Raw genomic sequence first — 116,765 nt, 5'->3', positions numbered from 1 at the left:
ATATCACTATTTGAGATTAAAATAAGAAATAATTTTCAAACATCAGTGAGAGGCATAAGGAAATTTATAAATACAGTGATCTGACTGAAAAAAATAGCCAAACTGATTGTTTTCAGATATGCAAATTGTAAAGTCAGTGATGCTTAAGTGGAGATTTCTGAAGTTGACTATTTGTATCTTCAAAGTACAAGTGACCACGGCTGCATTCATTCATTCACTCTTTTAACACGTGTTTCGTATAAACTCCCAGCTACCAGATACCATTCTAGGCATAGGGAGTGAATAAAAACAAGACAAGGTCACTGTGCTCAAGGAGCTTACTGTTAGTAGGAGACAGACCATACACTTTTAACAAACAAATTATCTTTCAGGTAGTGAAAAGTACGCTGAATAAAAGGGAAAAAATAGCACAGAGCAGAAAGAGAGAGAGAGAGAAAAGATCAATGTTATTTTAGTTATGGCGGTCAGGTAAGGCCTGACCAGATATTTGAATAAGGGGCAAGCCATATGAAAAAATGAGAGAAGGGTGAGCATGCCAATTTGATTCAATGAACAAATATTAATTAAGCATAGACTATGGGCCAGGAATCATTTTTGGTGCTGGTGAGAAAGCAAGTATAAAGATTCTGCCTAACGCAGGACAAGCCTGAAGAGATCAAGAAGCAACAACAAAAAAGTATATGTACCATTGAGTTATATTAATAAATGTCTTTACCAAACACATTTACCCTGTAATTATTTAACAGGTGAAATAATTACCAAAAGCACAAAATCTTAGTAGTAGAGGTCAATCTAACTACTCCTCTTCCTAGAGCCAAGGTTTTAAAATTTCTTGCAATTGGATCACTTGATGAAACAAAGTCTCATGTGGAATTGCAACATAGTAAACAAATAAAAGTAATCTCTTCTGCTGAAGGATTTGTGGCTATCCATAGCCCTGTCTATTCTGCCTCCCCTCAAAAGCCCCCATCCATGCTTTGCAGTGATACTAATTTCTTAGTTTTGATAATTGTACTATAGTTGCATAAAATGTTAACATTAGGAGAAGCTGGTAAATGATATATGGGACCTCTATGTACTACTTTTGCAACTTTTCTATAAGTCTAAAATTATTTCAAACTAAAAAGTTCAAAGAAAAAAATCCCACTACCATCACTACTAGGCAGCCCACTTAGGGCACAAGGGACACCATGTGAAGCCATTAACCCTGCTAACTAGCCATGCCTTGCTGATGTTGCCTACTTATATGAGACCTTAAGAAAAGGGCAGTTCCTTTGTGGGTAGCCTATTCTGGTTTTTAACCATCTTCCACAACAGAAAATTATTTTTGGTTTTTTTTTTTTTGGCTGCGTTGTGTCTTCGTTGCTGCGTGCGGGCTTTCTCTAGTTGTGGTGAGCAGGGGCTACTCTTCGTTGAGGTGTGAGGGCTTCTCACGGCAGTGGTTTCTCTTGTTGCGGAGCATGGGCTCCAAGCGCGCGGGCTTCAGAAGTTGCGGTGCGCAGGCTCTAGGGCGCGCAGGCTTCAGTAGTTGTGACACGTGGGCTCAGTAGTTGTGGCTCATGGGCTCTAGAGCACAGGATCAGTAGCTGTGGCACACAGGCTTAGTTGCTGCATGGCACGTGGGATCTTCCCGGACCAGGGATTGAACCTGCGTCCCCTGCATTGGCAGGTGGATTCTTAACCACTGTGCCACCAGGGAAGTCCCACACCAGAAAATTCTTTCTCATGACTCTTTAAACCTTTCATGCTCTGGGATAAAACCATTTTTTTCAAGTTTTGCCATCAATAGATAATTAACTTGACTTTTACAAAATAATACTCTGTGATATATTTGTAGACCACATAATTTTCCATCAACCTTCTTTCTCAAGTTAATAGCAATGCTTTCATCTTTTCTCATAGGTCTTCTTTTTCCACATTTGAATCATTTGGGGGACTCACCACTTTCAGTTCTTTTTGACCTTCTTAAACTATGGTGTCCACAGCTTATCATTGGACTTTTAAAAAAAATAAATAGAAATAAAATTAAAAGAGGAGCCAGACACAGGAGTCAAATATCTTGGGAGAGAGGGCTGGGTTACTCCTTAGACATAAAATATTCCTATTTGGATATTATTGCTGTAAAAACCTCACTACATTACCATATTTTGTTTTTTCTTACACATTTTTTCACACCACTCATGACAGTCGTTAAGCCAAGTGCCCCAGGCATTTGCTCCTAACCATTGAACAGCCAGACTGAGAACTTTAAGTCTTTTAGGGAGTCACAACTGCCAAAAATGCTCTCTCACCAGGAGACATATTCCCTGAATTATATAAAGTATAAATTTGTTCTGAACTCGTTCACCTGTTATCATTAAACAATAGGTAAGGAAACCAACTATCTCTGTGACCCTGTCTGTTAGAACTCTCCATGCTTTAGTTCCCTGTCTGAAAAGTGAGGATAAGTGTTTACCAACTTCACGTAGGTGTTTCAAAAGTTGATTAATGCTTATAAGGCACCATCTGATGAGGGGCTCTGGCTGTACCACCCAAGTCATCATAGGCTGTGGTATGCCTGGTTCCCTCAAAGGCACTTCTCAAAGCTTGGTACCATGACTGTGGATGACGTGCTGCGGCCCATCACTAGTTTGTGACCCAACTGTACTTTCAGACATGCACACCGAGAGCCAGTAAGGCTATCACCCAAAGCTGAAAAGCAGTTTTTCTAATGCTGCAGGCTCATGCACAAGGCACCAAAATAGCACTAGAAATACTATACCCATATTGCTTTATCCTAGACATCTGACACTTGTAAAGCTGATGCCAAATTTCTTGTCACATATGTGTCTGGAAGCCTTCATGCTGAGAGGCATTTCTCATCTTCTGACATTTCAGAGAGCTGCATGGAGCTAGACAAACACAGACCCTCCTTCAAAAAGGCTTGAGGCAAATGCAAGAATTCTTTCTGAGTGACCTCCACGGTCCTAATTGGAGGAGATCCAAGACACCCTTCGGCACATCTGTAATCCTTAGGATGTTCCAAATGTTTGAGTGTGCTTCTTCCAGTGAGTAAGAGCTGAACTGCCCTGGCTCTCCAAGGTCATCTGGAAATGATATACCCATTAGCCAAATGAGGAAATGCTACTGCAGGCAAACCAACCATAAGATCAAACGATCCTCAGGGGTCCAGGAGCCCAGATACTCTGTCTTTGGTGACACAGGCCACCTCCATCTATTAAAATCAGGCTTCAGTTGACTCTCATTACTGTTGTGACTGACTCCCCCAAACAGAAACTAAACTAGGATTTCTACACATGATACCACAGTAGATAATTTCCAGTGATTCCCTTCTCTTCTGATGTTGCCTCCACAACCTGCCTGACAAAGCAGGCACCGTGGAGACCCTATCCCCAGCCACCAAGGAGCAAAGGTTTTTATAGGAGAGTCCCTAAAGCAACATGTGTCAGAATAACCTAGTTTTAAATGTCAGTCCCTGGGCTCTATTCCAAACCTTTGAATCAGAACCTCTGGCACATAAGATCCAAAATCTGCATTTTTAACAAATTCCCCAGATGATCTTTCTTTAACTTTTATTTTCCCAGATAATTTTTATGCACACCGAAGTTTTTAAAGCCTGACAGAATTTTCAAGTAAATTAAAACTCACACAAACCCTCAGCTTGTTGGGAGAGTTTCTGGGCACAGGCCTATGTTTAGTGGTCATTGAGTCATCTACCCTAAGCTCACCCACAGGCAAACTGTGACTGTACTCAAGAGGAAGGAATGCATTTCATGATTTCCTACTTCTCCAAGTCTCATTGTTCATGCTCTTCCTTTGGGATCATAAGTACTGCCATATGATGCTTCTGGCATCAGCTGCCTTGTATTGTTTAACTTTTTTTATTAGTTTTCTACTGCTGCCATAACAGATTACACAAACTTGGCACAAATTTATTACATTATAGTTCTGTAGGTTAGAAGTCTAACATGGGTCCTACTGGGCTATGTTGGGCTGCACCTCACAGGCCTACAAGCCCTGCGCTTGTCCAGCTTCAAGACCAAAGAAAGAGCCCAGAGTCAGCAACAGAGAAATCAATGATTTAATGGATGGGGAGCTTACACGTCTGAAGCAAGGTCTTGGAGCAACACTCCACCATGTAAGGCGCACGGCAGGCAGAAAAGGGGAGGGGGTTGCTGGGGATTGCCAGTTATAGGGGAATGGACGTCAGGCGGGCTCGTTAGTTGCCAGCGGAACCAGTAGAGGGGCACACCCCTCACCACCCCCTTTGATAAGAACAATCACTAGCTGGGGCCTGGGACAAGTACATAGGAAGGGCCAGTTATGTGTGTAGGGTGTAGGTGAAGCAGGCACTGGTCAGGCAGGGGATGCACAGAGAGCAAGAGAACAGCCATCTTGAGTGGCCTGACCATACACTCCATCCCTACTACATACCCTGCACGACGTTTACAGTCTTGGTCTGCCCCTTGGTCCGCTAAAGTCAAGATGTTAGCAAGCCTGGTTCTCTTCTGGAGGCTCTAGGGGAGAATCCATTTCCTTGCCTTTTCCAGCTTCTAGAGGCCGCCCACAACTCTGGGCTCATGGCCCTCTTCCTCTGTCTTCAAAGCCAATAATGCTGCATCCCTCTGACTATTCTTCACATTTCCTTCTGACTCTCCTCTTCTGCCTCCCTCTGTCACTTTTAAGGATTCATATGATTACACTGGGGCCACTCGGGTAATCCAGGATAATCTTCCCATCTCAAGGTTCTTAATATGTGATTAAATCTGCAGAATCCCTGTTGCCATGTAAGGTAACATTTTCATAGGTTCCAGGAACTAAGAGGTGGGCATCTTTGGGGGCCCATTATTGTGCCTACCATACTTTTCATCTGCAATATGAAGGATGTCTTCATTTGGGTTCCCCCAAAAGCAGACCCTGAGACTAGAATTTGAGTACAAATCCCAGGAAGCTGAGTAAAGGAGTGGGGAAGTCAGGCAATAAGGGAGGAAAGCAAACAAGTGAGTTAATGAGCAAGATATTATTACAGGCAACAGACTGAATTCCTCCAAGGACTAGAACACATATCAGAATAGTCTCACCAAAGGGCAAAGAAACTGGGGCATTTATCCACCAATTCTCATAATTTATTAGTTAGGAGTCATATTAACTCCCAGGCACTTCTGGCACTTCCTGCCTCCCTGACTGTGGAAGGGCTCCACAGCTAGAGAATGACCTTGGCAGAGACACACAAGAGGCTGTCTGAGGGGCCTCCAGAGTGGCCCCAGGGGCTAACAGTATCTGAATCAAAGGTTTGGTTTTTGAGGGAAGTGTGACATTATGCTCATATCTTTGACCCCGCAATTCTACCTCCAGGTAATTTATGTAAGGGCATAATTGGACACATATGCAATGATTATTTGTAATATTTTAAAGAATTGGAAATAATTTAAATTTTCATTAATAGGGGATTAGTTAAATAAATTATGGTGGTAAAATTGAATACATTTTTAAATTAAGTATAATGATGTCAGTCTACATTTATTGATAGAGAAGCCATTTCCTGACATACTTTTGAGTCAAAAAAAGGCAGGTTACAAATAGCAAGTATATTATAAATCTGTTTATGTAAAATTATGTATGTATAATATGTGTGTGTGTATGCATAGCAAGATGGCTCAAAGAATGCTCATCAAAACTCTAACAGTAGTTATTTCTAGGGAGCAGAATTTCTCATCCTTTATACTTTCTCCTTCATAATTCTATGTGTTACAAAATATTTTACAGTAAACAATGTATTATTTATTAATCAACTTATTACAAGGATATTTTCCATTCAAAAAAAAAAAAGAATTCAAATTATCCTAAAAGACAAGTGTCGGGACTTCCCTGGTGGCGCAGTGGTTAAGAATCCACCTGCCAATGCAGGGAACACGGGGTCTATCCCTGGTCCAGGAAGATCCCACATGCCGCGGAGCAACTAAGCCCGTGCACCACAACTACTGAGCCTGCGCTGGAGAGCCCACGTGCCACAACTACTGAAGCCCGCGCGCCTAGAGCCCGTGCTCTGCAACAAGAGAAGCCACCACAATGAGAAGCCCGCGCACCGCAACGAAGAGTAGCCCCTGCTCGCCGCAACTAGAGAAAGTCCACTCACAGCAACCAAGACACAATGCAGCCAAAAGTAAATTAAAAATTAAACCTTTAAAAAAAAAAAAAAAGATGTGTCTTTTTAGGTCTAATATGATAATGTTCCATGTGCTTATATATACTTCTCCATTTTAAAACTGCATGAGGCTAGGGACCACAGAATACTTAGGGCATATTTTGAACACAGTAGGTGCTTAATAAGTTTTTATTTTTTAGTTGATTTTCATCAGTATGAAATTCAGTAAAACAACTCACTGAACAGACTGGGTCACAGTGAAATTTTCACAATGCGTGGAGATGACTTCCCAGTGAGCTGAGAGGCATGGTATGGCCTTATCAGGCAGGGCCTGCCACTGCAGGCAAGGGCAGGCCTGTCACTGCCTGGACACACCCACACAATCCCAGAGATACTATTGAGCTCCACTCCCCTTAGGCAGAAGTAACCAATGTGAGTACAGCTTTTCAGTTGTTACAGCAAATGAGACAAGTGGAATTTGTGTTAATCTGCAAGAAATTAATTTAACAGTTTGTCCCCTAGACTCTAGGTCTTCCTCAGAAACAACACTGCACTCTAGTTATGCATAAGGGCAGAGTTGACTGCAAGTACAGAGAGGAAAAACAGGTGGGTGAACAAGTCACACTGTGCCCATAGTACAACAGGAATAAGAAGAGTTCAGTATGGGAGTTCCCTGGTGGTCTAGTGGTTGGGATTCTGGGCTTTCACTGCCACGGCCCAGGTTCAATCCCTGGTCAGGAAACTGAGATCCTGCAAGCCGTGAGGCGTGGCCAAAAAAAAAAAAAAAAGAATAGTTCAGTGTGAGACTTCACAGTCTTCCCTCCATATCTCATGTCCCCCTTGTATGACTAAAGGGGAAATTAATTTTCTTACCTGTCCAGGTTGCTTTTGGACATCCCTTTGTTCTTTAGAATCTGAATAAGGAACAGATAGAGAGACAATACAAAAATGGACAAGGAGGGAGGGAGACCAGAGAATCGCGAAACGGGTGCCAGGGAGTGTTTGCGGGATTGTGGGGTGTCAGGCAGAGATTCAGAGCTTTGGGGAGCACCTGATGTCCATGTGGGAAGGACATGAGGATGACAGTGAAGTAGAGAGATTTTAAGATGCTCTTTCTATATTAAGAATGCATATTAAAATCTATTAAATTGTACACTTTAGATGGGTGAACTGTATGGTAATGTGAATTGTATCTCAATAAGGCTATTTTTTTAAACAGAGTACCCTCCCAGAAAAATGCACACTCCACTTTGGAAGTTTACTGAGAAACTAAAAAATACTTTAAGAGCTGTAATGACTTTTGGGGTACCACACCATTTTTTGAATTATCCTTGCACAGAGACTGAGCCATGTGGAACTTCAATGATGTTTGGGTTATAATAGATTAGAGAAAAGATCCTTAGATCCTAGGGGGTCCTTAAAGATACACTAGTCCAAGCTCTCATTTCAAAGGTGAGAAAATGAAGCTGGAAAGGTTAAGTTTTCATTGTCTCAGTAGTAAAGCTGGGAACACTAGTAAAACTGGGAACTATGGAGATCTATCTCAAGTCTTTTGAAATCTACCACCCCACCCCCGTCTAACACTCTTCCTGCTATTGTCTATAGAAAGAAACAAGTTGAGTATAAACAAGATTAGAACATGTAGTTATTATGCCCATGGCTCAATCAAGTTTTTCTAGCCTTTAGAACAAATCAGTTAGACTGGCATCAATCCAATCAGTTGTACAGCATTGCCTAGCTAGCAAGCATAGCCATGGAGATTCAGCCTTTCTGGCCCAAGCCTGGAGAATAATCGGTCCTCACAATGGCAATGTTGCCCTCACCTCCTTTTGAAGAGCAACAGAAAAATACAATAGTTACCCTTTATTTGGGCACTTATCTATGCATCAATTTGGGCAGGGCAGTCAGAGCCCTATGACGTTGGAATTTGGAGAGTTCCATTTTTAAACAGGAATCTTAAAACTACTAGATGCCACTAATGTAAATAACACCCATCTGTGAATCACATCAGAAATTTATGAAGTTAATTATGGGATTGCAACTCTGATGCTCTCCCAGGATGGCTCTGGCACCTGCTATGTGCTAGGCGCCGGTCTAGACATTTTACATATGGCATCTCTTTAATCCTATTACATGGGTATTAATCACCCCATTTTGCAAATCAAAAGAATGAAAACAAGATGGGAGCAGGACCAAACAAGTAAGAGACAAATTCTGATGTCAATACAATATCCTTAAGGCTCAAGGAGGGTAGACTTTGTGATGTGATTTAAGGCTGTACCAAAAGGGTCCCCTTTAGTCCCAAAAGAGTCACCCCAGTGCCTGTCATTCTGCCATTAGCTCCATTTATTTGTGACTTAAATACCCTTAATAGTCATCTATGAAATTTAAAATAACCTATGCATGGATCAGAGCAGACAGTGCTATGCTACAGACTAAACTGGAATCTCAGTAGACTGACACAATAAAAGTATTTCTTGCTCATGCAAAGTCAGATGCAGATGTCTGGAGTCCTTTAAAGAGGATTGGGGATGAGACAAGGCGAGCATGGAAGACGGACAGTGTAGGATGCTTTAGATTCACAGATGCAGATCATGCAGGCCTACAAGCGGAATACATCATTTCCACCCCCATTCTGCTGGACAGAAATCACTCACATGGACAACCTAACTGCACAGGTAGCTGGGAAGTATAGGAAAGCAAAGGAGTGGGTGAGCACTATAATCTCCACCACACTCCTGAAAGAATTATAGCTTTGGTTCTTATCTGTCAGTACATTAGTTAAGAGTTAGCAACAACAATAGACACAAGTAGTATGTAAGGAATCTCTTCTTCAGGACAGAGCCAGAAAGGAAGAGACAGAAAAGAGACAATGACAGAGACAAATGTACATACTTGACAATTTTGCTGGGTTTTGTCCAACATGAAAAATCAGTCTACCAAACCTCACTGTGTCTCCGGCTCCTGGCTCAGGCTTCCAAGGGCTTTGGTTATATGATGATTTAGACCTTCAGAAATATCAGAACTAAATATGTTTGTTTTATTCACAGAGGCAAGTAGGTATTTGGAGAGTTACAACTAAAGAAATATTTTCCTGACAAATTGACTGTAACAGATATCAATAAATTGATGTATTTTTCCATTTATTTTTACCACAAAACTCAGTGAAAACAAAACAATGAACTGCCCCCCCCCAAAAAAATAAATCAAATTTAAGGATGCATAAAATTTTTAAATCATATATTTAAAGGAAAATTATGATTTATTAATAATAGCTATTTGTGCATGACCCAATTATTCTAGAAACCTGGCTTGAAACCCTCCTTTTCACTCAGTCTAATCACCAACTGCATTTGATTTTATCTCCAAAGTATCTCTCAAGTTCATCCTCTTCTCCTCTATCCCTATTGTGGCTGGCTCAAACGTTCTCATCTGGAGAATCACATCACCTCCTAGATGATCTCCCTGCATTTAGTCTTGCCCCCTCCCTCAATCCAAATTTGAGAAGCATTGAGCTTGAAACTGCAGGGTAGAAGGGAATCCTTTAGAATCTGGTTGAACATGCTGATTCCCAAGTTTCCCCCCACGGAAATTCTGATTCAGTGGATCTAAGGTGCAGTTTAGGGCTCTGAATTTTTTTTAAGTATTGCAGAAGGTGGCAATGTGTGTGGTCCTAAGAGAGATGCCGCTCTGTACAAAATCTCAGCAAGAATCCCAAGTCTCAACTGCCAGTCTTCTGTTTGAGGCAATTAAATGGCTCATCACTACCAGCTGGATAAATTCCATGCCCTTTATCTTGGAATATAAAGCCTCCAAGACCCAGGCCTTGAATATCTTTCCAGCCTCATGTTTCACTATTCCTCCTCAAACCTTACACTTTCAGAACCACCAGCGTTAAGTTATTTGTAATTCCTGAGCACACTGTATTGTTTCATGCCTCCACATTAGCCCATGCTGTTCTGGCTACTCAGAATTTCCTTGGGCATTGTCTTTCTGATAAACCAGCATTTACCTTCAAAACTGAGCGTGAGTCATTTCTTTGTTAATTTCTCTAATATGCCACCATTACTTTGTCAGTATTAATGTCTTCCTCCTCTTTCTTCCTTCTGTCTGCTCCTGACTTTTGTAGACTTCTATGACTGCACATCTTTGTTTACATTCCTCTCATTCCCTGTCTTTTCATCGTCTCACCTCCTTGCTTCATCTCTGTGCCTGGCACGTAAAAGGCACTAAATAAACATTGTTGAATGATGGGTAAACAGAAAAATTGAGCTCCTTTGGAGATAGCAACAAAGAAAGATTCCTCTTTGGATTAGCTGGCTCATTAAGTTAAATATTTTAGTTCAGTTTATAACATTTTCTCTTTCCTACATTATTCAAATTAATTCTACAAATACTTTTTGAAAGCCTACTAAGCATGTACAATAGTGCTTCCTAAAATCCTATGTTTATATGCTAAAAACTATGAAATATAGGCTTTCTTTGCCTTTTATCTCTACTGGTCTTTCATTAATTTTCTTATTTAACTAATGGTTTCTGTACCAACCAGGTGAGTTATTAGCACTTTGAAGACATATCTTTTGAGGTGCTTACACTAGTAATAAATATTTCCCTCCAAACAAAGCTAAAATTTCTTTCCAAATAGTATAATATCAGGTAGTGTTAAAATATTTCCATACATTTGTGTTTCTACCCAATGGGTTCTTTGGGAAACTGCATGAGAAAGTTAGTAGCAGCCTAATACTTAACCCACATTCCTGAGCAATCAATAAGTTGTGCTTTGGTGTCTTTTTGTTTTTTGTTTTTTTGTGCTTTGGTTTTTTTAACTGCATGACCCAAGCACCTAACTCACATCCTGAGGGAGACTGTTAAGTAATAGAAAGAATGGACCACTGTCTTTCTATATTTACCTCTGGATCTTTGTACTTAAAGACCTCCTCTGGATTCTGAAAGCAGCCTATGGCACTTGAAAATGTGGCATAAATATGGTAGCCTTGATCACCCCTAGGTGAACTAAACAACCTCTTTTATACATTCTTTCAAAAGTTTAGGTCAGGATGTTAAGCCTGCACACAACAATGTATTTAAACATTGCTGCTCTATACAACTACTTATATACTTTATTGTGTAAATTTGTCTCTCAAAGGAGAAAATGTTATCATAAAATAGGCAGTAAAACTCTTAAACTTGCCAACATTCTGCAGTCTAAAATAATTTTCTAAAAGAGGAAGACACTGCTTCTTTTCAGCAGAAAACTGAAATTATTACTAATGTACTCTTTCTGACATCAAAATAGTAAGAATGATTACTTATCCTATATTTGTTGCAATAGAGTTATCTGGATGTGGTAAAAATAGCTCCAAGAACAGTCCTCACTCTAGCCATAAACCTGTAAATCTTCCCTACAAAGACAAAAGCTGTCCACAGCAATCAACAGCAACACTCCAAGTCTGACACTCTCAGGCACCTAAACAACACAGTATTGACGGCTCAAAGAGCCCTGTTAGCATTAACCAGGAAATCACACAGAACACCCCACTCCCTTTTCCCAAGGAACAAGTGTCCTTAATCCAGCAATGGACCAAAACTCAAAGCTGCCCCAGATAATACACAATGGAGGGCTGCAAATATGCCCCATGGAAGGATAAGAAATTATAATAAAGTTTAAAATCACTTGTAAGGTGGTTATATTTTAAAAAAACAAAAACAAAATAACAAGCGTTGATGAGGATATGGAGAAATTGGAACTTTCATACATTGCTGGTGGGAATGTAAAATGGTGATACTTTTGGCAGTTCCTCAATAAGTCAGATATAGAATTACCATATGATCCAGCAACTTCACTCCTAGGTATATACCCAAAAGTATCGAAAATAAGGACTCAAATAGACACATACACGAATGTTCATAGCAGCACTATTCACACCAAAGGGTGGGAAAAAAACGATGTCCATCAACAGATGAATGGATAAACAAAATGTAGTATATATACGCAATGGAATATTATTCAGCCTTAAAAAGGAATGAAGTACTGATACATGTTACAACATTGATAAACCTAAAAAATATTATGCTAATAAGAGAAGCCAGTCACTAAAGGCCACATATTGTATGATTCCATTTATATGAAATATCTAGAGGAGGCAGAAAACAGATTAGTTGCTAGGGGCTGTGGAGAGGGTAGAATGGGAGTGACTGCTTAATATCTCCCATTTCCTTTTAGAATGATGAAAATGTCTGGAGCTACATAGGGGTGATAGTTGCATGACACTGTGAGTGTCCTAAGTGTCACTGAATTGTACACTTAAAAATGGTTAAAATGTGACTTTTATATTACATGCATTTTACTACAAAAAAAATCATTTGGCAACTAAATAATTTTTAAAGATGTAACATAGTTCTGATAGTCCACAGTAATAATACTTTAAAGTATATTTATCAATACAAGTATTTGTAAATTGCTTGAATCATCAAATGTCAGCCTTAAATCTAAATAAATATACCATTACAGTAGAATTTCAAAGAATCTTGAAAACAGATGATATTTGGTGAATATTTGGTATATTAAAAAGAAATGCTCTAAAGTCAAATAACATAAACCCCAAATTCATAACAATTTTGGTAATGTAAGATGATTACAGATATCTATGATTAAATGCCTAGAAGACCACAAATTCTCAGAAGTCTGAGAAAAACTAATGTTCTATTTTGAAAATGAATAAATGCTCAGCATCCCAAAGAATTACTGGCCTACATCTTTACTCAGCATTATGTATATATATGAAGATTCATCAACAGAATTTATGCTGAGTGCTTATTATGTATCACACACTATTCTAGGCATTGGAAATATGAAATTTATTAAGGCAAGGTTCTTGCCCTAAAGGATCTTATGAATAAAGCGAAAACCATGCATGTTTTACATATTGCAATTTTACATATGCCAATAACATCACCCAGAACAGTAGAGGGATGAATAGCCAACCAGTCAACAGTAAGTACAGATAAAAAATTTATTGCTATTATCTTCCTAAGTGGTTTTTAAAGCAAAGCACCAATAAATCAGTATCATTATGTTGTCATCCAGATAACTGCTGAGAAACACCATGCCGGATATTTGAGTTGGTAATCATGTTCTCCTAAACTCCTAAGTTCTGTTTTATTCATGTTCTGTCTCCTCGGTCAATAAGAAAAGTGGGTAAATGTTAGGCTGCTATCTCATTTCAAGAAAGAAATTTTTGATACACAGAACCCTGTACCAGGCACTATGGATTACTCAGAGTGTAATCACCTTTGTGTAATTTGCCATCTGACTGGCTAGGCAAAATGCCCATCAGAACTATTTAAAGAGCAATTATAGAGTGACATAAGATCTAAACACACGAGTCAATACAGTACAAACCAAGCTTCCGAGTGCTGTGAGAATGTGAAGTATGAAAGACTCAAACCAGAGCATTTACCTGATACCCACTGTCCTTCTGATACAGCACGGGCTATGGTTTACATGCTCCCTTGAAGTCAAAAAACAATCCTAACCCTGACCTATTTTCTTCATATCACATGCAGCAGCTGGGGAGAGGAAATCTAGGACTTACTGTGTTGCCAGGCACTTTGGTGGGCATTTTTATATTTAACCTCACAAAAACCCAAGCTAGTTCATCATCATTATCATTCCCATTTAATACTTGCCCAAGATCACACAGCAACCAAATGTGATGGTTGGGAAGGAGTAACTGAACTCAAGTTTGATTTCAAAGACTATTTTTTCCATACTATTTTACTCCATGATGCCACACTCCTGAGACCATACTCTAAGAGTTGTTGCCCTAAAGTAATGGCTCTTTTTCAGAGGTGCTCCTCAGAATTACCCCAAGAGCTTTTGCAAAATATACATACTGAGAGTCATACCCCAGATATAGAGCCATAACCCAGATATATCGGCCAGAAACTCTAGGGCTGGAGCCTGGGCATGTATATCTCTAAAATTCTACCAAGTAATTGTATACACTCATCTGATTAAGAAGCTCTACCTTCAGGTATGTTGCCAGAGTAAAACATCAACTACATAATTCAAAAACATTTCACACACTGAAGAACATGAATTTACTGATTAAAAGGGCTAAACAATTGCCTGGCCTAATTGATGAAAATAGATCCATATCAAGGCACATCATTATGAAATGTCAGAACACTGAGAAAATGAACTTTGAAGAGATTTTTTCTCTTAAATCACATAAAAAGAATATGGAATCAGAGTGGCTTTAGACATCTCAACGATACTGGAAATTAGAAGATAAAGGAATGATGGCTTCAAAATCAAAAGAAAACTGTCCCCAATCTAGAATTTTACAGCCAGCCAAACAATTAATCACAAATGAAGATAATATAAAAAGCATCTTCCGGCATGCAAGGGCTCAAAAAATTATCCCACACACCCTTTTTCAGAAAGCAGGAGATTGTATTCCACTAAAGTGAAAGAACGAAGAATATTTTTAGAAAAAATAAGACATGAGATCCTTTCTTTTTAAATTTTTTTATTGAAGTATAATTGACATTCATTATATTAGTTTCAGGTGTACAACATAGTGATTCAATATTTTATACACTGCTAAATGATCACCACAATAAATCTAGTTAAATCCCATCACCATATATAGTTACAGAATTTTTTTTCTTGTGAGCACTTTTAAGATTTATTGTCTTAGCAACTCTCAAATACGGAATACAGTATTATTGACTATAGTTACTGTGCTATACACTACATCCCCATGACACATTTATTTTATAACTGAAAGTTTGTAACTTTTGACTCCCTTCACCATTTTGCCCAGCCCCCGCTTCCAGCCCCTGGCAACCACCAATCTGTTCTCTGAGCTTGCTGTTTTTGCTTGCTTGTTGGTTTGTTTACATTCCACATATAAGTAAGATCATACAGTATTTGTCTTTCTCTGTCTGATTTATCTCACTTAACATAATGCCCTCAAGGTCCATCCATGTTGTCACAAATGGCAAGATTTCATTCTTTTTATGGCTGAATAATATTCCATTGTGTGTATATGTGTGTGTTTTTATATATATATAAAAATGTGATATGTATATATATATACACACACATCACATCACATTTTCTTTATCCATTTATCTGACAATGAACACTTCGGTTGTTTCCATATCTTGCCTATTGTAAAGAGTGATACGATGAACATGGGGTGCATTTTCAAACTAGTGTTTTCGTTTTCTTCAGATATATACCCAGGAATGCAATTGCTGGATCATATAATAGTTCTATTTTACTTTTTGAGGAACCTCTGTACTGTTTTCCATAGTGGCTGCACCAATTTACATTCCCTCCAGCAGTGTACAGGCATTCCCTTTTCTCCACATCCTCAACAACAATTGCTATTTGCCATTTTTTTTTTAAACATCTTTATTGAAGTATAATTGCTTTACAATGGTGTGTTAGTTTCTGCTTTATAACAAAGTGAATCAGTTATACATATACATATGTTCCCATATCTCTTCCCTCTTGCATCTCCCTCCCTCCCACCCTCCCCATCCCACCCCTCTAGGTGGTCACAAAGCACTGAGCTGATCTCCCTGTGCTATGCGTATTTGCCATCTTTTTGATGATAGCCATTCTGACAGGTGTGAGGTGATATCTCATTGTGGTTTTGATTTGTTTTTCTCTGATGATTAGCAATATTGAACATCTTTTCATGTGCCTGTTGGCCATCTGTATGTCTTCTTTGGAAAATTGTCTATTCAGGTCTCCTGCCCATTTTTTAATCGAGTTGCTTTTTTGATGTTGCATTGTATGAGCTGTTTATATATTTTGGATGTTAACCCCTTATGGGTCATATCATTTGCAAATACTTTCTCCCATTCAGTAGGTTGTCTTTTCATTTTGTTGATGAAAAGCTTTTAAATTTAATTAGGTCTCATTTATTATTTTTTGCTTTTGTTTCCTTTGCCAAAAGAGATCCAAATGATATATTGCTACAGTTTATGTCAAAGAATGTTCTGCCTATGTTTTCTTCTAGGACTTTTATGGTTTCCAGTCTTACATTTAGGTCTTTGATCCATTTTGAGTTTATTTTCATACATGGTGTGAGAAAGTGTTCTAATTTCATTCTTTTACATGTAGCTGTCCAGTTTTTCCAGCACCACTTATTGAAAAGACTGTCTTTTCTCCACTGTATTTTCTTCCCTCCTTTGTCATAGATTAATTGAACATAAGTGTATGGGTTTATTTCTGAGCTCTCTATTCTGTTCCATTGATCTATGTGTCTGTTTTCATGCCAGTTCTATACTGTTTTGATGACTATAGCTTTGTAATATAGTCTGAAGCCAGGAATCATGATTCCTCCAACTCTGTTCTTCTTTCTCAAGATTGTTTTGACTATTTGGGGTCTTTTTGTTTCCATACAAATTTTTAAATTATTTGTTCTAGTTCTGTGAAAAATGCCATTGGTATTTTGATATGGATTGTATTGAATCTGTAGCTTGCCTTGGGTAGAATGGTCATTTTAATAATACTAATTCTTCCAATCCATGAACATGGTATATCTTTCTATCTGTTTGTGTCATCTTTAATTTCTTTTATCACTGCCTTACAGTTTTCCAAATACAGGTCTTTACCTCCTTTGGTAAGTTTATTCCTAGGTATTTTATTGTTTTTGATGCAATGGTAAATGGGATTGTTTCCTTAATTTCTCTTTCTGATAGTTCATTGTTAGTGTATAGAAATGCAATAGATTTGTATATATTAATTTTGTGTCCTGCAACTTTATTGAATTCATTTATTAGTTCTAACAGTTTTTTGGTGGCGTCTTTAGGGTTTTCTATATATAGTGTCTTGTCATATACAAATAGTGACAGGTTTACTTCTTCTTTCCAATTTGGATGCCTTTTATTTCTTTTTCTTGCCTAATTGCTCTGGCTAAGACTTCTGATACTATGTTGAATAAAAGCGGCAGAAGTGGGCATTCTTGTCTTGTTCCTAATCTTAGAGGAAAAGCTTACAGCTTTTCACCATTGAACATGATGTAAGCTATGGATTTGTCAAATATGGTCTTTATTATGTTGAGGTATGTTCCCTCTATATCCATTATGTTGAGAGTTGTTTTGTTTTGTTTTGTTTTTGTCATGAATGGATGTTGAATTTTGTCAAATGCCTTTTCTGCATCTGAGATGATCATGTGATTTTTATCATTTGTTTTCTTAATGTGGTTATCCATTCATTGATTTGCTGGTGTTGAACCATCCTTGTATACCTGGAATAACTCCCACTTGATGATGGTGTATGATCCTTTTAATATACTGTTGAATTTGGTTTGCTAATATTTTGTTGAAGATTTTTGCTTCTATGTTCATCAGGGATAATGGCCTGTAATTTTATTTTCTTGTGGTATCCTTGTCTGGTCTTGGTATCAGGGTAATGCTGGCTTTGTAAAATGTGTTTGGAAGTGTTCCCTCCTCTTCTATTTTTTGAAAGCATTTGAGAAGGATTGGTATTAATTCTTCTTTGAATGTTTGATAAGTTTCACTAGTGAAGTCATCTGGTCCTAGACGTTTGTTTGTAGGGAGTTTTTAAATTACAGATTCAACCTCCTTACTAGTAACTGGTCTGTTCAGATTTTCTATTTCTTCATGATTCACTCTTGGAAGGTTGTATGTTTCTAGGAACCTATCCATTTCTTCTAGGTTGTCCATTTATTGGCATATAATTGTTCACAGTAATCTTTTATGATCATTTTATTTCTGTGGTACCAGTTGTAACAACTCTTTCATTTCTGATTTTATTTATTTGACTCCTCTCTCTTTTTTTCTTGATGAGTCTAGCTAAATGTTTGTTAATTTTGTTTAACTTTTCATAGAACCAGTTCTTGGTTTCAATGATCTTTCCTGTTGTCTTTTTAGTCTCTATTTCATTTATTTCTGCTCTGATCTTTGTTATTTCCTTGCTTCTACTAATTTGGGGCTTCATTTGTTCTTCTTTTCCTAGATTCTTGAGGCATAAAGTTAGGTTGTCTATTTGAGATTTTTCTTGTTTCTTGAGGTAGGCATTTATCACTATGAACTTCCCTGTTAGAACTGCTTTTGCTGCATCCCATAAGTTTTAGTACATTGTACTTCCATTTTTGTTTGTATCAAAATATTTTTTTATTTTCTTTATTTTTTTATACAGCAGGTTCTTATTAGTCATCAATTTTATACACAACAGTGTATACATGTCAATCCCAATCACCCAATTCATCACACCCCCACCCCCACCCCCCGCCACTTTCCCCACTTGGTGTCCATATGTTTGTTCTCTACATCTGTGTCTCAATTTATGCCCTACAAACCGGTTCATCTATACCATTTTTCTAGGTTCCACATATATTCACTAATATACAATATTTGTTTTTCTCTTTCTGACTTACTTCACTCTGTATGACAGTCTCTAGATCCATCCACGTCTCTACAAATGACCCAATTTCGTTCCTTTTTATGGCTGAGTAATAGTCCATTGTATATATGTACATCTTCTTTATCCATTTGTCTGTCGATGGGCATTTAGGTTGCTTCCATGACCTGGCTATTGTAAATAGTGCTGCAGTGAACATTGGGGTGCATGTGTCTTTTTCAAGTATGGTTTTCTCTGGGCATATGCGAAGAACTGGGATTGCTGGATCATATGATAATTTGATTTTTAGTTTTTTAAGGAACCTCCATACTGTTCTCCATAGTGGTTGTATCAATTTACATTCCCACCAACAGTGCAAGAGGGTTCCCTTTTCTCCACACCCTCTCCAGCATTTGTTGTTTATAGAGTTTCTGATGATGCCCTTTCTAACTGGTGTGAGGTGATCCTCATTGTAGTTTTGATTGGCATTTCTCTAATAATTAGTGATGTTGAGCAGCTTTTCATGTGCTTCTTGGTCATCTGTATGTCTTCTTTGGAGAAATGTCTATTTAGGTCTTCTGTCCATTTTTTGATTGGGTTGTTTGTTTTTTTAATATTGAGCTGCATGTGCTGTTTATATACTTCGGAAATTAATCCTTTGTCCATTGATTCATTTGCACATGTTTTCTCCCATTCTGAGGGTTGTCTTTTCATCTTGTTTATAGTTTCCTTTGTTGTGCAAACACTTTGAAGTTTCATTACGTCCCATTTATTTATTTTTGTTTTTATTTCCATTACTCTAGGAGGTGGATCAAAAAAGATCTTGCTGTGATTTATGTCAAAGAGTGTTCTTCCTATGTTTTCCTCTAGGAGTTTTATAGTGTCCAATCTTACATATAGGTCTCTAATCCATTTTGAGTTTATTTTTGTGTATGGTGTTAGGGAGTGTTCTAATTTCATTCTTTTAAATATAGCTGTTCAGCTTTCCCAGCACCATTTATTGAAGAGACTGTCTTTTCTCCATTGTATGTCCTTGCCTCCTTTGTCATAGATTAGTTGACCATAGGTGTGTGAGTTTATCTCTGAGCTTTCTATCTTGTTCCATTGATCTATATTTCTGTTTTTGTGCCAGTACCATATTGTCTTGATTACTGTAGTTTTGTAGCATAGTCTGAAGTCAGAGAGTCTGATTCCTCCAGCTCCACGTATTTCCCTAAAGACTGCTTTGGCTATTCGGGGTCTTTTGTGTCTCCATACAAATTTTAAAATATTTTGTTCTAGATCTGTAAAAAATGCCATTGGTAATTTGATAGGGATTGCATTGAATCTGTAGATTGCATTGGGTAGTATAGTCATTTTCACAATATTAATTCTTCCAAACCAAGAACATGGTTTATCTCTCCATCTGTTGGTATCATCTTTAATTACTTTCATCAGTGTCTTATAGTTTTCTGCATACAGGTCTTTTGTCTCCCTAGGTAGGTTTATCTCTTTTTGTTGCAATGGTAAATGGGAGTGTTTCCTTAATTTCTCTTTCAGATTTTTCATCATTAGTATATAGGAATGCAAGAGATTTCTGTTCATTAATTTTGTATCCTGCAACTTTACCAAATTCATTGATTAGCTCTAGTAGTTTTCTGGTGGCATCTTTAGGATTATCTATGCATAGTATCATGTCATCTGCAAACAGTGACAGTTTTACTTCTTCTTTTTTCAATTTGTATTCCTTTTATTTCTTTTTCTTCTCTGATTGCCGTGGCTAGGACTTCCAAAACTATGTTGAATAAGAGTGGTGAGAGTGGACAACCTTGTCTTGTTCCTGATCTTAGAGGAAATGCTTTCAGGTTTTCACCAATGAGAATGATGTTTGCTGTGGGTTTGTCATATATGGCCTTTATTATGTTGAAGTAGGTTCCCTCTATGCCCACTTTCTGGAGAGTTTTTATCATAAATGGGTGTTGAATTTTGTCAAAAGCTTTTTCTGCATCTATTGAGATGATCATATGGTTTTTATTCTTCAATTTCTTAATATGGTGTATCACACTGATTGATTTGTTTATATTGAAGAATCCTTGCATCCCTTGGAAAAATCCCACTTGATCATGGTGTATGATCCTTTTAATGTGTTGTTGGATTCTGTTTGCTAGTATCGTGTTGAGGATTTTTCCATCTATATTCATCAGTGATATTGGTCTGTAATTTTCTTTTTTTGTAGTATCTTTGTCTGGTTTTGGTATCAGGGTGATGGTGGACTCATAGAATGAGTTTGGGAGTACTCCTTCCTCCACAATTTTCTGGAAGAGTTTGAGAAGGATGAGTGTTAGCTCTTCTCTAAATGTTTGATAGAATTCACCTGTGAAGCCATCTGGTTCTGGACTTTTGTTTGTTGGAAGATTTTTAATCACAGTTTCAATTTCATTACTTGTGATTGGTCTGTTCATATTTTCTATTTCTTCCTGGTTCAGTCTTGGAAGGTATTACGTTTCTAAGAATTTGTCCATTCCTTCCAGGTTGTCCATTTTATTGGCATAGTGTTACTTGTAATAGTCTCTTAGGATGCTTTGTATTTCTGCGATGTCTGTTCTAACTTCTCCTTTTTCATTTCTAATTTTACTGATTTGAGTCCTCTCCCTCTTTTTCTTAATGAGTCTGGCTAAAGGTTTATCAATTCTGTTTATCTTCTCAAAGAACCAGATCATAGTCTTATCAATCTTTGCTATTGTTTTCTTTGTTTCTATTTCATTTATTTCTGCTCTGATCTTTACGATTTCTTTCCTTCTGCTAACTTCGGGTTTTGCTTGTTCTTCTTTCTGTAGTTCCTTTAGGTGTAAGGTTAGATTGTTTATTTGAGATTTTTCTTATTTCTTGAGGTAGGATTGTATTGCTATAAACTTCCCTCTTAGAACTGATTTTGCTGTATCCCATAGGTTTTGGATCTTCATGTTTTCATTGTCATTTGTCTCTAGGTATTTTTTGATTTCCTCTTTGATTTTTTCAGTGATCTCTTGGTTATTTAGTAACGTATTGTTTAGCCTCCATGTGTTTGTGTTTTTTACTTTTTTTTTCCCCCTGTAATTTATTTCTAACCTCATAGCATTGTGGTCGGAAAAGATACTTGATATGATTTCAATTTTCTTAAATTTACCAAGGCTTGATTTGTGACCCAAGATGTGATCTATCCTGGAGAATGTTCTGTGTGCACTTGAGAAGAAAATGTAATCTGCTGTTACCGGATGGAATATCCTAAAAATATCAATTAAATCTATGTGGTCTATTGTGTCATTTAAAGCTTGTGTTTCCTTATTAATTTTCTGTCTGGATGATCTGTCCATTGGTGTAAGTGAGGTGTAGAAGTCCCCTACTATTATTGTATTACTGTGGATTTCTTCTTTTACACCTGTTAGCAGTTGCCTTATGTATTGAGGTGCTCCTATGTTGGGTGCATATATATTTATAATTGTTATATCTTCTTCTTGGATTGATCCCTTGATCATTATGTAGTGTCCTTCCTTGTCTCTTGTAACATTCTTTATTTTAAAGTCTATTTTATCTGATATGAGTATTGCTACTCCACCTTTCTTTTGATTTCCATTTGCATGGAATATCTTTTTCCATCCCCTCGCTTTCAGTCTGTATGTGCCCCTAGGTCTGAAGTGGGTCTCTTGTAGACAGCATATAGATGGGTCTTGTTTTTGTATCCATTCAGCAGCCTGTGTATTTTGGTTGGAGCATTTAATCCATTCACGTTTAAGGTAATTATTGATATGTATGCTACTATTACCATTTTCTTAATTGTTTTGGGTTTGTTTTTGTAGGTCCTTTTCTTCTCTTGTGTTTCCCACTTAGAGAAGTTCCTTTAGCATTTGTTGTAGAGCTGGTTTGGTGGTGCTGAATTCTCTTAGTTTTTACTTGTCTGTAAAGTTTTTGATTTCTCCATCAAATCTGAATGAGATCCTTGCCAGGTAGAGTAATCTTGGTTGTAAGTTCTTCCCTTTCATCACTTTAAGTATATCATGCCACTCCCTTCTAGCTTGCAGAGTTTCTGCTGAGAAATCAGCTGTTAACTTTATGGGAGTTCCCTTGTATGTTATTTGTCGTTTTTCCCTTGCTGCTTTCAATAATTTTTCTTTGTCTTTAATTTTTGCCAATTTGATTACTATGTGTCTTGGCATGTTTCTCCTTGGGTTTATCCTGTATGGGACTCTCTGTGCTTCCTGGACTTGGGTGGGTACTTCCTTTCCCACGTTAGGGAAGTTGTTGACTATAATCTCTTCAAATATTTTCCCTGGTCCTTTCTCTCTCTCTTCTCCTTCTGGGACCCCTATAATGCGAATGTTGTTGCATTTAATGTTGTCCCAGAGGTCTCTTAGGCTGTCTCCATTTCTTTTCATTCTTTTTTCTTTATTCTGTTCCGCAGCAGTGAATTCCACCATTGTGTCTTTCAGGTCACTTATCCGTTCTTCTGCCTCAGTTATTCTGCTATTGATTCCTTCTAGTGTAGTTTTCACTTCAGTTGTTGTATTGTTCATTTCTGTTTGTTTGTTCTTTAATTCTTCTAGTTCTTTGTTAAACATTTCTTGCATCATCTCGATCTTTCCCTCCATTTTTTTCCCAAGGTCCTGGATCATCTTCACTATCATTATTCTGAATTCTTTTTCTGGAAGGTTGCCTATCTCCACTTCATTTAGTTGTTTTTCTGGGGCTTTATCTTGTTCCTTCATCGGGTACCTAGCTCTCTGCCTTTTCATCTTGTCTATCTTTCTGTGAATGTGGTTTTCATTCCACAGGCTGCAGGACTGTAGTTCTTCCTGCTTCTGCTCTGTATCAAAATATTTTTTATTTTGCTTTTGATATCTTTGTTGATTCATTGGTTGTTCAGGATCATGTTGTTTAATATCCACATATTTGTGAATTTTCCAGATTTATTCTTATAATTGATTTCTAATTTCATACCACTGTGGTTGGAAAAGACTTGATATGCTTGAAATCTTCAATTTGTTAAGAATTGTTTTGTGGGGGCTTCCCTGGTGGTGCAGTGGTTAAGAATCCACCTGCCAATGCAGGGGACATGGGTTCGAGCCCTGGTCCAGGAAGATCCGACATGCCGCGGAGTGACTAAGTCAGTAAGCCACAACTACTGAGCCTGTGCTCTAGAGCCACGAGCCACAACTATTGAGCCCACGTGCTGCAACTACTGAAGCCCATGCACCTAGAGCGTGTGCTCCATAACAAGAGAAGAATGCCGCAACTACTGAAGCCCATGCTCCTAGAACCTGTGCTCTGCAACAAGAGAAGGCACTGCAATGAGAAGCCCGTGCACCACAAGGAAGAGTAGCCCCGACCTAGAGAAAAAGAGAAAACTAGAGCAAAGCCCCAACGCAGCAAAAAATTAATTAATTAATTAATTAATTTTTAAAAAAAGAAAAAAAGAATTGTTTTGTGGCCTAATATATTGGGTTGGCCAGAAAGTTTGTTTGGGTTTGCCCGATGTTACGGACAAACCCAAATGTACTTTTTGGCCAACCCAATATGCTTTAGCCTAGAGAATATTCCCTGTGCACTTGAGAAGAATGTATATTCTGTTGCTTTTGGGTGGAATGTCCTGTATATATCTGTTAAGTCTATCTGGTCTAATGTGTCATTTAAAGCTGATGGTTCCTTATTGATTTTCTGTCACGATGATCTATCCATTGATATAAGTGGGGTTTTACAGCTCCCTACTATTACTGTATTGTTATTTCTCCCTTCAAGTCTGTTAACATTTGCTTTATATATTTAGGTGCTTCTACATTGGGTGAATACATATTTACAAATGTTGTATCTTCTTGGTGCATTGACCCCTTTATCAATATGTAATGCCCTTCTTTGTCTTTTATTACGGTCTTTGCATTAAAGTCTATTTTTTCTGATATAAGTATAGCTACACCAGCTTTCTTTTGGTTTCCATTTGCATGGAATATTTTTTTCCATTTCTTCACTTTCAGTCTGTGTATGTTCTTACATCTGAAGTGAGTCTCTTGTAGGCAGCATATATAATAGATGGGTCTTGTTTTTTATCCATTCAGCCATTCTGTGTCTTTTGATTGGAGAATTCAGTCCATTTACATTTAAAGTAATTGTTGCAAGGTATGTACTTATTGCCATTTTGTTCATTGTTTTCTGGCTGTTTGTAGTTCCTCTGTTCTTTTCTTCTTCTCTTCCTCTCTTCCTTTGCGGTTTGATGACTTTCTTTAGTGACATGCTTAGATTTCTTTCTCATTATCTTTTGTGCATCTACTGTAGGTTTTGCTTGGTGGTTATCATGAGACTTACATATAACAACTTATATTTATAACAGTCTAGTTTAAGTTGATAACAATTTAAAATTCTAAAGCTCTAGAGTTTTACTTACTCCCACACACATATTTTGTTTTTTATGTCACATTTTACATTTTTTAAGATTCTTTCTTAACAAAGAATCTGACACAGAAGAGAGCAAAGGGTATCCCCAGATGGGTGATAATGGGTAACACCAGACTAAACATCTGCATACCAGGCCAGGGGCAACCAGTCCAGGTTGAAAGATCAGAAACCAAATCAGAAAGCTCCAGAATAGACTGCCCCAAGAAGTGAAGTTAATAGAATACCTGATGTTTCTGGATATATTTAGAGGAGATACTCTGAAAATTTGCAGAGTTTGAGGCTAAATTATATAAACAGAATGCAGGCAAACTTTTCCTATAAAGGGCCAGATAGTAAATATTTTAGGCTTTCCAGGTCATACAGTCTCTGTTACACTAATTAATTCTGCTGTTGTAGGGTAAAAGCAGACATAAACAACATGTAAACATACAGGCATGATTGTATTTCAGTAAAATTTTTATAAAAACAGGTAGTAGGTTGGATTCGGTCCATGAGCTATAGTTTGCTGACCCCTAATATAAGCACAGAAAAAAGTCAATGAATTTGTAAACATGGAAATTATTAATTCCAAAAAATCCAAAAAGTTGTATAGAGAAGTAAATGTTATCATGACTCGGATAAATGGGAATAACTTTTACATAATCATTATCACATAACTATTGGATATTGATCCTACTAAAACAACCAAATATCTATATTAGGAGGATGGGGGAATGGGAAATATGCAAATATATCACAGGTGCAGGGGAGAAGAGTGAAAGCTAAGCTCATCTTTTATACTAGGAAATAATATCTAAAGTGAAAATATCAAGAAGCAGCCAAGAAAACTAACTTCTCAGCCCCAACTGAGGCCAAACTTTGCAAAGTAAATGTAATGAGAGACTGGGAATGAAGTGATAAAACACTCATGTGCCAAGCCATCGTTGTCCAGGAGATTTTTTAAGTTGTTACTCAAAATGTCTTATGGCACCACCCACACGGGGGACTACAAGAAAGGAGAGACTGCTACCAAAAACAGGCTCTAAAACTTTTCTCTCATCAACACAATAGGACAAAAAGATATGATCCCTCAAAAAGAATTCATCTGCTAAGGAAGACAGAGACACCAATACTAAGTCCATTAGAAAGAGGACTGTGGTGTTGCACATCCATTGCCAGTTCTAAGAGGACGCTACAGAGAGAGGCAAAACATCCCATAGAAACCAGTTGATAAAGGTTCAGTGCTAAAGACTGGACTTTGAGCGAAGGCACAGACTGGAATCAGTAATAAAAGACTCAGAGTCTAGAAGAGAATTCTCTAGGCCTCATGGAGCAAGAACAGGATCCTGACCTAAACTCTTCTCTAAGCCACACAACTTGTGTTCTCACCAGCTTCTCAGGGATGTCAGAACACCTAGAGAGCCTATACAATTGTCTTTGAGCAATCTAGGTTCAGTTGCACCAACAATTAATTATTTTCAGCACCTTCATAAAACCTCAAGGTAAGGAACTCTTCTAGGCATGCTATATTGAGATATGTAGTGAAGTAGTTTCTTAAAATATTAACCTTTATGGCTTTATTTTTCTGCACTTCCTTGGACCCTATCTTCACCAACCTCAGGCACTCACATTGCCTTACAGAGAATTAGGACAGTTATAGCAAGAATAAAGGGAGCAGGGCATGGAGTTCCTGTCATAATAATAAATTGGAAAGAGACTAGAAAAAGGCAAATGATCCTCTTGGCCTCTCCCAAGTTATTCTCTGTCTCTTCCAGGATCCCTTGGGCTGGGATTCAGAGGAAAATAGTGGTGGGGGTGACTTTTTTTGTAAACAACTGGAATGGACCTGGAAGAACCACATGGTAACTAATACCAGGGAACCACATGGAAGTTGAGCCAATACTCATCAACTAACCAATATCATTCTAATGAAAACCATATATCAGCCACACTGAGGAGCTTTAGAGTGAAAGTACGTTATTGAAAAAGGCCTACACATCATCCTTGAAGCATCTAACAGGTGGACACCCATTCATGCCCATGCTGAATTCCATATGAACTGCCTCTTAAGGGGCATCCTAGGAAACTCATAAGTGCATGACACCCAGAGGAGCAGTGGTTTATGAAAGGGGAGCCCTCAGCAGCTTGTGAACTTGAATGAGACTAGACAGTAATGAAATCTACCCCAATCACAGACAATTGGACTGTGTGGGTTCTATTAGACTATAGAGTTACCCAAGCAGGTACTCTTTAATTAATTCAGTCTTAATAAGACTTATTTTTGTCTAGATATTTAAAAAGCTCATGCCATGTGTGGGAACATAAGCACTGTCCAAGTTTACACTTCCCTATGTGAAATTTATCAAGGGGTAAATGAGTTCCCCTAAGAAACAAGCTCTGAAATTGAAAGTCTTGGTTAGTCTCTTATGTGAATGAAGGGTTCATTAGCAAGAGTCCCCACTGAAACTCTATAAATGCTCAGATGAGATAGCTGCTAATTCCAGACAGTGATCCAAGGATCCAAAACAACAACCAAAGTAAAAGGAGCAATACATCCCTTTGGGTACTTGGTACCTTTAAGCATTTATATGCTATTCTCATTTCTTTAAAAAATGCCTGTTTTAAGAGAGTCAACACCATTGCATTTATAGGCAAATGTTGAAAGTTCTACTTAAACCCTGCATCTCTGTTCAATCTTCACCTATAATATATAACCAGTACAGTTGGCCCTCCATATCCACTGGTTCAGCATCTGTGGACTCAACGAACTGCATATCAAAAATAGTCCAAAAAATTCCAGAAAGTTCTAGAAAGCAAAACTTGAGTTTCCATGTACCAGCAACTATTTACACAGCATTTACATTGTATTAGGTGTTATAAGTAATCCAGAGATTATTTAAAATATACAGGAGGATATGTTTAAGTTATATGCAAATACTACACCATTTTACATAAGGGACTTGAATATCCACAGATTTTGGTATCTGTGGGTGTCCTGGAATCAATTCCCCACAGACACTGAGGGATGACTGTACTACACTGTCAGTGTAAATCTATGCCATCCTTGTTAAGCTCTACCTTGCAAATTTAATAAATACGTAGAAATCTGAGGTCAACAATACTATGCATAATTATTTAGGAGTTTTCTCAGAGAGGAAATATGATGTAGTAGTCTTTTAAAAACAGAATAGACAATGATTTGGTAATAAATCTGTTTAATCAAGAGTATGAGAAAGAGCTCAGACCTTCTCTTACAGCAAGTAGGAGATGCCGCCTAACAAGACACCTGCTTACTCTTTAATGCGTATGACAGGACAGGGTCCATGTGGCATTAGGTAAAAAAGTTGCTTCCAAGAGATGGACTAGAGTTGAAAGGGCCAATCACAGCCACCAAGTCCTAAGTGGAATATTGTAGCTCAGGGCGAAATGCAGTGGGAATGTAAATATGTGGGTTATAAACACTAGCTAAGGGCAGACTAGCTGATTTGTGTCTGAGGCAGCTCCTAATAAATTTCTGGGTACCTTTTAAAACCTTATCAAACTAGCTGTTCCAAACACAACAGCTGTGTTGTCTTGACTTAAATAGGCTAAGTAATTAAGTCTTAACAAAATGAGGAGGAGTTGCTGCCATGATAAAAAGCTAAGAGACTCAGTCAGAATGTTGGTAAGGGCTTAAAGCAAGTGCTAAAAGGAACATGGAACACCGGGTAAGTATTCAGAAGGAAGCTGAACAGACGCCTTGGTGAAAAATAAATGATATTTTCATCAATGCACCGAAGGTCAGAAAAAGAATAGTAGACTTTAGGGCAGGAAAAAATCTTACAGTACCTAACCCAAGACTCTCTTTTTTAACATATGAAGAAAATAAGACCCAAGAAAGGGTCTTTGAGACCCTTGTCATTTGAGACTTCTTTATTTACGGTTTAGATTCTTTCCTCCATACTATTTTGGTCTCCTCTACCTGAGTTTCTTGAGGACAGGGACTTTACCTTTCCAGACCATCCTTCCATTCCATAATCCTTGTTTAATGAGGGATTTTGTGGTCATAACCTCTGGCCTCTTAGGCTTCCTCCATGCAAGTCAATCCTTTCCTTCCAGTTTCCATACACCGTGCAAAGCAAGCAAATACTAATGCAACATGTTTCTCTTCATGACTTTATAGAGGAAGTAAATAAGCAGCCAGGTCTACCAGCAAATCATTCTGTTGCTCCAAAGATGAAGGAAGAGCCATACAAGCATCATCCCTTGGAGAGACTAAAATTCACTCCTAGAGGAAGATGGAAAGCTAACATGATGTACATGCTACAAAACAAATCTGACAAATCAGGTCTGCTGGTGGGAGAAAAAGCCCACATTATATGGTTGGTAAATATTTGCCCTGAGTCCCAGGTGGGTGATTCACAAATATCAAGTGAGGAATTAATTTGAGAAGGTCATATGGGTAATTTCATCTCATTTTTGATGATATAAATGCCCTTCACTCTCTTAGCAAATATTTATCTACTCTATGCCAAGCACTGATTTAGACACTGAATATATAGTGGTGGAAAAGCCAAAGCCCTTGCCCTTAGTCACTCAAACACAAAGTCACGGTCCTTCTGACCATTTTTTCCCCAGCCCCTCTGTTATTCAGTATGCTGCATCCTTTCAGATGTCTCTTTTATTCCTTTATCCCTTTTATGTTTGTTTCTAGAGCCAGCACATTGAGCCCAGGTTTTCATCATCTAAACCAGTTTTTGAACTGATCTCCCAATTTTCTTTCAATCTAAAATGTACATCCTGACTAGATTATAGTTTTGAAAATTCTTATTTATTCTGATTAGTTCAATTCTCAAAAGCTTCAAATGGCTCCACACAGCCTACCTCAAACTCCCAACTGTCAGCCTCTAAGTTCTGGCTCCACCTCTTCTGTCCAAATTTAATCAACAGGAGTAGTTTTCAGAAGCAATTTTAAACTGTACTAATATATTTTACCACATGTCCTATAAATTTATACAAAGAGAGAAAAGATTTGTGAGACAAGCAATTCTTTCATTTATGTGGGTTAAGTTAATGGAAAAGTTATTTTAAATCAACATAAAGTAAATAGATTCTAATGTTCCCATAGAAAAATGTCATTACAAATATTTTATCTCTTGAATAAGAAGTTAATGCCCAACATTTTTATTGCAGGTCAAGATAGTGGAAGAAGTGCTGTAAATCAAAACAATATCAGTAGGATTTTCTTTTCTATGGAAATACCTATACTTCTAACCAAGCACCTACTGAGCACCCCTTCGTGGAACCCACAATCACTGTCTATTATCAACTATAAGTCACCTCCATGTGCACTGTAAAATATAAAGATTTCTAAAGTATATGTAAGCAATCAAGGTAATACAATCATAAGAATGCATTTAATATGATATGCTATCAAAACTTACACAATTTTCTTTGCTTACTTGATAACTTCTACTTTATTTTCACTGCTGTAAAGCAGAAGGTGAGAGACACCTTCACCAAGGACATAGAATTTAGGAGGTTTACCTTGGGTCAACTCTGAGAGCATCTTCAAGAAAGAGAGACCTAGGGCTACTTGTGACTTTTTTCAGTGATACTGACACAGAGATATCTAAATTGTTGGTGTCCCTTTTTTCTCTCTCAAGAAAAATTTTCTTGTAGTAAACTTAAAAGCTTAAGCATTAGAGATTAAATGTCTTTGTGTCTTTGAAAACTTTCTTGAGCGGCAATATCACTAGCATAATCATCTTATAATAACTAAAAGTGAGCCTCTTGATTAAATTTTAATCTTTTTAATCTCTTGTCACTTCTTACTTCAGAGTGTTAAAAAGACCCAAAATGTGATGGGCAAAGCTAAGCCCAGAGAACTTGGCAGTAAATTTTATTTGGACCAAGTGAAGCAAGGCTCCCCACCTTAGTCACAGTTGAGCTGCTAGCTTATAGTTACGGAAGGCTCCCAGCCTTCAACATCTAATCAGTCATTTAGGTGAATTTTTGTAGATAGATTATATCCTCAGGTTAGTGGCTAATTTTTTTGGACAAACATATGAAACTGTTAAATACAAATGTTTTTGCTCCAGTGTGTATCAAAAGCCTTTAAAATATATGTGCCTGTTGATCAGTAATAGACTCAGCAATTTCACTTATAGTATTTTTTTCCTAAGAAAATAAGCATCAAGTATGCAAAGATGTATTGATAAGAATGTTCCTCACAACATTGTTTATAACAATGAAGAAAAGGAAATAATCTAAATGTCCATTATTAAGGAAATAATTAATAAATAAGGATGAATCTAGGCAAAGCAAAACTGTCTCAGACTGGATTCTGGCCAGAAGCAGAGGCCAAAAGGATTTGCATTCAGGTAGTTTATTTTGAGAAGTGAACCCAAAGAAAGGTTGTGAGGGACCAGGAGGAATTGAACAAGGAAGAAGGAAAACCCAATAAAGATGTATTATCAAACCAGAAAATATAGGAAACTGGAGCTTGATCTGACTGGAGGCCTCTAAGGTATCACATAGATTGTGCCTTTCCACGAGATAGAATCAGGGAACATTTATCCACCAGCTCTCATCCTCCATTGGTGAAGCTTTTCCCATGAGGATTAACATCCTCACACTTCAAGTCTGCCCATGCTCAAGTGCTAAATGGGTCCCTACAGATTTCCCACATGGGGTATGAGAAGCTCAGGGCAGAAACAGAAACACATGGTGTGGGTAAAGGAGGTATGTGTAAGGTAACACCTGTGCAATGGCTGAAGTAAAACTGGGGCTGAGAGGATGTGAGATATGAAAGCTGGAGGTGTCTAACACAAATACCACATGCCACAAAAGCAATGGCATTGTTCTATTATCTACTGACATGAAAGATGTCTGTTATTGATAAGAGAAAAACAAAGTTGTTATAGCAACTTACAAAATACTATATATAGTATGATCTCATTCATTTTAGTTAGCTAGCCTTAGTTTCTATAATACTAACAGAGTCCCTCAAGGTAGATTTTAAAGGGAGGAGGGTGGTTTAGTGGAAGAATCAATGGAGCAATAAGGGAAACAGGAATCTCAGAGAAATCATGGTATAGACAGCCCTCAGGGGGAAGGAAAGCCCCAGAACTTAGAGATAGCTCTGATACCGAGTACTCTCTTCACTTCCCTCTCAGTCTCACTAACAACCTAGTTCTGCTCTTCTCTCAATCTTGATTGGCTCCCTCACCCTATTCTTTGTACCTCTGAATCTCTGCTTCCTCATCTAAGACATGGTTTCTGCCTCTTTACAGCCTTTATGTCCCACTACAATTGTACTGGTTGTTTATAGGTGGCATCCACTCTAACTAGTAGATGAATATGCCATATCATTTGTTAAATATTTTCAATATCAACTGTGTATACACACATGAACACACACGCATATGCATTATGCATTTATGGAGGAGGAGAAGAGACATGGAAGAAAACAGAGGAGAAATCATCAGAGAGAAAAGAACTTGAACCAGAGCCAGTGGAGGAAACTATAACTGTCATTGCACACAAAAATATGCAGTTTATGTATACAGCAGCAACACACACACAGAGGAATTTCCTTCAGCCCAATGCCAGAAATAACTCTTTCTCCTTGTAGTCTATACATAGAATGTGGTTAGTAAAAGGGAGAAGAGAGAATATGAAAAAATTTGTTCTCTCTATCTCCAGAGAATGTGTGTTTCCCTGGAGAAAAGTGAGGAGAAAGTAGCTCATTAATATATCTTTCTACAATAATAAAAGCAGCTAGGTACCCAGACTCTTGTAACTAAATATATGAGATCCAGGAAACATAAAGCTCTCATAGCAGCCTCAGCTTTAAGAATTAGATGATTTATCAGGTTTCCCCATAAGAAATCTGAAGCAGAAGACCTTTCTTATTTATCTTTGCATGTCCCAGCACACAGTAAACAGTCAATATTGGGAAATATTCCATTAAAACTTCAAGTACTTTAATTAAATATTACTTATAGCTGGTATCTGTTGTGTTGGCCCCTATATGCATCATGAATCTCCTTAAAAGAACTGCCTTCCCACCAGTTTCAGGCCATGTAGTTTGAATGACTTGTCCCCACTCTTAAATCTAAAGGCATGACTGAACTAAGTTAATCAGCAGATTTAATTCTCTCACGCAAAGTGAATGATTCAAGGATGAGCACATGACTTACTTCAGGCATTGAGAACCAGACCCAGGGCCTTTGATCATCTGTTGAGAATGATAGGTCTTCTCCTCTCCAGTAGATGATTCTGTCTAAGAATGAGGCCTATATGTGGAAGAGAGAGAAGTTGAGGTAAGACGCAGCCCTGGAGATACTTCTGGAGCATCTGTGTCAAGCAACAGTTAGTTAATCCAGTCACCCCACTGTACTTGCCAATTATAAAAACCAATAAATTCCCTTTTTGATTAAAATCTTTTAGGTTAAGCTTTCTTCACTTTCAACCAAAAGAAACTTAACTGACACACTGCTTATTACATACAGATGCTAAATGGTTTCTATGATTTCTTCCAGGAATACATTTAGATCAGACCCAGTCAGAAATAAGCCTTGCCAATAGAGTATTCTGTAAGGGAGCCTTTTTTTCCCCTAGTTTTGAATTCTCTGAACTCTGGGTCCCTAAATCTTGAGTTTAATTGATTAAACTGTATTCTTACAGTATAGATATTTATTTATAAAAAGACCTTACATGATCTAAATTTCAGAACTTTATAAGGACAGACTTGTTGAGAATGATAACTTACCTTTTGGAATGAGACCATTAGAACTCTAAAAATATTAACTACATTTGGCTACCAAAACAGTCTCTATTTTTGTCCAGATTTCTCTTTTCCTTTCATTGTCCAAGCCAGTCCTCTACTTTTTTCATATTAGGTATGGGGTAGCACATTACTTCTCAATATCAGGGTCCTTATTCATATCCATTACGGTTATTTGCAGTCTCTATCTACAGTGCCTCTAAATTCAATTTAAAATACCAAGTCCTTATTAATAACACTCTTAAAGAGGTCTCACCAGGCCTTCCTAGTACTTCAGACAATTTTTAGCTCTATGGTTCTTCCCAATTTAAAAACAAAATGAATTTCACAAACAGAATTGAAATGTCAAATTTTACTACCATCTGGATTTAAAGACTGCAAGAAAAACTAGGTTTGGGTTGCTTTATTTTTGTAGCCAAAGTGAATGTATTACAGTACATTTGTTTTCAGACCATTTACCTCTTTATCCTGCATTTCACTTCAGGGGAATAAGGTATTCAAGTGAAAAAGAGGAGACCATCCAGAAAATTCTAAGAGGGAGCCTATAAAATTCCGTATTGCATTCGATATAATGGAAGAAAAATCTTCCAGCTTCTCTTCATCATCATCATGAGGATAAACCCGATCTGCTCACTGCACTGAATTTAGAACCGTGAATGTGAGTTAACAACTTGGCTCTGCTCCTCTAGGGGCTTACAGTCTGATATAAGTACAGACATAAAGGATATATGGGCAACTTAACAAAGGCTTTATGGTCCATCCTTTTAAAGCACAATGTAGCTCCAGTGCCTCCAGGGAAGGAGAAAGAATGGCAGCAGCTGAGATACATCAGCTGGGATAGATCTGACAATGGAGGAGAGGCATGATGAGGGAGGTGAGTTTAAGTCACTCCTGCCTTGGGCAGCAAAGACATCACCTCAGGGAAGAGCCCAGCACTGTGACACATGCAAAAGGTAGCTGAATGATCCTTTGCACTAGAAGACCCCCTACAGAGCATATCATTTGATCCTCTCAAGAACCCCAGTGAGAAGCAGGTCAAGGACCTGTGGACAAAGAACGTTGCCTGCCATTGCAGTAAACAAAGGATGTTGCAGCCATCAAGGCTTCAGCCACTGCAGCCACCCCCAAGGGTGCACCCTGAGGGGAACTCAGGACTGAGATAAACAGGATACTGCCCTGAGATAGTTAAGGTGCATTTCAAAAGAATAGTTTCAATAAGCCCAGACTCTTGCATCTTCCCATACATAGAAAAGCACTAAATTCATTAACTAGAGATATCTGGGTTTTCTTTAATTAGCAGTAATCTTTTGATGTTCAACTGCCTGGTTTTTTGTTTGTTTGCTCTGCAAAAACTCCTATATATCCTGGTTCCTTTCTTACCTCTTTGGAACAGTCCCTCAGGGCTATCTGAGAGGCTGCATCCCGGGCTTAAGTCCTCAGTAAGGAGGACAAGAAACAGTCTGTCTGAAGGCACAGATAAAAGTGAAAAGGAAAGGTGATATGTTTAGAGAGTGAAATGAAGTCTAGAAGACTTGACCAGAGAAAGCAGCAAAAAGGTAAACTAAAGTAGGCAGGGCCCAGATCATAGAGAGCTGTACACTGTGCTAGGACTATGGTTGTTATCCCAAAGTAATGGAAAGCCAGTAAGAGTTCTAACCAGAAGAGTGATACAAATAGACTTACACTGATAAAAGATTATCCAACTCCAGAGAAGAAAATGAACAGAAGGGAGGGAGGGCAGGCCTAGAGTAAAACACCAATTGAGAAGATATTGTAATAATGGAGCTTGAATCAGAGGAAGAAGAAGTCCTACTTATAAGAACACTAAATAGAATTGACCAAAAAGCTCTAACTATCTTAACTAAAGGAAGAAAACTCATCTTCTCATAAAACAGGAAGGTCCAAGGAGTAGGCTTAGGTGCAGCTGGATCCAGGGATTCACATGAAGTCAACAGGTCCCCCTCTGCATGACACAAACCTATGTTGGAAATATATCATTTCTTGCTGCCCAAAACCATTCTTATATTTTTATATTTTTCCACATTGTGAATCCTGCCTTCTAAAAGTAGAATATAAAAAATTACATTTACCAGACTCCTTTGCAGCTAGAGCAAAATCATATGATCTAGGCTTTGCCAGATACAACCAGACAAGACTTGCAGTGCTGGCCTTGCACTGGGAAAATGATTGATTTTCTGACAATATCAGTGGTCAAGTTGTCTTATTCTCCTGGGGCATCAATGGCACAGATTTTGGCATCAGTTTCAGGGTTGGGGGCATGTTAAGTAGCAGTAGGTAGTAGGAATGTTGCTTCTGCTAGAATAATTTTTCAAGGAAGTTAGGCATTGTTCTCAGCTATACTGTTCCTGGTTGCAAAGAACATGGCAATGAAATATCAAGCCTGTTTTCCAGTAATCCTGGAAATTCCTCAAGCTACCTAATATTTTTTAATAAATTCATTTTTGTTTAATTTAGCTGGACTATCTGTAATTGATTCTGATGTTCACAACCAAGAATGCTGACTATTATACCACTCACTTCTTCTTGGCTACTTTTATGTGTTGGCCTCATTCTTCTCATGTTGACTTTCTCCACATGGCAGAGAAAAGAGCCACCAACAGTTATTAATTGGCAATTTCCAGCTCCATGACCCAAAAGGCAAGTCCCCTGTCACCTCAGCACCAAATAAAAGAGTGAGGGGAATAATAACAGCTACCATTAATACAGCACAGTAATATATAGCACTAATATAACAGACACCTTTCAAGATATTCTACATATATTAACTCATTCAATCTTTACAATAGTAGGTGCTATGATTTTCCCTCATTTTTCAAAGAGGGAAATGATGCAGTAAATTCCTGCATACAGATAGGAAGTGACAGAATCAGAATTTGAACCCAAGCAATTTGATTCCAGAGTCTCTGCTCCCAATTCTGGGGTATTCCAACATAGAGGTTGAGTAAAGAACAAGTACCAGCAAAAGTCCAAAAAGGTCAACCCCTGGGGTAGGAAGAAAGAGAAAAATGTGGTAGCCTAGAGAAGAAAGAGTTTCAAGAAGGAAGGAGATATTTATCTACTCAAGCAAGAATCAGCAGTTAGTCTTCAAAATATGTCATATATTCAATTATCAAGAGATCTCTGAGAAATTTCAAAATGGTAAAGCTGCATCTATGAAGGAGTCAAAATGAGTTGTCAATAGGATTTCATTACCTATTTACAGTCATCACTTCAGAATTATTCACTACCATGTTTCATTTGTGAAGCAAACAATAAACATTATTAAATGTGAAAAGAAGATGAAGGAGGAGGAGGAAGAAAGAGAGGTCAACTATGTTAGATGTTAGTGAGAGGTTGAATGAAATTATGATAGAAAACTGACCATTAGATTGATAGCTGGTAGACTAGATGGTACTAAAAGGACCAATTTCAGAAGAGTGGTGGGTATAAAAAGTGCCCATGCAATGGGCTTATGAAAAGAAAAATGGGAAGTGAGAAAGTGGAGACAGTATAAACAAATAGTTTGAGGATTGTGTAAAGAAAGGGAGAGAAATGGAACATAGGAGGGGTATGCAGGGCCAAGGGAGGTTTATTTTTAAAGGTGATCCATAATAATACATCTTTGTATTGTGTTAGGAATAATTAAATGATGAAAGGAAAAACAAAAATGAAAGAGACAGAATATAACTCCAGTATTGAAGTCCTTAAGTAAACAAGCAGGATGTGATACAAGATACCAAAGGAGGTGTTGGATGTTAGGAGCGAAACACTACTCTCAGTGTAACAGAAGGAAAAGTAAAATATATGGGGTGTATAGATGCATGTATGTTTCAGGAAGGGGGACCCTTTCCAGGGCCCGAGAGTGGCCTTTTGTCTAACACTCAGGAATGAATTGTCTGAGGAGACACATGTGCTGACAAAGCAAGAGACTTCATTGGGAAGGGGCACCCGGGTGAAGAGCAGGAAGGTAAGGGAACCCAGGAGGACTGCTCTGCCATGTGGCTCACAGTCTCTGGTTTTATGGGAATGGGGTTAGTTTCTGGGTTGTCTCTGGCCAATCATTCTGACTCAGGGTCCTTCCTGATGGCACACGCATTGCTCAGCCAAGATGGATTCCAGTGAGAGGGATTCTGGGAGGTTGGCAGGACATATGGAATGGAGTCTCCTCTCTCCTTTTGCCCTTCCCTGAATTCTTCCTGTTGGTAGTAGCTTGTTAGTTCTGCATTCCTTACCAGGACCTCCTGTTTAAGATAACTCATGCAAGTGGTTACAGTGTTGCCTGGCCAGGGCAGGCAGTTTCAGTCAGTGTTTCCCCTAACAAATCCCCCCTGAGAGACTTCATACTCAAGATACTTCTTGGGAATTGGGGCGGAGGTCTCTTTCTTCTGTAACTACTTCCTGCTGAGAGTGGGCGTAGTCCTGCCTAGTACAGTAGAAGTCTCTCTCTACCTGATCTAAATCGAGGTATTCTGTGCCCGAAACTGGCATTCACCCCTGTAGTAACAACAATTTAGCTGAAACTGTTGGACCCTGTCGGGGATGAACCTTGTAAGCAGCTGAAACAGACAAGTGCCAAACAGGAGGCCTAACAGGATGGTCATCACCGGGCCCAGAAAAGGAAGGCAAAATTTGGGGTGAGGGCTGCAGGGTGTGTGACTTTCTTCTGATCAATTGGTAGTGAGGTAACAGGGCAGTGCTCCAGGAATCTTGTGCTTAGCCTGAAGTTACCATCCTCCACCTGGGTGGAGGCCTTAGTTCCTGCAGAAGACCTCAGAGATATTGTTATGCATACTCCTTGAGGTGGAACCAGGACGCTGCCCCAAGGCTGTACCACCACTTGATGGCTCCTCCCCTGTTTTTGCATCCCCTCCCTTCCCTGATTAGCAACTGTGTGAATATGCCCTTTGGAACTCAGGGAAGATCAAAGAGGCTGAGTGAAGCCTATATCCTACAAACATGAAACAGGAGACACAGAAAGGATTTGTACTCTGGAGCCCCCCAGAGTCCTGCTCAGTTTCAGTTCAGGGGACTGGGCAACAACAGTGCTGGCCACTTCCTGCTACAACAGGGCATAGTCCTGCCTCAATTTGGAGAATAGACACTGAATTGGAAATATTTCTGATTTCCAAGTCCTGGATCTGAGTCTTGCACGATTAAAATCTCAATCCCTTGGTCTGCCATTTTGGTGTAACAGACCCAATTAGAAGTAGTTGGAGGAGTGACAACAGGATTTTAATAGGCAAAATAAACCTCATTTCTTTTCAGGAGAATAAGCCTGAAACACAGTCTGGACCTGGTGCTTTGGGGAGACTTGTAGCCAGGTAGCCAGTTATCTCATTTTATCGAGGTAGGTTTTAACTTTTAATGTGGTATTAACACATAGATAACAGGTGCTATTGGTCATCATACATGTCTTTCTTTTTGTTAATGTATGATCTAAAGGAATTCCGTTGTCTAAAAATGTAATAGTTACAAGAGGAGACCTTTAAAAAGTAAGGTTGCAGTTACCAGCTGCCAGCAGACATTATTTTGAGAATGGCTGGTGGCATCCAAGTCTGACACAGCTCAGAAAACTCAAGTTCTTAGCAATACAAGGACTTTTCTGAAATCACACCCACAGTGTCATCTAGTTATTTCCTTGGATGTCTAAACCATAGCTACTCCATTTTGACTTTTAATTGTAATATTCTCCTTAATAGCCAAAGCAGATGTCACCATTAATGATGTTAGTGTTTCTCTAGGTATGAGAAGATGCAAGAATTTGGGCTCAAAAAATCTTCTCCTGAAAATATCTAACTATCTGAAGGCCTGTTCTGCCAGTTTTTCCTAGAGCACAGACTGCCTCATTCCTGATCTCCGCTCTGAACTCCTTTCAGGGGGTGTTGAAGGTCAGCAGCTGCATGATTTAATCTTTTTTTTTTTTTTTTAAAACATCTTTATTGAAGTATAATTGCCTTACAATGGTGTGTTAGCTTCTGCTTTATAACAAAGTGAATCAGTTATACATATACAATATGTTCCCATTTCTCTTCCCTCTTGCATCTCCCTCCCTCCCACCCTCCCCATCCCACCCTTCTAGGTGGTCACAAAGCACCGAGCTGATCTCTCTGTGCTATGCGGCTGCTTCCCACTAGCTATCTATTTTACATTTGGTAGTGTATATATGTCCATGACACTCTCTTACCCTGTCACATCTCACCCCACCCCCTCCCCATATCCTCAAGTCCATTCTCTAGTAGGTCTGTGTCTTTATTCCCGTCTTGCCACTAGGTTCTTCATGGCCTTTTTTTTTTTTCCTTAGATTCCGTATATATGTGTTAGCATACTGTATTTGTTTTTCTCTTTCTGACTTACTTCACTCTGTATGACAGACTCTAACTCCATCTACCTCATTACAAATACCTCCATTTCATTTCTTTTTATGGCTGAGTAATATTCCATTGTATATATGTGCCACATCTTCTTTATCCATTCATCTGTCGATGGACATTTAGGTTGCTTCCATGTCCTGGCTATTGTAAATAGAGCTGCAATGAACATTGTGGTACATGATACTTTTTGACCTATGGTTTTCTCAGGGTATATGCCCAGTAGTGGGATTGCTGGGTCGTATGGTAGTTCTATTTGTAGTTTTTTAAGGAACCTCCATACTGTTCTCCATAGGGGCTGTATCAATTTACATTCCCACCAACAGTGCAAGAGTGTTCCCTTTCCTCCACACCCTCTCCAGCATTTATTGTTTCTAGATTTTTTGATGATGGCCATTCTGACCGGTGTGAGATGATATCTCAATGATTTAATCTTGATTTAATCTTTGTAGAGGCAGACAGCAAGTGCCAATGGCAAGTGCCAATTTCCAGTCAACAGGGTCCCTTCATGGCCATAAATTTGACCATGGTTTGGGGGGCATTTCATGACCATTTCATTCCATGGGGCTAGGAATGCTCATTCCCAGGCCTGACAAAGAGTTTTCTGATAGGCTACTCAATGTGCTATTACTGGACTAGGCCTTAAGGGTAGCCAAAAAGTCTCTGGACCACCTGTCTTACTAGTCTCTTATGGTCCAGGAAAATATTCCCTCTTGTTGCTTCTTCCCATATCTAGAGTTACACTATTACCATCATTGATCTTACATGGAACCATATATCATAATTTTATCAGAGGCTCAGTCACACATTTGGTAATGTAAGAAACAACAATTTTGTAAAACAGGTGAAATACAAATAACATAGCTAGCAGTATTAGTGAAGTCATAAGTAAGAATTAAGCGAGCTTCCATTAGGTGTGGCCCAGTATATCCCAGGTTGTCTGACTTGGGCTGTTCTGTACCAATCCTTATCTTTAAGGTAAATTATATATTGGCACTGTCCATAAGGCACCCAGCCCAGTTTCCTAGTGTTACTAGACTGATTATCCTTAGTATGATTTAATTGTTCCCAACATAGAGGAGCCTTTAAACTTAAATTACCATGGCCTGGTGTTAACTACATAAATCCATCCCATAATTGTGGGAGGTCTTATTCCTTGGCTGAAATTTTGCTTGTTGCTATGATTGAGCTTGAGTAATAAAAAAAAATTTATGGCCGGAGTCAGAGTAGGATCATTAATTGGCTAGGTGAGGGGATCCCACCTAGTAATATTAATAGTGGCCTAAATAGGACTATAATTTCTCTCTTCTAGAATAAATTTCCTAAGAGCCAACCAGTAAGAGCCTTGGAGTAGAGAAATCCACCAAGGTAACCCAGAAGTACTAGACACAGGTAACTGGCCACAAACCCAACAACTGGATTGATTTTTAAAACTAGCATAGGATTGTGCCCATGATAGGAAAACATTTGATTCATATGCAAGGGTCCAAGAAGTCAAGAAAACATTATAAATGATCATACGAGTCAGGTCCAGGATCTTGGGCAAGCTGTCTACTTCTGATGTCGTCTTCTTCTCATCCTGGTATGAGTGTAGTTTCTCTTCTGTTTGAGCATTGTTTTAAGGTGATTTTGAGGTCAGCCACCCTCTCCATAGGCCAGTCCAGTGCAGGGGCCCTTTGTGAGTGGAAATTAATCCAGGAGTCAATTCCCTTCAGTTTCACTGTGCATGAGCTAGTTAAGAGTACCTGATAAGGGTCCTTCTGTCCAGGTTGGAGTCTTTAAATTATGTCTGTTCCAGCATGCATAATCTCCTGGTTGTAGGTCCTGGGGCATCTGATCTCCATTCAAAGATAGATTACTGAGATAAACTTCAGAAACAAACTGAGAGTGTCCTTCAATTAAACTTTACATTTATATAACATGACAGCAAGGAACTACCTCGCAGGTAAGTCTTAATAAAGACAGACCCCCCCCATTAACAAAACCGGAATTTAATATTCACTGAAACATTATCTTTTTCTCTCTAAAATTACCCTCAATTTTACCAAATATAACCAAATTAAGAGTAGTTTGTTTGCAAAATAAGTCTGGTCTCAATAAACTTGGCCTGATGATTTATATAACTATAATTGATGATATAGACTTTTTGTGTGTGTGTGTGAAACGTTTATAAGGAGTCTCAGACTGAACTTTTAAAAAATCTCTCAGGGCTAGGAAAGTCATGCCAAGGGCTTTTCACACATTTTGCCTAATAGATCTAGGTGAATTCCTGACTTTTCAAGGTCCCCAAAATACCTTGAGATTCCTGTACCTGTTAGTGAGGTAGCCTTCCTGACTTACCTGATAAAGCTGTTGAGAACCTAAGAGTTGCCAACCTCTGGAGGGAGCAGATAGAGAGAAAAGATAAATGTTTCAATTCTGCTTACAAATGTATAATTTACTAAATTACTGTATGTCATAATTAGTTTGAGGGGAAGGTTTTTCTTACACCTGGAAAACGCAGATTCAAACCAGGAAATTTTCAGATAGAAACCATAAAAATTATAACCATATTCAGCAGTTCACTCAGTCCTTTTGTTAAGTTTTTATGAAGCCATCAGGTTTTTCATTAGAATTCTTCAATTTCTTACCCAGTTCAGCATTATGGTCTGAAAGTCCAAAACTTGTATTTATCCAAAAGTCTTTTCTATAAATCTTCTTGAAGAGGAATCATTTTTTTCTTTTGCAAAGGCATCAGAATAAAACCATAACTGTCTATAATGACAAAAGACTTAAGAAGGCATGTTTAAAATCTGATTACAATGCAATTGACAAAGTAACTTGGTTACTGCTGTGACATACAACACTTTCAGATAATAACTAGAATTATGACTGACAACATTTTACCAGGACATGACAGAATTTTAGGAACTCCATATAATTCCTAGAATATCTATATTAGTAACATTTACCATACAATATAACCTAAGAATATTTGTTATTCATTTGACAATACTTCTCATGTAATTTAACATACAAAATGAACTTAATTAGTTTAATATCTTTCTTTGGGATGTTTCAGGAGCCCTTTGAAGCATTGCAAAGTTAGCTAGAGGTCAATGAAACTTCATTACAATTTGATTTGGGAAGTTTTATCAAAAAAATATCAAAAAGGGTTTAGAACACTCAGTCAGACAGGATCATAGTCACTGTGAAACAATAGTTACTCACTTAGCCAAAGTGACAGAAGATTTCAAAGACAAATACAGAACAGATCACTTAAAAGGTAAAGAAACTTAAAATCTGTTATCAAAGGCAGCTCAACATTTTAAGAAAACTTGTCTCTTAACAGAGAGAAAAGCCAAATTCAAGTTTTACATCAGCTTACTTTTAAAATTCATTTACCCAATTAAATTTATTTTAAACTTAGTCAATCCTGACATCTACAAACCCTCCTCCATCACTTTCTTTAACCTTATTAGTCTATCCCCCATTTTCTTCTCCATCCAGAACCAGCTCTATGACAGACTCACTTACTTTTCCCTTATTAAAATGTAATTCCACTCCTCATACCTTCTTCACTGAAAACACATATCCTACTTTCCTACTGCATACTGAAATACTTCCTTTATTATTTTTATTAGCCCTAATTACATGTTTAAATGAGTCCTTAAATCTTAATTTCTAGTGAAAACTAAGAAGTAAGCAATTATGAACTGTCTTTTACATTAGCACTCTGTAGATTGGTAAACATAAATACCAGTGATGATTTCTAAAATCATTTGTTTTCTTATAAAGAACATCTCAGGGTGGCACCAAACATATTCACTAATAGTCTTAAATACCTGTAGTTTCTCTGTTTAGTAATTGATGTCTCTAATTTCTATTAAACCTAGGTACAATAAAGGTGTTATACTTAATGTTGATGACTCTAAAGACATGCCTGTATTAATTAGATTAACAAACTTAAACTATGTTTAATACCAGATATTAATTTAATACTGAATATTTCCCAATTCACATGAACCTAAAATTAATTCTGGCCAGTTATATTCTATATTTTCCAGAATTTATATAAGCACTTAACTTCCTCTAAGCCAATTAAGTAGAGCTCATTGACAAATTTTGATAATACCATCCAAAAGGACAGACATATATAATATATATAATGCACACAGACATACAGACAAACACAACCAGAGATCTCATAGCTTAACAGAACCAGAATTTCCCATTTCACAAGGCAGAATGGCCATCACAAATCACAACACAGAATACAAAGTATAAAACACACACAGGCCTGGCTGTCCTAATCAGACACTCCCTTAAATACAAGATTGCAGTCTCTCAGAAAACCTCCTACAGAGACACAGAACTTCAGATCCAAGTACTAACAGAGTAAACGGAAATACCTTAGGTCTTCAAAGATTTCAAAGGGAGGAAAGGAGGCCAGATTGAAAGATGAGGGGAGTAGGGGAAAAAGGGGGTGGCCTTACGGACATCTCCTGCCACCTGCAGATGCCCAGGCATTACGGGACTTTTCCCTGGGCTTCCAGGAAGGGAGGACGGGAACTCGGCCCTACCAGAAACTAGATACCAGATACCAGACCAGAACCAGAATTCGAGTTCTCTGCTTACCGGAAGTGATCAGACTCCAACCCTCGGATCAGGCTGAGGCCCTTCAACCAGACTCTTGTGTCCAGGACCAGGACAGAAATAAAAAGGGTAAGATAGGAGGCGTTGAAAAGAGGGAAGGGAAAAGAGGTCAATAAAGTCTCTTGTTCCTTACCCAGTCGGGGCATTCTGGCCAGTCGTCCACATCAGGAGGAGACCAGGGACAAAAAGGTCCCAGTTGCAGCCGCTGGGTCTGATCCGTCGGCAGGCAAGCTGGTCTCTGAGTACCCCAAGTGGTCAGGATGTCAGTCACAGCAAAGAAGAGGCCTCACCAGAGTAGCCATTTGTTGCAGGAAGGGGACCCCTTCCAGGGACCGAGAGTGGGCTCTTGTCTAACACTCAGAAATGAACTGTCTGAGACACACTTGCTGACAAAGCAAGAGACTTTATTGGGAAGGGGCACCCGAGTGGAGAGCAGGAGGGTTAGGGAACCCCAGAGGACTGCTCTGCCATGTGGCTCACAGTCTCGGGTATTATGGGAATGGGGTTAGTTTCCGGGTTGTCTCTGGCCAATCATTCTTACTCAGGGCCCTTCGTGGTGGCACGCACATCACTCAGCCAAGATGGAGTCCAGCGAGAAGGATTCTGGGAGGTTGGCAGGACACATGGACTGGATTCTCCTCTCTCCTTTTGACCTTTCCTGAATTCTTCTGGTTGGTAGTAGCTTGTTGGTTCCACATTCCTTACCAGGACCTCCTGTGTAAGGTAACTCATGCAAGTGGTTACTATGTTGCCTGGGCAGGGAGGGTGGTTTCAGTCAGTGTTTCCCCTAACACTGATAGGAAGTTTTAGTGACAGGAAGATGGGGTAGTACTTAGTTAACTGCATTTAACTGGTTAAGATTATAAATGGGATGAAAGTATAGAGGTTTGAGAAGATAGGTTGTCCTAGAGTGTAGTAGAGTGAACGTTACAGGAAACTACAATATAATAGCTTGTCTGGCAGCACTGGATACTATTTGGGATTTAGGGTGGATAACTTTAGACAAGCCCAGTCAGCATGGTTGTATAAACTTTCTCTACAAACATCACTTGCTCAGATGTAGTCACAGCATAGGATAATTGGGTTTCACAGGTTGGGTTTTTTCAAATGAATGCTACGGAGAGAGAGGGGGACAATGAAGTTCAGCTTTTCTGCAAAGTTGTGACTAAAATGCCAGATCACAAAAACTAGCTGAACAAGAAGGTAAATGATAATATGAAAGAGAAGAAAAATTTTTAAAATAAAAAGCATAGGGTCAGTGGATTGAATGTCCCTATGATGTCAAAGAATAGTTCCAAGGGAACTAGTAGGAGTGAGATTGATGCTCCAAAGATGGTGATCAGACAGTGGGACAAAATTTGCTGTCCAGAGATTTTGAAGGAGGAGAGGCTATTGGTAATGACTACCAATAATATCCATGGTGTGAAAATGGCAATGACCAGCTGCAGTGGGGTGGAGGAGATTACTGGAGTTGAGAAATTCAAAAAATTAAGAGACCAAGGTGCTGAGTGGATCATCTACATAGTTAAGTTGATTGTAGGAATAAACAAAGACAGTAAACCGCGTGATAAAATCACCAAAGAATGATGGGACATGGCAAAGAGAGTCTGGAAGATGATTTAGGAGAGATATTCGGTGGTAAAGTCTGAAGACATGAGCTCAATGGACTTGGGGTTTTCAAAGTCCAAAGAAGGATAGATGGTTTGGCAGGATGAATAGGAAAGCAGAAGACAACTATTCTACCTACAAGTCCTGAGACAAATAAGAGGTGAAAGAAAAGACATCTTCCGTTTGAGAGGGACAGCCAGGTTTCAGTTAGAAGAGGAAGGCGAAGCAAATGTTCAGAGAAGAGTCTGGAACACAGGAGAGTTTGCTGATGGCAAACCAGAAATCCCAGAAAGTACAGTGGAGAAATTTGAAAATTATGGGGAAGCATAGGAAATGGAGCCAGATTAGGGAGGTAGAAAGCAGTGTCAAGATATGTAACATGTGGTGATGACCTGGGAAGTTGCTGGTAACTGGAATACGGGGTGTGTTGGGAGTAGTCCCAACAAGCTGGAGGAAGGTGAGTAACCAGAGTCATCCAGAGTATTTACCTGGGAGGTGTGGGGTCATTGTTTACTATCTCATCAGGGGTGTTTGGGGCTGGGGAATTGAAGAGGGTCTCCTTGGGAAAAGGTCATTTTAGTCAGTAGGCTGTTCAATGAGCAGAGCTGGCTGGGGAAGGAGCTATTTCACTGGGAGTACTAGTTGCTGTTGAGACCTCCAAACCCTGGTATCTCCCTTCATTGCACTGCTGTCACAACCTGAGCACCAGTGGGCTGTTGGTTGCTTCCCCAGATGGGAGGTGCAAACAGAAGGGTCATAGTCTATCTCAGGGCAGAAAGTTTTATGGCAATTGGGAAATTAGGTCAGGTGAGGAGCTAGAGCCACTAGCTACTCTTCTTCTGAAGAGGTACAGGAGATTATAACTGTTTTCTTGTCACCAGGAATTCTAGCCTTTAACCAACAAGTTGCCTTTGCTCCATTTTGTCCCATTACCCCAAATTTTGTCTCTTTGGACTCCAGAAAAGTTCTCTTCTTCCCTAACCATTATTTTAACAAATGATACAAGATAGGTATAATTTAACTGTCTTCATGCAACATTTCAAAAAAACTCCATGATATTTGAAACTTCAGATAACCACTGTTCCCTTATCACCTTTGTTCCTATTCCCATCAAAACAAAACAAAATATAGGTAGACAAAGACACATGACAGATAGATGATAGATAGATAGATACATAGATAGATAGATAGATAGATAGATAGATAGATAGGAAGGATAGGCAGACTAACAGGTGGATAAACAGATGGATGAGAGCTAATAGATGAATGAGAAAAGAGAAGGAAAGAGAAAGGAAAGGAAGAGAACTGAAAAGGGAAGAGGAGAGGAAAGGAAGGGAGAGGAGGGGAGAGGCGAGGTGGGAGGAGAAGAGATAAGTTAAGATTTGGGTAACCCTTTGAGGGCTAAAAAAATGTCTAGGTATTCTTTGGACTAATCCAGTCTTACAATCTTGTGAAAAGGATAATCTTATTTAGAAATCTAATTAGCAAAATGAAAGCTAATTTCCAAATTCCTCAACATCTACATCCAAGAAATTAGTACAACTTCCAGACTAATGTAGATTTGAAGTAGGAAAGGCCTAAAGGAAGAGTTAGAAGGCCACTCTGGTATTGTCTTCCTAACCTCCGAATCAGAACTGTTCTTAAAAACCCTGCGGTAAAAGAGTCAGTTCAGAGGCAAAGCCAGGGAGCTTTAGTCCAAAGATCTGCTGTAAATAGAACATGAACCCTGATCTTGCCAGGGAAACAAGATTCTTAAATCAGGGTTAATCTCACTGTTATGATGAGACACTGTCATTGTCTCTCAAGAAGGATCAGTCAGTGGCTTATGGCAGCTCAAGAAGGGAATCAGGAGCAGTTTCAAGGGCCACACCTAAGGCCACTTAAAATTCCTGTAGTGATTTGATCCCCTCAGTGGCCCAAAAGACTTCCCCTATTCTCCCTTTAAATAAGCACTGTGGTTTTATTCTTGGTTACAGAACCTATAGGACATTCCAGAGACTCAGATGAGAAAGTAGACATATCCTGGACCATAAGTTCTCACACTCTGATGTACATCTGAATTCCCCAGTGAGGAGAAACATCATAACTGTAAGCTCCTAGCACCCAACCCTTAAGGTTGATGATTTCAACCTTACCTCACTTCATCTTCATGTGCAATCTCTGGGGAAGATGTTTTCATTCCTATTTTACAAATGAAGAAACTGAAGCTGAAGGAAGTTAAGTAGCTTCGCCAAGTCACTCCATTAATATATGGTAAGGCAGATTTTGGTGTGCAGGATGTCCGATGCCAGATCCTGTGTTGTTTGTATCAACTCCGTGAACACACCTTGTTCACTTATAACCACAGCGTGGGTCCTGAAATTCAGAAGAAAAGGGGTTATTTTTAAAGTTGGGTGGACTTCTTCCCACAAATCTAAGTTGCTTTCTTATTAAACACGTAGCACGCGCACGCACACACACACACACACACAACTATTTTGCACTTTTTAAAGCTGGCATGGCAGTTATCCAAAAAAAATGGGAACACGAGAATTCCTTGGTGGTCCAGTGGTTAGGACTCGATGCTTTCACTGCCGGGGTCCTGAGTTCAATCCCTGGTTGGGGAACTAAGATCCCTCAAGCACACGATGCAGCCAAAAAAAATTTTTTTTTAAAAATGGGAACTTGTTTAAAATTCTACAGTATTTCAAAGAAAGTAAAATTACCCCCAAAAAGTGTGAGAATTATTCCTCCCAAGCACAGAATTATTTATGTAGCTACCACAAGTTTTAAAACAATGCTGATGTATGGTGCCATTTGTTCCATTAAAAAGAGAGAGAGAGAGAACTCTCCTGACCTTTTCAGGTTGATTGTTCCTTGATTAGTCAATCCAAAGTAAACATTCCAGGCATTGTTGTACAACAGCTCCATTCTGTATTCCAAAATATTTATATAGTATGACACACTTGAGCTATATGGCAGTTAGGTTTCGAACCACTTTTGGGTACACAGAGAACTGTAATCTAGCCAGCATTCCAATTAGGCTTTTTCAGAACCCTCCATCCCCTCCAGCCTCCTCTCAAATGTTTCTGTCATCCCTTTTCCTCTCCTTTCTACCAGCCGCCAGCATTTTCATCCCCATCCAATTGTACTCTAGCTATCAACCACCTTGTTTCACTTAATCTACTTCTTTAATGTGTCTTCTATAGATCTCCCTTCCAAAGTGAATAAGCATTCTTTATGCTTTCTTCACACACCTCTCACACTGACTGTCCTGTTTTCCAAAATCTTTATTTAATAATCTCTCCTAACCTCAGGTGAAGGTCATCTGATTTCCCCACTATCTGCCATCCCTCTTCATGGTTGACTGTAGACCTAAAGGATCCTCCCCAACTGCTTTAGAATCAGGATCCATGTCTTCTTTCATACCCAGTCCTCCATCAACATCCTTGGCTCTTCCTCTGCACTCGGGAAGATCCATACCTATTGATGACCCTGTCAGGACACTGGCCTCCCTCCTCCATAATCCCAGCAAATTCTGTCTTCACTCCATCTCAGCCTCCTTTCAATATAGTCAAATCTTAGCTTTCTTTTATTTTTTAAATTAATTATTTATTTATTTTTGGCTGCATTGGGTCTGCACTGCTCTGCGTGGGCTTTCTCTAGTTGTGGCAAGTGGAGGCTACTCTTCGTTGTGGTGCACGGGCTTCTCATTGCGGTGGCTTCCCTAGTTGTGGAGCACGGGCTCTAGGCACATGGGCTTCAGTAGTTGCAGCATGCAGGCTCAGTAGTTGTGGCACGCAGGCCCTAAAGCGTGTGGGCTTCAGTAGTTGCAGTGTGTGGGCTCAGTAGTTGCAGCACGTGGACTCTAGGGCATGTGGGCTTCAGTAGTTGTGGCTGGCAGGCTCTAGAGTGCAGGCTCTAGAGTGCAGGCTCAGTAGTTGTGGTGCACGAGCTTAGTTTCTCCACGGCATGTGGGATCTTCCCGGACCAGGGATTGAACCCATGTCCCCTGCTTTGGCAGGAGAATTCTTAACCACTGTACCAGCAGGGAAGTCCCAAATCTTAGCTTTCTTAATCATTCATACTACCCCATTTCTAAGCTCTTAAACTGAAATTTAATTCACCCTTTAAGACCATCACCTGCCATCTCCCCAACTTTCCTATTCTTTCATCCCACTGCCCTTTGATCTTCATAATGGCCCCAAATCCCATAATCTATTTCAGTTCAGCTTGATTTGCTTTCCTATCCAGCCTTGTCCAACAGTCAGATAATTCACTACCTCCCTAGAATCTCTGCCCTTTGGTCTCCTACCCTTCCCACTCTGTCAATCACTATCTTTCTTTCCCCTTGTTTACCAAACTATCTCTGTCTATTGTTTCCATTTCTTCACCTACTTACTCCTTAATTCTATAAAATCTGGCTTCAATACACATTGTTATGCTGGCTGGTGCTACTTCCTTCACATTTTTCTGGAGTTCATCTAACCAACTCATCACCAAATTGAGAGACTTTTGCTCATTTTTCATATCCTTGCTCATTCTACAGCATTTGACATTGTTGGCTGGGTAAATATCTCTTCCTTCTAGTTCTAGCTCTCTCTCCTCTTCTGAGACATGATGTTATCCTGCTTCCCTTCCTCCTTCTACCTACACCTTATATGTCTTCTTCTGGGCCCTTCTCCTCTTCCCCTAACTCTGCAAAGCTTGGTGTTTCTCTAGATGTATCTTCATGTTATTTTCACCCTATTTCTTCCTATATGGATCTAATCTATCCTTCATTTCCTCATGCAGTAAGACGTCAAGTTTTGCCTCTTTCTAGAACAGGTTCTGGCACATAGTAGGTCTTCAATAGTGATGAGATGAATGAAATGTGAGAACATGAGCAAACCAATCAATCTCTCTGGATCTCAGTTTCATGGTGTTGTTATGTGAACTGAATGTTACAATATATAAAAAAACTTATCTAGGGGCTAGAAAATAACAAGCATAAGGATATAAGATTAATATACAGAATTCTGTTGCATTTATTTACACTAACAATGAAACATCAGAAAGAGGAAGTAAAAAAAATTCTGCTTCAAATCACATTTAAAAAAAACCAAAAACCTAGGAATAAACCTAACCAAGGAGGTGAAAGACCTATACACTGAAAACTATAAAATATTGATAAAGGAAATTGAAGATGATTCAAAGACATGAAAAGATGTCCCATGCTCTTGAATTAGAAGAATTAATATTGTTAAAATGGCCATACTACCCAAAGCAATCTACAGATTTAATGCAATCCCTATGAAAATATTCATGACATTTTTCACAGAACTAGAACAAATAATCTGAAAATTTATATGGAAACAGAAAAGACCCAGAATTGCCAAAGTAATCTTGAGGAAAAAGAACAAAGCTGGAAGCATAACCCAACCAGACTTCAGACAATACTACAAAGCTACAGTAATCAAAACAGCGTGGTATTGGCACAAAAACAGACATATAGATCAATGGAACAGAATAGAGAGCCCAGAAATAAACCCATACACCTACACTCAATTAACCTACAACAAAGGAGGCAGGAATATACAATGGAGAAAAGACAGTCTCTTCAGCAAGTGGTGTTGTGAAGGACAGCCTCATGTAAATCAAATGAAATTAGAACACTCCCTCATACCATATACAAAGATAAACTCTAAATGGTTTAAAGACATAAATATAGGACATGACACCATAAAACTCCTAGAGAGAACACAGGTAAAACATTTTCAGGCATAAATCGTGGCAATATTTTCTTCTCCCAAGGCAAAAAAAAAAAAAAAAAAGAAAGCAAAAATAAACAAAAGAGACCTAATCAAACTTAAAAGCTTTTGCAGAGCAAAGGAAACCATCAGCAAAATGAAAGGACAGCCTACAGAAGGGGAGAAAATATTTCCAACCAGCAACGGCTTAATTTCCAAAATATACAAACAGCTCATACAACTCAATATCCAAAAAACAAACAACCCAATCAAAAAATGGGCAGAAGACCTAAATAGTCATTTCTCCAAAGAAGACATACAGATGGCCAACAGGCACGTGAAAATATGTTCAACATTGCTAATTATTAGAGAAATGTAAATCAAAACCACAATGAGGGGCTTCCCTGGTGGCACAGTGGTTAAGAATCCACCTGTCAATGAAGGGGACACGGGTTCTATCCCTGATCTGGGAAGACCCCACATGCTGCAGAGCAACTAAGCCCATGCGCCACAACTACTGAGCCTGTGCTCTAGAGCCCGAGAGTCACAACTACTGAGCCCGTGTGCCACAACTACCTAAGCCCATGCACCTAGAGCCCGTGCTCCAAAACAAAGAGAAGCCTGCACAATGAGAAGCCCACACACCTAATTGGAATGCTGGCTAGATTACAGTTCTCTGTGTACCCAAAAGTGGCTCAATACCTAACTGCCATAAGTAATAAATGCTGGAGAGGGTGTGGAGAAAAGGGAACCCTCCTACACTGTTTGTGGGAATGTAAATTGGTGCAGCCATTATGGAAAACAATATGGAGGTTCCTTAAAAAACTAAAGACAGAGCTACCATATGATCCAGCAATCCCACTCCTGGTCATATATCTGGAAAAGATGAAAACTCTAATTTGAAAAGTTACTTGCATTCCAATGTTCACAGCAGCACTATTTACAATAGCCAAGACATGGAAGCAACCCAAATGCCCATCAACAGATGACTGGTTTAAGAAGATGTGGTATGTATATGCAATGGAATATTATTCAGCCATAAAAAAGAATGAAATATTGCCATCTGCACCAACAAGGATAGACCTAGAGAATACCATACTAAGTGAAGTAAGTCATACAGAGAAAGATAAATATTATATGATATCACTTATATGTAGAATCTAAAAAATAATACAAATGAATCATATACAAAATAGAAACAGACTTACAGACATAGAAAACAACTTTATGGTTACCAAAGGGGCATGGGGAAGGATAAATTAGGAGTATGGGATTAACAGATACAAACTACTATACACAAAATAATAAGAAAGAAGATTTACTGTATAACACAAGGAACAATATTCAATATCTTGTAATAACCTGTAATGGAAAATAATCTGGGGAAAAAAAAAATATATATATATATAACTGAATCACTTTGCTGTATACCTGAAACTAACAGAATGTTGTAAATCGAGTAACTTCAATTAAAAAAAAAAAGAAAAATTTAAAAAGAAAATAACAGGCATATAGTATAATATAAACAGCTAACGTGTTCTCTATTTCCCATGTAAATGACTCCCAGACCTAAATCTGTAAACTATAACTCACACCAGAACTCCAGATGCAAATGTACATATCTCCCTTGATAGCCAGATGGCCCGTCAATCTCAACAATTTGAAACTACCCCATCTTCTATTCCAAACCAGTTCCTCTCCCTCCCTTCCCTATTTCTATAATAATGCTACCAATCTCCCAGTTATTGAGGCTTCAAACCACAGAAATCATCTTTCATTCTTTTACCCACTTCCCACATCCTACTACCAAGTCCAAAAACTATTTCCACAATGTCCTTCATTGTTCTTTCTATTCCCACTGCCAAGCCTCTCACGAGACCGGTACTGGCTCTTGTTGAAAGCTCCACAATAGCTTCTTTAGTAGTCTATTCACCCTCATTCTTCCCACTTCAATCCCACAAAGTCCACTTTCCTATAAAAATCCCTGATCATCCCATTTCCCTGTTCAAAAGTCTATAATAGATCCCTCATGCTTACGAAGTGGAGCAGACTCATCAGCCTGGCAAACAGAGCCTTGCACATATGACCAAACTTGTTACTAAATATTTTCTTAATGCACCCTATGTTTCTCACCTTTATGTCTTTACTCTTGTGCTTCCTTTTGCCTATAGGGCTTTCATCCCCGACTATAGCTGCTGAAATCTGACCAGCCTTCAAAATGCGGCTCAGATCTTTTGGGAAGTCTTCCCTGATCTTTTGAGTTGGATTTGATGGTTCTTTTTCCAGTACTTCCTCAATGGTTTTATTTTTGTGACTCTTACTTCCTCAATGGTTTTATTTTTGTGACTCTTACTTTATTCTATTGTAATTAAGGGCTTATATATCTTCCTTTTCTACTATGTAATAAGCTCCTTGAAGACAGGGATCATGCCTTATTTTTGTATCCCCCAAAAAACTAGCAAAATTCTAGCTTAGCCATAAAAAAGAATGAAATAATGCCATATGCAGCAACATGGATGGACCTGGTGATTATCATACTAAGTGAAGTAAGTCAGACAGAGAAAGACAAATATCATATGATATCACTTATATGTGGAATCTAAAAAAAAAAGATACAAACAAACTTATATACAAGACAGAAATAGACCCACAGACATGGAAAATTTATGGTGACCAACGGGGAAAGGGGGTGGGGGAGGGAGTTTGGGATTAACATGTATGATACACTCCAATATAGAAAACGGATAACCAACAAGGACCTTCTGTACAGCACAGGGAACTATATTCAATATTTTGTAATAAGCTATAAGGGAAAAGAATCTATCTATCTATCTATCTATCTATATATATATATATATATATACACATACATCTGAATCACTGTGCTTTACACCTGAAACTAACACAACATTGTAAATCAACTATACTCCAATTTAAAAAAAAAGAAATGGCTGTCTTTAAATATCTATTAAATTCACATGTATATGTCTTTAAGAAATCACACATTGGAATTTAGTATTTTTGAAACTGAATATTATGATCATTTCTGTGTAGACAAAATGTAGCTTTCATGGCTTCTTGGTGACATATCTCTTAGGAATTGACAGAAAGGCCTTAAAATACAGATATTTATCATAGCTGTGAGATTTCTTCCCCATCTCACTCTGGCCTTGCACTCAAATTATAGTGATGGCTGAGCTTATAGATTAAATTATCAACTTAGAGAAAAATAATTGTTTTAATCTTCTTTCCTGGTTAAAAAGACAAGAAAATATTCCCCCCTCTGAAGAGCCTAATGTATGGAGAGATGAAGAATGTGGCAATTCAGAAACAGCAATGGCAGGGATAATTCATCAAGGCTTCAGAATGCTTTGTAAAACCCACCATGGACTTAGTCCTTGCGGTTAGCAAATCCCAGAAGCTACATGATGCATCAGAAGGGCTTTAGACTTATCCCAGCTCAGCCACTGATAGGCTATGAGACCTTGTCAAAGTCACTGCTTGTTTTTGGCCTCAATTTCCCCATCTATAAAATAAGGAGGTTAACACACTGGGTAATCTCCAAGGTTCTTTCCATCCCAGACCTTCTCTGCCCCTGAGGGATAAGATGCCTCTTCTCTGCAGCCATCTGAAACAATACAGCAAAGGAGCAAAGAATCTGAGCACTAGGGTCACATCTAGCAGGGATCTAAATCCTGCCTTGGCACCTCCTTCTGTGAACATCAAGGAAAATACACAACCTCTCTGTTCCCAGTTTCATCACCTGTAGGAAGGCTATGGTGGTAATAATAGTAACTATTGGGGAATTCCCCGGTGGTCCAGTGGTTAGGACTCCGTGCTTTCACTGCTGAGGGCACAGGTTCCATCTCTGGTCAGGGAACTAAGATCCCACAAGCTGTGCGGCACAGCCAAATAATAATAATAAAAATAATAGTAACTATTTCATAGGTTATTTTAAGGATTAAAAGAGATGTGTAAATTGCTTAGCACAATGTCTGGCACATGGCAAGTGTTTGATGAATTTAGTGACTATTAAGTTAAATGGGGTCTATTTTCAAAAGTAGTAAATGTATCCTGAGAACATGAAGTGAACCACCTTCCACAGGTATATGCCCAAGTGTGTCCTCAGGCAGCCAGGAAGTGGCCCTGAACTCCTGAAGGCAGAGGTTATAAACTGGTAGCTTACAAGTATTTGCCCCACAAGCATATTTTCTTGATATAAATAGTGCTGTTGTTGTTGTTATTTAATTGAATTAGTTGCCAACATTTAAAAATCAGGTTTTCTCATTTCTGGCTTCTTTTGAAAAACTGAAGTATCTGGCAATAGTGAACTTACATTCCTGCACAGTTTCTATAACCAGAGCTTCTCCCTATTGTTCTCCACCCAGCCTGTTCCACTCATTTACACTAGATGCCTCACCCCTCTAGGCATTTCAGTTTTGATCCCTGTCCTAGGGGATGAGGACAGCTGTTCTTCTCCATTAAAGAAAGCTCACACTTTTCCCACCACATGCAGAAAGTCTAAGAAAGAACCAACACACAGAGAGAAGTGGAGCTGAAACATGAAGTCAGAGGGAGCCCTAATTACATAATTTGATCCCTAGATTCAGCTCTTCCTGAAATCCATTCATCCTTAGATTTCCCAGTTAAATGAGTCATTAAATTCCCTTTTTTAACTGAGGTAGCTTTATTTGGGTTTTTGTCCCTTGCAACCAATAGACATAACCAATTCCATGACTAGGGTGGCCAACTCATCTTTGTTTTCTCACTGGAAGTCCCACACCCCTGGAAACCTCTCAGTTTCAGGCAAACTGGGATAGCTGATCAACCTATTCATGGCAGAGTTATGATTCAAAATCATTCAAAGTTGTTATCAAAGCCTATGCTCTCTACTTCTTCACATTTCTTTCCTTTCCAAAATTCACTATTACATTATGAAAAAATGGACCAGATCTTGATTTCTAATACCATTCTCCTACAAAATGAACCATGGCTCCTTGGAGAAATGGCTGATTCTAAGGCTGGAGCAGACAATATACAAGATAGCCTGGAGCGTCTTGTAGTACTAGAAAGCAAGGAAGTGCTCAAAAAACAAAAATGATGGGCACATATCAAAGAGACACAGGAATCAACTGAAAGAGTTCCCAATGGCCAAATCTGGAACAGTTTAAGCAACAAAATAAATAACAAAGTATTTTATTATAACCCAAAGTATAAAATAAATATTAATGGGTTCATACTGATATAAATAAATGATTGAATGAATAAATAAGAAGAGACAGGGGGTGCGGGTTCAATCCCCGGTTGGGGAACTAAGATCCCACATACTGTGCGGTGCAGCCAAAAGAAAAAAAGAAGAAAAAAAGAAGAAGAGACAAATCTCCTTTACAGAAGAATTCATGATGAGACTCCCCCCTCCAAGGGGTGAAACTTAATTTTCCACCCCATTACTCCCTTGAGAGTAGGTTGGCCATAGTGACTGGCTCCCAAAAAGTAGAGTATGGAAAAGGAGGAAAAAGTAACTTTGCAATAGAGAAACCTGACCACCTTGGCAACGTTAACAACAACATGATGAGTCATGCTGATAGTATGTAACCCTGATATGATGTAATAAGAACGGCACTACACCTCCGTGGTCTTCTTCCCCAAAACCCTTGTCTAACCATGAGAAAAATATTGAAGAAATCCAAATTGAGGGACATTCTACAAAAAAAACCTGACTAGCACTTCTAAAACTGTCAAGGCCATCAAAGACAAGAAAAGTCTGAGAAACTGTCACAGACCAGAGGAGGCTAGGGAGACATATTAACTAAACATAATGTGATATCCTAGGTGGGATCCCAGAACAAAGAAAAGGACATTAGAGAAAAAAATTGGTGAAATTTGAATGAAGTATTAAGCTTAGTTAATAATAATGTACCAATGTTTATTTCTAACTTGTGACAAATGTACATAGTGAAATGAGATGTTAACAGTAGAGGATACTGATACCAAGCAGGGCCCTGTGGGGCTCCTGGGCACAAGGCCTTTCTGTGTCCCCCATTTCTTTGATTACAGGAAACAGCCTTCATTCAGCCCCCATGACTGTCCCTGAATTCCAATGGGCAGATCCAAGCAGTTGTTAATTAGGGAAGGGAGGGGATGCGAGACTAGGAAGAAAGAATCAGTCAAGAACAGCCTTGGGGCAAGGTCCTGTTTCCCCATCAACGGATACACACAACAATATCTTTGAGCAATTTCGCAGATACTGAAACCCCCTCCAGGTGGGAGAAGTTAACGATTAACGATGGTATGCTGCACACAAGCATGTAGACCCCCCGACCAGTTGGACCTGAAGGTTGATGCTGTTGACTCCTACTTACCTCACCACCAACCCATCAGAAGAATGTCCATGAGCTGATCATGCCCTCTTTGAACAATTACTATAAAACTTCTCACTATCTTCTCCAAGTGGGGACACATAGTTTTTCGAGGCAGAAGGCTGCTGTGTCCCCATTTGCCTGGCAAAGTAAAAAAGCTATCATTTTCTACTTCACCCAAAACTCCATCTCCGAGATTTGATGCAGCACCGGTGTACAGAGAAGTTGAGCTTTCAGCATCAATACTGGGTGAAGTGTATATGGGAGTTTCTGTACTATCTGTGCAACTCTTCTGGAAATCTAAAACTATTAAAAAATTTTAAATTATCTTTAAAATAATAGACCAGTTCATATTCTAAAGGAAAGCCCCACTATGAAGAAAGATATGGCTTCATCCATTTCAAAAACTTAACATAAAAAAATACACTTTAGAAAAGATGGATTTTACGTATTTTATACATTTTCTATATAAAGTAACAAGCAGTCTAGTGTCATCTGTCTGGACAACTTTTCCCAGTATAATTGCAAGTTAGTTGTACTGCTGCCAAAATATTGGCTCCCTGTACCCCGATGCCAAAATGAGATACGGAGACAGAGTTTTGGAGGAGAAAGAAAGGGTGGCTTTAATCTTTGCCAGGCAAAGAGGGGAACACAGCAGGCTAGTACCTCAAGAACTGTGCCTACTCCCTGGGGAATAGGGAGAGGTCTTATAGTGGCCAGGGGTATGCAATAAGGATCAAGGCAGTAACAGTCTGGCATTCTTCTTTCTTCTGCAGAGTTTCGAAATGGTGGGGCTGCTGACAAGATTACAGTGCGTGCAGGGTCTCGGGTGGAGCTTCTCTGGTCCCTTTAATCTCGCCTCAGGTGGTTTCCTGGCTGCTCCTCCCTTGATTAGCAACTGTTCTTGAATCTGCCCTTTGGAACTCAGGGAAGGTCATGGAGGCTGGAGTCTTGCCTACAAGAAATGGGAGATTAAAAAAGCCTCCGTGCCTGGGAACCCCACAGGGCCCTGCTCAGCATCAGTACCATAATATTTGATTGACCTACTTCAAATTTTGGTTCTTCTAATCATTCATTAAACTTACTAACTAAATTAATGCTTGTTCTTACATGTCTTGGCAGAACAAATTAATACTATCTGAACAAATTAATAACCTTGGCTCCTAACTCCTGTGATTTTGGCAGGTTATACTTTCAGTTTCTAAAGCCTATACACAGAGGAGTCCTGAGGTAGGGATCTGCTCTCCTACCTATACGCATACGGAGTTTTTTTTTTTTTTTTAACATCTTTATTGGAGTATAATTGCTTTACAACGGTGTGTTAGTTTCTGCTTTATAACAAAGTGAATCAGCTATACATATATATATTTATATATATCCCCATATCTCCTCCCTCTTGCATCTCCCTCCCACCCTCCCTATCCCACCCCTCTAGGTGGTCACAAAGCACGGAGCTGATCTCCCTGTGCTATGTGGCTGCTTCCCACTAGCTATCTTATTTTACATTTGGTAGTGTATATATGTCCATGCCACTCTCTCACAGAGTTATTCTTAACGAGTGTTAGAAGAATACCCTAGAGGAAGAGCAGACCTCATCATACCTTCTTGTCAAAGCCATGAGAAGCTGGCCCAGTGCCCTAGTAAGAGATTTAGATGGAAACATGAAACACAAATCCTCACAGTACGGAAGCAACTCATTCACTCAACAACACTTTTCTTAACACCTGAGCTAAGAATACAGAAATGACTGACACTGAAGGGTTTCCATTCTACCTTCAGGGGCAAAATAGCAACATGTTAAACACGAGGTGTAGAGATGTTAAACAGATGAAATTGAGTTTTTGAAATATGCAATTGGGTATTCAACTAGCACATCAGAAGCAGTGAGTAGTAGGAGTAAATACACATTTCATGAATAAACACTGGTCACATGTCTCCCATTGATTGCCTCTTCTGAGCCCAGCAAAGTTTGCAGAAACGATTAGGACACAGTCCATGCCCTCAAGGCACTTGCTGTCTGGTAACTGGGATAAAGGAAGTACACCATGAGTTACAAGCACAAAGTAGAAGTTAATATGTCCCCCAAGAAAAGTACAAAGTGCTCCTGGAGGTCAAAGAGGAAGACATTAAATCTACTTACAAATAGGGAAGTAGATAGCATTTTGAGATAGGCTTAAATTGTGGTACAAATTAGACAGGTTTGAATGGGGGTATTACAGGCAAATATACAACCTCAGAAAAATCACCCAAGCTTTCCTCTTTACCTACAGTATATGTGAGTCTTGGGAAATGTGGCTTTATAAAGGAACCAAGATAGATGCTAAGTCTAGAGGGAAGAGTAGGACAAGGAGCATATTTATGTGCTCTTAACAAATCTCCCCTCAGAATGCTTATCAGCTGTAAGGGGGAAAATCACAACTATACTGTGGAGAAATCACAAAACACTTTAATCAAATGATCAATATTAACATGCCCAAAGAGGAGCAGATAGACATCACGTGACTCCAGATGCCATACGCCGAGAACACACAACATATCTTTTGTAGTTTTCTAGCCAGACATCTAATTTCCTCATGAAGAAGTCTGAATCTAATCTTGAAGAAACATCATACAAATCCAAACTGAGGAATATAATATAAAATAACTGGCCCATGTTCTTCAAATACGTCAATGTCATAAAAGACAAAGAAAGGTGAGGAATTCTTCCAGGTTAAAGGAAACTAAAGAGACAACATGACTAAATACAATACATGATCTTGGACTGGATCCTGAACTGGAGGGGGGAAATGCTAGAGAAGGACAATGCTGGGACAATGGACAACTGAACTACATACTGTACATTGTTTAAAGTATTATATCCATGTTAAATTTCCTGAATTTAATAACTCTACTGTAGGAACGTAAGAGAACATCCATGTTTTTAGCAAAAATGCACTGAAGATTAAGGGAGTAAATGGGGATGATGTATGCCACCTACCCTCAAATGATTCTGAAAAAAATATGTACATATATACAGAAAGACAGAAAGCGAGTAATAAAACAAATGTAGCAAAATGTTAAAAATCCGTGACTACAAGTAAAGGATATAGGGTCAGGGGAGTTCTTGGCATCATTCTTGCGACTTTTCTGTAGTTTGAAATTATTTCAAAATAAAAACTCTTTTAAAAACCCTATAAAACATTAAAGTCAAAATTATTTTCATGCATAAAAGTTTCATAACCAATTTCTTTTAAGATATAAGCTTTTTACAAAAGTATAACTTACTATTTATAGTACTTGAAACTTTAGGATCTTCTATTTCTCTTAATATTGTCTTATTTAAACATTTCCATGTATCAACTTGGTTACATGTCAATCATTTTTAGTAACTATATAGTCACTATGATATAATCATTCTTCTATTGAACATTTCTGTTATCTCCAATTTTCTCAATTACAGTATCACTGTTATGAACATAGCTATAAAAATTATTTCCTTTGGGAATATTTCCTAGGGATTTTAGAATAATTCTGTAGAACAAGATCTAAAAAGAAGACTATACCATTTTAGATGTCAAACTTATATGGATTGAGATCCACTCATACCAGAGGACATTTTCCATACTTTTGAATATGGAGGCAGTTCTGAAAATTACTCATCAACACACTGGTACCATTGCCAGACAACAGCTCTCTCTCACACATACACCATTCACCAAGCCTGAAGAGCAAACAAAAAGAGAAAGAAAAGGATGCTCAAGGAGCCTAGTTGACAGACTATCGCTGTGTTGATTTACCACCAACTCAGCTGGAAAGCTTTTCTAGTTAACACAAAGCACAGCAGACCAAACTTGCCCATGCTCAGATGCACTGGTTTTAGTCAATATGTCTTATTCTTACAAAACTTCCAAGATTTTAATATAGAAACTGCTTAGTTAAAATAAAAAAAAAAAAAAAGACATGTACTTTGACTCTAAATGTGTCTGGGGAGCTTGAGCATCAAACAACTGAAGAATAATCTTGTATGTAATGATAATTATTATGTCATGCTAAAGACCGACTTCAGCGATGATTGTAAACAAGAACAGCAATTAGCAATTTCATCAGTTAGGATCTGGTCTGTAAAAGGATAAGAAGAGCATGGGACTTTGTGAAAACCCTATTTCTGTCTTTAAGGAAGTATGCACACACATACACACTAAGGTGTATCTTTGCTGAGAAATGTAAAATGTATGGATACGTACAAAATGTAAGTACTTGATTCTTACTAATACACACTAATGAACAAGGGTAAAGTTTTCAAAGAGTTGCCTAGCACAAGGGAATGTTCAGGAGTGATGGAAATGATCTATATCACAGGATCTAAATGATCTATATGGCTTTGAAATTGGTTACATGGGTACATGCATTTGATGAAATTCTCAGACTATTAACTTAAGACCTGTAAATTACTCCATGTAAGATATGTCTCAAAAATGCAATAGAGGGACTTCCCTGGTGGCGCAGTGGTTAAGAATTTGCCTGCCAATGCAGGGGACACGGATTCGAGCCCCAGTCTGGGAAGATCCCACATGCCACGGAGCAACAAAGCCTGTGAGCCACAACTACTGAGCCCGCACACCACAACTACTGAAGCCTGCGCACCTAGAGCCCGTGCTCCACAACAAGAGAAGCCACCGCAATGAGGAGCCCACACACTGCAGCGAAGAATAGCCCCCGCTCGCCACAACTAGAGAAAGCCCGTGCGCAGCAACGAAGACCCAACGCAGCCAAAAATAAATAAATAAATAAATAAAATTTTAACAATGCAATAGAAAACACACCAAATCAGCAGACCCGCTCTGTCACTAACTAGTTCAATGTGCTTAAGCAAGTCATATAACCTCAGCTTCCTCATCTGAAAAACAAGGGGACTGTGTTTAACCATCTCTTTAACACAATCCCTAAATTCTTTACCAGCTTTAAGAGTCTAATTGACAATTTTTAAAGTTGCAACAAACTCATGGAAATTAATAATCTGACTTAGGACTCTGACAATTTTAACTCTACAAGTTTCAAGTACATTAACACATGAATACATTATCAACATAAACAGAAGCATGGCCCTTTTCTCATAATCAAAGAGGGGACTTGTCCTGCCAGGTTTCAGTGTGTCCTTCTAGGTTTTTTCATTGCTGTTGCTGCAGAGGCAATATGACTCTCTGGCTAAGCATGAAGACTATGGACTCGTGCTGCCAGGTCCACAGCCCAGCAGCACCACTAGCCAGGGTAGACCTTGTTGAAGTCATCCAAAATCCCTGTGCTTCAGTTTCCCCACCCAAAAAGAGCGGCAAAAATGGCAACCATTCATGAGGTTGTTGTGAGAATAACACATGATACACATAAAACCCTTAGAACAGAGCCCGGCACCCAGGAATTGTCACTTATTACTGATAAACTCTTCACTCTTTCATAATAAAATATCTACGCTTGCTTCTTTCAATGCAGTTGAAGAATAAGTAATTGAAACACTTATTGTAACTCAAAGTCACTCAAAACACTACATTAAATACAAAGGCACTCAGGGAAATAGGTCTCTTGGAATATTTAACCATTGGTCTTGAGCCAAAAAATTTCTTCAGTATCATTCAGTACACCTTGTAGATGGAAACCAGGCCCATCAAAGTGTTGTTATCGACATTTCAGATTTTTATTTAATATGAAAAGCATTAAATGGGTGAGGGTGGGGTGAAAAATGAAACTCAATAGAGCCACATCCAGTCTTGTCTCTGTAGGTCTGCCCCATCACTGAAAATCACCAAGCAGTCATGATACCTAAGGACCCAAGGATAGCATAAAATGCTGCAACACACAGCCTGATGAATGAGCTTTGTATCTAGGCTTAGGGGAGGGGGATACAATGTGCTTACTCTATTATTCACTGCATTTACTCTGTCAAATGTTTTCATTTCCTAATGCAGAATCCTTTAGAGAAGAAAAAAAGCCTGCCTGGTTGGATTTGAATTTATTATTTCAGTGACACAGAAAGACATGGAGACTAAACTTTCAACTGACACGAGGTAAAATAAAGTACCACGTTTTCTTCCAATCCATTTTTCACCTTTACACACAGTGATAAGAGCCTGTGCCAAAGTTCTTGATTCTATCTACGTGAAAGGGCTCTAACTGACAATCATTTAGTCCACAAGTCAACAGCCTTAAATATCAAAAATGTGAGGACCTGAGTGTGGATTTGCATAGTTCCGGGCTCTGTGGAACTATCTGCTCCCTGTAACAACCCACCCTGCAGAGAGTGCACCCATGCAATGCCCTGCTAGAGATGAGAGAGATCAAGAAGGTGGGGAGAAAGGTCTGGACTTGCCCTTTAACCAGACCCAAGCATGTTTCCCTGGCCTTCTTGGCTGAACACCATATCACCATGTTTCCAAAAACAACGGCTGACCTCAAGTAGCAGAGTGAACTATGGCCCTTGTGGTGTGATTTAAAGATCCCTCTGCCCCAAATTTCCTCTCACTCTCCTTTGAAACTGCCTGATAGCCTGTATTTGAGACTTATTCCTTTAGTTTAACACACGTTGTCTTAGACTGCCAATGTCCTTGGGACAGTTTTTTTTTTTAATTTATTTTTTATTGAAGTATAGTTGAATTACAATGTTGTGTTAATTACTGCTGCACAGCAAAGTGACTCAGTTTCACATAAATATACATTCTTTTTTATATTCTTTTCCATTATGGCTTATCACAGGGTATTGAATATAGTTCCCTGTGCTATACAGCAGAACCTTGCTGTTTATCCATTCTATATATACCAGTTTGTATCTGCTAATCCCAAACTCCTAATCCAACCCTCTCCCATGTGCCTCCCCCTTGGCAACCACCAGTTTATTCTCAATGTGGGACAGTTTGTTAATGCATTAAGTCATCAATCAGTCATTGCTACTATGGCATGTGTTCATTTCACCCACTCCTTTCTTTCTACCAGCTGGCTGAAATCACCAAATCTAGAGGATGAGAGTTACTGGGTTACACTTTATTGTTCACGTTCTATTTTATATTTTGACTCAGGAGAAGAACTTAAAAGGGAGGGAAGGGTGATTTTGGAGCATGGGGCACAGCCATAGAAGGAAGGGGCAGCTGGAGGACAGCAGGAGAGCCCTGATGCCCCAGGGTGAGGAGAGGAACCCAGCAAGTGAGTTCAAACTCAAAAAGCCCCAATATTTCCCAACTTTGGGACCAGCCCACTTCAGGGAATACTACTTCAGATCTGGGCAATGACCTAGAATTGCATAAACTCTGCTTATCTTTCAAATTAGTTCCACTGGGCTTAATGAGGGAGCAATTTTTCTGTGCATGAACTGAATTTTAAATGACCCAATAACCACATGAAGATAGCATAAGTAAAAATTCTAAATGTACACACATCCCATCATGTACATAACTATAATTTCACTGAGAAATGGAATTCTGAAGTTGCAAGTGACACAGAGAAAATAACCTCATCTATACACTTCTCCCTCTTCACTGACGCAAAGTGAAGGCTGTGGCAGTCTTCTGTATGATGACGGTAGGTGGGGAAGATGATCTTCCCACATTGGTCTGACCTCCTGTGCTACAACTCATACAGCCATGACCACATCCATATTTGCAATAGAATAAGGACAGGACCTGCCCAGCTGCTATTCTCCTGAGGATGGAATTACTGTCCATCTCTCTTCAAACTTGGGCTAAGCAAATGTGTGAGCCAGCAGCTATGAATTTGCTTCAAATAAACTATTGTTTCTCAAATCTGCCTGGGTTGTAAAAATTATCCAAGGTGCTTGTTTAAACCAAGCAGTTCCTCAGAATTCCGATTCAATAGGTCTGGAAAGGATCCAGAAAATTGTGTTTTTCACCAGCACTTCAGATGATTTTTATAATTAGGGAAGTTTTATAAATACTAAGATAAGAAATCCACAATTTCAGAAAGAAAACTAGGAAAAGGGAGAGGCCAGAGGGAGTTGTTTCTCCACTGAGCTTGGGAATACATGCTGCTGTCCCTTTTGGAGGATAAGGTAGATTATTACGTTAGGCCCTATCCACTGCCTATCTTGAGCTGAGAACTTTTCATGATGTAAACAGTACACAGGAATCCAAGATAAAGAGGGAATTCAACTCTTATGTGTAAAGGCCTATTAATACCCACAAACTCAATATATACAATGAAACATACAATGAAAACCTAGTGTCATGCAACTATCCTTCCACGTACTGGTGGTAAAGTCATAGCTCCACTGCCACCACCAAAAAAAAAAAAAAAAGATACATCTCAATACCATAATGGTGCAGCCAGAGTTCTATATAACAGACTACAGCTGGCTAATACAGCAAGTTAGAATGTGGGTACTACTAGAGCTAGTTTGAAGTACAACCCTTAAATGGAACACAGTTTTTCACAAGAATTCCTCTACCACAGAACTGCAATAGGAACCCCATTTGGCAGCTTCACAAACACATGGCCTAGGCCTAGAAGAGAACACAAGAGGATAAAAATAGTAATTATATGGAGTGGGAGAATTATAAGTGAAATCTTTCTATATTTATTTCCCTCATTGTTATTTTAATGTAGATGTGATAAATAAGAAATTAACAATTGTTGATGCATTACTATTTATGTTCTCTAATCACTATTAATAAATCACTATTTTGTCAAAAAGCAAATTTAAATATTCCTTAATGACAATTGAGTCAGTATTAACTGCTTCTATTGATGGAGATATTACACTTTACCAACATATTTCTTTGTCAAAAACTTCATTTGCAGACATAGAAATAACATGAGGCATTGAGAGTCACATCCCAATTTCAAGCAAAGTATTTAATATAGTATGAAAACAGAATTAAATGTTTATTAAAATAGCACTAGGCATTCTGAAAAACATAAAATATGCAACAGAAGTCTCTGAGGCAGAGGGAAGGGAGAGGTTAAATCTGAGCTGGTGAAGATGCAAGAGAGAGGAGTGGGCAGGACCTGCTATGTGGGAATTTACTGGTGCCAGTGGCCAGGGTCTTTGCTGCCATCTTCACTACCTCAGCCTGGGGGGCCTGGGCCTCCACAAAGTGCACTGTGGTTAGTCCTAGGCACCTTCTCCCAAGGACTGCAGAGCTCTCTGGCAGAATGTACAGATGGAACTCTCCCCCCGCCCCCCACCAACCCCGCCCTGATCTGGGCCTCATGATCCTTTCACATTTTGATAGAGAGAGAAGGAAAGAGTGACTAAAGGTGGGGCAGGGAGAATTATCACAAAGAGGATCCCAGGCTTCTGAAAAAATAGTCTGGGGGCTGAGAATGGGTGGAAACAACTGATATCAGAGGGAGGGGCTAGAGACCAGCCCTGTGTCGGTGGGGAGAATCATGGCCAAGAGAGGGAAATGGCAGAGAAAGGAAAAGATATAGACCCCAAAGGAAAACTGTGAGGACTTGCAGCCTTGCTGCTCTGCAGACAGAGAGACAGATGCTGCTGCCTGAGGGTTCTCAGTGAGGCTGTTCTCAGCCTGGCTGAGCTCATGCTATCCTGTCTGGCATGTCTCATGAGGATCTTCTTGTATGACCACGGCTGACTATCAAAGGATCTTAGCTTCCAGAGCATTTGTTAATGGTGATATAACTGCGCGAAAGAAAGACAGGTGCTCGAGTCCAGGCCAATGGGAAAAACTGAACTTACACATCTCTCTCAAAGTTTAAAAATATGACATTTGAAATTTGTACTGAAATCCAAGATGACTTTTTTTTTTAACTTAATTTTCCAAGGAATGGCAGGGATCCTAGATGACAACTTTTCTCATTAATATTTTCACTAAAAGAATTAAGTTGGAAACAGTTAGGAATTTCTTTTTATACTTTGGTTTGAGGTTTGATGTTCTCCTTACTTTGAGGATAATTATTGGGTTTTACCTTTACACCTAATGAAAAGAAAAGAACAAGATCTATTTTAATTCTAGAATCTACCCTTACCCAAGAGTCAGTCAGATTTGTCCAAACCCTCGACCAGAATACATCCTTCAAGTCTTAAATGAGAGACTCTTGACATCTTGGGGTAAGGCTGTCCCTGATGTCACAACACCTTAGCCCAAATATCACCTCCCTTGGCTGTATTTCCCTAGAGTTGCCTTAGTATGGTAGGCAGTAGTTTTAGAAATGGAGGCATTGTAGAAGAATTCTAGAAACTAGAAAATCTAGATAAGTGGTTAATATTTGAGGAGATAAGCAGAATCTAAGTCCATAAACTTGAAGATGTAGAATGCTTTCATGTTGTTACACATTATAAACCAACAGCTCTCATATACTGAATGCTTACGTTGTGCTAAGCCTAACTCTGTAAGTATTCTAAGTGCTTAATCCCCCGATTCCCATAACCACCTGTAAACTTGATAGTGTCACCCCATCTTACACTTAAGGAAACAAAGGCCTAGAGAGAACAGATCAAGGCCCAAGGACACAGAGCTAGTAAGTGGCAGAGTCAGGATTTGAATCTCCTTGACACCAGAGCCTACTTGCTCAGCAACCAACCCTGCCCCATCAGTGTGGAACACTAGACACTCCAGAATTGTCTCTTCCAGGACGCTTCCGAGCCAGCATCTTTGCCCCAACTCCTCTGCTCTGAATTGTATCCCGCCCTTTGTGTTTTCAAAACCCTTTATCAGTTGTGTCCCAATAGGGACTGAACATTCCTTGAAGACAAGGTCCATGGCTTATTATCTTTATAGCCCCAGCACCTACCAGGGAGGCTGAGAGAGAGTAAGGGCTTACAGGATGTTGAACTAAGAAGTATCTAGGGAAGATGCCAGAATTAAACATTTATTATTCTCAGGTAAAATCTAATATTTATACTTTCATTTTACAATAATTGGCATTACTACAATTATTCTTTTTTATAATATAATATTGATAGTTTATACACAGGTATACCTCATTTTATTGTGCTTCATTTTATTCTACTTTGCAGATACCACATTTTTCACAAACTGAAGATTTGTGGCAACCCTGCATTGTCGGATGATGGTTTGCATTTTTTAGCAATAAAGTTTTTCTTTTTTTTTTGGCTACATTGGGTCTTCATTGCTTTGCGCAGTCTTTCTCTAGTTGCAGCGAGCGGGGGCTACTCTTCGTTGCGGTGCACAGGCTCCAGGTGCACGGGCTTCAGTAGTTGCAGCACACGGGCTTCAGTAGTTGTGGCATATGGGCTCAGTAATTGCGGTATGCAGGCTCTAGAACGCTTGGGCTTCCGTAGTTGTAGCACACGGGCTTCAGTAGTTGTGGCTCATGGGCTCTAGAGCGCAGGCTCGGTAGTTGTGGCGCACGGGCTTAGTTGCTCCGCGGCATGTGGGATCTTCCCGGACCAGGGATTGAACCCATGTCCCCTGCTTTGGCAGGTGGATTCTTAACCACAGCGCTACCAGGGAAGTCCCAGCAGTAAAGTATTTTTTAAGTAAGGTGTGTACATTGTTTTTTTAGACATAACACTATTGCACATTTAATAGACTATAGCGTAAACATAACTTCTATATATATACTGCAAAAGCAAACAATTTGTGTAACTAGCTTTACTGAGATATTTACTTTATTGTGGTGGTCTGGAACTTAACCTGAAATATCTCTGAGGTATGCCTGTTGATGAGCTGATTCTATTTTCAAGTAATTCTGCTAGAGCTTTACAGCTGAGGTAGGCAGCTGTAATATTTAAGGCATCAACAGTGTCCAAATGAAAGAATAAAAGAGAAGGATACATTGTATATTAAATAAAGTGGAACCAAATGCTAATTGTTGACTAAGGATGAAGGCCAAGATGTTACCGCCCACAGTGAATATTTTGAGCGCTCGCATTTTAATAGTCAGTGCTCCCCTTCCCCAACAGGAACACACTATAATGTGCTTGCACACATCCCCCTGAAGGGAAGAGTCCCTGTCACCTCCTCTCTTCCACATTCCCTGTTACACTGGGCTTTCTCTTTCTGAAAGTACTCTTAACCCTTAATTTCAGGAAGTTCCTAGCAAAACAGTCATAACATATAGAAAACGTGTGCTGGTGGAGACTCACTAGGAACACAAAGAAGTTAGGAGCCTGGCTCCTGAGCAGGAGAGTAGGATAGCACAGTGATAAACCTTGGCCCTACTGGCTGTTGATCTTGAACAAGTGACTTAACTTTTCTAGGTCTCAGTTTCCTCCTACGTAAAATGGAGGTGAAACTGCTCCTACTTCATAAGGCTGTTGGGAGAACTGGTGAGACAATGTAGGTAAAGCACTTCCCGCGTTAGCTGGCACGTGGTAAGGACGCAGTAGGTGTCAGCTATTGCAGCCTATGGGGATGGCTGAGTGATAGCAGCCGTGTCCCACAAGAGAACTGGCCTGTGGGCCAACTTTGGCACAGGTGCCAGCACTGGGGAGTCTTGATCCTCAACTGAGCTCTGCAATAACATGTCAGGGGGGTCCACGTAGTACAGACCGCCTGGATGCAAGTGATCAGTTTTTAGCTGTGTGACTTGGGACAGTTGCTTAACTTCACTGTAGCTCAGTTTGTTCATGTGTAAAGTAGTGATGATAATAGTACCTGACCCATACGTTATTGCAAGGATTAAGTGAATATATGTGTGTGTGTGTGTGTATGAATTTATACACAAACATATATGAACAGGTCTGGCACATAACTGTATAAATTAGTTTCAGCCTTCACTTGCTACCCAACACCTCTGTGTTGAAGTAGACAGATAAATGACATTCTATGTGGTCACTGAGGGAAATTTAAAATATCTTGTTATATTTTTCATATAATCTGAGAAATACTTTGCACTGTATATGTCTTTTGGAAGAAGTTGGAGACCAGCATATCGATAAGTCCCTTTCTGGTTTTAAAATATTTATTATTAAACTGAAAAAGCCTTGAGCAGTATATGACAATGCACAAGAATTCATAGTCTTCCTACAAAAGTCTGATTCTCCTGCCCCTAAGTGTTTCAGAGACAGTGAAAGGGAAAGATCTAGCTTAGGAGAACTGTTTTGTCAAGTAAAAATGGTCTCAAAAGTGTTTACAGTTCTCACTTGATTATTCTTACTGCTGAAAAACAGTGGAAATGATTATGAGGACTTTAAATAAAACTTTCATTTTGTGCAAAGGAAATGGTACAAGCTACACACTAAATTGTTCTCTAGTTTCTGAATTAATTCAAGTAAAGTAAGGAAGCATCCAAGATAAGGCTGAAACACACCCTTCCCATTGGTGATCTGCCACCCCCGATAAAAAACTGTAATTGAAGCCAATCCTGGGCAAAGCAAGGTCCCGGCAAAATGCTCCATGTCTTTCTACAAATATTCACAGCAGGGTTGTACCAAGACATTTCTGCACTGTAGTGCTTTCTTGGTCACTAAGTATTTCTCTCTCTCTCTCTCTTTCTCTCCTCATTCGTCTCTGTGTCTCTCTGTCTCTGTCTCTCTCCCTCTCAAACACACACAGAGTCAGTCACAGTGATGGTTTGGAGTGAAGATAAGAAAGAGAAGACTGAACAGCTTTTCATACAGTTGACATGCAGAGCCCTGCTGTAAGTACCTAGATACCCAGCAGTAACCAGTTCTCCCCACCATCCCTCCCTGGCCAGTTTCCAGACATGAAGGAAACAACCCCTTCAAAAGATTATGTCGAAGACAGCCACAAAAAGAAAGGGAGGAAGGGAGGGAGGGAGGGAGGGAGAGAGGGAGGAAGGGAGGGAGGGAAGGTGGGAGGAAGGAAGGAAGGAAGGAAGGGAGGGAGGGAGGAAGCTACAGTGTCCACCCAATCCTGCACATTCCAGAATTCTTCAGAGTACAGTTGACCCTTGAACAACACAGGTTTGAAATGCATGGGCCCACTTATATACGGATTTTTTAAAATAGTAAATACTGCAGTATAACACGATCCATAGTTGGTTCAAACCACAGATCCAGAACCGCTGATACAGAGGAAGTGGACACATATAGGGAGCACTGACTTTAAGTCATACATAGACTTTTTCTTTTTTTTTGAAAAGTCCATTCATAAAACTTTTATTCCACTTACATGAACTTAATACACGTGTTCTTAACAATTATGCTTGGATTGTTCATGAAAATCTCATTAAGACATTAAACAAAGCTAGTCATCATCTCAAGTTATTTCCCTGTTAACTATTTTTACAGCACATGCATGTTAGGCAAGTATCAAAAAAAACAAACAACAAAAAAAAAACAAAAACCTAAAAAATGTTAAATACATGGGTTTTTTGTTTTACTGCTGCACTTGATATACATGAAGTAATGAATATCAAGCAATTCATTTTTACTGCATCTTTAGTTGTACATTTGTTCTTAGGTTGCCTAAAACATTTAAATACAAATAAAATGAGTGTAGCAAAAATAATGAAAGCAAACAGCAGGCAACTTTACAAATAATGGAATGTGAACCGTTTCTGCCCTTATCCAGAGTAAATTGGGTCACAACTAAAGGAACACTTCTGTAGCTGTAGTCAGTGGTGTGCACATTGAGACTGAGTATTCCACAGGTAACACATGGTTTAACATGTAATATCCATGGGATATCTATTTCTACTATAGCCTTGTAAGTGCTCCAAACCTTAAAGTACCCACAGCTACACCTGTGACTGGAACCAATTATCCCTTTTATTCCCCACCAGGACAAACAAATACGTAGGCAGTTTTCTTTGCTTAGACATGGAAGCAGTTTTAACACTGGCCCTTGTGAAGCCACAATGTACCAAAAGTACTATGCCAAACATTTATAACTTGTATAAAAAATCCACATCCCCATATTGGCCACCTCACGATGAAAACAGATAACTCCCTAAATGTTAACTGGCTCTACTCCCCTAATATTAAACATAAAAACCACATGGGAAATATAGAAATTCAAATAGAAGTAACACAAACCTGTCATAAATCGTAAACAAAAAACTATTTGTGGGACAGCATGGATGACAAATGGTCTACTGTGTCAATTTTAGAATGAGGCAGACAAAAGTTGGAAGGCCGGTTAATTTTCCTCTCCTTCTCCTGCTTCAGCTTCATCTCCTTGGGTATCCGATGTCCACAATGTCAAGGTGTCTCTCAGTAACTGCATTATTAGTGTGCTGTCTTTGTATGACTCTTCACTTAATGTATCAAGTTCAGCAATGGCTTCATCAAATGCTGTCTTTGCAAGAGAGCAGGCTTTCTCAGGGGAGTTCAGAATCTCATAATAGAACACAGAGGAGTTAAGGGCCAGACCCAGTCTGATAGGATGTGTTGGTTGCATTTCCTTTTTGCTGATTTCAAAAGCATCTTGGTATGCTTGCTGTGACTGATCCACAGTCCCGTTCTTATCACCTGCAGCAACCTCAGCCAGATAACGGTAGTAGTCTCCTTTCATTTTCAAATAGAAGACTTTGCTCTCTGCTTGTGAGGCACTGGGGATCAAGAACTTTTCCAAAAGAGACAGTACATCATTGCAGATACCTCTTAGCTCGGTCTCAATTTTCTCTGTCTTCTCCAGCCATCTGCTGTTTTTTCTCAGCACCTTTCGTCTTTTTCTCAGTACTTGAGACGACCCTCCAAGATGACCTGCGGGCTCCTACAACATTTTTATAAGCAACTGAGAGAAGATTCCTCTCCTCATTGGATACTTCAGCTCCTTGCTCAGTTACAGACGTCATGCGGGCTGCCATGTCATCATCTCGCTCAGCCTGCTCGGCCAGTTTGGCCTTCTGCACCGCTCATTTTTATCCATGACTGGGTGTTCTGACGGGCACTTCCGGGCCGCCTCGGCTCGCAGCCCGGTGCCCGGGCCCGGCCTTCCCGCCGCGCCGCCGTCCGGGTCGGGGAGAGCTGGGTGCCGCTGCCGCAGCGCGGGGCGCGGGGGCTGCGCCGAGGAGCGGGCGGGAGAGGCGGCCATACATAGACTTTTGATTCCACCAGGAGGGTCCCCCAATTCCACCAGCCCCCTCCCGCCATTGTTGAAGGGTCAACTGTAGCATTTAACGAACCCCGGAAATTTCCAACTACTAAAATTCTTCTGGTAGTGCTACCCAGATGCATGACTGTTGCATTTTAAGCTAGACTGGGGAGAATACTTGAAGAATCCTAAATTCTAGCTCCCCTAATAATGTCCTTTGTCTATCATCCAAATTTGCCCTATGTCAGAAAGCCATTGCTTTGGCTGCTATTCAGCAGCCTATGTAAAATGAGTCCCGGTGCTTAGTCCAGTTCCAGACAACTGATGTCCAGGTCACGTATCACCCGTACTGGGGACAGCTCTGGACTCAGAGTGTCCCCCTGAGGCTTAGTAGGTGACAAGATAGGCCAGAACAAGGAGACCCAGAACCCCACAAATAGACAGAGCCCAGGAGGAAAGCTGGTGATGGAGAAGGGTCCCAAGAGGGACGACTGGTCTGGGCAATTCAATATCTTGTTACAACAGAGTAATTGAAAGCACTGTTGGACTAGAGGAATGACTGTGTGTGTGTCTGCAGGGGTCGGGGGAAGAGCAGGGCATTAGAGTCTGACAGGAGGGGACTTTTAAAAGCTGATACTTTCCCAGCCCACAGAAGAAGATCTAGGGTCCCAGGCAGCACACCAAGCCAGGGAGGGGACCATCTGAGGCTTGGTCATGGGAATGGCAAAAAACTAGTCACCAGTCATAGTGAAGTGAGCCACATCAGATCCTTTCAAGAATTAGTGATGCTAGGGACTTCCCTGGTGGTCCAGTGGTTAAGACTCTGCTTCCACTGCAGCGGGCGCGGGTTCGATCCCTGTTCAGGGAACTAAGATCCCTCATGCCTCAGTGCAGCCAAAAAAAAAAAAAAAGAAAAAAATAGTGACGGTATGGATAAACACATAAAACTATATATGGGAGAAAAACTCTAGTTTAGAAATTATAAGATTAGGTATCTAGTCTCATGTTTTCCCCTTACAAATTACGTGACCTTCAACAAATCACTTGGCCTCTCTCAGCCTAGGTTAGCAGCTTTAAAGACAATAACCATCACACCTATTACACAAGGTTGCAAGGATCTGATGAAAGGACAGATGTGAAAGCAGTTTATAAACCACAGTGCTCTAGACCTGTGACACAGCTTCTTTCCTCCTTTGCCGCATATCCAAGGGATGCTCTGGACTTGCAAGAGGAACAGTGGCTGACAATGTTAGGACTATCACCGTGATAGGAAGTGGGGAAGCACCTGGGCTGGGAAAGCATCAGAATCTGCAGCTCTTAAAAGCCTCCTCCTGCCAGACTCCAGTGTCCTGCTGCACCCCCACCCCGACAAACACACACTGAGAGTCATTCCTCTAGTCCAACAGTATTTTCAATTACTCTATTGTCAACAAAATATTTGACGACTCTACTGTAGTTGAAACTGGAGGCGTGGAGACCGGCCCAAAGATGTGCTTTCCTTGGCCTGCTGTTTGGCCTACAGAGGGTACATCTGCTCCCTCCCCCACAAAAATGAGATATATGCTCTAGTTTTTATATTTAAAAATCACAAAATTCCCATAAAAAATTTAGGTTTCTAGCTTCTCTTGAAAAACCAAAAGATCTAGCAACACTGGGCCCAAATTCCCACGAGGCAACACAAACTTTAAGGAGCATAAGAATCACAGGAAGAGATCATTAAAACATAGGCTGCAAGACCCCATCCTCAGAGTTTCTGATTCCTTAGGTCTGGGATAGGACCGAAAAAACAGCATTTCTAACAAGTTTCAGGTGATTTTGATGCTGCTGGTCCGGAAACCATACTTTGAGAACCACTGTGCTAGATCCTTGCACGGGCTGTCCCTGTTCAATAGGGATGCACACTCCAGCTTAACATAGCCCACACCACATCCTATGGTCAGTGACACAAGTATCTGTTGTCAACTATCATGCTTACTCTCTTGTTTCTCTTACACATGCAAAGTCACTTAACTAACTTAATATGCCTGACCTCTTAAGCATTTGAGTTACTAGCAACCTCTGCTACTTGAGGGGAAGAAACCTGCCTTATACACCTCCTTCTCCCTCTCCAACCCCTGTTTCTTTGCCTCTCTCAAACATACACACTCACCATCCTACACAGTGTCTTACACATAGCGCTCAACTGTGTTAGTTGATTTGAGTACCTGCATAAAGTCGGAATCCTTCAAGGCCTGAGCTTGAAGGACAGCAAGACTTTTAAGCTAGGAACTGGTTTAGGCCTCCTTCCCTTTGTCTATTGGATCCTGATGAAAGAGCAGGTCAATGCTGCCTCAAATGTGGAGGTGGGAGACAAAGAACAAAGATCATTACACAGGATGAAGCATAAGTTCTCCTGAGACCCACCTCTCCTTTTTTAGCTTCTCAGAATCAGTACTCAGCCCCAAATCCTCTAAAATTAGTTATCATTCAGGAATACTATCAGTTGAGCGATTCAACCAACTTCCTTCGCTAAGTGGTTTCATGATCATCAGCTTGAGGGCAGGGGAAGAGGCCTGGATGATAAATCTAGATTCCCTCTAACTTTCTTTTCTATGAGCCCATTGATGACGACTTAGAACAAATTCTGGTACACATTTTGAAATCCATCAAAATGCAGGCCAGACTCCTCCCTAGTGTCTACCCCCAACCCACACATGCTCTGTCTTGTAGCCTTGGCCCTAAGCCATGGTTTGTGTAAAATGGCCTCAAATTTAATTTTCACTAAGAGTTTAAATGTTTCTCTCTTCAATAATGAAATATGGGCAGTTCATTCCAGAGAGCTGTAAAGAGTGCCCGTCTTTAAGGCCAAGAAATTTTATCCTTCTTTTACAAGCTGACAGCAAATGAAAAGAGTTTGTTTCGCCAAAAGGGATACCAAGGTAATTTGTGAAGACCTGACCTCATTAAAATATTCTTGAAATGTGACCAAAAAGGAAGAAACATCTAAATAAACTGTTGGAGGCCTATCCTATGTCAAAAAGTGGCCTCAAAGCAGTATTATTATCACTTCCATTTTATGAAAAAGGGCCCTGAGGCTTATAACAACCTCCCCAGGATTATACAGCTGTAATCAAAGACAGAATCGAACTCACTCTCAAGCCCACAACTTCCCCATTACCAATTTACCTTCACCATCCATAAGTCTTATACCAAGGGCACATCTTCCCTCTAATCTGCCTCTAAAAAGCTTAAGAACTCAGAGGCTAAAGATGGCCCAAAACTCAAAACATAAAATAGAAGACCCCATGGTAATTGCTTCTTAAAACTAGAAGAGAGAAACAAAATGAGCACACAGTGAATCAGAGCAAAGATATGCAAACGCATTTTTATAAGTGACAAATGACTCCCAGGCCAGAAAGGCTTTGCTTGAACGTAATAACAAATCTCAAGAAAACAGATCCCTAAGAAGGAGATTGCGAGGTAGCAGCAAAGGTGTAAGAGTCTGAGAAAAGTCATCAAAGCCCATCAAGCAGCCTCCAAGGACAGTCCTGGCTGGCTGGTCCAATCCTTAATAAAGAAAGAGGCCCAAAACCTGTCAATTTCAAGAAGCCCAAAAGCCATGACGGAAAAGACCAATAGATTTGAGCACATACAAATTAAATTAAAGGATGCCTTTAAAAAGTCAAAAGGTGAATGAACACGGAAGAGGAGGAAATATTTGAACACATGTCAGAAAAAGGGTTAATATTACTACTACTATAAACATGCTCCCTCCCCCCAAAAAATGATCAAGGACAAACAATCCAACAGAAAAAATGAAAAGGAGAGGAAATGAATAGACAAATCATGGAACAGGAAATGCAAATATCTCAAAAACACACAGAAAAATTCTCAACTGCACCTGTAGTCAGGAAACATGCAAATCAAAACAAAGGTGCACTGTTTCTACTGACCAAAGTGCCAAAAAAACCCCCAAAACCTAAAAATGTCAGTATCATTAGAACTAGTGAGGGTATAGGGAAACAGATACTGTCCCATGATTCTTGAGGATATGAAAATGCTACACAATCCTTGGAACATTATTTGGCCACGTACTGATTTAAAAATAAGTATGACCTCTGACCTCAAATCCTGCTTTGGAGAATCACATATTGAGGCATTTTAAGTGGCAAAAAACAACCTCAACATGCATCAACAGAGGAATAATTGAATAAATTCTGGACCTCCATATAAATATTGTAGTTATTGAAAAGAACAAAAATAGCATTATTTGGAAGATAGCAAAAGGCAGTGGACTTGAGAGCCACATTGCCCAAGTTCAAATTGCTGCTCCCATTAACTGTGCAACCTTGGGCAAATTAGTCACATCTCAGTTGCCTGTCTATCCACTGGGGACCACAGTACCTACCTTGTATGGTAGTTGCGGGGTAAATGAGATAAAGCATAGGGCCTGGCATCCAGCAAATACTGGATATTCTGTTGGGGGAGTGGGGAAGAACTGTACAAACTGTATAGCATAGATATATTTTAGTTAAAAGTGTATATATGTTTTAAAGCATACTATGTATGTGTGTGTGGTGGTGAGAGGAAAGGAGAAGGTTTTAACTCTTCCTCTGCATGTCTCTGTGTTGCAAGGAACATGTATTGCCTTTATAGGCTGGAAGACTAATCCAGTAACACTTTTTGAAAGTGGCCTGGTGAGAGTGCTAGCAGGAGTGGGGACTACGAAAGCATAATTAAAGATCGGGAAGTGAGTCTGGTAGCTGGGAAGTTTGGTGGGTCTGCAGCACAGAGTGCGCTGTGGAGGCAGCAGGTATAAGGCTGGGGGTGGTAAAGGAAGGACTGCGTGTTCTCGGAGGAGGAGCGTGGACTTTCTCCAGATATTCCAGTTCTTTGGAAGAAAGGAATACAAAGTATTGGCTGTACTAGGGCAGTCTGAAAGATGTACTCTGCCCCTTCACCAAAACAAAAACTTTCAGTAGCTCCCTTTTATAGGGATAAAGTCCAGACCTACTTAGGTCTGTGAGTCTGACAGCCAGGCTTCTCATTCCACCTTGCCCCAACCTTACTGAACTACTTGCAGTTCTTAGAAGGTTCTGCTCTCTCCAGCTTCCAGACCTTTGCTCAGGCTGCAGCTTCTGCCAGCAGTACCCCCATACCTTTCCTTGCTCTGCCTGGCTAACTCTATCTATCTCCTATCTCCTATCTCCTGGGAAGCTCACCTTGATCCCCCAAGGCTCAGTTTCCCTTCTAGGTCCTCCTACATCACCCTGGCATGAACCTAAAAAGAGAACTTTTGACATTGATCTGTAATTGTCAGTTTATTGTCTGCCTCTCCAACTAAATTGCTGGTGCTTAATAGTATTCCTTGTTGATACTGCAGTACCTGGCACAGAACACAGAACAAAGTCAGAAATCTATAAATATTTGTTAAATAAACAAATGTCTTGAAACATACAAGCCATCTAACTCTTTCTCCTTTTTTGTATTCCATGTTTTCCCAAAAAGTTTCTCACTTAATGCCCTATCCTATGTGTGCTAGCCCATAGGCAGAAAATCCACAGCAGATCACATTACTACGAGTCTGGGTCCACGTGACAGTTCTATTGCTCACTGAAAACTAATAAATTGGTATAGGGATTTTACAACCTTATACTTTCGTTAACATAAGTCCTGCCCTGGAGAAAAAAACCTCCACGTGCTGGCAAAAGCTGACATCTGAGCATTTAAAACAAAAGGGCCACAACTCTGAACTATGGTAAATTACTAAGGTAAAGGCCTCTTGGGAGGCCTTCTCTGGCTACATCCGGACCTTGAGTCATTCACTCATTCAGCAAATATGTAATAAACCCCCACTAAGTGGCAACCTTCATTCCAAGCACTGAGGATATAGCAGGGAACAAGACAGACGAGCCCTACCCACCATGGAGTCACATTCTAGTGGGGGTTAGCAGAGGCACAAATAATAAACATGTGAAAAATAAGAGAGTTTCAGGCAGTACTAAATACTGTGAAAACAATTAATCAGGATAGGAAATGATTAAAGTTGGGGAGAAGGGGTGACAGCTCTTTAGATGTGTGGTCAGGATAAAAGGCTTCTCTGAGGGATGGACATTTGAGCTGCGACTTAATGAGAATGAATCAGCCATGAGAAAATCTGGGAGCAGAGAATTCCAGGCTGGAAAAAGAGCAAATGCAAAATCTCAAAGGTAGGAATGAGCTTGGTGCATTCAAAGAAAGATAGAAAACCAATTTGGCTAAAGCATAATGAACAAGGAATGTGAGTTAAGAGCAATCAGAGGGTAGACGTACAACAGATCATAAAGGCCATGATGAGGAGCTTGGATTTTATTCTAATTGCAAGGGAAAGACATTAGGGAAGTATAGGTAGGGAAGTGATAGTCTGATTTATATTGTTAAATGGCTAATGATTGAGAATGATTCTAGGAAGGCAAGAGTGGAAACCCAGGAGACAGACAAGAAGCTATTGTCATGGTCTAAATGAGAGCTGCTGATGGCTTGTACCAGGATGGTAGCAGTAGACATAGTGAGAAGTGGTCCGTCAAATTTGGGATAATATTTTGGAGGTAGGATCAACAGGACTTGATCTTTGATTGGATGTTGCAGGCAAGAGAAAAAAGAAGAATCAAAGTTGTGATCTTTTGGTTCTTCTCATCAGAAATTCCTGCACCTGCTTGCCAATAAAAATCTGTGTTCTGCTGGAGAACCTCCTTTCAGTAACCATAACAAAGTCAAAGCCAGTCAAAATTTCTGCTAGTGTATGACAATATTTGAATTATGCATGCCAATTTATGACAGAGGATTCAAGAACAGTTTATTCTTCATTAAACTGAAGCTTTAAGCTCCTGATTTTTTTTGTTTTGCAATCTAAAAAGCAGCTCATTTTCTGAAGACCCAAGTTGCTTACAAAACAAAGATTTGTGTCCCTTTAAAAAGTGCCATTTCCTTGAAATATTAGAGATCTATAAGCTCAGAGCTTCTATCACAGTTATCATATCTTTATTTTGCTTTATAATCTTATTGTCCCATATTTTATATGGGCCATATTTTATATCATTGTTTTATGAATGTTAAAAGGCTTAGCAGGCCAAGTAACTTACAGCACAGGAAGAAACAGAATGGCAAGCCTGATCTCCTTAGAATCAACCCCTTAATGTATTCATTCACCTTCTATGAAACTCTGGCAACAATGTGTCTTGAAGAACTAGCTGTTTAAGGCTATAGAGCAATTCTCTTTCTCCTGAACTTAACTCTTCTGATGTTTCATATATTGCCCAGTAACAGTCCTTTAGAAAATAACATTTTGAAAACAAATTACACTCATTACTATGTACAAATCTATGAAATATACACAAAATATTATTAGAAAAAAACCAGGTAGGATTGAATGTAATTTCATGGCTAAAAAAACATAGGAAAATTCACAGTAGTATTTGTTGTGTTAATATGCACAGCACTGTTAAGGACTGAGAACGTTTAGGGGACTCAGTAAACCACATCCCTCTTCCTACCAAGTTGTGAGCCAACTGAAAAACAGGAAAAAAAAGTAGACAGCTGAGAACTGTCGCTCTTCCTGATAAAGCTGACGCTGGAGGCGAGATGGCGCCAGTGGGCCTCCCAACACTGAACCCTAGGACAAGGCAGACTTACCACTGGGTTGCTGACTGGCAGAATGGGATGATAGAAACTCTCCCCTCCACCTACTCCAAAGACTTGTCCCTGTAAATTTTGCAGCATAAAGGAACAGACTAGAAGTCATGATTCCAGATGGCAGCCTGGCCCCAAGGGCCCCAAGACTGGCCAAAGGGCTGAGCTTTCTCACGCAGCTTCTCACTATGTAGTATCTTACTCAATGGGGAAGAGGAAAGGCTGGCCCAAGACACCAGGAATGTTAAAAAAAAACCCTGCAACTTACACCACATTCCCCACATAATTTTATTCTCTTAACCTAGTAATCTCCAAACTGGAATAAACGTACCCTGGGATTCTACTTTCCAAGAGGAATACAAGCACAGATAATTTTAAGGAAATCAATTCCATTTATTCAACTTTCACCTGCTCTTTCCTAAAATTGAGCTGTCTAAAATATGACTGAGGTTGAGATTTCACAACAATTCAATTTTTCCAATTCTATTTTAAAATCAGTCTTTTCTGAGACAGGCATCCTCTCACCCATCCCAGATATTACTATGACAATTTGCTCCCATTTGCAAAAAGCCTCTAAGGCACCATACAAAGGAACAATTCTAAATATTGATGGCAATATTTAATTTAATCAATGTATTATAAGTAGCAGGAGGATTTCCTGGCTTTCCTTATCTTAAATATATTTCTATTAAGAGAAAAGCATGGTGCTAGAAATTGGGTATTTTGGTCTGTGTGGGGGTGTTCTGAGTTCAGATAATTGTAGGGCAAAGTGGCAAGAGTTATGATCATTTTTGTCTAACGCCATTTCCTCTTCCATTTCCTGATGGTGTCAAACAATACTGTTGAGATAGCAAAAAGAAATACTGAAGGAGGTTGAGCCCTATTTCATGTGGGTAACAAACCCACAGCAAAGTTTCATGCTCCAGATATCTCTCTCAGAATTCAAAAATGGAAGATATGTAGAAAACATTCTGGGAAATACCAGTTACAAGGCACATCTGCTCAGTAATGAGAGAGAACTTGGTGCCATCCTCCTGTGTCTCAACTGCATATTTCAGATGATTTCAAGGAAAAGGATGTTAAAAAAATTCCAAATTTCCTTCCAACAGATCAATGTTACATGTAAAAGGAACATATACCAGAGATACGTTAATGTTTTGTAGTGCTTTTTGAACAATTATTCAGACTCATGGGGGAAAATATTTTCACTAGTTTTTACCTGAAGATTATTGAATATAGTAAGTCTATACTCGTTTTCTTACCCAAACACTTCTGCTTATTATTATTTGTTAACCATTTCTCACCTCATTATTCATTCCTATCTTTTATGTAATAAACTTAGATTTAGATATATAATTTTCTATTGTAAATAATGCAATGAACATCATTTATTCATCTTTTGTAAGCCCTGCACCTGATAGTCCCCCAACATGTTTTCTTATTGTGTCCTAGCAGAAAATTACATTCATGAACTAACTGGAGAGGAGGAGCTTCATCCATTTCATTAAGAGACATATTTCCAGTTAAAATTTTAGTTCTCTTTAGTAATTATTTGGAAAAATTTGTAATGTACTTAAGATTAATTATGTATTACTACTAATAATTGTAATAATAACTCAATCCAAAAGAAATTTTGGGCATTTAGAACCTTTTGGTGGTAGAAATTTTTTAAAATTATAAACAATTTTTTGACTGCCGAAAAGAATGATAGGGTAAGCAATAAAATACATTTGAGCATAAAATATATTTTTAAGACTTCTGTGGGGAAGTAGAATAAAAACACAAATTCAAAGAGAAATAAAGAGTAATGTAAAATTTCTGTAAATATGGATGATGGTGAGTATTCAATTTCTATGGGATTTAATTTCACTAAATGCATTTTTAAGTGATATAACCCTTTATACTTTAAAATATTCATATTTAGATTATACCAGAAATTACATCTTTTGCAACTAAGGACAAAAAAATTTTACATGTGAACCTAAAAATTATTTTGGGTGGTATGTCAGTAAAAATGTATTAAGACCATTGCTTTAACCCTTTCAGCTTACCCGCTGAGATCACCTTAGGACATGGTTATCCCCCTTGGGTAAGAAGTCAGCAGTCAGTTAGGGTAGTCCTGCTCCCATCTTCATAAGGCCACTTCAATACTGATTTCACCTCCTTTGTGGAATCTCGTGGGGCCACTGGTAAAGGGTAGGTTTTGTTCCCAGAATGCCCTGAATGGGTCAGAACAATACATCAATTAAATCAGCTCCCATGCTACTCTGTACGCAAGGCTATAATTCACAACCTGTTCTATTGCCACCTCAAATTATGTCCCACTACCTTGTTCAACATTATCAGAAGTTCTAAAAGAAGATCAAATGATAACATAAAAATACTCTAAACATTAAGAGCCAAAAAGACATCCTCAATCTGATTATGACCTTTCCAGTATGAATTTTCCAGCAAGAAATGAAAAGTTCAGACATTACATTATCTTGTTCTTCTGAATTATAGCCCAAAGTAATCAGCACCGACTTCATGTTAAAGTCCAAAATTATTAACTTCCAACTTGTTAACACTCTTGCGCTTGTGAATTAAAGTTCAAACAACAGGTTTTTTCACTCCTTGGCAGTGAGCTTAGCTCCCAAGCCTGAAGCTCCCCTTCCCCCAGAGCGCCTATCCTCTTAAGCTTACCCCAAGCCTCCCTTGTCCTGGGCAGGCCCCCCTGCCGGCATGGGCAGACCCCTGTGAAACTTATGGTATGAAGCAGCAGAGCAGAAAGCATACTTTCTGTGGGTGGCCTGGCTCCCATGAGAAAGGAGAGAGGAAGAAGGTGGGCTGCACACGCCAAACTTACACATCAGGAAACTTGTTAGAAGCGCTGGAATGAGGTATCGAGTGTTATGTTAGTGGCACCCCCTCCATACTTTAAGAAACATCTGATGCGGGAAAGAAGTGTTTTCCCCTAAAATAGAGAAATAGAACAGAATTACAAAAAACAGTGTATCTTATTTAAGAAACATTTATTGAGCTCAAATTTCTAAGCTACGTTTGCTGAGAGATTCCTAAGTGAACCAGAGCTGGATGCTGCCTAACAACCAACCACTAACGTTTGTAACAGAGTCATATATGTCAACGCCATATATTCTAGGTTTCTGTTACAGCAGTGCCCTACTTCCAGTACCAATTTTTGTATTAGTATACATCAGGCTTTATGTGCTACCAAACAACCACAAATATCTCAGTGACTCAGAACAGCAGAAATGTATTTCTCACTCATACAACCATGTGTATTAGCTAAGGACTCTTCTCCACTTTGTCCTGTCCCTAGGACCCTGGCTGACAGAAGCAGCCACCAGGTGGAACATTGTCGGGGTGGTAGATTAAATAAGGCCACAAATTCTTTATCACTCTTCTCCCCAATCCCCATCAAGAGGTGGAGTTTATTTACCCTCCCCTTGAAACTGAGTTAGCCATGTGACTGCTTTAACCAATAGTATGTGTTATTTCCAAGCCTGAGTCTTACAAACACCTGGAAGCTTTTGCTTTTGCGGTTTGAAGAGTCCTGAGCCACCATGTAAGAAGTCAGGCTACTCTGCAGGAGAAGCCATTTAAACTGAGGCCCTGGAATAACACTGGAAAAAGAAAGGCTCAGCCATTCCAGCATCCCCATGGAGCCTCCAGATTACTCCAGTCTAACAATACCTGGCTGGAACCACGTGAGAGACACCGAGCAAGATTAGACAACTGCCCGTGAGCCCATTCAACCCACAAAACCATTGACAGTAATAAAATGGTTACGGTTTTAAGTCACTAAGATTTGGGATGGTTTGTTATGCAGCAATAGATAACTAAAACATTCCATCACTGTGCCAGAAGGAAAGCGCATGAGAAATTGTGCACGGGTTCTTAAAGCTTTTGCTTGCAAGTGACACAGATCACTTCAATCACACTTCAATGGCCATGCTGAGTTGAAAGGAGGGAAATGCAAGTTGGCTATGTGAGAAAAGAAATGGAAAAGAGGGCTTCCCTGGTGGTGCAGTGGTTAAGAATCCGCCTGCCAACGTAGGGGACAAGGGTTCGAGCCCTGGTCCGGGAAGATCCCACATGCTGCGGAGCAACTAAGACCATGCACCACAACTACTGAGCCTGGGCTCTAGAGCCTGCAAGCCACAAGTGCTGAAGCCTGCATGCCTAGAGCCCGTGCTCCGCAACAAAAGAAGCCACTGTAGGGACTTCCCTGGTGGCGCAGTGGTTAGGAATCTGCCTGCCAAGGCAGGGGACACGGGTTCGAGCCCTGGTCCGGGAAGATTCCACATGCCACAGAGCAACTAAGCCCACACACCACAACTCCTGAGCCTGTGCTCTAGAGCCCGTGCTCCGCAACGAGAAGCCACCGTAATGAGAAGTCCGTGCACCGCGATGAAGAGCAGCCCCTGCTCGCTGAAACTAGAAAAAGCCTGCATGCAGCAACGAAGACCCAACGCAGCCAAAAATAAATAAATAAAATAAATAAATTTATTAAAAAAAAAAAGAGATGGAAAAATTTGTTGGTTAGTACTAATACCTCCAGAGAAGGGTCAGGCCTAGAGAGGTACATCTTCCATGGAGATGACAAGTCAATCAGTAAGCAGTGGATTACACTTGTAAGGGAAAGGCAGGGAAGCTGTCTGTGGATTTATGGAGGCCTCTGAGTGCCAACTGAGTTCCTAAGATAGCTGAGCACCACTGGAGATAGGTATCTGAGTAAAGGAAATCAGTACACAGGACTAGTCCCTTCATGTAGTAATGAAGGAGGGAAAGACAGAGCAGGCCACCAGTCTGAAAGTTACTGCAGTATTCAAAAAAAGAGTATCCTACTGGGAGAGATTTTTCCCGTGGGGGGTGGGGGGGAACTCAAAAAAAAAAAAAAAAGAAGAGCTTCAAGTGTGAGTTTGAGATATTTTATCAGGGATATACAAGAAAATGTTTAATTCTCAGGGCAGAATGTTAATTACCTACCCACCATTCCCCACCCTACTTCCTTGACAACAGAACTTCAATACTGCTTAGTTCCTCTCTTCCCTCCAAACCAATTAGGAAAAAGAAAACTATACACACATAATTCAGTTCCAAGGTAAATCCCAACTGGTCTAAGCCAGTGGTTCTTAACCAGTATCATTTCTCTAGGGAGTGTGTGTGGGATGGAGGGGAAGAGGGTTTGTTTGTTTGTTTGTTTTTGGTGTCACAATGCCTGGGGTTGCTACTAACATTTAGTAGGAAGGCACCAGAGATGCTAAATGTCCAGCAACGCATGCCACAGTCCTGTATAAGAACTGTCAAAAGCCAGATAAACACTAACCAATCATGGTAATCCCATGCTCCTTGTCAGTCACTGTTTCAGGGACTAGCTAGCAACCCAATTCTGGTAAATAAGATACAAGGAGTGGCCTGCTATGAAGCCTCTGGGGTGGTTTGTTCCTGCCTGTCGATGTTGTCCCAACCATATGACACCTGGGACTGCTACAGCCATCTTCTCCCTAAAACCAGTGTCTTCCCAAGCTCCCTGTTTCCATCATTGCCACTTCCATTTCCTTTTACCAGGTCCTAAAGCAGTTTTGACTTCTCTTAACCATTAACCTTAGGATGACCACTCGAGGTTGGCTTAGGACAGTCTAATTTTACTCCTCTTCTCCCAGTGTAATTAACAGTGCCCCCTTTAACTTCGGAAAGTATTCTAGATTGGAGGAGTACAGACTATACATGGTCATTACCCCCAATTAAATCTTGTTCACTCTGCCTCAAGAAAATACCTCTAAAGCAGGGGTCAGCAAACTATGGCCTGTAGGCTGTTTTTTTACCTCTGGAAAGTACAAAAAAAAAAAAAAAAAAAAAAGTTTTTTACATGTTTAAATGATTGAAAAAAGTTAAGGGGACTCCCCTGGCGGTCCGGTGGTTAAGACTCCGCGCTACCAATGCAGGGAGCGTGAGTTCGATCCCTGGTTGGGGAACTAAGGTCCTGCATGCTGGGCAGCACAGCCAAAATTTAAAAAAAAAAAAAAAAGTTAAAAGAATATTTCATGATATCTAAAATTATATCAAATTAAAAGTTCAGTGTCCAAAAATAAAGTTTTATTGGTACACAGCCAAGCTCATTCCTTGAAGTATTGTCTATGGCTGCTTTCTCACTACAAGACAGAGTTGAGTAATTATGACAGAGAACACTTAAAATATTAATGTTTGGCCCTTTGAAGAAAAGCTTGCAGACGCCTGCTCTAATGCTGTCATCAGTCCTGCGTTCCCTCACTTCTCGTACTCCTTGCACCAATACGGTAGCCTACTTAACTGGTTTCCCATTCTTTTCCCCACTCCAATCTTTCATACCAATCCTAGTAGATAACTCTCTACAGAAGAGTTTTGACCCTGTCACTTGCCCCTTCCATATCTTCAGAGGCTCCTCCAAAACCGACAATATAAAGTCCAAGCCTATCCCTCGATACTGAAGACTACAACCTTAAGTCTTCCAGACTGTTCCTCTTCAGTACTTAAAGCCAAAATGGACCACTTGCTGTTTCCCTAATTAGCATACCATACGCCCCCACTGCTTGCCCATGTCTCTCCTCCATCCCATCAGTTCCTCAAGATAAAACGAAAACTGTTACTCCCTTGATAAACCTTCATTCGCCACAAGGGTAGTTCACACGCGCGCGGGGGCCGGGACTAGCGACACAAAACAGACTAGGGCGAGAGGGAGCACATCAAATGACCCGAGTGCGTGAGATGAGGGGCTCAGAATGAGGCTTCAGAGGTGACATTTACACAGGAATTTTAAGGACTCGAGAGGCTAAAAGACTCTACAAGACCCAGGAAGATGAAAACAAACTGTAAATAAAGCTAAATACGCGAAAAAAAGGACCACCTCATCCTATCCACTTCCCTCTCGCCCCAATGAGAACGTTTCAAGGAAAAACGACACCTTTAGTACAAAATCTGAAAGAAAATTCTACAAGAGCAGCCTTGGCTAAAACCACTGGGGAATGGCGTAGACAGCACGTAGATTCCTTTTGCCAAACAATCCCTGGGCGAACTCCGTGCGCGCTCTCCGCGCCAGGCGACTCCAGCTCCTCGCCAAAACTTCTAGGCTGTAGCTTTGCCTGCGCGCCCACGCTCCGGGCTTCCGGACAGGCGCGACGGTGCCCGGGGGGAAAGAGACCCCCCCCCCTTCAGTGTGCGAAAGCAGTTATAACTATGTGGCGGCCTCCCACTAGCCACCAACCCGCGCCCTCGGGAAGGCGTCAGAGAGGGTCCCGCCTCAGCGGCCGCCTCAGCGCACGTGAAGCTCTCGGGCGGAGCCAAAGCGAAGAGGCGGGAGCTTGCGGACGCGAACCCTGGCCTGGGAAGAAAAGCGACCCCTGGGCGCACGCGCACAGCGAGGGAACTGGGAGGAGCGTGTCTCCCAGAGGGGTTGCAGAGGAAAGGAGAGCGCGTGGCGCCGCGGGGCCCGCGCACGCGCCATAGTCTCGCCCCGCCCACGCGCGCGCGCGCGCGGCCGGCGCAGCGCGTTTTCTTCAGACCCGCCCCCCTCTTCTACTTCAACTAGAGGCGAAGGACGAGAGCAGGGAAGTGTGGGGCGAGCTGGGCGGGGCGTCGCACGCGCGCGCGGCCTGCAAAAGGAGGGAGGGGAAGGGAGAGAGAGATCCAAGACAACGTTACCGCGTCAACACCCAGTCGGGAGCCGGCCTGACCCCGCCCCCTACCCTCACGCTATTGGCTGGGAGGCCCCACATGGGCGGGGCCGACCGTGGGGTTGGGGAGGGCAGGGGGCGGGGAGGAGAGGAAGGCGCTGGCGGGCAGTGATGGCGGCGGGTGATGGGGATGTGAATTTAGGCACCCTGGGGAGTGGCAGCGAGAGCAGCAGCGACGGTAGCAGCGAGAGCCCGGGCGGCGCGGGAGCGGCAGCAGAAGGGGGCGGCTGGTCGGCAGCTGCGCTGGCTCTTCTGACGGGGGGCGGGGAGATGCTGCTGAACGTGGCGCTGGTGGCGCTGGTGCTGCTGGGGGCCTACCGGCTGTGGGTGCGCTGGGGGCGGCGGGGTCTGGGTGCCGGGGCCGGGGCGGGCGAGGAGAGCCCCAATGCCTCTCTGCCTCGTATGAAGAAGCGGGACTTCAGCTTGGAGCAGCTGCGCCAGTACGACGGGTCACGCACCCCGCGCATCCTGCTTGCGGTCAATGGGAAAGTCTTCGACGTGACCAAAGGCAGCAAGTTCTACGGCCCGGGTGAGGAGGAGTTGGACGGGGAGGGGGAGGACCCCCTGCAGCTCAAGCGCGACCATCTTATGATAGGGAGGCCCCTGGGCAAAGGGTTAGCTTGCCAGCCTTCTCGACATGTGGATCCCCGCGCCTTGTCTCCGGCACCTGAGACGGCCCGCCCCCCACACGCCCTGGCCGCGGGCCCCTCCGGCGTTTACCCCCCGAAGTCGGGATCCCAGTGTCGCCCCAGGAGCCAGCTCTCATCTTTCATTTTTCTCCTATCCTATTTCTCCTCGCAGCCTTTTCTTGTGCTGAATTTTTCAAAATCCTTTTAGTTGTCGCCAGTCACGCTGGCCCTCAGCCTTTCCTGAGCTTTTTGATTCCTGGGATCGTTGGGGGCGGGAGAGAAGAAAGATATCTAAAGTAGGGACCTAAAGTTTTAGGCCCTGTAATTCATAGCTTTCCTTTCTTTACTCTGTGTGTGTGTGTGTCTGTGTGAGTGTGTGTGCGCGCGCCACTGAGCTTCCTTTTCCCTCTACTACTCCCTGTAAGGCCATGTTTAGGTGCACGGAGTTCCAAGTCCCAACCCTCTGTAAAGTCCTGTCATATAAGCAACACCTCGACTGTTTTTTTTTTTTTTTTTTTAAACGGGTTTTGGTACGAAGATGCTTTCCAAGATTAACAATATATGTGGGATGAGGCAAACCTGAATGCAGATCCTAATAAATACTTACAAGGGTCTTCGCCCTGAGTTTTGGGGGTGGAGCTCATATACGCAGCAGGCGTGCCTGTCCGGTTTCTCTCTTTTTCCTTTTTTTTTTTTTTTTTTTTTTTTTTTTAGGAGGAAGGCAAGTATTCAACTACACGTTGATTATGATTTACTGTGTTTTCACTGAGGAGCAAAAACTTAAAACAGCTATAAATTCATACCCCCAGGCACCAGTTATGCAAGTTAAAAGGTTTTTAAAACTTTGCTTTCAGAGAACTGTGTGTGTGTAGGGTGGTTGGTTTAGAAACCCTTCTTTTACAATGTAGTTATAGCATACATTTCAGATTATGTTAATAAACTTCACTTCAGACTCATGGAATCTGTTGGCATACCATAAAACTGAGCAACATTGTACATGCTGGTTGTGTAGTTATTCTAAGCTTTAAAAAAGTGACTGCAATAAAAGTAAATAAAATTAGAGACCTAGAGTGACCTGTTATTCGAAAGGGTACATCCAAGTCTTAAAGTCAAGGGGGTTGGCAAGTCTAAAAACAAGTTGGTTTCCTCTTTAATCTGGTAGTCCATGAGATTTATTGACACTTGCAAATATATACTTAAGATTTCTGTGCTTAGTGGCTGGAAGATATTTTAGAAGTGCTTTGGTTAGTTGTTAATTAGAGGTAAGAAATTGGAGATTCTACATGCTGAACTATTTATTTCTTAGTGGCTTGTATTTTCTGTATATATTTATAGTACATTCAATCCAACCAAGTCACAGATAGCTTATTAAGTACTTGCTTCTCGTTGTATAAAAATAAAAACCAGATGTCTGCCTACTCATATCAGCTGAAATAGTTAATACTTTTTTTGTTTACTTATGAGCATGGGGAATAAGACAATAGGGCCAAAGTACAATATTTAAACGGACAGACCAAATTAAATAGTTAATTTTTTTTTTTTTTTTTTAGTCAAGGATTTACACAGTATGTGTGTTCAATGATTAGAAATTGTGTACAGGTTTAGATTTTTAATACAGAGCTTAACCAAACTAAAAACTCTGCCTTTGTACTCCTATCTAAACCGACAGTGAAGCAACCAAAGTATTAGTGCAAAGAAGCATATCGGTCCTCACACGTTATGCCTTGCCACTATCTGAAAATAGCTAGGAGAAACACCCTTAGACACAGTTTGGCAGGATCCAGTGGCAAATGTTCTGCAACAGTAGTTTTAAAATTGAGTCATAGTTATAATGTAGATAGCCTTTGTGTGGCTTGAGCCAGTGAGGGAGTTCCTCATAACAACAGAGGAGTCAGCTTTAGGTTAGCTTCCACTGACTTCCAGGTCCTAATGAACAGGCTAAGAGTGATATTCAGTTATTTCATTCTAAGTAGTTATCAATTAACAACCTAATAGAGATATTTGGAATGTTTTATTATTGAAAGGAACCTTAAAGGTAGCCAGATCATCTTAGGGGCTTGGAATATATTTCACATTAAGAGAAGATAAAACACTTCCCAAAAGTCTTGAAGCGAAATTTCTGGCTATGAAACAGACATAAGTTCGGTTTTGGTTTTAATTTTTTATTTTCGTCCTCAAATCAATTAAGCAGTTTTGTAGCAGAATAATTCAGAAGTAAAAATCCTTATCTGAGACTCTTAGTAGCTGAAAGAATGAGCTAAGGGAGCTAGAAAACCTAGTTTCTGTGCCTAACCAATATCTACTCCCATTTCTCAGTAATGGTTTTAGAGTTAAAAGATTGTTTTGTAAGGCTTTTTCTGTGTTGAATATTTTTTTCTTTTTAGCCATACATTTTTAAAGTTTGGGTTCTTAAAAAATTAAATACTGGCAGTTTAATTTAGTGAAGTAAACACATATTGGCAAACAGTTGGCATTAACTGCATTTGTCAATATTAAATTTAGTAACAGTTCAGGCAGTTGGCCAGCATGTGAGGCAAGTGGTTATGTAAGAAACAATGAATGTGGGAGGAGAAAGGAACCAGATTTGTTGAGCAGCTACTACATCAAATCCATTAATTTGTCATCTCCACAATGCTTCAGTGAGATTAGTGAGTATTCTGTCTTTCAGTTGGGGAGCCTGAGGTTTAGGAATTTGAGGTAAATTGGCTTGGGTCACACAGACATGGTATTCAAATCCAGATATATTTGACCACAAAGCCTATCTATTCTATTTCAGGTATACTGCATTCTGGGATAAACTTAAAGAGAATCTCACTGCTGTTATTTTTTATACCCTCTCCTAGTTCCGTAAGGATTTAAAGCCTCAAAGAAACAAACTTCATGGCTTTATGTTGTGCTGTTTGATATGGTAGCCACAAGCTATGTGTGGCTTTTTAAATTTAAATTAATTAAAATTAAATATAATTAAAAATTGAGTTCCTCAGTCACACTAGCCATATTTCAAGTGCTCAGTACCCACATGGCTACCATACTATACAGTGCACTTTATAGAGCATTTCCATCTTCCCATTGAGTTCTGTTCAACAGCATTGATTCTAGAGGTCAGGGTAGAAGGAGTAGGAAACTCCATTTGGGGCTTATTATCTCATTTAGTTTTCAGACAGCCCTAGGAAATAAGTAATGTTCCCATTTTACAAACGTGGAAACTGAAACTCAGATTTTGCCCCAAGTCACATATCTAGTAAGTGGCCAAGCTAAAAATCAAACCCAGTCTAACTGGCTATCCCCTCCCACTGTATCACAACATAATATAATTTCACGTTTCCATAGTCATAATAGATGAGGAAGACTCCAACAGATAGTATAATTTTAAATAATTTGATGTAATATTACTGCAGTGGAATTATAACAAAACAGTGTTTTTTATTCTTTAGAATGGCAAGAAATTATACAATTGACCTTTCTAATAGTTTATCTGCGTTTCGGATATTTAGATATATAGCTTCCCCCATTATTCCATGTAGAGTATTCTTTGACATATACCAAAGCTGTATTTTCTCCAACGTACCATTTAAATTCCACTGGAAAGGAAAGAAGTATATACGAAGTACCCCATGAGATGCCTAATATTTAGGAGGTGGGGGAAAGGAGCACAGTTACCTTTCATGTGTCTTTCCTCCTTTTTTAACTTTATGTTCAATATGTGAATTTTATTTGTAGTTTGCATAGTTGCAGCTGAAGCAAGAGTTGAGGCATATAGAGAAACCTATTCCTTCATGAATGTCCTATTGACACTACCCAGCTCTCATCCTAGCTTCTTGCTTTGAAGCCAGCTGGGTCTGTGTTAGGTCTAATGCCCATACACACTCATTACCTACTATTCATTACCTGCCAATCAGATAAAGGGATCAACTAAGTCTTCTGATGAATTTTGATACTCTGCTCAAATTTATACTAGTAATTTCTACAGTACCTTCTTGTTTGGCTCTTCTGAGTTCAACATCATTCCAGTGTTTTTAATCTAAGAGGGAATTGTATTTGTATTAAATATTAACACAAAGTATAATAGCATAGCTTAAAGCATGTATGAGACCAGAAGATGTTATTCAGGTTGGAGGAAAGGAGTACATTTAGTAACATCTGGAGTTAGCCATTCAAGTTCTTTTAATAGTTCTTTCAACTGGTGTGACATAGATCACTCCTCCCCCACATACTTGTGACAGACATCACTAAATAACTGCTGTACTCTTAGAGCCAGCATCTTGTCTCAGATGTTTCATCTCCACTTTTAAACTCTAAGAAGGAATTGCCTGGATTTCATTACATTGTTGCCTAGATAAGATGTTTTGAGAAATGAGAGTTCTCTGAGTCTTCAAAACATTTGCCTCCCTACCCTCATGGAGTTTATGGTCTGTTGAGGAAGACAGATGATAAACAAGCATTCAATACATGATTATAATCTGTAATTAAATATGATGTTAAAGAAATTAATAGAATATGTAATAGAGGTTAACAAAGGACTTTATTTAGATCAGATGGTTAAGAAAGGTACCTTATTTATATTGGTTTGTCAAGAAAGTGGGGATTGATACCTAAGCAAAAACCTGAAGGAGCCAGCCTTACAAAGATTGGGTATATCAATGTTTTGAAGCTATCTAAGCACTAGATCTAGAACTGATACTGTGTTAATCGGCAGAGGAAGAAACATCCTTATCACCCTTACTGATTTTCAGATTTGACTTGAGGCTTCATTTGATTAGTGTTACCTCAGTGCTTCTTTTTCCATCCTTTTACTTTTAACCAATCTGGTTTTTTTCCTTATAAAATATAGCTGGATTTTTTCATTAAATTTAATATCAATACTGTCTTTTAACAACTTAGTTAATTTTTTTATTCCTTCCACGTTTTCTCCCCTACTGATTTTTTTAAAATTTATTTTATTGAAGTATAGTTGAGTTACAATGTTGTATTAATTTGTACTGTACAGCAAACTGTTTCAGTTATACATACTTATACATTCTTTTTTATATTCTTTTCTACTGTGGTTTATCACAGGGTATTGAATATAGTTCCCTGTGCTATACAGTAGGACCTTGTTTATCCATTGTCTATATACTAGTTTGCATCTGCTCACCCCAAACTCCCAATCCATCCCTCCCCCACTCCACACACCCCTTGGCAGCCACAAGTCTGTTCTCTATGTCTGTGTGTCTGTTTCTGTTTCACATCCCCCTACTGATTTGGATGCATTCTATTTCTATTCTTCTGGTGCTAAGATTCTTTTTCTTAAGTTTTTGCTATAGAATATAAGAATGTTAACCAAACATTTTTGTATGAATTAGAAAGAACTGTCTCTTTAAGACACTTCACTGCCATTTGACAGAATATTTCTTAATACTAAATATACAAAACTATCATGTATACAAATGTAAATGGTGTCCCCTGGAGTTATATGGTACACAGCCATATATTGTGGCCCTGGTTAGAAAGCATTGACTCTGATCCCTCCCACATTCCATTTTCTATGTTATTACTATTAGACTTCTAGTTTTACTGCAGTTTTTAAAACTCTACCCCCAAATTGGTTAAATTATTAACTTTTTTTTAATAGTCGATCTTCATTTAAATTTACCAACATAGTTACCATTTTCTTTATTCACTGTCATTTCTTGCATCGCATTCCTTTGTTCAGGGTTCAGTTTTCATTTTAGTGAGGTGTGTCCTATAGCTTTTTTCATTGATAGAAAAAAATTCTGTGTCTATCTGCCCTCACTCAGGAATAATAGTATAGATGTAGGAAATAAAATTGTGGGTTAACTGTTGTTTTACCTCAGATCCTCAATAATGGTTTTTTTGTTTTTTGTTTTCTGGGTTTTTTTAATTTTTGGCTGTGTTGGGTCTTTGTTGCTGCGTGCAGGCTTTCTCTAGTTGCGGCGAGCGGGGGCTGCTCTTCATTGCAGTGTGCGGGCTTCTCTTGTTGCTGACCACAGGCTCTAGGCATGCGGGCTTCAGTAGTTGTGGCACGTGGGCTCAGTAGTTGTGATTTGCGGGCTCTAGAGTGCAGGCTCAGTAGTTGTGGCTCACGGGCCTAGTTGCTCCGCAGCATGTGGGATCTTCCCAGACCAGGGCTCGAACCCATGTCCCCTGCATTGGCAGGCGGATTCTTAACCACTGCGCCACCAGGGAAGTCCCCCAATAATGTTTTTTTTAACATGTGCCAGGCTCTACTAAAATCTGAGGATATGTGTCATTCATTTATTTAAAAAGATTTGAACCCATTATCTTTTCAGTTATTGTCTCTCCCATTCTCTTTATTACTTCTTCTGGAACTCTTAGTAGATACACATTAACTCTTTATTTATTTTTGGCTGCATTGGGTCTTAGTTGCAGCACGCAGGATCTTTCGTTGTGGCGCGTGGGCTCCAGAGCGCAGGCTCAGTAGCTGCGGTGCACGGGCTCTGTAGTTGTGGTGTGCAGGCTCAGTAGCTGCGGTGCATGGGCTCTGTAGTTGTGGTGCGCAGGCTCAGTAGCTGCGGTGCACGGGCTCTGTAGTTGAGGTGCGCAGGCTCAGTAGCTGCGGTGCACGGGCTCTGTAGTTGTGGTGCGCAGGCTCAGTAGCTGCGGTGCACGGGCTCTGTAGTTGTGGTGCGCAGGCTCAGTAGCTGCGGTGCATGGGCTCTGTAGTTGAGGTGCGCAGGCTCAGTAGCTGTGGTGCACGGGCTCTGTAGTTGTGGTGCGCAGGCTCAGTAGCTGCGGTGCACGGGCTCTGTCGTTGTGGTGCGCAGGCTCAGTAGCTGCGGTGCACGGGCTCTGTTGTTGTGGTGCGCAGGCTCAGTAGCTGTGGTGCATGGGCTCTGTAGTTGTGGTGCGCAGGCCCCAGAGCATGTGGGCCCTGTAGTTTGCGGCACACGGGCTCTATAGTTGAGGTGCACAGGCTCAGTAGTGCAGCACACGGGCTCTTTGCCCCACGGCGTGTGGGATCTTAATTCCCTGACCAGGGATCGAACCAGCGTCCCCTGCATTGGAATGCGGATTCTTAACCACTGGACCACCAGGGAAGTCCCCTTAATTTCTTAATAATTTTAAGTAAACATACTATATCTCTTTAATCTGCTTCTGTTATCTTATTCTTGGGATACCATTTCTCATATCTGTTCTGTGTGCTCACTCCTCCATGGTAGTTTGTTTTTTCATGTAGTTATAACTTTTATTACAAACTTCAGCAATTGCTGTCTTTTTGTTTCTTGAATATTTTCTGTGATGTTCCATGAGCCTTGGGTTGTAGAAGTCTCCCTGTGGAGTGGTTTGGGGTATGCCTCAAAATAGGGCCTAATGGAAGTTTCTGAAAAAAAAAATTTTTATTAGGTAGTACGTGGTCAAGATAGAAAAATTTTAAAGGGTATATAGTAAAAGATGGTCTCCTTCCCACAACCCAGCCACCATGTTCCCCTCCCTAGAGGTGAGGAACCAGTCTGAGTATCTGAGTCTTGTTCCAGAGCTATTTCTCTGCAAGTGAAAGCATGTGGATATGGTACACCCCTCCCATGCACTAATTGTAGCATACTATACAAACCTTTAGCAATATTTTAATATATTGAGAGCCTGTCATATCAGTTTAAAGAGAACCATTTCATTCTTTGAATGTGTGCATAAATTCTATTATATGAATATATCATAATAGTCCACTTTTAATGAACATTTGTTTCCAATCTCTTGTTATTACATGGTACTGCTCTAAATATTCATGTGTCATTTTAAACGTGAGTAAAATCATAATTATCTATAAAATAAATTCCTAGATGTAAAATTACTGAGTCTTAGGGTATGGACATTTTTAATTTGGGTACTTATTTCTGAATTGCCCTCCAGAGACATTGGACCAATTTACACTCACAAGAAAATGCCTGTTTCTCACCCTCTTGCCAAAAATGTGATATTAAACTTTTCGGTGTTCGTCAATCTGAGAAGTTAAAATAGTTTTTCAATATTATTTTAATTTACATTTCTCAGTGAGGTTGGACATCCTCAAAAATTTGAGTCATTTATGTTTCCTTTCCTACAAATTATGTATTCATATATTTTTTGCCACATTTTTTCGATCATGACTATTTTATTGCTGCTGGGTTTTGTATCATACTTAAAGCTTTTTTGCACTTAAAGATTATTTTTAAAAATCTAGTTTCTTAATACTTTATGGTTTTAGTTTGTTAGTTCCACTTGGAATTTATTTTGTTTTAAGAAGTGAAGTAAGCATCCAACTTTTGTTTTTGTTTTCTTACAGAGGGCTGTTCAGTTATCCCAACACCATTTATAGAATAATTTCTTTTTCCCAATACTTGCTGTATTACCATTACTGTTTGCTAAATTCCAACAGATATTTAAATCCATGCTATTGTATTTTTTTCACCTTAGAATTCTCATTCTACCTGGGCTAGGTAAACTCAGGCCCCACTCCCACAAACGGCACAGGCCTGGGGTTTTAATTTTTCAAAGTCTTCCCTGCCCTCAGCCCAGCCTTGAGCCCTGGGGCCAGGGCCACTAGCTCAGCCCACAGTATTACTGAGAGCCTCCTAGTTTGAATTTTAGAAGCAAGGTTGAGTTTTCAGTTCCTCTTAGAATTATAGTAGTCAAGAGATTATCTGGTTTGACCTCCAATTTTAGGCATGTAAAATTTGCCCAATGTCAAATGTAGGGTGCGGCCTCGAACCCAGGTATCTTAACTTCTTAAGAGGTATTCTTTCCGTTTTACCATGCTACCTTCTCTCTAAAAGTCCTGGGAGTTCCTAGAACTAAGTATAAAAAAATAATATCTATTAGTTGGATTTCATTTAGTCACTTTTACATATTGTTTCATTTGTTCCTAGGCACATTATAACCTTATTTGGAATAAATTACTCAATACCAAGTATTATTAGATTTTTTTTAACTTACTTTAATAATCACAGAAGACTATTGTCAGAACATGCCAGAAAACTGGGCTGTTTATAAACTTTAATGAATTAAAGTTTGTCTCTGAGAGCTATGGTTTTTATACCATGGAAATAACTAAAACATTCTGGAATTTTCTCTTCATAAATACTAATGTAGATACATAATCACCTTAATAGTTACAAAATTATGTGTTACATATTTTAGATATTTTATTTACTTCCTCCTGGAATTTTTTGCTCATTAAATTATTCTTTAAAACATTGTTTTACAGTAACCATATGTTGTTGCCTTCAAAAATATGTCACCCCATTGTCACTTGATTGTATTAAAGTAAGCAGTTTCAGGTTACAATAACTAGCAGATTTATTGATTTTTGAACTTTAAAAATCTGTATCATAAGTGGTGTTAACTCTTAAAATTGTTAATGAAATCTGAATTCTAACTAGTATAATGTCATTTCGGTGTATTTAACAATGTCATGGAAATACGATTTATCGTTAAAATGATGTCCTAGGATATTTGTTATATATGTACATTTAAGAGAATCTGTCTTGGCTAAATAATTGGGTGCATTTTTTGTAGCAAGAATTTTCTTGAAACTGTAAATCTAGTTTTGTATTAGCACTATATTTTAGTCTTTGATAAAGCAAGAGTATAATTCGCTTAGTTATTATTGAAATGTTAATATCTAAATGAGCCTTAATCAAAACAATCTGATTAATTTATACAAGCTAGACTTGTGTGTGTGTGTGTGTGTGTGTGTGAATTATACCATACTGAAGACCTAATACCATTTAAAATTTGCTTTCCTTGGGTAGCTCTCTGCTATTATAGTATTATGGATAGCCAAGAGTAGTTATCAAAATATTATTATCAGTACCATTTAGGTCTGTTATGTAAGGAGGTAGTGGAAAGGGGAGGTATTACTGACTTCTCAGATATGGTTCTGATTGTGTTAGGGATACAGAGAAATATACTTTAACTGGACCTCAGATCCTCCTTTTTCTGAGCAACTCATCCTTTTCCAACTCTAGTTCTGAATCTTTATATTATGTTCTTTATGGTCTTACAGGAAAAAGTAAAGAAAACTGTTTTCAAAAAAACCTTTTCAGAAGTTAAATGCTTCTTGAGGGAAATTCGAAACATGTGGAGAGGACAACTTAATACAGAGAGTGGGAATATATGTTAATCACTGAATCATTCTTTTCAAGAGTTAACAAAACATCATTTTGTCTAGAATTAGGTTTGGGTTATTAACTGTTGACTCAAGTTCACTCTAAGTTAGCCAAACCAAAAAAAGAACATCATTCCCTCTTAGGGAAGTTGGCAGACAATTTTACTAAAGAATACACTGTTATATGTTAACATACTCAAAGATGGAGGGTTTTATGACTCCTATTTTTTATTAGTGATCATCTTTTCTTCTCTCTTGTTTACCATTTGGATATGTTTTAAGGTTGATACTGTGAAGTATCCTGAAGTAGATTGACTTTTGTAGGCCAGCGAGGTAAATATTATAACACAATGCTAAGAAAAGCTGTTGATTTCTTAAAAAAAAAAAAAAAAAGCTTTTTTTGTTAATGCTCTTCCATTTTGATTTATCGGGTATTCTAAAATAGCCATTTCCCTGAAATTTTGTGATTAGTGAAATGCTCCAGTTTTCAGGATTGTTACTCCATCTTTGGGTTTGTGGGTCCTCTGTGTGTTTTCTCAAGATGTGCTGTGTTTGGGGTAATCAGAAAAGTGGAAATATTACTTCCCAGTTCTGTCAGTAATTTTAGGCAAGGCACTGAATGCCTGTTTCTATTTGTCTGCCAAATAGGGAGGGCAAAAACTGTCCCTTCCACTTTGCAATACTGTGAGAGAGGAAAGTGAGATTGCTAGGAAATTCTCCAAAAAGTTGAAATTCTCATTTTAACATTTGTAGTTTTTTATAGCCTTGATCAATTTTATTTTTTCTTTTGTGTGTTTGACTAATCACTGTTTTAAGTTTGTAAGCATTGGTCCAGTTAGCATTAAGAGGCTATATATTATTCACAGATTTTTTTTGTCATTGTTGCTTCTTAAGAAAAAAAACCACATTAGTTCTCTCTATATATACATAAATGTGTATGTGTGTGTGTGTATATATATATATGTATATATATTCTCCATCTCCTGAAAACAGCCATTGCCACAAAGCATGTGGAGTTATACCACAAAAAAACACAACTGCTTTAAGGTGGACTGCTTTCTTTCCCTAGGGACTGTTCTTGCTTAGTTTTAAAAGTTAACGTTGGAAATTCCCTGGCGGTCCAGTGGTTAGAACTTGGTGCTTTCACTGCCAGGGCTGGGGCTCAATCCCTGGTGTCAGGGTTCCACAAGCCAGGTGGCATAGCCAAAAAAAAAAAAAGTTAAATGTTTCTCATAAAAAAGAATGAAATAATGCCATTTGCAGCAACATAGATGGACCTAGAGATTATCATAAGTGAAGTAAGTCAAACAGAGAAAGACAAATATCATATGATATCACTTGTATGTGGAATATTAAAAAATGATACAAATGAGCTATTTTACAAAACAAATAGACTCACAGACTTAGAAAACAAACTTATGGTTAGTTACCAAAGGGGATGGGGGGGATAAATTAGTAGTTTGGGCTTAACATATACACACTGCTATATATAAAATAGGTAAACAAGGACCTACTGTATAGCACAGGGAACTATACTCATTATCTTATAATAACCTATAATGAAAAAAAATATATATCTGAATCACTTTGCTGTACACTTAAAACTAACAGCATTGTAAATTAACTGTACTTAAATTTAAAAAAAGAAAAAAAATGTTTCTCCAAAATAATTAAATCCAATTAAAGAACTTCAGATTTTACTCTGTAAATAGAAACAGTATTAAATTTCCTTCTCTTAAACACTTTTTGAATGTCAGTTGAGATAATGGGCAAAGTTTGAAAGTTACAAATGTTGGCCAATTGTAAATAGTGTCCCATTTTCTTATATAGAAGACAAATTTAAAGTATAAAATGATAGCCTAAGTTTATATTAATAGGGGAATGATTAAATAAATTACTGGTATATCCCCTCAGTGGGAAAATATATAACCATTAAATGATAACTGTGATAGTCACCTAATATTAAGCACCAACATGGAAAGTACTTAAGAACGGGAAAGTAGGACAAAGTACTTTACTGGAAGTATTGCCTTTATTTTCATGTTACTATATTAATACCTAATAATGCTACTTTTTAAATTTATTAAGGCCACTTTTTTGTTCCATGAAACAAATTTTAAAAGAAATGAGTTTTCCTACATCCAGTGAACTTGATGGTGCAGTGCTTTCTGTAATTCAAATTAATGTTCATAAATGTTGAGATTTTTGTCTATTTAAGTAAATTTTTGAATTCTATTCTTAAAAGTATGGATGCTTTTCTGACACATAACCTTCAATTTCCTAAATGCTTTCATGTGAATATGGCTATAATCATTATTTTGCTCATTTAAAAATCAGGGGATTTCCATTTTTTTCTACTTGTGTACTTCTCATTAGAAGATGCTTTATTCTGTTATATGTGAAGTAAAATTTTCCTCTCCATTCTCCAGAAATGTTGCCACTGTAAAGTGCTTGGTCTGTATTCTTCCTGGTGTTTTTTTGTGCATATACAAACGTGGGTGAAATGTGAATACATGTATATCGTTTTTTTAATTCAAAGTGAGTCATACTATGTAATTTGCTGAAATGCTTTTTTCAGTTACTATATCATGGACTTCTTTCTGTGCCTGTACATATAGAGTTACCTCATTCTAAGAAATTTCTTCTCATTATCCTATTTAGTTAGTGTCTGTGCATGTTTTGAAATTAAGGCTGTGTACCAAATAAGAGTCATGAGGTTTCTTTTATTTGACTTTTTCATTTGAGACATTCTAAAATAGGGTTAGATAATCTAAATTTCTTTCTTTTCCCAGCGGGTCCATATGGAATATTTGCTGGTAGGGATGCCTCCAGAGGACTGGCGACATTTTGCCTAGATAAAGACGCACTTAAAGATGAATATGATGATCTCTCAGATTTGAATGCCGTACAAATGGAGAGTGTTCGAGAATGGGAAATGCAGTTTAAAGGTACCTTCATTTTGTTGGGTTCTTTGCAAATATTAAATTTATGGCCAAAGAAAGTGCATACTATTTCATTACTAAAGAGCCTAAGGATGCTGTCTGTTTTCACTGCCATCATTATTTGATGATAAACATAGCTAACTATCAAAATGATTGTTACATGTGCTTATTATTTATAAAATCCATATTTAAAAATTGGCTTGTTACAAACTATAAAATTTATAAAAATTGTGACACCTTTAGTCTTATAAGGCTTGTTCATTAAGGTATAGTTTTTTAAATATAGGCTTATATTTAAAACAATTAATTAGTGATATTGATACTGTAATTTTAGTTTGTTCTAAACTGATTTTCTTGATCTTACCTTCAAACCATAAAGGAAAAATGTCATTCTCCTTCATTACATGCTCATGACATCAATTTTTACCGCCTCTGTGAACACTCTGGACTGCTATTTACATGACCTGTGGATCCCTTGGAATACTTCTTCTGGCTTCTTGGCACTTATACTGGTTTTGCTATACAAAGCAGTCCGCCTATCTTGTCCTCTCGGTTTGTCAGTTAATTCCCTTAAACTAGGTTCAGAGTCTTGACCAAGAAATGACTAAACATATTATCACCTTGGACATAACGATGTTCTAAATTAAACACCTGGTAACATAAAAACAAGCAATGTAACCAAGATCTAAGAAGAGAGTTTGATAGGAGAAAGAACAATAATATACTAGGCACCACATATCGGGACCTCAGAGAACACAGGATAATAAGTAACGAGTGAATTTTCATCTTCTCGTTTAGTTTGTTTTCTTAGGGACTACCAGCATGTGTCACATTTTCTCCCCAAGAATATTTCCTGGTTGGATCTACTTTCCATGTGATTTTCCACCTCATGTACTCTTTCTCCCCAAGAAAGTCACCATTAACTTTTTTATGGTCTTCTAACTGTTGGAAATGCCCTACATTGCCAACTTATCTATCTAATGACAATACTTTGGGCTATTAAAATTTAAAGAACTATTCTGAGACTCTCAGTGCACATTAGAGTTAAACCAGTTTCAAAGTACACATCCTCATACCTATTCCAAGAGCCTGGCATGGGTGACTCCAAGATGGGTCCTGGACGTGCATTTTTTTTTTTAAAGGTCTCCAAGTGATTCTGATGCAGTGTCCTTGATTAAGAACTGGTTGTATGGAACACTCTCCTGCAAAGCACAATTCCCAAACTTTAGGAGTTCCCTGACCCTGTTTTCTTTTGTTCAAGTGTTACATGAGTACAAAGACTGGACAAGGTAAACAATAGGAAAAACTTATCTTGTTCTATATGACTCTAAAGGAAGCATACACCTTCCCTGCTGTATAATGGAATAGTGAGACAAATTTGATCGCTACTGATTTTCTTTTGATGTATCTTTCAGAAAAATATGATTATGTAGGCAGACTCCTAAAACCAGGGGAAGAACCATCAGAATATACAGATGAAGAAGATACCAAGGATCACAGTAAACAGGATTGAACTTTGTAAACAACCAAAGTCAGGGGCCTTCAGAACTGCAATTCTTACTCCCTTTCACAGTGTCCAGCGTCTTTGGGTTTGGTTCACCTGCTGCAAGAAAACATTCAACAGATTGTTTGTACAAGCTAAATGAGTCTCACTATGAAGATTTGAATACTAGACATTATGCTGCCAGACTCATTTGCTGCAGTTGTTTGTAATGTCTGGTGGGGCTTCTTCATCCTGAAAAGAAGGAGACAGGGATTTTTTTAAAGAGCAAGAAAGTCACAAGATTACTTTTCCTTTTCTCTTTTTTTTTTTTTTTTTAAATCAAAGACAACCTGATACGTATTTGCTACTTAAGTGTACAGATCTCCTCAAAAAAACAGCAAGGAATTCCTACTTCATGCACTGGGTCTGTTTTAGCAATGAGGGAGGGAGGAGACCTGGGCAGGAGAGGGGGACGGTGCCCATCAGTCTGAGTAGTTAAGGCTACTGAAACACTAAGATGTGAATCCCCGAGCTTTTCTTTTTGGGTTTTGTCAGAGAAAAGAAAAAAAACCTTTATTTCTAAGAAATTTTTGGAAATTAGAAAAAGGGATTTCAGGTGGATTTAAGTCAAAGCTAATTCCCCAACAGTAAGATCATTTGAAACTGGTTTTTATCCCTTTCCTTCCCCTAGATCAAATCAATATTAATTGTGCCTTATTTCACTTATATAGACTTGAATTATTTTTAGGGAAAGCCCCTATGTGAATTCAGAAGTCACTACAAGCAGCATTGAGACTGAAGTTGGAATATTCTGTTGACTGCAAAACCTTGATGTCATTCTGTGTATATAGAATGTAAAAGGAATATTCAGTGTTACTGCCATATATGTTAATATACACACACTTAATTAGCATTGTCATGGCCAAATGCATTCCTCCATGCTTTTCTCTTTTCAAAAAAAAAATTGAAAAACAAATCGACAACTCTATCCCATAACAGCTGCCTAATTTTAGGAGTCTTGACTCTCACATCTCACTGGTGTGGGTGCATGAGGCTGTAGTATGGATGTCGTATGGGTGTGTCTGAGTGTGTGTGAGAGCGCCTTGGAAGGGATCTGCAGATACTGTAAATACCCGTACCATTTTAATAAAGCATGTACAATAAACCAAAATAAGCTTGAGTTGGACTTTATATACAAACTGTAAGCCAGTGCATTATGATATGGGAGTTGAGATTGTGTATTTGATTCAAGATAAGGAAAAATCTTGGAAATGAAAGGCAGGCACTGGTTAACCAAGTTGTACACATTGTACCACATTCACTGTAACTTTAGGAAGAAATTCCACTTTGTGGAACATTCTCAAGAGATCTGAGATTATTCAGGTAAGAATTGATATATTAAAATGTACATATTTTTACTTTATATTTTGATGCCAACTGATAATACTAGAAGTAATAGCACTCCAGGTGGTAGTTATTGAACACAAAACAATAAAGGATATACTGATTGATAGGTATTAAATTCTTCTATTGTTAGTTTGAAAAAGCTCTTACTACAAGCCCTATATGTGTCCATTATTTGATTTCATCATGACTATTTAGGTTCTTAATTGGAGACAAGTGATACCAAAAAAGACAATTTTATTTAATAAGTCAGCAGTTAGAGGAAAGAATTCTCCTGCTTTATGAGTATAACATATGCAGAAGCCATCAAAGAAAGAGGAACTTTTAACTGCAGTAATAAGCTAAAGTATGTAAAATACTACATTCTATTGTATTCAGTCTTGGAATGTTTTGTAGAAAATGAACTTCAGCCAGATCTTTGCTGAAGACTGGTTGTTAACAACTGAAGAGTGTTGGTAAATGATTTGTGTGTTTTTATGTAAAATATTTTCTGAACAGATTTGTTAAAGTATGTGTCCTCTGGAGTAAACTGATATATATGAATCATTTGAGCCTAAAGTTAAGAAGTAAATCTACACTTGTGAATAGAGAAACCCTAAATATTCATGCAGTAAAAATTATGCAGTCTGTTAAGAAAAATGAGTAATGTTGTGCTTTGGACTTGAAATAAACAGTGTTCTATGGACAATTCCTCAGTTTCAGTTGAGTGTTCTCATTCTCAGGTGGTTTGATGGGCAGTCAGTCACTGAGCAAGGGGACGGGAGCTGTGGTGGCATTGTTGCTGTTGTTTCTCCCTTCACCACTATTTCCCTAACTTGCCTGATTATTAGAACCACTTGAGGTGCTTAAGATACAAATTCTTGGTCCCCAGTCAAAACCTACCACCCACTGAGCCAGAATGGAAAGAGAATGAGTCTCAGACTCTATTTGTAAGAAGTGCCTTGGGTAATTCTTATGATCAGAATTTTCAAATGTGAAAAACACCACACCAGTCTTTTCAAGTTATACAATTCACCCTTGAACAACAAGGGTTTGAACTGTGTGGGTCCACTTTATTTTCTTCAATAAATAAGTATTACGGTACTACAGTACTTCATGATCCACATTTGGTTGAATCTGTGGATGTGGAACTGCAGATCCAGAGGGCTGTAAGGGGAATTTCACTCAGCACAGGTCGGTACCTCTGAACCCCTGCATAATGTTCAAGGGTCAACTGTATTGTCTGTCTTTGTCATCTACTTGAAATGGACCTTAACCTTAGATAATTTTGATCTGATTCCCTGTGTTTGGTTTTCTGTTTCACTCCCTAAAAACATCCATAGCATTTCTGAGTTAAAAATTAGATTTCACATAAAAATGTAGTATGTGATTTTTTTTTAATATCAAATTTTTATTCTCTTCAGTTTTTTGTCTTTTGATAACGTCTCCAAGTTGGCAGTATGTTTCCCAAATAAAGTCTATACCGTGTATACTAGCCAGTTTCTCTGTTAGGAAGTGAGCCCATTTAGATTACAGATCACGTTTTTAAAACCTTGACTATGGTGCTTATGTTTTCCTGACAGTAATTCCACCTGCCTTTTTTGAAATCTGCAGAATCTGACAGTTTTACCCCCACCTACAATCTAGAAAGCAAAAGTTAATACATTGAACTATTACTGGAGAAAATTATTCTCTCGAAAACTTGACGTAAATCAGACTCTCCTCACCCAAGTATTCCATTTACCTCTACTGATAACTGAGAAGTGCAGCATATGCTAGAAATAGATGCCATTGGCTTGTGAACACGGTGTATAGCCTTACAGTGCGTATATGGGTTAGAGCAAGCTGGTAAGGAGAAAACTTTAATTCAGAAAGATACATGCACCCCAGTGTTCATTGCAGCAGTATTTACAGTAACCAAGACAAGGAAGCAACCTAAGTGTCTATCGACAGATGAATAAATAAGAAGATGTGGTATATATATACAATGGAATAGTAGCCACAAAAAAAAGAATGAAATAATGCCATTTGCAGCAACATGGATGCCTAGAGATTATCAGTCATATTAAGTGAAGTCGGACAAAAATATCACTTATATGTGGCAACTAGAAAGATGATATAAATGAACTTATTTACAAAACAAATAGACCCACAGACGTAGAAAACAAACACGGTTACCAAAGGGGAAGGGAGGGGGAATTAAATAGGCGTTTGAGATTAACAGTATACACACTACCATATATAAAATAGATAAACATCAAGGACCTGTTGTATAGCACAGGGAACTAGATTCAATATCTTGTAATAACCTAGAATGGAAAAGAATTTGAGAAAGAATAGATATATATGTATATGTTCACTTTGCTGTATACCTGAAACTAACACAACATTGTAAATTAACTATACTTCGATTTTTTTTAAATGGTTTGAAGAAATTAAACAAATAGGATAAGCTGGTGATACTATACTAAAGGATTTATAAAATGTATAAGTTGCTTTGAGCATAGTGGAAATAAGTTATTGAATATTGTAGTGATGGTTCTTTTCCTCTAATGAATTAAAAGTAGCAAATGCTCAATGACAGCTTTTGAGTATGTGTGCTCCATTAAAGTCAGCCATCAATCTGGTCGATGATGCGAATCACAGATTACGGCCCATTTGTTGTGGGAAGGACGTTCAAGCGGACCCCACCCCGCTTTTCCTTACTGCTCTTAGGCGGGGCTCATCATCCCCAGGCCATGTCAGAAAAGCCCGTACCTCCTCACACACTCCTGCGAGTCAGACTTTGAGGAGACCCTGAGCTACATTTCAGGTTCGCATTTGTTCTGCCATCACTAGTGACAGAACATTAGGGCTGCCCGTGATTATTCCTTCAAGAGAGCACTTAACGTGCTGTGAACACTGGTTTATTCTCAAGAGATTTTTCTGTCTTACTGTATCTGCATGGAGCCCAGCTAAACCAGATTGTGAAGTTTAGTCTAAGAAGGCTGGTAAATATTTGCATTTTTCCTTTGAAAGCATGATTTTTAATGACGACATAGTACTGTTAATGAAAACGCAGGATATTGCTTATATGGTATGGTGCCAGTTGGGTTAAAGAGCAAAGCTTGGAAGATAAGTCAGCAGACTTTAGAACAACTATGCTTTTGCCCATTTATAAAAGTAATATACGTGTACAGAAAAAGATTAAGAAAGTAAGAATTAACCACAAATTAAGAGTTAAGCAAAGTTAACCTTTTCCCACATCTCTCTATTTCTGGCCGCACCACGTGGCTTGCGGGATCTTAGTTCTCTGACCAGATATTGAACCCATACCCTCGACAGTGAAAGCGCAGAGTCCTAACCACTGGACTGCCAGGGAATTCCCCCCACATGTCTCTCGAGTCCCTTTCTATGTAGGATCATAGTGTGTTCTCTGAGGCTTCAGGTGAGATAACCCGTCCAATCATGCTGGACATCTCTACCTGGAACCTCAACATGAATGCATCATTTTCCTGCCAGACTTGCTCCTGCTCTCACGTTCTCTGTCAGAGCGCTCCTGCTATGTACTCTCCTGTCTTGTCTTCCTACCTCCCTTCTTGTTCTCATCAAATTCACAGTCCCTGTTGGCAATCCGAAACAAATTTGACCTCTTTGTCTCCCTACCTAAAGGCCTTAGTGGCACCCTACTTCCTATTTCAAGACAGGCCTTAGGCCTCTTCACCAGTTCCCACTGAACTCTCTGCTACATAAAATGACTTGTAGCTTCCAGAATATAACCCTAGCTATTTACCCACTCCATTCTTCAGTCTGTATTATACTCTTCCCCACACCTTCCCAAGTTAACTGCCCTCCTAGCTAATTTGCTCAGTCTTAGAGACCCAGGCTCAGACTCAGCGTCCCCAGACTGAATTAGAGAGCCCCAATTCCATGCCTCCATAGTGTCACAGGTAATTCTGAATCACTGAATTCGCTATGTTGTGTTGTAATCATCTGTCTTTCCTGATAAGCCGGGGACCAGAGCATTTGAGGCCCAGTGTTTTTCCTAAACTTAGTACAGTGCTAGCTAGACACATTGTATTTGCTCAGAACTTTTTGTTAAGTTCATAAAATGAGAGGATAGACTAATATCAATAGATTTTAAATGAGGGCTCCAAGGAAACATTAAGAACTGAGAAAAGAGCCAAGTAGCAGCACCACTTGGTTTTGGTTCTGGGCTTGCAAGTAAGTTTGAAGAGAGTTTTGTGCTATTAAAAAAAAAAAAAAAATGTGGGAAAACCACTGGACTAGATAATCTCTAGTACCCTTTCAGTTTATGAATACAATTCCAGGGTAGAACCATATAGTCTTATTTATATCTAGCAATGCTATATGAGTGCAAACTATAGATTCGTCTTCATGACACAACTAGGTGAAAGCACCACAGTGCAATCTTGTCCTGAGTGCCTCTCTAAACAAAATTGTTCTGCAGCAATGACACCTTAGAGGCTTCATCAAAGGCGTGACCAAAGGAAAACCGGAGGGAAGGAGAAGACTCCCTCTTTTTTTTCTTATAACTAAAAACACTCATCAATGCCTTTGAAATCCCACCCAAGGAGTCGTTTGCTCCCTCCCACTATGCCCCCCTGGTCTCCATCCCCACCACTGCCATCACACAGGCATTGACTGCAGTTCCAAGTCTACTCCAGTGGACTAGGAAAAGGCAAGTTAAGGTGAGAAGCGAGTTTAAATTTGATCTTACCAAAGACAAACTGCAATGTAATAAAAGCATAATGAAAACAGTCCCACCTGCTGCACCTGCCTGGAAAGAAATGCCTTATTTGTGGGGGAAGACCTTTGCCCTTCCAACTGTGCTAATGGTGAGAAAGGAGACAAAAGCAAGATAAGATAGGAATAAATCACCTTTGTTATGTAAGAAATGCAAGAGCAAGCGGTTTTCTTAAAATACTTATTTAGGCTGTGCCGGGTCTTAGTTGCAGCAGGCGGGCTCTTAGTTGAGACATACGGACTCTTAGTTGCAGTAAGCAGGCAGGATCTAGTTCCCCAAACAGGGATCGAACCTGGGCCGCCTGCATTGGGAGCACGGAGTCTTAGCCACCGGACCACCAGGGAAGTCCCAAGAGCAAGCATTTTAATTCCTTCTGTGTTTCAGCTGGATCTGTAGAGGAAGAGTTTAGGCCTTGAAGGGAATCTGCTGCTTTCTGGTAACCTTGAGCAAGTTTCTGAAATTCTATGAGCCTAATTTTCCTCATTTTCAGAGACTAATAATACCTACCACACAGGTGAGAAATAAGATAAAGGCCACCAATTCCCTGACATATACAACACACTATTCCCTCCTTCCTCTCCTTTGCAGTGGTAGAAAGACATTTAGATATCTTTTTCGGTGGTATATAATTTTCTTCTTTAAAGGTAACAATCTTTTGTTAATTAAATAGATCTAAATCTGAAAAATGATTACTAGCTTTTCCTCAGTTTATCAGTAACAAAGTATTGATGTGTTTAGTAATAGAGAATCAAGGCAATACTAAACTTAAGCAATAATGCCAGGAGTCATAGATCCACATTTATTAATATTCTCAAATGCCCAGCTCATAATTTATTTAGAATCTATATTTGGGTGGAGATTATCCTGAAATCATTTGCATAACTTAGTTAACCATTTGTGTAACTTGCAGATGAGATGTCAGAGACAGAACTGAGTGATTATATTAAGTTGAAAACACCTCATTACTGACTAGCTTCATTGTAGAACAGTATGCACATTGTGTCTAACTATCTTTAACTAGGAGCAAATTTGAAAATGTGAGATTACAGCAATGAGTTCATTGTGTTTGCTGTTTAGCTTCACAGATTTGTGTGCATTTAGTTAACCTTAAATTTCAACTGCCGTGAAATAATTCAGAATCATCTCACAACCTAGCTTGTGTTAAGCAAAACTGGTGATTAGAATGGCTAAATATACTGTGAATGTACTGTTCAAATATTTTCCTCAAATGATTGAATCTCTTAAAGCAAATTAGAACTTCAGTCATCCTAAATGAAAAATCACTAGACTGACGTATCTCTAACATACATTCTTGAGCAGTCAGAATTTAGTTCAAATTAGACTTTACTCATGATGGTTAACTATGTGTCAACTTGGCTAATCTATGATGCCCAGTTGTTTGGTCAAACACTAGTCTAGATGTTGCTGTGAAGGTATTTGTGTATGTGATTAACATTTACAATCAGTTGACTTGAAGTTAAACAGATTACCCTCCATAATGTGGGTAGGCCTCATACAATCAGTTAAGACTGAAGTTTCTCCAAAAAAGAAGCAGTTCTGCCTCAAGACTGCAACATAGAAACCCTGCCTGAGTTTTCAACCTGCTGACCTGCCCTGTAGATTTCAGACTCAAGAGTGAAACATCAACTCTCACCTGAGTTTCCAGTTGGTCAGCTGTACAGATTTCAGGCTTACCAGCCCCCATAATTGTGTACACTAATTCCTTAAGATAAATTATTCTTGGACTTTCCTGGTGGTCCAGTGGTTAAGAATCTGCCTTCCAATGCAGCGGATGTTGGTTCGATCCCTGGTCGGGGAACTAAGATCCCACATGCCACAGGGCACCTAAGCCCACACACCACAACTACTGGGCCCACGTGCTCTGGAGCCCGCGTGCCACAACTAGAGCACCTACACGCCACAATTACTGAGCCCACGTGCTCTAGAAGCCCACACGCCACAACTAGTGAGAAGCCCACCTGCCACAATGAAATATCCCATATGCCACAACGAAGATCCCACGTGCCTTAACTAAGCCCAACACAGCCAAATAAATAAATATTAAAAAAATAAAATATTCTATCATAATCTCCAAATATTTAGATCTATGTTCAAAGATAACATATATCTCTGTCTATCTATTTGTATCTCCTACTGGTCTCTTACTCTGGAGAACTCTAATATACTACTATTTTCTAATTATTAGTACATATGAGACTTTAAAACTTTTACTTCATTTTCGTAACTAAATGACAAATCCGTTCTTGATTTAGTTCAGTGCTTATTACATGAGCTGACATGGATACCTGGGCTTCAGTTTCTAACTCTGAAAGACATTTCAGCCATGAAATATAATACTTTTACCAATATGCCTCCCATTGTTCCAGGTAAAATCTGAAATAGGTTTTTATCTAATCTCTGAAATAAGATTTCATCAAAGGTCATGAGACTGACGAAGAGGAAAGATGAACACAATTAATCCTTCTGCTCCCAAAGATACCAAAGTCAATGTGAAATTTAGGAGAAGAGCATAATCTAGTAATTTGACTCAAAATCACTTCTACTGGGACTTCCCAGGTGGCACAGTGGTTAAGAATCCGCCTGCCAATGCAGGGGACACGGGTTCGAGCCCTGGTCTGGGAAGGTCCCACATGCCGCGGAGAAACTAAGCCCGTGCACCACAACTACTGAGCCTGCGCTCTAGAGCCCACGAGCCACAACTACTGAGCCCATGTGCCACAGCTACTGAAGCCCGTTCGCCTAGAGCCCACGGTCTGCCACAAGAGAAGCCACCGGAATGAGAAGCCCGCGCACTGCAATGAAGGGTAGCCCCGGCTCGTCACAACTAGAGAAAGCCTGCACTCAGAAACAAGGACCCAACACAGCCAAAAATAAATAAATAAATAATCACTTCTATTGACCCCAAGATTTTTTTTTAATATTTTAAAATCATTTTTAATTAATTTAACAGAAGTAACAAGAAATCATTATCTTGGGGGAAATATCTTTGGGGGAAAACAAAACCCATTGCAGCTAATAGAATATTTGACCTGCCCGAACTCCAATTCCTGATTTCTCTCCAAAGACAACGATGATTTTCAGATTAGTGTATATCCTTCTGAACTTTTTTCTAAGCATTTACATTCATATAGCTGTACCTGTGGAAATATTGCAAAGCTTAGGTTCCAGAATCTGTAGGCAAACTGCCTGGGTTTAAATCCTAGCTGTGTGACCTAGGGCAAGACACTCAACTTCTCTATGCCCAGTTTTCAAGTCTATAATATGGGGATGATAATTATATTACCTAATTCATGGAGATGTTTTGAGGATCAAATGAGTTCATCTATGTAAAGCACTGAGAACAGTGTCTGGCACATAGTATGCACTATAAAGTATTAGCTATTATCATTTTTTTAAAATATTTATTTATTTATTTGGCTGCCTCAGGTCTTAGTTGCAGCATGTGGGATCTTTGGTTGCGGCACACGGGCTCTTCGTTGCAGCACACAGGCTTCTCTAGTTGTGGCCTGTGGACTTCTCTCTAGTTGTGGCGCACGTGGGCTCCAGAGTGTGCAGGCTCAGTAGTTGTGGCATGCGGGCTCTCTAGTTGTGGCGTGCAGGCTTAATTGCCCGACCAGGGATCAAACCTGGGTCCCCTGCATTGGAAGGCAGATTCTTTTTTTTTTTTTAATAGATTTATTTATTTTTACTTATTTATTTTTGGCTGTGTTGGGTCTTTGTTTCTGCTCTCAGGCTTTCTCTAGTTGCGGCAAGCGGGGGCTACTCTTCGTTGCCATGAGTGGGCTTCTCGTTGCGGTGGCTTCTCTTGTTGCAGAGCATGGGCTCTAGAGCGCAGGCTCAGTAGTTGTGGCACACGGGCTTAGTTGCTCTGCGGCATGTGGGATCTTCCCAGACCAGGGATCGAACCCGTGTCCCTTGCATTGGCAGGCGGATTCTTAACCACTGCGCCACCAGGGAAGTCCCTTAGCTATTATCATTTTCACCTCTTTTATTTATCATAAATGGCATCCTACTACTGTATGTTATTTTGAAAATTTGTTTGTTTAACCCCTTCATGTATTATGGAAATATTTCCATAATATTACAAATAAAATCTACCTCTTCTTTTTTCAACTATTTCAAGTCTCATTTTCCATATAATGATTTCAACCAACTCCTCAGTACCTAGAAGTAATATCTACATTTATTTATCCGAATAGTTTTTCTCTTTTTAAGTGTTTGGTAAACTAAAAAGCATTATGGAAATATTTGTATAGATGTCTTCACTGGGTATCAAATGGGGAAGGAGATAAGACTCTGCCTTATCTGGGTCATACCCATTACTAACCTTGGTAGCCTCCATTCATTTTTGAGGCTTGGCTTCCATTTACTAAAGATGGTGACTCACCAAAGATGTAAGCAGTCAGTGGCAAAGCTACCATACTCTGGCTGTTCTATTTTTCCCTTCTTCCAGTTGGGTTGCTGCCTCACTGCCTTGAATGAAGCTGCATGTGTGTTTAAAGAAAAGCAAGGGAGGACAAATGATTGGCATGGTTGAAGGTGATGTTTACATTGCAGTTCTGCTTCCTTTTGAAGTTCCGTTTTGAGGGCATCTCCTCCTTTCGACCCAAAAAAGGATTAGGAACTGCTGCCACACATCTGGTGCTATTGGGGTCCACCCTCAGAGGGCCAGGTGAAAGGGCAAGTGAGAGGGGCAAAGGGAGATGAGGGAGGCTTCTGCTTTGATCTACCTAACATTACCCTCAGGCTGCTCTTTAAGTAGACACAGCACCTGGTACAGCTCCTGGCACAAAGCAGGCATTTGGCAAATGTTTGCTGATTAAATAAATGAATCAATTAAAGCTTTACTTGCCATAGCAGGACAAAGTGTGGTTCACATTTTAATAAGGTGGGGGAAAGAGTTCTGTATTATCAGCATCTATTTTTATGTCTCTCCTCCCTTCCTCTCTTAGATCCTCACCCTATTGCATGAACTCTAAGGAGCAGAAATTGAATCTTATCTATCTTTGTGTCTCTAGCTGTAGGAGAGTATCTGCACATAAATATTAATGAACGAATGAATGAATGAATGAATGAATAATTTTGGCTAAATTAGGTTTGTCATAAAGCAACACTTACTCTTTAGGTTAACTCCAGAAACACAAAAGCCCCTGAGACTGCTCCAAAAGGCATAAGGCCTGAGGTGAGGATCACTCCAGCTTCCTACAAGGCAAACCCACCTTTGTGAGGCTGAGTCAAAACTAGTCAGTCTGTGAATCCTGTAGGAATTGGGAAACAAGGCAGATGTACCTGGGGCATTTTGTTGTTTTGCCATCCACCAAGCTGGGAAGTACTCCTCATTTTTAACCAGATGGTCTTTGAGCTGATATTTCTTCCCAGTCACATGTCTGAACTGATGCAATGGTGTTCCAGAGGTTATAAGAGAAAAGTTGCTGGCGATCGCATCTGAAAGACCTAATCCCTTACTTCTGTTTATGTGGCAAAGGTTTTCACAACAATCAGCCTTCTCAAGAAGTATACACACAGCTTGCATGACCAGGCCCCAGTGGGAGACAGAGCGTGAAGCCATGCAGGCGGAAAACACTGTTTGCACTCTTAGAGAATAACATCACCATCAGCACACTCGCCAGGGTGCTCAGAGGATGACAAACATATACTGTGCCTTATAAGAAGAACAACAGAAATCTGAGTCCTGGTGAGAGTTTTCAAGTGGATCCCAAGGCCAAATGAATGGTATGTTTCTTCATCCAAATGTAGCCAGTAAAGGAATAGGATGGAACATTCAAGTGGGGCCAGCAACGACACTGAACTTTTCACTTTTACGGA

General features: G+C 39.4%; 1 protein-coding gene, 1 long non-coding RNA gene and 1 pseudogene across 2 annotated transcripts; 1 reads left to right on the top strand and 2 right to left on the bottom strand.

Moving 5' to 3' along the window:
• Positions 1-45,023: 45,023 nt before the first annotated feature.
• On the bottom strand, positions 45,024-86,619 carry LOC132366134 (uncharacterized). Its single transcript, XR_009503370.1, has 5 exons — positions 86,473-86,619; positions 84,763-84,870; positions 83,969-84,136; positions 48,431-48,650; positions 45,024-45,401 (listed from the first exon to the last, which is right to left on the bottom strand). It is a non-coding gene; the product is annotated as an uncharacterized LOC132366134 (long non-coding RNA).
• On the bottom strand, positions 73,067-74,120 carry LOC132366659 (14-3-3 protein zeta/delta-like; annotated as a pseudogene).
• Positions 86,620-89,475: 2,856 nt separating the features above from the next.
• PGRMC2 (progesterone receptor membrane component 2) lies at positions 89,476-106,887 on the top strand. The gene is made up of 3 exons (XM_059923593.1): positions 89,476-90,158; positions 103,156-103,311; positions 104,721-106,887. Exons 1-3 carry the CDS (start codon positions 89,741-89,743, stop codon positions 104,816-104,818), a joined length of 672 nt encoding a protein of 223 aa, XP_059779576.1. The 5' UTR covers positions 89,476-89,740; the 3' UTR covers positions 104,819-106,887.
• The last annotated feature ends 9,878 nt before the right edge of the window (positions 106,888-116,765 follow it).

Source organism: Balaenoptera ricei, chromosome 5 (genome assembly GCF_028023285.1).
Source record: "Balaenoptera ricei isolate mBalRic1 chromosome 5, mBalRic1.hap2, whole genome shotgun sequence".
Lineage (NCBI taxonomy): Eukaryota > Metazoa > Chordata > Mammalia > Artiodactyla > Balaenopteridae > Balaenoptera > Balaenoptera ricei.
This window is presented reverse-complemented; position numbering and strand designations above follow the sequence as displayed.

Coding starts and splice junctions, on each gene's coding strand:
- PGRMC2 (XM_059923593.1), top strand. CDS start 89,741: ATGGCGGCGGGTGATGGGGATGTGAATTTAGGCACCCTGGGGAGTGGC. Junction 90,159..103,155: donor CAGCAAGTTCTACGGCCCGG/GTGAGGAGGAGT, acceptor TTCTTTTCCCAG/CGGGTCCATATGGAATATTT. Junction 103,312..104,720: donor ATGGGAAATGCAGTTTAAAG/GTACCTTCATTT, acceptor TGTATCTTTCAG/AAAAATATGATTATGTAGGC.